This window comes from Rhinichthys klamathensis, unplaced genomic scaffold (genome assembly GCF_029890125.1).
Source record: "Rhinichthys klamathensis goyatoka isolate OS25496 unplaced genomic scaffold, OSU_Roscu_1.1 h1tg000169l_1, whole genome shotgun sequence".
NCBI classification, from domain to species: Eukaryota; Metazoa; Chordata; class Actinopteri; order Cypriniformes; family Leuciscidae; genus Rhinichthys; species Rhinichthys klamathensis.
The window spans coordinates 3,569,016-3,690,911 of NW_026606700.1; the positions used below are offsets into that span (position 1 = coordinate 3,569,016).

At 37.7% G+C, this 121,896-nt stretch overlaps 5 protein-coding genes across 8 annotated transcripts in view; 3 read left to right on the top strand and 2 right to left on the bottom strand.

Moving 5' to 3' along the window:
- LOC130091692 (tight junction protein ZO-2-like) overlaps positions 1 to 2,302 on the bottom strand; it is a 113,214-nt gene extending 110,912 nt beyond the window's left edge. Inside the window, exon 1 of the mRNA XM_056259747.1 lies at positions 2,278 to 2,302. The gene's annotated coding sequence lies outside the window, so the exon portion shown is untranslated. The remainder of the gene's footprint in view (positions 1 to 2,277) is intronic.
- Positions 2,303 to 17,492: 15,190 nt separating this feature from the next.
- On the bottom strand, positions 17,493 to 25,023 carry fxn (frataxin). Its single transcript, XM_056259750.1, has 6 exons — positions 24,851 to 25,023; positions 24,418 to 24,489; positions 24,215 to 24,291; positions 20,870 to 20,990; positions 18,585 to 18,682; positions 17,493 to 18,326 (listed from the first exon to the last, which is right to left on the bottom strand). Exons 1-6 carry the CDS (start codon positions 24,959 to 24,961, stop codon positions 18,188 to 18,190), a joined length of 618 nt encoding a protein of 205 aa, XP_056115725.1. The 5' UTR covers positions 24,962 to 25,023; the 3' UTR covers positions 17,493 to 18,187.
- An 807-nt stretch (positions 25,024 to 25,830) lies between these two features.
- pip5k1bb (phosphatidylinositol-4-phosphate 5-kinase, type I, beta b) lies at positions 25,831 to 77,738 on the top strand. Of its 2 annotated transcripts, XM_056259752.1 has the most exons (15): positions 25,831 to 25,972; positions 42,410 to 42,519; positions 42,737 to 42,805; positions 44,820 to 44,950; positions 48,460 to 48,577; positions 52,726 to 52,878; positions 54,063 to 54,359; positions 69,378 to 69,571; positions 70,323 to 70,406; positions 70,516 to 70,564; positions 70,672 to 70,756; positions 71,651 to 71,806; positions 72,939 to 73,074; positions 75,416 to 75,524; positions 76,876 to 77,738. In XM_056259752.1, exons 3-15 carry the CDS (start codon positions 42,737 to 42,739, stop codon positions 76,876 to 76,878), a joined length of 1,584 nt encoding a protein of 527 aa, XP_056115727.1. In that variant the 5' UTR covers positions 25,831 to 25,972; positions 42,410 to 42,519; the 3' UTR covers positions 76,879 to 77,738. The 2 variants fall into 2 exon arrangements, 1 of the variants encoding a protein (XP_056115727.1); XR_008807841.1 differs by lacking the exon at positions 72,939 to 73,074.
- A 1,810-nt stretch (positions 77,739 to 79,548) lies between these two features.
- On the top strand, positions 79,549 to 93,782 carry unc45b (unc-45 myosin chaperone B). The gene is made up of 20 exons (XM_056259753.1): positions 79,549 to 79,664; positions 80,467 to 80,637; positions 81,852 to 81,888; positions 82,034 to 82,209; positions 82,295 to 82,384; positions 82,502 to 82,669; positions 84,428 to 84,593; positions 84,722 to 84,892; positions 86,022 to 86,193; positions 86,296 to 86,596; positions 86,706 to 86,800; positions 88,207 to 88,348; positions 88,424 to 88,564; positions 90,251 to 90,378; positions 90,541 to 90,607; positions 90,691 to 90,804; positions 91,046 to 91,161; positions 92,851 to 92,968; positions 93,066 to 93,221; positions 93,356 to 93,782. Exons 1-20 carry the CDS (start codon positions 79,659 to 79,661, stop codon positions 93,617 to 93,619), a joined length of 2,799 nt encoding a protein of 932 aa, XP_056115728.1. The 5' UTR covers positions 79,549 to 79,658; the 3' UTR covers positions 93,620 to 93,782.
- Positions 93,783 to 95,114: 1,332 nt separating this feature from the next.
- Positions 95,115 to 121,288, top strand: tasor2 (transcription activation suppressor family member 2). Of its 3 annotated transcripts, XM_056259755.1 has the most exons (23): positions 95,116 to 95,705; positions 97,377 to 97,525; positions 97,617 to 97,712; positions 97,804 to 97,876; positions 100,627 to 100,718; positions 100,825 to 100,962; positions 101,041 to 101,168; positions 101,286 to 101,299; positions 101,522 to 101,621; positions 101,793 to 101,887; positions 102,001 to 102,101; positions 102,195 to 102,267; positions 102,731 to 102,802; positions 102,926 to 103,828; positions 103,931 to 105,154; positions 106,043 to 106,823; positions 108,674 to 109,094; positions 109,344 to 113,225; positions 113,310 to 113,432; positions 114,316 to 114,469; positions 114,573 to 114,678; positions 115,019 to 115,200; positions 120,918 to 121,288. In XM_056259755.1, the coding sequence occupies exons 1-23, from the start codon at positions 95,675 to 95,677 to the stop codon at positions 121,013 to 121,015; spliced, it is 9,036 nt and encodes a 3,011-aa protein (XP_056115730.1). In that variant the 5' UTR covers positions 95,116 to 95,674; the 3' UTR covers positions 121,016 to 121,288. The 3 variants fall into 3 exon arrangements, with proteins under 3 accessions (XP_056115729.1, XP_056115730.1, XP_056115731.1); XM_056259754.1 differs by having other exon boundaries at positions 95,115 to 95,705; positions 102,926 to 105,154; XM_056259756.1 differs by having other exon boundaries at positions 102,926 to 105,154; positions 106,475 to 106,823.
- The last annotated feature ends 608 nt before the right edge of the window (positions 121,289 to 121,896 follow it).

The following is a 121,896-nucleotide window of genomic DNA, read 5'->3' on the forward strand; positions in this document are numbered from 1 at the left end:
TCCGATGCTTAAAACAAAGAACAGTCTATTTTGGTGAACCAATACACCTGTGGGACTCTAAAAGTCCTTGAACCACATTTTCAATAAGCTTTAAGGCATTTTGACACTAGTATACATGGAAAAAATACAACATCTCAAACAGGACAACATCCCAAAATTGCCCAGTTCTTGTCATCTGATTTTACCCAGATTTGACAACAATAAGAAAATGGCAAGAACAGTCTACCACCATTTCATTTGAACACTGTATGGCATTTCATAAAGGTCATTTACAAAAAAAAAAAAAAAAAAAATGCCACTTTCAATCATATATCCTTGAATATGTTGGGCAGAGATGGGTAGGAATGGGCTTGGTGCTCCATAATGCAGAATAGCTCAGCCTACTCAAGAAGACCTATTGGACCTCTGGGAATAAACAGTGTTGGATGAGTTAAGCTGGCCTGCTACATCACGGTCATAGATCTACACATCCAAATTGATCAATCAATATGGAAGCATTAATCTGACGAAGTGATGTCGTAACACGTCCAGGACAGACTGATTAGAAAAAGACATACGTCCTCCCACTCGCCTTGAGCTGGGAGATTCACAGCGTTTGGGATGGGAGGGAAAATGCCTCCACTTAAACCCACACGCAAACATGTATTAGGCGTAATTGAAGCAACATTGTTTAAACAGAATTACTGGTGACACAGTTATGCTGTGCTATTAAATTATTGACTCTAATTACAGCCCTTTAAAAGCAGAGTGAAAAGTGCCAGGAGGCTAGCAGTGTGATGTGAAAACATCAATTTTGCTCTTTATTTAATTTTTAATGACAGTTTTGCAGATCTAGGATCTTGAACGTAGGACTCCAAAGCAAATAAAAGTACATGAATGTCTGTCACTGGGTGGTCAGCGTGGATTTATCACTTGTCAACACTTGCCGTTTTCTCCTCCAAGGTCACAAAGACGCATTGACTTGTGAAAGAGGCACCAAACATATTATTCCCATGATCCTCAGCACTTCTGAGCCGACACCACACACCAGCTACAGCAGTCAATTATCAATGTCAATTATGAACAGACATACAATGTCCCCCAAGCCATAAACACAAAATATAAAAGAACAGAAATGAAAATATTAAAATACACATACATTCAGGTTTGTTGTCAATGATGAAACATGCAGGATCAATTGATGTATCTAATGTCCAACCTATCGCTATACTATTAACGCAAGATATTTGAATGTGAATGTGAACGAGATTTGAACCACGTTTTGCCATTCGTGCTACAAAAAAAATTTGTTTAGAAGAGAAAGATGGTAAATGATAAATGTTAGTTTTATAACTAAACTAAAAAGTTAGTTTTTACAACTTTTTAGAGTACACTAGCATATAGAAAACCTCAAAGCTAATAGAAAGCCATGCAACTCTAACTGATTTTTATGGGGTCTTTAAATGTCTTGAAAATTCACACTGAAAAAAACTTAATGGTCCTAAAAATGGCAAGACATATCAGAAAATATAGTATATTATATATATATATATACAATATAAATAATAACATTTTATATCACAAAATATGTATTTTATAGGTCATATTTCTCAACGAAATATGACATTATCTGGTTATCTAGTGTCAGTTATTTATTTCTAGGGCAAAGCACCAAATTATTTGACAAAACTAGACAAACCTACCATATCCAGAAGACTTGAACTATACAGCATTAGTCACATGGACTACTTTTATCATACTTTTTCAGATCTCGGCAGCCCCAGTCCCAATTCGCTTTCATTATATGGACATGAGCAGCGTCAACATTTAGCTAAACTTCTCATACAGGTTTGAAACAACATGAGGATGAGTATATGATGACAGAATTGTCATATTGTGGGTGAACTAAGCCTTTATGCAACTTGGTGAGGATAACACAACACGTCCTACTGAATAAACTCCATCTAAAGCTGTCAGTCTGGTTCCTGACATGACAGAAGTGTCATCAAGACGTCCGCCTCAGAGTTATTTGTCATAAGTCTAGAGGTTTCTCTCTCTCTGTCTCTTTATCTTCCCACTCTCGGTGGCCACATGTTGTGACAGCGAGCTGCCGCCGCTCAACACATCAAAACACCCCTGCTTGCCAAGAAAACACTCATACAAATATGATTCCAAAACAACCAGGTTCCTTCGAGTCAACAGAAAACTGAAGCAGCGCATTACAAAGAGAAAGACAAAGTGTAAAAGAAGTTAAGTTCCTCTCCTGCTCTCCTGAGGAGAGGAGAGGGATCCTTCTACCTTTCCCTCCGTCCAACAGAAGCAGATGTTGCTGGAGGTGCTGAGGATATCCGTAATGATGCCTGAAATTCCCACACGCATGGTGACGGCTCAAGAGGGACAGATAGATGGACAGAATTAAAGAGTTGAAGCTGAGAGAAGAAGGGAGTAGAGGTTTGGGTCCCTGGATGTTGTCAGTGCGAAGAGTGAGGCAAGAGTGGGAGAGACGAGGAGAGAGAGAAAGAGAAAGAGAGAGAGAGTGTTTCCTCCACTCTGTAGCGCAGGACCTGTGCGCTCCGTACACTCACACACACACACAACAGGTGCAGCCCCGAACCGGCCAGCCAATGGCAATCGTCCTCCTCGTACTAACACACACACACAAGCAGGGTCCTGAGCCTTGATTCTAGCTGACATGCCCCTCTCACACACATAAACATGCATCCACTAACAGTCGGTCCTCTGCGCGCTGTAGGGAGTCTCTGTGTAAATCTTCTCCAGCATGTGGATGTGACAGAGGATTAAGAACACACGTAACATTTCTTTTTACAAACACTCTTACAAACAAAGTTGTAAAAAACTTACAAGGCAACCGAGTGCCAATAATTCAACGGTTATTTATTTCAATGGTAATGTTTTTTTGTATCGATTACATTATTTAAAAAAAAGTAAAAATAAATAAAGTCAAAGTCAAGTTCAAATTATCTTATTTTGTATTCATTCAAAGAAAGTCATTCAGGTTTGGAACAACATAACGGTGGATAAATGATTTTCATTTTACGGTCAACTATTCATTTCTAAAGGGTGTTCTCACATACAAGTCTCTTATGCTCACCAAGACTCATTTATTTCAGATCAATGATAAAAATAAACAGTAAAGGCCCGTTCACACAGAACGCATTTTTCCATTCCACTGCGCTACTTTTCCATTGATTTTCAATGTAAACGCACTAGACGGACGTCATTAACCGCTGTGGTCATGCAAATGAAAACGCATCCTAAAAACGCAGCGCTTAAGTTAAAATAAGTTTAACTTTAAAAAAAAAAAAACTTGATTCTATACCCCAATACTCTGAAATGTTATTATTATTTAAAAATACCGTTTTCTATTTGAATATATTTTAAAATGGAATTTATTCCTGTAATTTTCAGCATCATTACTCTACTCTTCAGTGTCACATGATCCTTCAGAAATCATTCTAATTGACTTATTATTATCAATCAGGAAGAAGATTACAAAAGATTTCTGTCACTTTTGATTAATTTGATAAATCTTTGCTGACTAAAAGTTTCTAAAATCTTACTGACCCCAAACTTTGAATAGTGATCTGCAGTGAAAAAGAAACTAAAAGTCATTAATTTCTCATGAGAGGTAGCAAAATCAGTAAACACAAGCGTTAGCTATGTTAATGAAAAAAAAAGAAAAGAAAAAAAGAGTTTAACTTTAAGCAATTGCTGAGTGATGTGATGCGATGACCAATAGAAATGAAGACAGCGGAGGTTTTCAGGTTCTCAACCTTTTACGTTTTACCTTGATTTTAGGATTTTGTTTTAAATTAGAGAATTATTTTAATATATTAATAATAATGTAATCATTTAAATACGTTCAAATCATCCTGTCGCCCACTTAAAAATGTTTGCTATGGCCCCCAGTGGGCCCCGGCCCCTAGTTGAGAACCACTGGTTTCGACTTCAGGACTGACCGAGTCATATCTAGACTAGATTATTATAGACTTGGTGGACTATTGTGACTATTGAGACAATAAAAAACTGCACAGAAAGATACTAAAAAACACTTGCCTTAACAACATAGTTTGCAACACACTGGCTCCAACTCAAAATATTTGTTTAGCATCACTCAGATTTTCTTCATAAATGCAAATATATAGCGTTTGCCAGCTGCTTGTTTTCTGAGTGACAAAACTGAACCGCTTTCCATTTTCACTCCCGGGACGCAGCGTGGGTAAACTTTACAAACATCAAAGCTTTGAAGAAAGAAATTAATATTAACAAAAATAAAATCAGCCCATACACTCTTAAAACTAAAGGTTCTTTATTGGCGCCGATAGTTCAATGAAGAACCTTTGACGCCCACTGAACCTTTCCATTGCACAAAATATTCTTTATAGTGAAAAAGGGATTTTTAGATCATTAAAATGTTCTTCACACAAAAGACAAAAATGGTTCTTCTAAGGCATGTATATGGTCTAATATTTCATTACTATATTGTTCATTCCAAATGAAATACAGCAGCCCATTAGGTCACAGAATTCCATCTCATATTAAACCAACAGCGCTCTGGTGGGAAAACAGGATTTGTCTTTCTTCTCCATTGAGACTAGTTCATTATCATGAAAAAAAAAACACACAAAAAAACATGATATGCTATAAATAGAAACCAAAAATAACCACATCAGCACTTCTGTGAGGTGTGACTCTCGGCATCGAGCCATCTTTTATTTTCCTTAGCGCTCACCTGCCCACTAAACACACAAACAGACTAACACAAACATACACACTTACTCGCAAGATTTCCAGAGTCTTCGAGGGGGAGGAAGGAATTCTCGTTTGTTGAGCGGCACAATGCCAACAGCCGCCTGCATGACAGTAAAAAACTTCTTGTACTTCATCTCGGCGATGTGGCTCAGTCACCAATGCCAAAACACTCAACCTGGACGGATGTTCCTGTGGTCACGAGAAAAAAAAAAACCCACCATGACACGCTCCTCTACATTTGTGGCTCTGCACCGACCTTGTCCATACATGTCTTTTATCTTTAAAAAAGGAAAAATACATTAATTTGGAGATTTGTGGGGCTGTCATCCTTACATAATTCAGAGAAGACCTTTATAACATTAGACAAATGAAAATGGACTAGAGGGATAATTGTGTTACTAAGCCCATGGAGATAATACAGATTCTCCATTCTCTTTAATCCGTAACTGCGGCTCAAAAAGCCCTTACGTGAGTTTAACTATGACCCCTCAAGACAACACAACACACCGCCTCCCTCCATGTTCCCACTCTTCTCCCATTCAAATGAACAGCTATGGACAGGGCGAATAGGGATGGACATGGTTACAACTAAGCATGGTTATGAGCTCAACCGGGCCTAGTTAAGACCAAATGAGTGTACGCGCATGTACGCACAGCCTCTGCCACGTGTAACACAAAGTAAAAAAACGTAGGATGAGTAATCACTTGTCAGGGTTGTAGGCACTGAGCCAGCGTGAGCTTTGGAAATGAAATTACTCGATGGCAGTCTGTGTGGACGGATTATGTACGCGTTGGTTACAAGCACAAAGTGGGATTTCGCTGTCAAAGAGCTCGAGGTGAGACGGGGGGGGGGGGAATTCCACGAATTAATTCTATGAATAGGTCTGTTTTTGGCCGCACAGATGTATCACAATGAGCCGTTGGCAATGAAAGGATTTGAAAGCATTTTCTCACGCACATAAAAATCCATAAAAGCTTATGATGTTACGGAAGTAATAGGCTATGATTTAATAACCATAATCCTTAATGCATGGATGACTGCATTAGGTGTTAGAGAATATGCCGTGCAGCTCTGACCAGACAACGTATTTGTTCAGAATTATTAGCGATACATGCTAAGGCGGAAGGCCAAGCATTATTCATGCTTAGGATTAGTAGGTTTTCAAAAACCCTAGACCTAAGAATAAATATAATTATAGGTGCACAACTTGTTCTGGACAGTTATGACTTATTAAAGGGACAGGTCATCCAAAATAAATCCCGTCATATTGACTGTATGAGTTACTTTCTTCCGTTCCGTGAAACATAAAAGTAGATATTTTGAGAATTTAAATTCTTTTTTTGTCCATACACTGGAAGCCAACGTTCCAACGTTCTTCGAAATATCTTTTTGTGTTCCACAAAAGAAAGAAACTCAGAGGTTTGGAATGACATGAGGATGATGTCCCTCTGTCCCTTTAAGAACAGATGTGGTATTGCAGTAGCCTACTTTTCTAAGTGAATTAGAAAAGTGATTTCTTAAAAAAAAAAGAAATTAATACTTTTGAGCAAGGATGCACTAAATTGATCAGGCAGCAAAAACATTTCAAATGTGAACTTCCTTTACATCAAAGAATCTTTGTTTCTAGTTTCTATACAAAAATATGAAGCACAACTGTTTTGAATATTGATGATAATAATAAGAAATGCATGAGCAGCAAACCAGCATATTAGAATTATTTCTGAAGGATCATGTGACACTGAAGACTGGATTAATAGAAGCTGAAAATTTCAGCTTTTTTGGATGAACTATGCCTTTAACTTGAAGGTTGATTTATGAGCAACAGTAATAGCAAGCACCACTAATGACACAAAAATGCAATAATGCCAACGATTCTACTAAAAAGATGATCGGATGCATCCAATAGCCTGAAAAGTGTTCCCAGCTTCATTCAGATCAATAACATGCATAGCATTGCATGGATATTTACAAGGTCAATCTCATATACAACACAAACAACATTAAGGAGAGAAAGACAGAGATGGAAAGGGGTTAGGATAGGAAGGGACAGAGAGAGAGAGAGAGAGAGAGAGAGAGAGAGAGAGAGAGAGAGAGAGAGAGAGAGAGAGAGAGAGAGAGAGAGAGAGAGAGAGAGAGAGAGAGAGAGAGAGAGAGAGAGAGAGAGAGAGAGAGTGAGAGAGTGTGTTGGCGAGGGGATCATCCTCATTTGATTACAAGTCATGATCCTCTTGCTAGGAGTCAGCTGGTCTGGAGTCAGCAGTATCATGAAAGCATGGCTGTGCATTTGGCTCAGGTCTGCTCGCACATGTGCAACTCTGATTTTGCTAAATCAATCAATGCTGAGACACTTGGAAATATTAAGCACTTATATTGGCATGCAAATGTGAAGCTTAAGCATTGACCAATGAGCTCCCGCTGTGACATTACAGACGCCCCGCTGAGGAACATTGGAGACCTTCATGCATCAGAGTCATTTCTCCACATGCACAAACTTTGATTTAAGTAAACTGAAATATAAAGCATGAACTCACATTAAGATTGAGAATTTGCAGTGACACAACTGAAGTGTTTCATCTCGGTAATAAAATCTGCCCTTTAAACACCTAACACATTTGACATACTGTATGCATAACATTTCATCACAAGAGACTAGAGCTTTAAAAACAAAATGCTTTTTTATCCCTCACAGCCTTGTTTTTATTCCTCTCAAAAATTTAATATGGCACTACCCTGACTAAGGTCTATATCCTGATTAAAGAGCAAAATGAGCATTAACAAAGTGGTTTGGTGCACTGTTATAATGAGTTAATGCTGTTTAATGGCAACCAAAATTTGCATGCAATGTTTCAATTTTTTATATATATATATATATATATATATATATTAGGGGTGGGAATCTTTTACCATCTCACGATTCAATTCGATTCCGATTCTTGAGGCCACGATTCGATTCAAAATCGATTTTCGATTCAAAAAGATTTTCGATTTAAAACGATTCGATTTTATCCATAATGATTTCTAATCGGGTTTCTGATCATGATCTACTCTCATCTGCTTTGCTATACAGAATGACAAATGGAGACCAGTGTTTCCTCTAGGATTTTTTCCAGCTGTGGTGGCAGGCCCATTTCGCCAGGGGGAGGGGGCGTGGCCCATGAGTGATATTCCCATTGGCCACGCCCCCTTACCCCAGGTGTTTAAACCTCCCCTAAGTATTATTACATTATAACATGAAAGGCTCGAATAAGAGCGGCAAAGCGATTATGCGCATCCCGTGCGCAGAATGATGCACTTGAAGCAACGCGAAGTCACAGCGCGCAGCGCTCCGGATTGAAAAATTCAAAGCACAAAGCGAAGAGATTATATCTGTCTATCTATGCTTAATGTATTATATATATGCAACAGTTTATTGAGCATTTTCTTTTAACAGTTTTAAATTTCAGTTACAGTGCGCATGAAGAACAATTCATAGCGCTCTCCAGTGCTGTAATCTAACAGACACCCGGGAGAAAGGATTATGATTTAGAAAACGCTATAACGCGACGCGCTGTGTGAATGCTGAATGGAGAATGACTGAGGAGAGATGAGTTTCCATTAACTTTAACTAACGACTTAAATATTCATTTTACCTCACATTATGCTCTTGAATGACTTTAGAAGTCTTGGAATATAGTGCGAACACTTTATGGTGCTTTACAATGTTTTTTATGCCTTTAGCTTAACAATAACAGAATCACATTAATATCGGACCTCACTGAGAAGCTGCAGCCGTGGCGGGATTATTTTAGGTGTGGCGGCCGGCCACGGCAGAATGAATGTAGAAGCATCATATTTAGAAGCATCAGAAGCTTCATAGAAGCATCCATATTTGCTTCCTCTGATTTGCCGCTCACGTTCAAAAACCGGCTGCGTGCATGACGTCCGGACGTCCCGTATAGGCTATAGTTACAAAAATGGAGGCGAACAGCCAGCTGATTTTATTTATTTATTAAATCGATTCTTGGACATTTCAGATCGATTCTGAATCGTTGCAAATGAGAATCTAGATTCTTCTGTGAATCGATTTTTTGTCACACCCCTAATATATATATATATATATATATATATATATATATATTCCAAACCACATCAATCTTAATAACTACTATTTTTTGTATATAAACTTTTATAAGTTATTGTTAACGAGGGCTGGAAGTGAAAAATGCCTTATATTCAGATGTGCTTGATTATTAAGCAGGTTTTCTTGGTAAAATGGGCCAAAAAGAAATTTAAATCACATTGAAAAGTCCAAAATTATTAAATGCCCATGCGAAGGATGCAATGTTATAGAAATGTATATAATAATTTAAACGAAACATTTTTGGGTGAACTAAGAATACAACTCAATCAACAAGCAATTAGAGCAATACAGAAACACCTTACAGTAGATGATGACAGAGCTACTGTGTGTGTATCATGAAAGCAGTCACAGGACTGAACTCTATCTGTGTTGGTTCAATGCCACTGACAGAGGTGACCCTGTCACAACACTCTGCCTCTTTAATTAGTGTGAGCACCCTGAGGATGTGCTGATTACTCCTTTCATTACAACCGCTAAAAGCTGAAAAGCAAATGGGTGACAATTATCTGCTTGTGTTGATGTCAGGCTGTGAACTAATCACTGCTAAAATCAATTGATACAGCACCGATAGGACAGAAATATGCTAAATATGCAAATATCTGACTGCAAATTGCATAAAGTGATTCATTCAAGTAGGATGTGTTCTGAATCAACATCCCAGCTGGTCCTTTATATTATTATCAGCTAATCAGATTTTAAGGTTAGGTTTAATGTAAGTGTTAAGTCCAGGAGGTCAGTTTTGGCCGGTTAGCATGGACTAGTTAGTCTACTGGTAAACGTTGGAAAGTTAAACATACCAATATGCGGCTAAACCAAGCATCTTTCTCCATTTACTGACCCCAAACTTTTGAACAGAGGTGCCAATTGCAAATATTTCATGATATTACATTATAGCAGATGTTTTGCTAGTGACTGATGTTTGAAAGCTCTTGTATCATTGGAGCTCTTGCATTATGAAAACTTGCATCAAACAATAAGTTATATACTTAACAGCAACAGCCTATACTGCAAAAGATGATATTCCATGTACATTAGCTACATAGCTAAATCATGCAGTGCGCTTACCGATAATGGAGTTATTGTGCAAACTCTATACAGGAATGAGGCACAAGTGTTCAGGATGTGTGTGTAGCACTAAACAAAAGGCACAACCTTCAGACATGTTCTCCTTTAAAGAGCGAATGAGACTAACACATCAGCTGGCTACTCAGCGAGGGGGAGGAGTGTCAAGGACAAAATAAAAATCCATCTCTGCAACCTTGAGCTGCTGTTTTTGGCCAATTAAAGCAGCCCTTTGGCTCTATTCCGACATGGCTTACTGTACACGGCTGCTGTGAGACTGAGGGTGTAAAAAGTGTTATGGAATCATTCTGATGATGAAATATGGAATTATGGGATTGAACGGAACTCTTATAAGTGTTCTACTGGCCGAATGAACACCACCTCACTAGGAAGGGTACAGATGAGATCAGCGTAATACAAGCTGTTTCACATGCACTTTCAGCAGAACACACATGTAAGCACTGTCATGACTTTATACAAGGGGGATTTGCTTACTACCTAGCTATAGAGAAGACCGGGGCTAGTTGTCACAAGGGCAAAAGTCCTTTTGAGAATTAATTTCTTTTAGCAGTGGTTTTGTATTTTATATTCAGACACATCATGAGTTAAACTCTTTTAAACCAAATTTTTTAAATGTATTGGAGCAAGTTGTGAGCAAGTTCTATAAAATTTACTGGAAAGGTATTAACAGCCTATTTTTACTTGAGACGATATTTTATATTATTCTTCTCAAATCAGTGTTAATTTCTATTGTGACAACATCCCCCACAATTATTGGACTTTATTCCCTGTGTACATTGTTTGCAAAACTGTTCTTATATAAATTGTCACTTTCAATTACGTGCAACAATTTATGCAAGAATGGATTAATGAATTATTTACACAAATTTGTTCTGCATGTGTTTTATGAATGAGGTCCAATGTGTATTCTCTCATCAAGAATGGTGAAATATTCCATACCAAGACTGTTGTGTGTGTGTTTATACTAAAACTGACTATCAAAAATATATAGCCTGAGAAATATACACTTGAAGTGACAACTTGTCCCATTTCCCTTACAGTATAATATAAAGTCAATACACATTGCACATACATTTGTTTTTATATATGAAATGCACAGTAAATCTGTATTTAAAGTATCTTTTAGTAAAACAAATACTTTTAAACCTTTATCTTTAACAATTTGCTCTACAATTTGTGAAAACTCCATGATTAAATCAAGGAAGGCAGAGGTCGAGCTTCATGATATATGACTTCAACTAGTCAATACTCACCACAGAGGATCTTTATCAACTGTGCTACCAAATCACTTCTCATGTCTAAACATAATTTGATATCCCTATGTCAGAGTCACAAACACGTGATATCCAAATATGTGCATAGCGTGTCTCCGCACACCTTCATATTATCACACTGTTACATTCATCTTGAGCGGAGAGCCAATTCCGCTGGGTAACTTCTAAATGATGTATTAAACCACAGAGCTGCAATAGACTCATGCGTCTCCATTAAATATCAAAGTGCGCACGGCACCTGTCATACCACCAAAAGCACTCCAAATGACGTAAATGATGCCGACGCGCAGGACTTTGAATGAAGAACAATCATGGCGGCCACAAGCGCTCGAAAATAACTAAGCTACTTCAAAAAGGCCTAGGGTAATGAACGTTTTCATAGGGTTCATTTGATGGACACCTCAGATTGGACTAATCACCATAAATCTGCTCAAGGTTTGCCAGATTTCAAATCATATATTTCCAGGGGGCCCAGAACCAGCTGAGCAGCTGACATTAAGATGAATGGGAATGCTATTGCTAAAGGATCGCTTTCTCCAGGTATTATACACCTCCCCGATCAAAACCTTCACTAGCGACTATCCTGATTCCAAAGGAAGCAGACAGAGGAAAAATATAAAATCCATTTCATGTTTTTAAGAGCTCTAAAAAAATATGTACTGTATCTAACAAAAAAATATATAAATAGGAACAAACTAATATTAAAATTGTGGCCAACAAGATAACGCAATTAATAATTTCAATGTCATTAACATTTTCATCAAATTACTGGTTTTATAATTCTACACAATTTTGTCTAAATAAATTAAAAATAACAAATAATTAAATCGATCATTTTAAATGCTACAAATGAATTTCGGCATCGCAACATTATAGCTAATGGTGAAAAAAATGGATATAAATTGAGACTTGGTAAAGCTTTAATGAATAGCCTATATATTAGGGATGCGCTAATATTAAGTTAATTATTATTAAATTAATTATTAAGTTGTTAATTATTTGTGGCTGATTTTAATGTTAACAACATTTTCAACAAGTTGCCGAATTTTCTAAACTATAACGTCTAAATAAATAAAAAAAACACACAGAAACATTTTAAATGTTACAAGTGAATATAATATGCATCGAAGTTTTGTAATGTAGGCATGTAAACTGGATATTCATTTTAATATTTAGCCTACTAAAAACTTAATTTAAAATAGTTAAATAGTTGCATTTTAAAAGATTACCTTTAAGATGATGGCTAAGGTAATCTAAATGTAAAAAAATAGGTAAATGAGCATGGCCATATCCAATATTGATTCTTATCAATAAACAAATCTTTAACTTCCCGATACTAACTGATAGGGTATCAATATTGTGTATCAGATATAATGAAACTCACATGTTCTTCAAAAGCACGATAACTTCAGAAAGCAAAGCACCCTAGATAGTGCGTCTTGTCCACTATGTAACCTATTAAAAAAACTCATCTCTTGTTGAGAGTTTTGGTCTTGTAAAATGTGACATCTCATTCTCACCTGACTTCAGTTGGGTTTTTGTTCCTTTACTCAACATTGTCTCGCCTCTGACCTCCTGGTGCTGATAATGTCCCTCTTTGACTCGCTCCACATATCTCAGAGAAACACTAAATGGAAGGTCATCTAAGCACAAGATAATATACTCAAAAGTTTGGAGGACTTGAAAATTCAAGGTACAAAATGATAAGTAGGGATAATCCACGGCTAGATGTGTTGCTTGTGCATTAAACGATTTTAATGTTGCCTCCGCGGAGTGTATTCAAACTGTTTAAAGCACAGCTAGCCGTGGATTGTCCCGCTTATATAGCACGGTCATCATTTGCCAGCACTGACAAAAGCTGTTATTGATTGCAGGCTAGGCTACGCAATATTTGACCGGAAGGGTAAAAATGACGGTTATTTTCGTCAGTTAGGGCTTGTTGTTAGAGCTGTAGATACTGCCCGCTTTGAATCAGACACAGAGATAAAGTAGCCTAGTGTGTAAGTAAGATGACATTTATGTCAATTAATGACTTAAAGCATTTATTTGAATTCATTATCGATCGAGAGAGAGATCGAGATTGGAAGTTGATCTAGTATTGCAGGCCTACCTGTCTGTTGGTCTCTAGATTAACAACGAAGCTGTGAGTTTAATTACTTTAAAACCAGCGATGTTACCTCCTCGTTGCTGAGAAGTATAATGTAGCAATTCAGTAGAGAAATATTTTAATAATAAAAGTCGAAGGCAGCGTTTATAAGTTTCTATATGCGCACTGCACGTGAGTGTCAATGAAAACAGCGCGAATGTCGTTGCGTTTGTGTGCGTCATTGAAAACAGCGCATTGATATAGAATAGTGATTAAACTGACTGTTGATATCAGAGTCTAGGAAATCGTGCCAGACCACCACATCCTCTTGGTCATGCGTCATATTAACAGCTTCAGGACAGGGAAGCTCATCCTTATTCCACGGTTCCATATTGACGCACGGCCTTGAGAATCTTCTGAAGCTAATAGAGTGTTTATTGAGAGCTGCTCCTTTAGCTTTTATAAACCAAGGCAACTGCAATGTCACCTTTGCTACTTTATGTCTAGGGAAAGAGAGGCAGAAGAGCCAATTAACATGACTTGAGCAATCTCTTGGGATCCTTGAAAATTATGCTAATCAGGACCCCAGGGAATAAAACATTTTCAGACATGCAAGTTAAAAATTGGAAATGTTTTACCTCCGATATTTGTGTATATGATAACGACTTCCATGCTCACACTTCCATGCTGTCTGATCAGGTCCAAAATTAACAATTGCCAAAGGCCAAATGTGAGTAATGTGAGTGTTTTGGTGAGTAAACAAAAATAGCTATAGTGACAACAAGTGTAAAGCTCATGCCACAGAACCATTGAAATGACCTAGTGAAATTCAGAAGTTAATTCAAATGGTGAAGAACAGGAAATCGCGATCAGTTACAGAACAACATCATAACCCTTCTTTCCCCAGTGATATTCCTCTGACCTCTCTTTTGTAATGTCTCTCAGCCATCTCTCTTTCTACAGTCGTTCTTGCTCTCTCTATCTTCTCCCCCATCATGAGTGGACACGCCCCCTACTGCTGATTGGCTACAAGTGTGTTGTGGTGCTCGGTCTGATCCACTTTCAACAGTATTTCTCAGAAATTGCTTACTGCACCTTTGAAGTCTGTATCTGTAAGACTATATATTTTATCCTCCAGTTTTATGAAAAAAGTAAAAACACAACTCTCCTCGACAAGTCAGACGGTGTTGAGCAATAGTAATAGTGTTGCAGTAATTATGACATAATACTAGATTGTTAAGCTGAATGCAAAAGAAAGCAATGTTTTGGTCTGGTAAAAAAACATTAAGTAAGACACTGTGTCAGTGTCTCAAATCAGGGTCTCATTGCACCTTGTTTGCTTATAATATATTGAATGTGCTCTAGAGTAGACAGACAGCTAAAGTTGTGAGAGCCGCTTTAAATAGAAAGATAAGGTCCTTCTCAGATTATCCTTCAGATGCTATCTCAAGGAGGATTCACAATAGAAGCAAAAACTGTCCGCCCTGCTTTGTAGATACGAGTGCTCCAGAGTCTGTCAAAGATGAGAAATTAATCTCTCCAATTTCCGGTGAATGCAGCAATTTATCTCAATTTTCTTCAGGTCTGTGACAACACTAGACTCTGCTGTCACACTCAAAAGATTAAATTCCTCCAGTCCTCATGAAACAGTTACCATTTGGGAGACTTTATAAACTAAAAACAATTTAAACATAAATATATGGTGTAATGTGACCAAATGAGTTAAAATTATCAATAATCCAATTGTAAAAGTTAAAACTAAAAAAGCTTTTTAAATTTTTTTTTTTTAAATCAATGGTGGCTGACTAATTGAAATGGATATTTTGACAGATTTTAGAATAATGTACAAATGCCTGTATGCTAATTCTTTGTTCTTCTTTGTCATTTGTTCAAAATTCATTTTAACAATAACTAAAAACTTTCAAAAAGACAACATACTGTGAACCACGATGTTGTTAATCGATGCCGCCCAAATTATTTCAACTGAAATTAATTCTGTTTAACAGCAGAACTGGTGGAATATTGAACAGAAAATTCCACCAATCAGAGTCGAAAAAGCAAAACGCACCAAACGAGCTCTTTAGTCAGATTTTCAAATACTTTTTTGGTTCAAATCAAAGTTTGTGTGTTGTAACTCACCTCGTAGACTCGTAGCTGATTGGCTTGGTTCGTGGCTTATACCAGTAACTCTTTAACAAGAAAATGAATGAAAAAAAATACTTCCGGAACCATTGCCACTGAGAAAGGGGACAGGAGCTAATGCATAATTTCTTATCATTTTTACTGTCATAATTGATTATATCTTAAAATGTGATATATCATGATATGAAGTCACAGTTGTGAGAAATAACATTTGCAAATGTGGTATATTACAGTGCAATAACAAGTCATTTACTTTGAGAACAGGCTTTTACAAAGCAGACTAAAATTTCCATGAATATTATAGAAATCCCTTTGATAACTATTCAAAACCATGGGTTGCAACAACAAAGGAATGACATGTACAGATTCTGTGCTTATTAACATCCAACAAATTCTAATTAACCAGTTTCTTTTGATGTGGAATTAATGCCAAGCATCCCACATGATCTCTACGCAGTGCAGTTGAGTCATCTGAAGTGCATCAGGCCTTTTGTCTGATTCATGGCATTGATGTTGACTGAGTAAAATAGCAAGAAAAGAAAAGACTCACCTGAATTGAAGAATAGTTCCTTTTTCTTCTTCTTTAGAAAAACGAATCCTCAATAAGCAAATGCAAAAAACAAATCATGATTGCATCATCATCAGATAAGTGTTTAGGGGCATGCATCTTAATGTTGCTTGACATAGGTTAATTTTTCCAGGTCACATTGTATTTTTAGCCCCATGTTTTCATGTTAGTCCAGAATGTTTACATTAGATGACGTCCTTCTGAGAAACGCTCTGCCGAGGGCGATGTTTGACGTCCAGCTGAAACGAGGCTGAAATGACAGTAAAACGTGCGTGAGCTCGGGGAATCTTTCAGACTTCCTTCGCTTGTTTGGAGCAAAACCACTCAATTGACATCAGAGTTCAGTGATAAATCCATGTTCCCATGGAAACTTCATGCTATTTTTGGGCCTGTGAGTCAAGCTCTATAATAGACATTTGCATATTCATGTCTGGACAAAGAGAGAAAAGATGCTCAAAGTGTTTATCATCAGCCGTGAGCTCTGATTCAATAGCTCCTCGTATCATAATTAGGTGCCATTAATACTGGGAATAATCTGGCATCTTAAAGGACACTTTAGCTCAAAGACAGAGTGTTACAGCTTTCACAAAGATTAAAAAGCAGCTGGTGCAATTTATATGAGAGGCTTATCTCAAAGTAATTGGTCTCAAATCTTCATATCAAAGTGTAGCTAACACTGAAATCAGTTGCAGATATCAAGGCAGACTCAGTTTCTCAAACACCTACCGAAATTAAAGTTATGACTGAAAACCGATCTAAAACATTGTCTTGCACAAATATATTTTAAAAAACACCCCAAAATTATTATTTTAACGTATTAATAAATCATAATCACTTAAAATAATAATAATAATAATGTTAAAGCTATACAGAAATTAAACTTATGACTGAAAACCGGGCTAAAGATATTGATCTAAAACATTGTCTTGCACAAATAAATAATAAAATAAAAAACACCCAAGTATTATTTTAACATGTATTAATAAATAATTTCTAATAATAATAAAATTTTTATGATAATATAATGATGAAATAATATTTTAATAAATAATAATACAATGTTAAAAATGAAATTACTGAAAACCGAAGATATTGGTCTTAAGATAGTGGCCTAGAACATTGTCTTTGAACATTTCATTAATTAATTAATAAAAAGCAACCAAGTATTATTATTTTAACATTTATTTATAATAATCATTCAAAATCATGAATAATAATAATTAATGCTATAATACAAATAAAACTAATGTATACAATGAAAATAAAACAATTTATTTAACATTATATTTACATATGCATCAATAGACAGAGAAATCAACACTGCGCGAGATGTGCTATCGTTTCATCACATACAACCTGATTAAATACATCAAACATTTCACCACAGTACAATACATCTCACATTTCAACATTTGCATGGACAGCGTATCAAGTTAATGTTGCGATATATGGGCTATTATGTAATGATCGTCTTTGTTGTATCACCAGAGTTAATGACACTGCTTTAACTGACGGGTGGGTTGATGCTAATTTGGGCTGGTATTTTTAAACCATCTGAGGGTGGTGGTAAAGCTCTGAGGAATATGATCGGAGAGCGATGCCGTTATTCACAGATAATTCTTGAATAAAGGCTCTGGCCGAGGGCTTTTAGAGCAAGAACTTCTCCATCTGTCAGTCGTAATCCTCATCTTTTCCTGCATCTACCCAGCAGCCTCTAGTTCAACCAGGGCCAGGCGTGCAGAAAGCTGCAGATAACTACAGCCTCCGAAAAACAATCTGTGTCCATTTGTCTTATTCAGGTGGTTTAAGAGCCATTAAACGTGATCTCTTTAATCCGACCAGGTTCATTTACAGGGATTTGATTATGAGAGCACTTTCTGCTGTTCTGAGTGCATTTAAAACTTACAATTGTATACAGGTTTGATAATGCAGACACACAAATACTCCCTGCAGTTTATCTGAGGTCTATACTTTTTGTGCTTTTATGGCCAATTTGTAGGTCTGTGAACAATGGGAATATTTAAACCATAAAAAATATCAAGCCAGCCTAATAGGTTTTTTGAGCATTGGCTACAGTAGTAACTTGCTAAGATCACGAGAGTCACAAGAGAACTGGCAAGGAAAAGATCAATAACGGTGTCTGTTCTTCAAATTGTTCTCATCATGAATGGATGAGATGCGACAGGTCTATATTTGATTTGAAGATGACAGACAACTCTTTGGAGAGCAGACTGTGCAATGTCACACCATCGTGAGCGTACACCCATCGCTCCCCCGTCCAATCGTAGCGCTTTGGCCCACTGAGAAAGGAAACATTCAGAAATGTCTGATGAAGCTGAAAACTGAACATATTTGCGCGCATTATATCACACTGTTAATATGCAATTCAAGAACTAGCATTTCTAATGCCACTCAGTTAAAGAATAAAAAATACTGACACTAAGTAATACAAAGTGAAACATGTTATCAAGGAAATTAGCTGATTCTCATTCTTTTACATAGAACAGATTAAACACAGTTAAGCATTACATACGAACATCAACAAATGACTATCTAACCTTGTCGGCGACGAAAGCCAAATCTGTCGGTTGGGTGTCTGTTTGTTGATAACGTATGTGCCGTGGTCAGAGCCAACTTTCACCGTCAGCACACCACTCTGTTAAGACATTTAACACACATGTAAATGTATGAGAGCTTCAGTCTGTGGCTTTAACATTGAAACAAGAAGCATTGACAGGGAACCTGAAAGAGATTCTTTTTACAAATATTTAACAATTAAACTTATCATAATTGCAAAATATATAAAAATAAAACGTAGGGGTGCACTTATTTGTTTCTCATTTCTGTGGACATTTTTTAAAATAGAATGTTTATAATTAATTATAATCACTTTCACCTATCAATGCAGTCCAAATTAAGTTTGAGCATCAATATGCCAACATTTAAAATAGATAAATAAAATCAATAAATGCAAAGGGTGTACTATTTTTTCCCCCCACAAATTATCCTAAATAAAAAAGAAAAATATGCAAACCTAAAAAACTGATCAATTAAACCACAAACTATTTGTACCATTAAACTGATGCCTAAAACTAGCCTGGGAAAACCCAGACAACTTCCGGCAAATTTAGATTTGCTCTGAAAGTTAGTCTGGCAAATTTCCAATCCGTCGAAATCGCGGCACCAATCAGAAACGTTGGGGCGGGCTTTACACGATGCCGACAGCGCTGGGATTTTGAAGCAGATTTTGTAGCCTACATTACAAAGATGGATGCCGCCGTCGAACATCACTCGTTCGAATCAGCTATCGCGTCTGTTTTAAGCGATTTGAACGTTTCCTTTTTGTTAAAAACCGAGGAAAGAACAACACTCGGAGATGTTTCTGCCGCTCTGCATACGTCATCTCCTTCATCGCTCAGATTGGGTTTAGGTCTATCCGCGACGTCCGTTGGTGACGCCCCTCTGGAAATGATTTGTCTATGACGCTTTGCCAGACCATAACTCAAGTTACAACTGAGAATGGTCTGGTTTTAACCAGGCTAGCCCAAAACACCACTGGTTCAGAATTCTTAAAGAACATGCATATGAAACAACCTCCAAAAAGATGATCTATATGTGTGAATGTATAGTCAGATCCGAGGCCAAGCATTGGGAACATGGCTCAATTTGTCAACAAAACCTTGGCTTGCAGCTGTCCGAATGTTTGATATAAAGGGTTGTGGTATCATTATATCATATCAACTGTAGCAACAGAGTCAGTGTGCAAAAAGAGAATTTTCTGAATCAAATTTCAGGGGACGGCTGCACTGTGAGGCTAGTGTTTGCCGGCTGCATGTGAGGCTATAGAGGTGTAAAAACAAGCTGCTTAGAACAAGTAGCTGACAGGAAGCTCACCGCCTGACATTTATCCAGCCAGAGGAGAGCGTAGAGCGTGAATGACCAATCAATCTGTCAGCAGGGCCTGCTGGCCACCCGCCAGGTGCTTAAATGGAACGAGTGCAAGGACTTAATCACTCACTGGGTTCGAGACAGATCTTTGTAAAAAAAAATCTAATAAATTATATATATATATATATGTGTGTGTGTGTGTGTGTGTGTATGTATTTATGTATGTGTGCTTGTGTGTGGAATGATTGGAAGTTACATTAGTCTCTTACAATAACATACTAAAAGCTCAGTGTTTGTAGCCTTCATAAATCCTGCAGGAAATAGGCATTTTCTCTGCAAGGTGCTCCAACAAAGGCTGCTGCACAAAAAGCAGTTTTTGGCTGTGAACTCTTAACAGGAGTTGTGCGGGAGCACTCAACAGCAATAACAGTCAAGCAAACCTCTTTTCTATAAAAGAAGAAAAGATACAATCATAAAAGTTTTAGGACCCCTTTTCACCTTACAGAGCAACGACCTAATTGCAATGTTCCACAAAAAGGCTGGGGTGGGGATGTAAAGGTTAGACAAATGGGTTACATGACAAGTAAAGACTGGAAACACCAACTCAATTCATTTTAATTAAATTAAGAGTTCTTGAATTATTTTTTATCTTGCTAATTTTTCTTTTCTTTTGTAAAGGCGATGGTCTATATTGTGTCTGTATATGTTTTTTGTTGCTAATGGTTAATTTAAAATCGATTCATTTTTCTACTGTTATTTTCTCACTGAAAATACAATTCAATCAAGAATCAGATGCAATCCATTGAAAACAGCATTTCTTGTTTCCAATCATTTTAGACCAACATTGACCCCTACTGGACATCTAGGCAAAACAGACTTTTCATATAATTGAGATGTAAAAGCACTGCAGGCATTTAACATGTAAGGATGTGAGAATAAGGGCATGTGTACTTACAGAAAAGACAACGTCATAGTCCATTCCAGTGAAGTTCTCATCTGTGAGGTCTTCAAAATAATCTGATAAAGCATCCATTGTCTCATCTGCTAGTCTCCCATAGTCGGTCTCTGTTAGTTCTCTATACAAAACAATTACTTTGTAGAATAAAAATAGTAGTACCCCATCATTGCAAAATATTGGTGCATGTGATGCAAATGTATAAATAATATATGAGAACGAAGGTAACACTTTACAATAAGGTCCCATTAGTTAACGTTAATTAAAGGTGCAATGTGTAAAATTTTTGAGTATCTATTAACAGAAATGCAATATGACATCCATAACTATGTTTTCAGTGGTGTATAAAGAACTTACCGGTACTTAATAAACCGTAATGTTTTTATTACCTTAGAATGAGACATTTATATCTACATAACCGTGGGCACCCCCTTCTATGAAGGTCGACATATTGTGACGTCATGTTTCTACCGTAGCCGACAGCGAACACACAGCGCTACAGAGCGCGTTTCGTTCATACCTTGAAAGAGAAGCAGCAGAAAGCTAGAAGCTAGCCATAGACACCGTGAGTAGTGACTTTTCCCTTGTCAGTGGTGTAAAATATGTAGTTGGATTGTTTTATGTAACTTAGTTCTTCTCCCTCGCTGTGTCATGGCTTTGCTATGTGGGGCTAAATGTGCTGGTTACGTTCGTGAGACAGCTGATTAGTACTCTTGTCATTGACCGTAAAACAGTAACGTTACAGGAATCACCAACCCGTCGATCGCGGTCGACAAGTCGATCTTGGAAGCATTTTAAGTCGATCGCGAAGAGTTTTCAAAATCAGAGAAAAAAGCCTATTGTGTGTAGTAAATGGTGTCTAGGGGATGCGGAGGCGCGCGCTGTTACAATCACGTCATTTTTGCCGCGCTCACCTTTGGGCTCATGCGGACGCGTCGAGTTTAAACAAGGCTTTACGCTTCAACCAGCTCAGCTACAGTAACAGCTCATATTTAGCCAGCTAAACTTTTACTACCCTGTTAGAAAACATATATAGTTGCATAGTTTCATGTGGTTCTTCTCCCTCGCTGTATTATGGGTTTGCTATGTGGGGAGAAATGTGCTGGTTACGTTTGTGAGACAATCAGCTGATTACTATTATTATATTATATATTAAGACCCTTGATCCTCACCTGACTATGGCTTTGTAAACTTTATCCATGATGTGGTTTATAATGGACTGTGGTACAGAAACAGTGACAATGTTACACACTCTTGGCTTACTCTGGCTATTCTCTGCTGTCTCAGACGACGATATGTTTGTTCCGTTTTAGCCACCGTAGCTTCTTCGAAAGGGAGGGGTGAACAGTGGGCTGAGCCCTTAGTGCAACTCGCAACCGAACAGATAGATGTCGCTAAAAAATACACACTGCTGCACCTTTAAAGGGATAGTTCATCTAAAAATGAAAAAGTTGTCATAATTTACTCACCCTTATGATGATCCAAACCTGTATGAGTTTCTGACTTCTGTTGAACACAAAAGAAGATATTTTGAAGAATGTTGGTAATCAAACAGTTGACAGTAGCCATTGACTTCCATAGTAGGGGGAAAAAAATACTATGGAAGTAAATGGGGACCAGCAACTGTTTGATTACCAACATTCTTCAGAATATCTTCTTTTGTGTTCAACAGATGAAAGAAACTCATTTGGAACAACATGAGGGTGAGTAAATGATGACACAATTTTCATTTTTGGGTGAACTATCCCTTTAATGCATACCTAATATTAACAATGAGCAATACATTAGATATAACTTTTGATTTGAATAATGTATAAGTAAATGTTAAAATTAACATTAACCAAGATTAATAAAGAGAAAGTATTTTTTTCACTATTAGTTCATATTAACTAATGTAGTTAACTAATGTTAACAAATGAAACCTTATTGTAGAGAGTTACCAATGAAAAAAAAAGGTTTTATTAATAGTTAAATAAAAATAGATTGTACAGTATAATGTTTTCTGTGTCAAAAATACTTTTAGCTATATATTACAGACTGTAAATGATAAGAACTTTGCTGCTTATTTAAACTAGTGTATTATTTGAATTTGAATATAAACCAATTTTATGAGGACAGAGAATTGGAGGCTGATATTCCTAGGATTTTTCTTGTTATACAAACAAATAGCCTAAAAAAAAATGTGTATTAATGCGTTTAATGCAATTTAAAAATTTTACACACTAAAATACAACCCAGAAATGTAATATAAAATAATTTTTGAATAAAAATTAAATTAATATAAACATTTTTGATGGACAACAATCGTACAAAAAACACATTTTCAACACAGTGATAAATCATAACCAGCAGTATCTTACAGTTTTTCTCAGTCGCTTTGGTACATTTCTCGAATCATCCTCGACATTTGTAAAACAGAAAGTGCATTTCTCAAAACAATTCGTACAAATAGCAGCAGAACACCATGGATTACCTGCAAAAGCCAGTCTCTCTTGCTCAAAATCCTTAGTTCATCTCTCAAAAGTAAATATCTGTGTCAATGAACAAGTCAGTGCCATCAGAATGACAAGTCCTTGTGTCATTGTGTACGGATAAGAAAGTCTTATTGCTTAGTCATGTTGTCAATATAACAGTGTACTCTGGAGGGATAATCTGATGTAAACTATGGCTAAAGTTTTGATGAAAATTATTGTAAATTGTAGGTTACACCTTAGTGTATGTGGGAGTTTGATTGCAAGAGACTGGACAAGATTCACATTTACGCTTTTACTGTTTGTACTGTAATTTGTTGACAAACCATGTCATTGCAATACAGAAAGGAAAAGACAGCACTGCATAGCACAAAGAAAAAAAAAGAAATGTGAACAGGACAGATTTAGAAAAAAAGTCTAATGGAAATGTATAGAAATATGCTTGACATATTATGACAACTTGTTGTAAAGACATGTAAAGACTTATGCTATGAACTAATGCCTAAATGTTGTGGGGGGTGAGACTATTCAACAGAGACCCATTATAATACATTTTGATCAACATGACATAAGCAATTGATAATGTAGGAAACAGCAGAGAATTGTACATAATCATTTGCATGGATGTACCAAAGCATTTGCAACTTGTTCAAAGAAATGAGAAACTGCTTTTTTGAAGTGCACAAGTGACACAATGATGTGAAGATTGAACAGGTAGTTATGAGAATTTCAATTATGATCTGAGAAATGTATCGAAGAAGCGACTGAGAAAAACTGTAATGCATAATCAAAGTACAAGGATTATTGCAAATATTGTGCTCTATGAGTCAGTGATTATTACAAGATTACACTTTTCACTCAGAACAATATTTACCTCAACTGAGGTGCGTTTTCTTCTCCAAGAGGTGCACTTAAATGAAGTTCTCTTCTCTTCAGACTGCCATCAAACCACTTTATCAGACAATATGGATGGATATGATAGCAGGTTATTTAAACCTTTATACATTTTTATACTTGATTTAGAATTGTTTATTTTAATTCTGCCATAAAAGGCACAAGAGGGTTTGAGTCCTTTACCTGTGTATGTCCTTCCCTTGTGACTGTCTTTGCTGAAGAAATACTCCTAGATTTGCCACCACCACATATTGACTAAAATCAAATGGGTCATAAACAAAACAGAGATAAAATATTTTTCGGACAACTAAAACACAAACAGTTACACTTATTTAGGTAATCCAAATTGGACAGATTTTCAGCATGAATGACCAGAATCAAGTAGCTGCTAGCCTAATTAGACTGAAAGTACTGAACTACAGGCAAAGTTTCATGTTTGATATTTCAAAGAGCCAAAAAACAAAACAAAAAACACGTCCTAGTCAGTTACGTCACGTCCTTACACAATATAATAAACAAATAAGAGACATTCACGACAAATAAGGCAATATAATATGAGACATTCATTGGCAATTCAGTCATGCTAACATGCCGGAAATGTTTGTTTTAAACTCACTTCAAGTCCACAGCTCATTGTTGATAGTCTGGAGGTTTGTTGGTGGCATTTCCATCTGGAGCTCAAATTTAGAAGATACAGAGCACGACACGTAATACTTAACCTTGACATAGCTTCAAAAAGGATGCAAGTATCTGGCCAGTCAGTCTGATTGCATATGCACGCTTTCTTTGACTGTCCTAGTTACATTTCAAAATAAAAGTCCCAACAAAATAAAAGTCTGTTTTATTCAGGAAGAATTTCGTTCTGATTTAATCTCTTTTTTAAGTTTTCTTTTAAAAGTGAAAATAATTAGAAAGTATTAATAATAATAATAATAATGATGATTATGTTTAATGCTGCCTTTACGTGCTTTCGGAATAATCGCAAATAGCCTACTAGTTTCCTAGTTAAAAAAACATTGGACATGAACGCTCAAGTCAAAATTTGAATGCGATGAGCTCGTAATCACGACTTGGGAAGTAGGACATTTCCGATAGCAAGTGAAGGCAGAATAATTTATATAGCGCAATTTCCATAGCTCAAGAACGCTTTATAATTGACATCTATAGGCTACAAGAAGAAAAGATAACAACAATTAAATAATACAAACTACAGAATAGAAGTACAAGAATAATACATAGACAAAAGAAAGGCATTGCATAAACAGGGTAGCAAATAAACAAAATACAGAACAACACGTATGATATATTACTCAGTTAATACTTTAACGATGATAGATAGATAGATAGATAGATAGATAGATAGATAGATAGATAGATAGATAGATAGATAGATAGATAGATAGATAGATAGATAGATAGATAGATAGATAGATAGATAGATAGATAGATAGTACCCACTTCAGACCAGTAGGTGGCATTAACTGCTCACATTGAGAGCGTGGCGGTATTATGGGAATGAAAGATGTTTCTCTGAAGTGCAGGAGGAGGCGGAGACTCACTGCCGTATGACTTTAGTCGCCTTCAATAACGATTCCCATAAAGTACAGGGACACTCACTGACTGCACTTACATCTAGTGAGAAAAACATTACAGGCTCTCGGAATATCAGTGTGCACTCAACCTCTCTCTCTCTTTCTCTGAAAGCAAGATATACCCTCACCTTAGAAGACATATAAAGGTAAGATATTTTTAAAATAATGTTTATTGCGACGTAACCTGTCTGAACCTGTCAGATGGACATACACCTGTACCTGCTACCAGTTCACCGGTGTGTTCTTCCGCTCTCGTGTAGGCAAGACGTCATATTTGACATATTAATTAATGTCTTGAATTATATGAAATATTTTAGCTATGCATGATAGGAAAAAACTTTAAGCAACGTATTAGCCCAATTCAAATAATTTAGGACACATTATAAACTCAAATTTTATCTTGTTATATTTGTTCATTGCAAAATCATGACATGACAGACTATTTTAACATTTCAAGATTTTACCTTTTACTCTCTGAACGTGTCAAAAATTACGTAATATTATCCCAGGGAAGAGGTTTCTTAGAAATATTTCGAAATTTTGATGTCGAGTGCATCTCAAAACCTAGCTGTCTGTCTACTGGTGAACGTGATTTCACAAAAAAAAAAAAAAAAAAATTGTTCCTGGAACAACATTATAATCACCCAATCAGATTTGAGGGTCAAGTTTAGGCTTACAGCCAGGGTTAGGTGCTTCTACATCAATGTTATTCATCTAAATTTTCAGGATAAGTTATGAGTAGGGTTAGGTTTAGCTAGGGATATGACTAAATTTTCTGACTGGAATGTTGATCCAGGAACATTAGTTGGCAAAATCACGGACCTGCGGTCCACAATTTTGGAAATCATTTAGGCTAATGCTGTTTTTAAAACATGTTTGCATGTTTTTATAATCTTTAAAGTGTTCCTTATTTAAAAATCACACATAAACACATTTAAGTAGGGGAGACCCGGGCTAGTTGTCACATATGTATTGCCACAAAAGGTTAATCTGTGTTCAGTGAACTGTATAATTTATCTCTGAGCAATAACAGTGAATATTGTAAATAGCTTTTTTTTGTCAAGTCACCTTTATTTATATAGCGCTTTGTACAATACAGACTGTTTCAAAGCAGCTTTCCAGTGATTACAGGAAAATGATGCATTTCAGCTGTTGTTCAGCTGAAGTCAGTTCAGACATTTTGTAGTCAAGTCTTTAAGGTATATGCGTATACAGAAAATGTATAGGTCTCATCATATTGATTGATTTTTATAATGTCAGTGGTATAGAACACAATAACTACATATTTACGTTATTTGTGAATATCCAGATTGAATATAGTCTGGTCCTATTACTGAAACGTACTGTGTGTTATGAGAAAAGTCATAAAGAACATATTGAATTGCTATTGCCTACAATTTACCGGATCAAATGAGGTTATGAGAAAAGAATTATAACTTTTAGCCATGTTGAAAATAACCCTGACTGGGCAGTTGTTTAGACAAGCTTTGTACCTGGAGGCACAAAATCACATGACAGCCAAAAACAATGAGAGGAAGAAGCAATATTCCTCTAGTGTGTGTGGTTGCGAAGCTCAGTGTCTCTTGTGCAGATCCTTTTCCAGGTGGTTGTTTGCAAAAGCGTTCTGCAGCAGTACTGAACTGCATAAATCTGTATCAGATGTTTGCACTTTTGTGCAAAATAACCTGGTAGCAACTTTTTCTTCATTAACACAAATATGAGATATGTTCAGAATAGAATATTAACATAACAGTCTCACTATTTCTGCAGTCTATATGTCTACTGTCCATAGAATGCATAAAACGGTCAAGGTTTGTCTAGTATTAGTAATAATTCATTGCAGTTTAGCAGAGCATCTATAACATCTCTTTTTATGACTTACCATTTGTCTGACTAAAGTTTTATTTTTTACACAAAATTGAATAAGAAAAATAGCCTATTTGATTACTGCATGCCACTCATGTGCAACGCAACATGATGAGGTTGTACTTCATGTTCTTTTTTAATGCACAAGTTTTATCTGTATCCCAGTCCTCTGTAAGATCAATAAGCCACGTCATTTCATTTCATTTGAATCTTTCTGGGGCCTTTCAAAGCAGCAGCTGAATGATGAACAGCAGTCGTGACCGGCGGTCTCACTCCCATGCACATTTTTTTATTGCTCCCACAGTGGCATGCTACATTCCTCCCTAGTATTCAGACTGCAGACAGCCAATAGACAGACTGACCCTGACCAGTTTGACCACCTCTTATATAAGAAATAAGATCTGTTTTATTTAACTAAGCTGCTCTTAGATCAGTACAGAAGAGCTGAGATGGCATGTGACATGCCCTTTTGACCTTGATGTGTAAAATACCTTCTCCCTGGCTGGATTATGTCACCATCATCATTAGTATACCTGTAGTGGGGGATTAGATGGTGAACTTTTGACTAAAAGAAGTTTTGGTCACATGATATCAAGATTAGTATGCGTTACTTGGATGGGTTAAATGTAGAGGACAAATTCTGAGTATGGGTTACTAGTTGGCCTTCATGTCACGTCACTCTTTCTCCTTTTCCATCTCAAAACCTATTCTGCTCACAGGTGATCGGAGGATAGTGCATGATCTTCCGATCTGTTGGATGATGTTTGAAGATGTTGTTTGTTGATGAATTTTTGCTTTTTAAAGTGGTTTCAGTTTAATATGTTGCAGGGCAGTCTCATTTATTGATAACAAATAATATTGATGATAATATAATAATATTGGGCTTGTTTTTGAACCTGCGGTTGCTTGTTTGTCTTGCGAGAGTTGGCAACACTGCTTGTGAATAATGTTCTATATTTGGTGTTATATTGCTAGTACACGTACAGTATTTGAATGTGCTTTACTGAGCGGTAAAAAGAGCATAAATTGCTCTGTTAAGGTGCAGTAAGCGATTTCTGAGAAACACTGCTAATATTTGAAATCAACACAAACAACCACAGCACACCCTCCCTTCATTGCTCCGCCCCCAAAATGCTCTTTATCACATGTCTCTTCATCATAGCTGAAGCAAAATAATTCAATAATAAAGAAGATGATGAACGAATTACAAAGAAGAACAAAAATGTAACATACAACACGAAAGAGTATAATGCAAGCAAGAGTAATTGTTAGTCGCCAGCAGTACACCAGCTCCAGACAAACAATGACGCATAAAAACTTGTTACTAGTCTTGTTACTATAGCAAACATTACAACAATGTTACTCACACATATGGAGCAGAAACAACACAACCTCAGCATCCGTTTTCAGGCCTTCTCGCTTAGGTCTCCAGCACGGGAAAACTTTTCCTAATATTAACACAGGTTCTAAAGCTCTTACCTGATCATTACCCTTCTTTTACCAGTGATATTTCTCTGAACTTTTCTCTTTCTTCAAGCTCTCTTTCTTCAGTCGTTCTTCAAATCTCCCTCTTGCTCACTCTCTCTCCTCCCTCATGAGTGGACACGCCCCCTACTGCTGATTGGCTACAAGTGTGTTGTGGTGCTCGGTCTGATCCACTTTCAACAGCATTTCTCAGAAATTGCTTACTGCACCTTTAAGGCACCTTTACACAGCCTATAAGGCTACTGTGATCAGGCTATGTGTCGATTCATTTTATATTTTAAAATTATTTTAAAAGCTAAAATGATTTTTTTTTTAAATGTATTTATTTTTAATTTATAATAGAGATTCGTTTAAAATAATTTCTGCCATTATCATTTTTAATGAATGCGTCTCTGCAGCATAAAACAGTGTAAATGCGACTTTTTTGTATGCCACTTTAGATGCAGCATTAGTTGATCAGTTTGCAGCAAAGCAAGCAGTGTTACTTGATTCATTAGTGTAGTGTAATGTTTATTCATTAGTGCAGTGTAAACCTGAGAAAACGAAAAGACTGCGAGTTGCATAGGATTTCTTATTCTTTCACGTATCTCTCACTGCTGAAGTTTATTGAGCCAGTGCTTTTGAATGGGAAATCAGCAGATGCAAATGAGTGTCAGCAAAAAACACATTCACAGCATCGTGGTCATATTTCTCTCTAAACCTGTGTGTAAGTCTCCCCTGAAGAATTGCATAACAAAACCTGTGATGACGCATAGCTGAGCCAAAGGTTGACGAGACGAAAACCTTCATAGTCTGAACAACCACAATGTCACACTGTTCTTGAATATAAACTTACAGATGATTCAGTTAATTGTGACTCCAGTACTAGCTGCAAAGGACATTTCTCTCGTTGACCCAATGAAAAAAACGTGAGGTTTTCATTTGACAAGTTATATAACCACTTTCCCTGAGCTTGTTTCAGCCTGTAGGCTATTTAGCAGGCGGTCATGATCACTTGTGTCTTGTGACATTTGTAAAAGCATAATGAAATGCATTCTTGAACGTTACTGACCTTGAATATGTCTTCTTTTATTTTGTATGTGACGATAATAGCTTGTTTGAAAATTACTTTATGTTTTAGTCCATCTGTTAAAACTAAGTGTAGATACTTCACTCACTGGAAATAATAAAATAGGAGTGTGAAATAGTTCCGGATCCACTATAAGTCTCTCCATAATAAGCCATGTAAAAGATGGTTGCAACGGTGTTCTGAGTAGTTTGGTCACATGACATGCTAATGCTGTTTGGCATCAAATCTTGCATGACTTATTAATGGCAATATTTTTTTTAATTGAACACAGCCATGGATGAAAAATCGAGAAGAAAAATTGAATTACATTTAAATTTAAAGGAGCTGTATGTAAGAAATGTATTTCAATGAATCATAAAATGGCCCTGATGTGTCTCTAGACATTAAGGAATCATGTTCATTTCAAATACTTATATCACTGACAACAGTAGTACGGCCACGATATTGTCATTTAAAAAGTGAAGTTGCAGCCCTCAACTGATGTTGATGTTGTCATCTTGTGTTTTGGCCTGAAGCCCCACCCTCCACCTATCTACCAATCACAAAGTCAGTAGTGTTTCGGCATCCGGGTTGCCAGCTCTGCTAGTTGAAAGCTCCTTGTAGCAGCCTACGTTCCTGCTGGATCCTGCAGCCTATCTGGCAACCTCGAGTCAGGGGGGAGGGGGAGGGGATACACCGCTCTACAGTAATTTGAAAGTGATTGCAGTACCAGTTTTGGCCACAATCTTACATACAGCTCCTTTAACAGTGAATTATGTAATAGTTGTCTCTGTTTAAATGTTTTACCTATATTTTTGCAGTAAATTATACACTCCATCCCTAATCTATCAATGTTTTTTTATTTTTTTTCAGCAAAATAATTTACCAAAAATGAAAATGAGAATGAACAAATATTGACAAATTTTCGTTGTTTTTCACCATGAAACAGAAGTTCTGATAGTCTTTCTTCCCTACTGTGATCCATGGACTTGATTTTGTCCATGAGGAATTGATTGGATGGTTGTGGTTTGCTATTGGTCGATCTCATGTGACTCACAGGTTGTCCCTCGTTCACACCAGTAAACACATCATCAGAGAAGAGAAGAGATGTTGCTGCAAGAGGGAGTGAAAGTTATTTTAATGAAAGATTTTGAGGGCACATGGCGCACGGATAAATCAATTATAATAAATACATAATGCAACATTCTATAAAACAAATAAGAATTTTGATTTCATGGTGACTTTTATACTCTGGGTTTAAAAAAATAAAAAAATTATAGATGTGAGAATCACAGAAAAGTGCACAGTGATTACTCAGACTACAGTGGGAGGGCAATCCCAATCCCACCCTGTCATGGAAAGCCTGTAAATGAGCTTGTTGTAGTGATTGGCTACTTTATGTGTAGGACTGAACCAACATTCTCACATTTAGTGTTAAATGTCAGACAGCAGTGCATGTTAACTGTTTGGACGCGTTGTGGGGGAGAGACAAACGGAACTGCAGGCGATGTTGTTGATCTCACAGGTTTCATAACAACAATGGAATCTAGACATGTATATCCTGTTCTTTTGATTTTCAAAAAAAGCATCAATCGCCTCTAATGGCAACTTGTCCCCCACCAGGCAACAACAGGCTCCTGGAAAGGCTCTTATTGTCAAATAGTACAGTCTGAGGGAGTTATTAGTCTCCTGCATGGTAGGGGTTGGTCACGGGACCTTTTGTTTTAGTTACCATGTTATGAGTCTTATGATCAAACATCTCATCTACCATATGCCTCTCTATAAGCAAATGCCCCCTACCTGAGAGAACTTAATGTAATATGCAGAGGAAATGATATTTTCCACACCTAAAGTGTTTGGTCTTTACCTACTTCGGCATCTGGACTCATATGACCAACATTATTTATTTGAAATACCTCCTGCGATATTACATCATGTTAGACATTCTTGATTTTTTTTATCACAAATAAAAAACAACAATAAATGTAATCATTTTTATTTATTATTATTTTATTAAGATAAAAGTGTTCTATTAAATTGCTAAATGTATTAAATTATATATACACTCACCGGCCACTTTATTAGGTACACCTGTCCAACTGCTCGTTAACACTTAATTTCTAAGCAGCCAATCACATGGCGGCAACTCAGTGCATTTAGGCATGTAGACATGGTCAAGACAATCTCCTGCAGTTCAAACCGAGCATCAGTATGGGGAAGAAAGTTGATTTGAGTGACTTTGAACGTGGCATGATTGTTGGTGCCAGAAGGGCTGGTCTGAGTATTTCAGAAACTGCTAATCTACTGGGATTTTCACGCACAACCATCTCTAGGGTTTACAGAGAATGGTCCGAAAAAGAAAAAACATCCAGTGAGCGGCAGTTCTGTGGGCGGAAATGCCTTGTTGATGCCAGAGGTCAGAGGAGAATGGCCAGACTGGTTCGAGCTGATAGAAGGGCAACAGTGACTGAAATAACCACTCGTTACAACCGAGGTATGCAGCAAAGCATTTGTGAAGCCACAACACACACAACCTTGAGGCGGATGGGCTACAACAGCAGAAGACTCCACCGGGTACCACTCATCTCCACTACAAATAGGAAAATGAGGCTACAATTTGCAAGAGCTCACCAAAATTGAACAGTTGAAGACTGGAAAAATGTTGCCTGGTCTGATGAGTCTCGATTTCTGTTGAGACATTCAGATGTTAGAGTCAGAATTTGGCGTAAACAGAATGAGAACATGGAACCATCATGCCTTGTTACCACTGTGCAGGCTGGTGGTGGTGGTGTAATGGTGTGGGGAATGTTTTCCTGGCACACTTTAGGCCCCTTAGTGCCAATTGGGCATCGTTTAAATGCCACGGCCTACCTGAGCATTGTTTCTGACCATGTCCATCCCTTTATGGCAACCATGTACCCATCCTCTGATGGCTACTTCCACCATGTCACAAAGCTCTAATCATTTCAAATTGGTTTCTTGAACATGACAATGAGTTCACTGTACTAAAATGGCCTCCACAGTCACCAGATCTCAACCCAATAGAGCATCTTTGGGATGTGGTGGAACGGGAGATTCGCATCATGGATGTGCAGCCGACAAATCTGCGGCAACTGTGTGATGCCATCATGTCAATATGGACCAAACTCCCTGAGGAATGCTTCCAGCACCTTGTTGAATCTATGCCACGAAGAATTGAGGCAGTTCTGAAGGCAAAAGGGGGTCCAACCCGTTACTAGCATGGGGTACCTAATAAAGTGGCCGGTGAGTGTATATATATATATATATATATATAAACGTGTCAGTGTGATGTGATCACCATTTCTGATTTTTATATTTTTGAAAGAAGTCTCTTTTGCGCACCAAGGCTGTATTCATTTTGATTGAAATTACAGTAAAAGCAGTAATATTGTGCAATATTATTACAATTTAAAATAACTGCTTTCTATTCAAATATATTTGAAAATGTAATTTATTTCCATTATGGCAAAGCTGAATTTCCACATCATTACACCAGCCTTAAGTGTCACATGATACTTCAGAAACCATCGCTGATTTGATGCTCAAGAAACATTTATTATTATTATCAATGTTGAAAACAGTTGTGCTGCTTAATATCTTTGTGGAAAGTATGATACATTTTAGGACTCTTTGATGAATAGAAAGTTCAAAAGAACAGCATTTATTTGAAATAGAAATAGTTTGTAACATTATAAATGTCTATACGGTCACTTCTGATCAATGTGTCTTTGCTGAATAAAAGTATTAATTTCTTTCAAAAATATAATCTTTCTGACCCTAAGCTTTTGAATGGTAATGTATTGACTGTCACTGCAGATGTCTTCTTTGAGGATCTCATGGAATGGTTATGGCCATATATGTGCTGATTCAACTTAAATGATCACAGAGGTCATTTAATTCCATGTCTTCTTCACAACTTCCTGTCTGCAACATGCAATGACTTAACAGGCACAGTAAAGGGAAGGGCATAATGGTTTTCTTATCACAGGTCTGGACCTCAGCCAGAGTGAGAGTGGAACAGCGGGTCCAACTCCATCCTGGGCACACCATTATCAGATAGCAGTGATAAAAGTGCATAAAGAGGCTTATTATGTTCCTGTGGTAGACATCTACCTTCCATATCTTTCAGCTATGCCTCATTGACTTTCAAAACATTTTTGTTTTATCCCTGGAGAGTTAAGTGAATAATTATTCTTTCTTTTTTCTTTTTTAAAATTTAGGATCACTGTTATGTTTATGCAGGTCAATTTGGACCTATTTTTATATTTTAGTCAGAAACCAACTTTATGTTGCCCTTTGTGTTTTTGACTCAATAAAAAGAACTGGCTCATACGAGTCATTAGTTCATTATTCGGACTACTAGTTGCGCTGCATGGTTTGGATTCACTTAAAAGGACGGATTCAGAAGAGTAATTCATTCTGGAATCGGAATACACAGGACGCACTGTGTGCGTTTGATTCACTAAAAAGAACTAGTTCATAATTGGTTCATTTTAAAATCAGACTATACTGGTTGTGTTTAACTCCAGTTTTAGACATACACTTGCAAACTTCCTTAAGCACTTCCCCTTGGGGAGGACCTCCATTGCAACATAGTTGAGTAGATATTGCAGAAAACTCTGTCAGAGTATTTTACTACGGTGTTCTGTGCTCATTGCATGCGGAAAGTGTTATTAAAAATGTACACAAATGTGATTCTTTGTTCCCAAATTTAATTGGGACACAGGGATAATACCAAACACATTTTTGCACACAAAACGTAGCGGACGCCATTTGTAGGGGCGTTCCAAACGAAAGTGAACAACTGAATTCTTTCATGAAGGGCCCTTCACAAGTCCGTTAGCGAAGGGAGTATGCAATGGTCACTTCAAGGAAAATCTTTTATGGTCATGTGACCCAGGGTGACAAGTCCTCGCGATTCATTTTAATCTAGATATGGCGCGAGAGTTGGAGTTAACATATAAACAGAATAATTCAAGTTGTTTAGCTCTGCTGAGATATATAACACACATTTTCGTCAGGCATTTCATACTCAAAAAAGTTTAATAGATAAGAAATGTGTTTAATGCTTTACACGTTTAATGCTTAACTTATAAAGTTAAGAGCAGACGGGGAAAACACACACACACACACACACACACACAAAGCATGTTTTAAAAACTGAATTATAAATGGATTATACATTTATTTGTATCATATTTGCAGCAATAATAAGATATTCCCATTGTCACTGCCTTGTCGTGGTAAAATTCCATGTGAAGCTTATGAGGAAATTGAATGGTCCTTCATTGCTCCCTTCGCCACATGCTTTCCAAACAACTTCATTAAAACACACAAGTACCCTTCTCCCTCCAAAGTCCCTAATTCCAAGGCTCTGCCCTTCGGAGTGAGTAGGGCTTAGGGATGCTCACTTCCGATTTGAGTTTGCCCACTGTGTACCACTTCAGGTTAGATGGCACAGACATTAACTTTAGCTTATTTGCCCTCTTGAGTACTGCAACCCTTGCATTAATGCTTGAGTAAAGTATGTTGATGACCTCTCTCAAGCTGTTTATTTTCTCTTCTTTGACTTTCACAGCAAATCACTGTGTCCTTGCTGTGAGTCGAGTCTTTCAGCAGTTAGTTGAACTCGCTCAGAATAGTAAATAGAAATGTAGCCTGAATGTCATCCCTTTCGTTTACTCTTTGCTCCTTTTCTTTATCTTGCACTTCCTCCTCCTGACACTCCCCTGCTGCTCCTCAGAGGTCTTAAGATAAGCTCCACTACACAGCTGATTAAAAAAGCATTTTCTTTTTGCTGAGAGGAGAGAGAGAGGACTGGAAATGATCGGGAGGTTATCGCCTAATGTCACGAGTTGGATTCAAACCATGTGTTATTTTAGTTACATTGAGATACATTATAGTTTTTTTATTAATATTTTAAATTAGTTTTTATTTTTAATTTTTCCTTTTTTCCTTTTCCTTTTAATTTTTTTTTTTTTTTGGCATTTGTATTAGTTCTGTCATGACAACTCTCGGAGAGATTGGTACGGTAATAGAGACTGGCATGGTAATGAAATGGCAATGGCAATGGCAATGTTAATGTATTTGGTCTTGGCGTAATAGATCTGCTACGCTGCTCCTGCTGCAGAGTAAGTACAGAGACTTGCTACTGCCAATACATTCACAGACATGCTGCTGCTGCACAGGTAACATAAATGAAATAACCCCCGTATAGCAGATCTATACAGGTGGAGCTGGGGAAGTTGGAGGGTTTCTGAAAGCACGCTGCAGACTGCTAACAACAACACTACCGGTATTTGTTTGAATGTTGAGCTGCAGTTCATTGGCTGCTGATGCAACAACAACCAATCAGCTGTGTGATCTATGTAGATAATGATGTGATCGTTACCAAATGAGTTAAAGACCTATCAGCCTGCATCATAGAGTTTCGTGCCAGAACTAGGTATTTATTGTTTTTTAAAGGTCTACATTGTTTATATTAATTTTTATTTCAGTTTTAGTCATTTTCGTACATAAAGCTCAAAGAAAATTAGATATGTTTTGTATGTGTTTTAGTTAACTATAATAATTAGGGGTGTAACAATATATCGTGCCACAATATATCGCAATACAAAAATGCAACAATACGTATCGTGGATAGTTCCCCCAAAATAAAAATTACTGTGTGAGAATTTTTTTAATTTTTTTCAGAGTTTTAGTGTCAGTACTACATTAAACTACTATACATAATGTTGATTAAAATCTATAATAATGCAATGGGGGGATATTTGTGGGTCAGGATAATGCCAAATGTCTTGTTACCAGTAAAAAGTGTCCTACATTATTTTAAATATATCTAGTCAGTGACAGAGTGCAAGCATATTCGTCTGAAATAATTCTGTATTTTCAGCTTCAGAATCATGAATATTTTTATTCTGGTGTCCAAGTCCAAACCTATTCATTTAAACCCACAATGTAATATCAAAGTTAGCATTTTAATCAACAGTACATTTTTTGTTAACCTTTTATCATATGTCTTGGAGTATCGCAATAATATCGTATCGTGAGTTCAGTATCGTGATATGTATCGAATCGTGACATGAGGGTATCGTTACACCCCTAATAATAACCCTGATTAAAACATCATGTGAAGACCACCAATTTTTTTACACATTCAGATGTTTATGCATCTGTTATCATCTTGTACGTCATTGCTTGTCAAGTCACATTTATTTCTATAGTGTTTTATACAATAAAGATTGTTTTAAAGCAGCTTTACTGTAATAAACAAGAAAACAACTGTTATTATTCTGCAAAATTCATCAATTTTGAAATAACTTCAATTTCAGCTTGAATTCACAGCAGCCTTTTTTAGTCTTCTTTCATTCATTTGCCTGGTCAGCTTTGGATTTTATCTGGATTTTTTGTATATTTTTTGTAGCTTTTTTAAAGGAAAAGGAAACAAAAATCCTTTTTGAAAAATTAGACAAATCTCTTTTGGATATTTCTCTTCGGTTAACTGTATGCCTCCCTGCTGACTTTATCTGTACAGCAATAATACGTTTTTATAGCTTCACTGTACAAAGCTGTGCACAATGCAAAGCTGTGCATATTGTCCTACAAATTCTTCTAAAATGCCTTTAATAGCATCATATCCATTTACAGCTTTTAGCGGGAAACTTCACACAGTACACTAAGCCAGTTATGTAATCACTGTCACTGTATCCAATTAGCAAACTGAAGAAATAACCTCCAGTTAGAACAAAGAGTGCATACTGTGTCGTGTTGGACACGGCCCTAATCCTGTTCTCTAGTTTTAAGCCCTCAATTAAAATGAACGGAAATGGAATTTTGACCCCCATTAATTCTTTGGAACTACTAAATGTTCCATGCAACTTTCCATCTTTCCATGAAGTTCCATCCAAGTTCCACTTCAAAATGCTTCATCCTCTCTGTCAATTCGCTGATTGAGTATGGTCTGAAAAGTATTTTACCCAAATTTGGGGTCGATCAGGTGAGAGCTGTACGAAAAATGATACAGCATAGTATTATCAGTTATCAGCATATAATCGTTAGTTATCATCATAGTTCAATGAGTCAGTGTTTCCCCAGTTCCTCATAGTTCCAACAAACATTCGCAAACAGCATCGCAAAGTTGTGTGGTTGGAGCGGAAGCTTTCGACCTGTGGTTAAAAGCATAGTTTCTTGTTTGCGTGACATGTGGAGCTAATAAATCCTTATCTTCTTGAGCAAAACAAACAAGTTGACATTCAGTAAAATCTATTTCATTTACGTCTTTTAGTATCGCAAGAGATTTAAACCGCCGTTTTTGAAGAGTGTGCATGTGCGTGCTCTAGTATGAAGGAGCCTATGATTAAATGAGAATAGGCTTTATGCCGAGCGTCACGTGACCAAGCCGGAAAACAGATCACATCGCTTCCGATTCAGGTCTTTTGTATGTGCTTCATGAAATTTTTTGCGGTTTTACTCATGATAACTTAAAAGGAGCAAGCAAAAATGAGCATAACCAATGTCCCTCGCATGTGCAGATTGATATTTAAAAGTTTTTTAATTTTTCTTCTTCACACTAACGTTTAGATATTTAAATAGCATAAAACACCAATAACAAAGTGAACTTAGTAGGTTAGCTGATTACCTTAAAAATCCATATCGTAGTTAGTTCTTACGGCCGTTAACACTTTCTCTGACAAGCGGATGCAATGAGACCTGTTTTCCGGTTTGGTCACGTGACGCTCGGCATAAAGCCTATTAGTCCTCAGATGCCATGTCCATAATTTATAGCAAAAATTCTGGAAAAGTAATATCTCAAACCGGATTATAGTAATAAGAAGTTATTACTGCATTCCCTCACCTGCGTGACATCATTAACGTGGAAGTGGTTGAATGTCAAAAAATGTTGCGACAATACGTGTTTGTGAAATAGTAGTGAAGTGACTAGCGAGTTGAATTCGTACTATGGTAGTTAAGCAGCGAGTTATGTCATTGTATGGGAAACGCACCCAAGAGCGTTACTGATAGACTGGGAAAAGAGGTGCTGCAACAATGTGAAAATATGTGAAAAATAATGTGTTTTTTGAACATTCAAGCATGAAAACCTATTTTAGTAGACCCGAAAACAAAAACAAGACTCTGTAAAAGGGCATATTTGGCTCTTTAATGATTCTGAGGTAAAAAGAATTTGTATTATGTTTCTTTAAAACTCACGTTTGCCATTTAGTTACAATGTACTTTAATGGTTGATGGCTCTAGAGGTTTTGAGAGAATGACCCCATAATGTTGAGACTCTCTTCAATCAGTTTCCTAAATTGATTGTGTTTATTACCAGACACATCAGTCTGAATATTCAGGGGGTCGTGTGCCACTCAGTGCCTGCGGGTGGATACAGTACAGCCACTGTTTACAAGCACAGAACCTGGACTCATAGCAACCACAAAGAGAAGAACGACGAGAAGAAGAGATAGATAAAGGGAGAGAGCGAAAGTGAGGATAGGTTTTTAAAGTGTTATGGTGATAGAAACTTAAGTGTTTTCTGTTCTCTGTCCTCTTAATATCTGGCACATGGTCACATATCTTTAATACCTTTAAAGGGCACTTGCCTCTTCTGAGAGCCCTTCATAATCCGTGTCTTTTCCACTGTCAGTGGCACATAATCTGTTTGTGCTTCTTACAATGAGACTATTGTTCTTAACTAAATAATAGAATAATGTCATATGCTGTATGTTAAACATTAAGTTTTATGTTTCAAGGGAGTTTGACGATCGTGGGGCTTTGAGACTCTGCCCTGGGCTTGTTAACTGGTTAAAGGTGGAATGTAATAACGTATAACTTTCTAGATATTTACGTAAACCAGATGTTGAGATTGACCATAACTTGCATTAGATGCTTTGCTTAATACAAATTATATTTGTTTAGCCATTTCTCAGACAGTTAAATATTGACTCGTGTATCAATAAATCATTTTATATTGACATTGCTTGTATAATAATTTGGCTTTATTATAAAAGCAGTTATTCAAGTATATTCATAGACACAAGACTGTTCAAAAGTTTGAGGTCAGTACGATTTTTTTTTAAATAGTAATTTTATTTAGCAAGGATTCATGAAATTGATCAATTAAAAAAAAAAAACAGGTAAGACATTTATAATGTTACAAAACATTTCTGTTTCAAGTAAATGAGCACCAAATCAGCGTATTAGAATGATTTCTGAAGGATCATGTGACACTGAAGACTGGCGTAATGCTGAATATTCAGCTTTGCATCACAGGAATAAATTATATCGTTAAAATAGAAAACAAATATTTTAATTTGTAGTATTATTTCATATTTTTAATCGAATAAATGCAGCCTCGGAGAAAATAAAATGCACTGACCCAACTTTTTAACGGTAGATAACATGAGTTGACATAAAATGTTTTAAAAATGTATTCTTTTATTTATTTATTTATTTATTAATCCACAAGCGGCAACAACACACCCCTTAACTATGGTTATATATCGCTCTACTAGTGCTTTAATTGATCTTAATGTTCCATGATGCATCTGGCTAGCGATCATCAGTCGTATATTTAAACAATCCTCCATGAGTAAGCTTTGTGATGTATGATGTGCCCTTATAAGTGTAACATTTTTTTATAGCCTCTATTTTGATTGTTGGTCAGTGCTTACGCATCATTGACAATAAGGTTAATGACACAAGGAGGAGGTTGTGTTTTTGCATGAACTCAACTGGGATGGATTGTTTCACTCGAAGTGGATTGTGTAATAGATCTGGATTGCAGTCTTAGGTCGAACTGACATGCAGGTGTTAGACGCTTCTCAGACAGCAGCTGGTTATCAGGAGCAAACATCCACACTTTCGCTGGGTTTTCCCTCTGTTTTCCCTCTCTGCAGACCCACTGATATAAACGTGCTGGCACAGAGCGAATGGCACTTTAGAGTCACAGGCTGCTCTTGACTCTGAATAAGGGCTCGGTCTCACAGTTTGTTTATGCAGACAGTCTGAAAGACCATTATTCCTCATTTACACAGACTGTGAGGCCCTGCACTCTGTCTGCTGACTTTACGACGCACCGTTTATTCAGCGCTGTGGCTGCAAACACACACTGAGGTGGTCACAAGATCAACTTAAAAACATTCTGCATTGTGTCGATGAGAATGCCTGAAATCAATCTTTCACTGAAGGTGAAGTGCGTAGTTTCTGCACCTCTAGCTTTACAAACAGAATTGCAAAGATTAACCAAATTTAAAGTCAGTTCAACCTAGCTGATCAATAATGCACAATTTATGTTTTAAAATATTTGTAATATTTTCAGAAAAAATATTGTGTAAAAACAATGTTTCATGCTTTCAAACGTTTGGGGTCGGTAAGATTTTTAAATGTTTTTGAAAGAAGTCTTTCCGTAAGATTTCCAAATCCGTAAGACTTTCGTTCATCTACAGAACACAAATGAACATATTTTTGATGAAATCTGAGAGCTTTCTGTCCCTCCATTGACAGCTACATAACTGACGCTTCAAAAAGTTCATATAAAGAAATCGTAAAACTAATCCATGTGAATTGAGCAGTTTATATGATGAACAGATTGAATTTAGACTCTAATTCACATATAAACATTCATCAACTCACACATCAGTTGTGGTAAACAGAAGCTCAAGCATGTTCGCTTGTGTGAGAACCAATGAGGTTCATTCTCGTGTTACGCAGCACGTTTGAACTTCAGCAAGAACCAATGAGGTTTGTTCTCGCATGTCTAGCAGGTTCGGTTGAGCTTCTGTATATGTTCTCTGATCAATGTTTATATGTGAATAAAAACCTACATTAAATCTGTTCATCATATAAAGCAATCAAGTCTCTTCGGAAAATTTGGACTAAACCGCTCAATTTATATGGATTAGTTTTACAATCTCTTTATGATATTTTTGAAGCGTCAAAGTGGTAGTTGCGTAGCTGTCAATGGAGGGACAGAAATCTCAGATTTTATCAAAAAGATTTTCATTTGTGTTCTGAAAATGAATGAAAATCGTATGGGTTTGGAGCGACATGAGGGTGAGTAATTAATGACAGAATTTTCATTTTTGGGTGAACTATCCCTTTAAAACTTTTTGGTTTTCCCTCCACTGTCATACTAACTAGAACATTCCCATCCTCTGGTTGACAGGACGAACATCAATTCTGAGCCAGACCCCTGCTTTCCATACAGTCCACATGACTGAGCCATGCAGCAGCGCTGAACAGCAGACCAACACCTGTGTTCTTGGTTAAAACAAGGTAAACCCTAATTGCGTCATATTTTATTAGCAGAGCCACACATGTACTTCATTTACAAGCCACTAAATTACTCTGGCAGGATATCCTGTGGTCTGTGTCAGGCTCCTTTGCAAATCTGATGGTTTACGGCTGGCCTGAGGACATTATTTACATACACTCAGCTAATGGCTGTAAACTAGTCTTGTTTAACTTTTTAACTCTTTATTGCTTCATGTAGATGTCATCAGCCAATGAGAATGGAGTCAGCGGGTCTACCAATAACAGTAGAGAGAAAACATACAAAAAGGTAGATTGTTTTTATTATTGTTTTCTTTTTATCTATAATATTTTGTTTTCATGGAGAACCCATTATTATAAAATATGACTTTTTTGTATTTAAAAAGCACCGTTTTTAATTGTCTATTATTTTTCATTTGTATAGGATGTATGCATTTTTTACATTTGATTGATTTATAAATATTAACCACAATAGCTCCTAGTCAATGATGTTGTTGACACCTAATATATAGATCAATAGATCTACAGTAGACTAAAGCCTTTTCAAAAGTAAACAAGTACCGGTAAAATGAAAATGAGCAAGAAATTAGAAAATAAAAAAATGCAAGAATTATTAATTTGATATATTTCAAGAATTATAATATCATTTGGAGATGGTGTTTTCTTACAACCTTCTCCTGTCATCTAATGCCGGGTACAAACTGCATGATTTTAGCCCCAATTTTCAATCACCGACAGTTTCGTGAAAATCGCCAACAAATGGCCGAAATCAAAGGGAAGCTGGTGCTCGTTCGCGTGAGTGACAATCATGTAGTGTGTATTATCTCTCTCTCTGAGAGAAGCGGTGATGTGTCGCTGATGCCCGTGAAATATTTAGAATACTAAACATCTGGACCTGTCTGTGACAAGAGACAAGAGGCTGTTTTTTTATGGATGTCAATGGAGGAGGCTTCACTGCGCTGAATAAACAGCTTTTGTTAGGAAATAGCTTATCATTTAATGAATCGACAGCCCATCTGCTAATCTTCTACATGTTTGCTCTTAAACATTCATTTAGGATTGATCTATTTTTAGAGTTTACACCGAACAAAATAAGAGAAATTGCACAACAGGCATGATTCAGGTTATGGCACGTATCATTCATTTATATGGTATCTGCAAACAGTGACTGACTGTCGCACAACTCAAATTCAATGACATCAAGGCTGTATGTGATTGGTTATCAAGGCATACGTGATCCAAGTTAGCCGTTACTTTTTTTCCAATCGTAGAGCCACGGTCCCTCATATCTCCCAAAAAATAAGGCCATCTCTGCTCAGAGTCATGCAGTCAATGCGAAATGTGGTTTGACTGGAAATGACATCGCCGACGGCCTACAGCCAATGAGAGATACAGGGCTAGGTAAAGTTCAGGGGGATGAGTCATAGACCTGCAACAGAATATCAGCAAGCAAGCATTTTCTCCTTCATATTCTTCTTTTTTTCTTTTTCACTGCATATCAGCGCACAGACACCTTGAATCACGAGCTTTTGCGGGCATCATTTTAACAAGAAGAAATTCAGTCGCGAGAACTCCTGTCTCACACGTGATCTTGCATTATTTTCTCGCGCGTTCGGTTGTGAAAAGTAGTTCTCTGTGATTCTTCCTATTGAAATGTTGTGTAATGTGTGACCCCCTGTCGCCGATCCGCCGTGTAATGTGCACACAGCAGCAACTAAATGGTACCCTTGGCAGTCGTGTAGTGTGAGAAGAACAGCGATCCGACGACTTTGAAAAACATTCAGCTTGTACCCGGCATAACCCATTTGTATATAAAACAAAAACAAAAACTCACTTGTGATTGAATTTTCCAAGGCAGGGCCTCTGAATTCACGACTATGTACATCTGTGTTTCGCTGCATGTTGATAAAACACAGAAAAAGATCGACAAATTGTCCGCCAACACCTCTGTTCAGTGAAGAATGAGCTACTTTTTTCCATTCACGTTATTGTCAGTTTGTCCAATGTTGATAATGTCCACCCTTCTAAATGTTGGTATCAACAGAGGCCTATCAATGAACTTTCCAAAATTCCAAGATTTGATGGTTTTGTTAGGCCTTTTCATGTTATGGCTGATCTAATACTTCCAGTGAACCTTGCTCAAGAGTTTTGACTTGCACAAATGTCATTTGTTTAACCGAAGGAGATTTAGTAGGCAAGTTTAGTCTGCATCTAAAAAGGACCTCAACAAAGTCACATAAGAGCAGGTTTCACAATTACTCTATACTAATTTGTTTTGCTTTTTATTTCCGATATTGTCTCAGACTACTTCATCTGCCCTGAAAGGAGCTATCCAGCTTGGCATTGGTTACACCGTGGGGAATCTGACCTCAAAACCTGACCGAGATGTGCTCATGCAGGACTTCTATGTGGTGGAGAGTGTGTTTTTACCCAGGTATGGACAGAGGATGCATACATGTGCAGGACGCTGCCTGTGCATATTGCTGTTTTGTCAATGTTCATGACAAAGTGGTCTGGAATGAGGACATTTCTCAAATTCTCAAATATGGTATTTAGTTTGGGTCATCTGCTCTCCTTTTTTTTTTCCTAAATAGGGAAATCTTAACATCAGTACATCTTGCAGTGATTAATCACACTCTAAACAGAGTGTATCATGGGAACTAGGAACTTGAGCTCATGCTAAATCCTGCACAGTTGATTCTTGCACAAATGATTCCCAAAAGACTAATTTTAGTGAGCAGAGTATATAGAAGATTCAAAGGGATGCCACTGATCCACTAGCCTGACTTCCTTATTTATAGAGTCTGATTCTCTCACTGGGGATTGCACTAGTTGCATGCACTCGCCCTCAGTCTGAACCAATTCGACAGTCTGTGGTTGTGTACTACTTACAATATTTTGCATATACTTTGTAATGAAGCAAAATACTTTATGCAACGTTTGAATTAAAGTTTGCATACTGTGAATAATACACTGTATGCATAGTAGGGGTGTGCAACAAATATTATTATCTGTATCTACAGGATATTGGGTATGATGACAAATTTATTTGTATTCGGTTAAAAGCAGAAGAGGACAAGTTGGTTAGAACTAAAATAATTTAAACTTTAAAGCACGTTTATTATTCATACACTACCATTACCAAAACTTTTACAGTCAGTAAGGTTTTTGTCAGAAGTCTCTTATACTCACAAAGGTTGCATTTAAAATGTAATTTATTCCTGTGATGGTAAAGCTGAATTACTCCAGTCTTCAGTGTCACATGATCCTTCAGAAATAATTCTAACATGCTGATTTGGTGCTCATTTATTTCAGGTTTCCTTGATGAATAGAAAATGAAAAAGAATTTAATGCATGCTGAATAAACATATTAATTTCTTCTTTTTTTTTAAATCTTACTGGCCCCAAACCTTTAAACGGTAATGTATATTTAGTATAGTAAAAAGTAGGGATGTAACGATATCAAAATCTCACGGTACGATACAATTTCGATATTGACCTCACGGTACGATATTTATTGCGATATTGTGGAAAAGCTCACGGTATTGTTAAATAGCTCACGATAGTGTTTGTGATGATAATCTAAATAATAGGGCTAAGGGGAAGGGGTAGACACCCCTTAAAACCAAGAATTTTCGCGAGCTTACTTGAAACCAAGGGGTACCCAGAATGCACTGCGCAACCGGCAACAATGGCAGGCATATCATCCAGAGAGTCCCATAAATGTAAGTATTTTTGGCTTAAATGATTGATTAAAAAATTATGACAGTCTTGTTTTGTGCTCTACACAGTTATGTACATATATATTTGCAACTATGTTGTTTATTGAAATGTTTTTAACGTTTTTAAAAATCGCTAGTTTGCTACGCTAGGCTATCCTAACGTTACATTACTGATTTGCACAATCAGTCCCACATTTCGAGATCACCCAAAATGTCCGGGATTCAGCTTTTACTTTCTACAGTCGCCATTCATTATGTGTACATTATTTGACACTGACACGTAACGTTACGTGCCAGCTTCAGGTGATGCATTCAGCTTCAAACGGATCCCGAACGAGACGAAAACACAGGAATATTAGCAATGCTAAAATGCACATCAACATATCACTTGTTTAGCGTTCATGTACGTCAGGAAAAAAAAACATCTTGTCGATTTATTTTGATTAATATGTGCGAGCCTGCGAGGGAGAGAGAGCAATACAGCGCTTAGTTTTGAGACCTTTTGAGCCTTTCGCTTGCTTGGCTCCGAAGAGAGAGAGAGAGAGAGTGCGCGCGCGCGACCGGGGCTCGCTCTCTCGCTCTCTCTCTGCTCGTTCAGGTAAACATGCGCCCTGTCACAAGCGCAGCAGTTCATCTACATTTCTCTTCTCCCTTAATTTCTGCGATTTGTTGCAGACAATAAACACACTTGCAGACGGCATCTTGGAAGTTTGTGATCCGCGGGACTGTGTTTATTCCTCTTGCTTTGTGACGGACACCAGTCCTTTTAATATTGTAACCCAACCACGACGATATCGAGACACGTTTACCACCGCGATAGCGCGATATCGTCAATATCGTTACATCCCTAGTAAAAAGTAGTAAAGATTATGCATAACACATGTAGGCTAGTATGTGTATACTCACATGCTTTAGATGCATTTGGAATGACAATTGAATAAAATGTAATGACAAGCTCGTGATTCACCTTACAGCAGTAATATTCTAAAAACACATAACTTTTTCATTTGATTATGGCTCTATTAGGCTTATCTATATCAGAAAGAAAAAAAATAGAACATCACAGGCATTTTTCATACAAGCTAGATTATTAAACAGGGAATGCTCAGACTTTGATATTATTGTTGACTTTATAGGCATATCATTAAATTGTAATTTTATGTGTTGATTGAAATATTTGATGATATTATCAAAAATATTTTACTCAGAAGTATTTATTTCATTCTATTCATTCTAAAGTCATTATTCATGCTTTTCAGGATAAGGTAATCAGGCACATCCTATGCTACAAAAATAACAGTAATACATTAGTATGCTATTCTGAACATTGTATTGCAGACAGGCAGAGATAAATGACTTGTATGTCTATGAGACAGATTTGCACATGCTGAAGCCCCATTTTTCAGAGTTAGGTCAGTCGTCTGCCCCTCATCTGCCCGCTATTGTTTTAGTTCTTAGAGACAAGCTCTAATTCAGAGGTCAGATGTACATTTTGGATTGGGTTACACAATGGGCACGGATTTGGGTTTATCGTTTAATAGTGGGACATCGTCTGCACCAGCTAATGCTCAGAACTTATTCAATTGCCCTGAAAAAACAACAACTCTCTAATCCACTTGTTATGAGGGATCACAGGCACTTTTTGTTTAGCGGTATATTGAGTGATTATGACATCATATGTCCCTTTTAAGTCACACGTTTAGGAATTATTCAAATGGGGTTAATACAAATTCTAATGACCTGCCTCATAATAAAAAAAGGTGAAAAATGGGTTACAGGATTTTTTTCCCCCCAGGGCTTGCTTTCATTATATAATGTGTAACTGATGTGGCTGACCCTGGTCTTTAGTTTGTGTAACCGTTAGTAGAGTAAGACTAGGACCTCCTTGTCCTCAGGCATTGGTTGCTGTTGTGTGTCTCTGGAAAAGAGTACCTCTGGTGTTTACTGCTGGTGGGTCACATTGCAACAAGGACATGCTCAATGGGGCTCAGAAAGATCAAATGTGTCTCTGTTCCTTGGGCATAAAGAAGCATTTAGGTTGGGTAACAGTTTCTCACAATTTCTGGTCCTCTTACGGGATTATGTTTACAGACAGAAACCAGATTCTGCCCAGAAGCCTCTTGTGTCAGGGAATGTGATGATCATTAATGAAACAAACAGTTGATTCACATATATGCTTTGTTTATTGTGATACCTTAAGCAAATGCTTTCACTTTTGCAGTGAGGGAAGCAACCTGACTCCAGCGCATCATTACCCAGACTTCCGTTTCAAGACTTACGCACCACTGGCTTTCCGCTACTTCCGCGAGCTGTTCGGGATCAAGCCAGATGATTACTTGGTAAAACACAATTTTCAATTTCTTTATTGATTTTGGAAAAAATAGTTTAATCTTGTATAACTTATAAAAAAAAAACGTATTTTGATGAGTTAAAGCAATGTAAAAATATTTGTTGTCATAACTTATTGATCATATATTTTTTTACAGTGTATTTCAATATATTTATAATAATATTTCAGTTTTTACTGTGTTTTTGATTAAATAAATGCAGCCCTGGTGAACATAAGAGACTTCAATCTTACCGTTCCCAAACTTTTGAACAATGGTCTACATGTTCCTGGTCTTATTTTGAACTATTCATCATTGCAAAGCATGCATGAACTGCTATGACTGCAACTAAATGCAATTTTCACCTCCATTTTAATGCCAAGATTATTACGTGTCCCATTCCCTAAAAGTTCCCTCTGTCTGAGCCATAACAAAGCATCTTTGTAATTAAAGTTCAGTGCCTGCTTACATCAGGCGCCAGTAAGAGTGACCAAGAGACTGCTGACCACTGATGAACTTTACCGCTGCATCTTGCCAACTGTGACTGGCAGGAACTCAGAATCTACGTCCTCATTTCTAAATTTCCAGCAGGGATTAGCGGTTTGGTTTGATGTGTTCTCGCTATGCAAGATGCGTCCTGGCACATTGCGATGAGGTGTTGGAGGTGTACGTTTCCCTGCACTGCAACACATCTCGCAGCCACTGCAGTGCCTCTGCAGCATCTCTGCAGCTCTCATGCAGTTTAATCTGAGTGTTTGCGTATGTGAGTCAGGTGGATGATGCTGATTAGGCATATGATCTCAGTCAAGCTGTAAATTGCCTCCTCTGCACTTTGACATCTAATGGCCATGTAATTAGCCCAGCAGAGCGGTATCAATCCCAGGTGCCTGATAGTCTGGTCTTCCCATGTAATTTATGAACCTGCATTATATCATCCTCTGTTATGAATCTATTGTGTGATTGCATTGCATTGCACAAAAAAAGTTAATTATATAGTGTGTGCTATGCAGAAGCTGGATTTTATGGTGTCTATAATAATAAGGGAATACCTTTTTACATAATACTATTCAAAACTACCTTTTTTGCATTTTTTATTTTGCATAGGCGAATGGGAGTTCCTTATTATTTGCATTTACTCTGGATACACTTAAGCATTCTATAAAATCTGCATGAATTGATCTTAGATGGAGTGAAATCTATTTAAGTTTAGAAGTTCGTGTAGCTCAACAGGTAAAGCATTGTGCTTGCAATGACAAAGTTTTGGTTTCTTTTCCCAGGGAACACATAGACTAATGTTAAAAAGTTTGGGGTCAGTAAGAATTTTTGTTATTTTAAAAGAAGTCTCTTATGCTCACCAATACTACTTTTAGGCTCAGTTTACACCTGGTATTAAGATACGTTTTGGTCGATCGGATCTTAAGTGGACGACGCTAAATACAGGTGTAAACGGGGTCTAAAACTTTTTGAGCTTGTCTACTTTCGACCATTTCCAGAGGTAGTCGAAAACACATTCGACCGGATTGCTTTCGTAGTGTAAATCCTCATGTGGTCGAATGGGTTTGAACAGCCACAAAAGACCGCTTACTGTCCGCCTACTGACTTGCGTTAACATTATCGGAAGCGCGCTAGCCAGACGGGATTTTGTTGGCTGAAGACCCTAGTTTGGTTTGAAGACGAAAAACGTACCAAGCACAATGTTCTCATTGTGGGATACAGTATTCCATGCAGTGTGCTCTGTTGTATTTTGGCAAATGAAGTGGGTCAACCAGTTATATCATGGGCTATGTTTGAAATAACATATTAACATACTACTTTTACTGTTTCTGCAGTATGTAAGTACAGTATATGCCAAGTTTAGTCATGAAACTCTTTCATGGCCCTGATTTTCTGTCTCGTCGCTGGTTCTTCAGCCAATCAATCGCTTCTTCCTATCTATGCTCGCCTTTATTTTTTCCTATCCGACTAGATTGAGCTCAGTCTGCGCACTGTCACTATTTCCCCTCCTCCTCCCCAGCTCCACCTGTCTAGATCTGCTACAGGGGTTATCCTTTGTCTTGAAGCAGCACGTTTTACTATCATACACTCTTAGTCTGCCAAAACCAAACTTATTTAACAAACTACACAGAGAGTTGTCAAGACTGAAATATAGTACAGTGTGCACTGTGCAAGGTTTGCACATTTTCTAAACTCATAAAGAACCCTGATGACCTTCTAGATTTGCCAAAGTATGCAGTACACAACAGAGCACACTGCACAGAATACTGTATCCCACAATGCAATGCTTTTAGACTGATTATTTGGTTTAACTGACAAGACTTAAGACATTTTTAAATAAAATTGAATTAATAATACTAAAAAGTAATGTAGCATACTACATTTTGAAACATTTATCCAGTAGTTGATTTAGTAGTTGGCAGTATACAGCACAGTATTCAGTGAGATAGTAATCTATTCCAAACACAGACATGCACACAGAAAATCTGCATACTTGTGCATACATAATGCAAAAATTATGTGTTGTTTTCTGTTATGCTATTCTAAATGTAGTCTTTATACACTAGCAGTGACCACAATATATTGTGTTTTCTAAGTCCTTTAGTACAAGGGTAAACTACAAAATGTAGATGGTTTGCACTATAACTGGGCACTAGGAATAAGGAACGAGGAAAGAAAATGCAAGACTAAAATACTGTAGGAAATGGTTAGGCTAAAGATGAAAGAATGTGATGTAAGCTTACTCTTCTGAGTATGTTGTGTGTATATTTTTGTAATTATGCAGATAGGCCAGAGGAAGTGCGAGCTAATTAAGAAGCCACACACACGCGGGATGACACGCAGTCCAAATGCTAATGTCCATGTGTTTGGGCTGGAAGTACAACGTGACTGTTGACTTTCATTAGGCAGGCCTTGAATATGAGTGTCTGGCCTCAGTTCAACACTGTCCTCATGCTGCTGCTGCGTCCCGGCCTCCTCAGGGAACACCGCCAGAAAGGGCAGTAGAAATGTTTGCTTTAAGACCTCATAATGTTTGGGGTTTTTACGCAACCCTAATTAAACCACAGGACTTCCTGGCAGTAATAATCTGGTCTTTCAGTGTGTAAGGCAAACTGTTTTTTTTGGGATATTGCAATAAAACACAGTACTGCAGCCAGTCAATTTGGTGATGTTTTATAATTCATGTTTTATGAGTAACTCGTTTCTTTAGAGTTTCTTAAGAGTATTGTTGCCAGTTTAGCACAAATATGAATTGGTTATTAGGTTTTTCATATATTTAAAACACAGCTAAAAATAGATGCTCTTTCATAAAAGTCCCAGAGTACCTTATTATAAGTTGCACACACTGTAGTCTTGTACATTTCAGACACCTTCTGCTCTTGATGATTATATAGTGCGCAACAAGACCGCCCACTTTTTCAGCGGCCTTAGTTTCTATTCAAAATGTGAAAAACAGGCACTTGTGTATTCTATTGATGAAATGATCTGCTCATCCCATCCCAAGCATTGCCATTGACAATTACATGAAATATCGATGGTACAATATATATAATATATTATATTATATTTTATTTAGTAATATAGTATGTATATATACGCCTCTTTCAGACCATGAAAGGAATTAGTAAGTTTATCTGTTGCAAGAACAGCACCATTATTACCTCTCTTGTGAGAAACGGCATGTAGCTTTTAAGTTGCTAAACTATTTTAATGATAAAATCGTCAGGGCAGCACTAACAACACGTTTCTGTGCGAGTGTGTGTCTGTACTGTATGTGTGTGCGTTTGAGCAGGAGAAAGAGAGTATGTGCTTTCCGTACATAATAAAACATAATTGTGTGGCAAAAAACATGGAAATAATTTGTCGATTTATCCTATTGTTTACTATATTTATTTGCTTGGTCAGTGTCATTGTAGGTTTTGGTTCTTTTGTAGGTCTGTAAGGACCTGTAAGGACTTTTGAAATAACTGAAATTATTTGGCGAAGTGATATGGAACTGTAATGCGGTCAAGACCTGCCTGGAATTACTTTAGCCGAAAATTATTGCACACCTTAGATTAGAATGTCCGTCAACCAATCAGATTCAAGCATTCATGGTATAAATACCATTTATAACCCTGGTATAAATATTTATAATGGATTGTTTTTTTCTTGTAATCCTGCAGTATGCTATTTGTAAAGAGCCCCTGATTGAGTTGTCTAATCCGGGCGCCAGCGGCTCACTCTTCTACCTGACCAGCGATGATGAGTTCATCATCAAAACCGTCCAGCACAAGGAGGCCGAGTTCCTGCAAAAACTGCTTCCAGGATACTACATGGTAGGTCTCAGTGGAGTAAAGAGTCATTCATCTCTTTAGTAAAGAAACCTGAATAAAACGCTGTGATTCAGTAGTACAGACTCATCTACATTAGAGAATTAAAAGACCATTTTTATATATAATTATGTTTATTGAATTTTAATTACAACACAAATACAGGAATCAAAAACACTAAAAAAAAGGGACACACATAGCTCAAATTTGTATAAAAGACAGGAATACTTATTAATTCTGATACCGTAATTAAAAATATTACAAATTATACTAAATAATAATAGGATGAAGAGGATGTTCCAAATAGTCCAGATATGGGGTTCAGACCTTGTAAAACTGGCCTTGTTTTCTGATGTAATACATAAGACGCTTGTCCAGTGGAATCAACTCAGAAATAACCTTATGCCAACCTTTAAGTGCTTTGTGACCTTTGATTTCATGTTACCCTTTCTCATTTTCACCTTTCACTTTACCCTTTCACATTTGTGCAGAATTATTTAAAGCAGCCAATATAGGTTTACTTTTTGTGTCTGAAATAAGCCATAAATATTTCTAACCAGACACAAAAGTGTATTTTACATCATTTTTTAAAATAATATTTCAAGTAAAATTATACAATTAATTAAAAAATAAATAATATTTAAATATAATTTTTTTTTTAATTAAATTAAAAAATGTTTATCTGTTTTTTTTCTGTGTATATTTGTAGCAAACAGGCCATTGGGTCACCCAGTGCATTATATATTAGCTAGTTTTGATGTGAAACGCTGCCTCAAAAATATTTATACACTCGGTTTGGTTGCTTAATACGAATAATATGTACATTTTTAGGTATCTTACTGTTATAGATGACTATTCGTCTATTCTTCATGGTCATATATACGTATGTCCTCTTTGTCTCTTTTTCCAGCCTTTCCAGTTCAGTATTTTGTGTAAACATTACACCAGAAAAGTTTGTTTACGTACTGTACATACCGTACTCAACAGTTGTCTTGCTGTTATAGTTAAAAATTTCATGTGAAGTGTGTACGTTTTGCGCTTCTAGTGGTTTTTGATAGTGTCACAGAGTCCTAGAATGACTTAAATTTGACTATAATCAGTAATCAAATGGTAATCAATTAGGATAGAGCAAAGTATTTTAACATTAAAAAATGACATCTCCTTAATTTAAAACCGTTTCACTTCCTCAGAACCTCAACCAGAACCCAAGGACTCTCCTACCCAAATTCTACGGCCTGTACTGTGTTCAGTCTGGAGGAATCAACATCCGTCTCGTGGTTATGAACAACGTTCTGCCACGGTCTTTAAAGATGCACTACAAATATGACCTGAAGGGCTCCACGTACAAGAGACGGGCTTCTCGAAAAGAGCGGGAAAAGGCCTGCCCCACATATAAGGACCTAGACTTTGTGGACATGCACGATGGCTTGTACTTTGACACAGAGACATATAACGCCCTGATGAAGACGCTACAGCGAGACTGCCGGGTGAGTACTACCCCATTTTGACATTTTTCAAAGAAAATGTGAATTGTGTCTGCTTGTGGGTGGTTTTCAGGGAACTGCTGTGGTTGCTGACGTGATTGGAGTTTGCTAAACGTGTTGCCAATAGAATATAAAACTAATTGAAAGCTAAGCAACAATGGGGAATCATGAGATGGATAAAACAAATGTATTTGAGTAGCACTGTTTTTGTGATGGCCTACCTTGAATTAATCAAACCTGATAATCTGAGTGTCACTGTAGTGTTTAAAAGTTTGTTACAAATCATTACAGGTTAATGTTTCATAAGGGTATCATATGGCTTATGTTTCACTGTAATAAATGAAGTGTTACGTGGACGAAAGGAGATGAACCCAAAACAGACAGAGTGCAACGAACAGGGGGTTTATTGGAACAAAACAGGAAAACAAAGCCCACGAGGGGGCAAAACACGACTAGGACAAGGAATGGATGGCAGACTAGACTAGACAATGACTGTACAATAAACTGACAATACTTCAAATAAACGTTCACAAAGACAAGACTCTACACTAAGTACTCACGGGTAAGAAATGGCAAGGTATAGCAACATAAACAGATTCGACAACATTCAGCATACGTTAGGCAATGAACCGACACAAGACAGCAAACACAAGGGGATTAAATACCAAGAAACTAACGAGGGGAACAGGTGACGCTGACAAGGCAATCATGACTAAACACGGATAACAAGGGGGCGGGGTTACAAGACGAGACAACACAAGCACATGGCCAAACAATTGGCCATGCGCTTGTACACAAAACATTGGTTCTGTCATGATCCTGCCACAAGACTAAGAATAATCAATAACATGATGGCAGAATCATGACAGAACCCCCACTTTAAGGAGCGGCTACCAGACGCTCCTCAAAGAGACACTAAGCACAGGACAAGACGGAACGAGACAGACAAAAACCAACAAAACATGGAAAACACTAATAACGGCATACATGAATAAACAATAACAGGGTTGGGATGGAACAATAAAAACATCAAGCAAGGCAGGGGAGGTGGAGGAATAACAGAGTTCATGGGGGGTGGTCCAGGTAGGATGGGTGTGCTGGGGTTCTTAGGTCCATGGGGTAATGGCAAAGAACGAGGAATCCGGGCAGGCTTGGAGGAAGACAAACGAGGATGGGACTTGGGCGAAACAGTCCGGGGTTTAGTGGTGACAAGGGGAACAGTCCGGGGACCAGTGGCGACAGGGGGAACAGTACGGGAACAAATGGCGACAGGGACGAACGGGGAAACAGTCCGGGGATGAGACGTGACAGAGGAGACAGGGGAAACGAACGGATGACCGGAGACAGCGGGGACTGCAGCAGCAGGTAGTGGAACAGAGACAAGGGGATTAACAGGTGGTAGGGGGGTGGGAACAGGAACAGAGCTCCCAGAGGTGGACCCAGAATCAACGCTCCAGAACTCTGATTCAGTGACCGCCATGGGCTCTGAAACTGTACCCTCAGCGGCAGGCTCGGGTGCAGCGCTCTCGGCGGCAGGCTCGGGTGCAGCGCTCTCGGCGGCAGGCTCGGGTGCAGCGCTCTCGGCGGCAGGCTCGGGTGCAGCGCTCTCGGCGGCAGGCTCGGGTGCAGCGCTCTCGGCGGCAGGCTCGGGTGCAGCGCTCTCTGTGGCAGGTGCGGGGACTGAGGGCGAGACAGGACGGACAGGGACTTCGAGGATCTTGGCTAGACACGACAAATACTCAGACAGGGTCCTGGCAGCTATGATGACAGGCATTTCATGTTGAGATGAAACAGACTGTAAAACTGCATCAGCCGCTCGATCGGCCGCGGCTCTCACGGCAGGCTTCACTGGAGGCTTGGGCGGTTCGGACGCAGTCTTCACTGTAGGCTTGGCCTGTTCGCCGGCAGACTTCACTGGAGGCTTGAGCTGTTCAGACGCTGGCTTCACTGGATCAGACCTCGCCCTCTCAACCGCGGGCTCAGGAATCAGGCTTCCAGCAGCAGATACAGGACAAGCGCTCACAGATGCCACCTCAGAAACAGTGGTCACAGCTGCAGACTTCGGAACAGCGCCTAGAGCTGCAGCTTCCGGAACAGCGGTGGCGGCTGCAGATACAGGAACAGCACATACTGTTGCAGCTTCATTAACAGCACTCGCGGCAGCAGACTCAGGAGAAGACGGCGATAGGGAACAGGAAGCTCCCTTCTTTCTCCTCTTCTTCTTTGGCCGCGGGACAATGGTCACAGCAGGGCTCGCGACCGGCTGGCCGGGCTCAACGGAAGACGAAACGGGAACAGGGAAGACCACTTCTGGTTGGGTGAGCTCAGATGACGATGACTCCGAGGGGGAATCCCAAGAAACCCGTCTCCCTCGTTTACCACGGAGGTCAGCGGGTGTGGAAGACGCCTCTGGAGTCATGGGGGAACCAGCCTGGTCCCCAAGCGTCGCGACGCCTATCATTCGACCCTCGGGAATGATAGGTAGGCGGGCAGAAGGTGAAGACCTCGAGGAAGCCGCCTCGGACTCCTCCTGGGAGAAGTGGTCATACAGACGAGAGAAGTTCGACAAGATCCACTCACCCTCGGGTGAGTATGGAAGGGTGACACTCTTCTTGTTGAGGGGAGAAGACAACCAGACTTCTCTAAGGGGGTCCGGATAACGCTTGGCAGGGACGGGCAAACAGTCTGCAGGGTTCGGTTTTGGTCGGTTCATTCTGTTACGTGGACAAAAGGAGATGAACCCAAAACAGACAGAGTGCAACGAACAGGGGGTTTATTGGAACAAAACAGGAAAACAAAGCCCACGAGGGGGCAAAACACGACTAGGACAAGGAATGGATGGCAGACTAGACTAGACAATGACTGTACAATAAACTGACAATACTTCAAATAAACGTTCACAAAGACAAGACTCTACACTAAGTACTCACGGGTAAGAAATGGCAAGGTATAGCAACATAAACAGATTCGACAACATTCAGCATACGTTAGGCAATGAACCAACACAAGACAGCAAACACAAGGGGATTAAATACCAAGAAACTAACGAGGGGAACAGGTGACGCTGACAAGGCAATCATGACTAAACACGGATAACAAGGGGGCGGGGTTACAAGACGAGACAACACAAGCACATGGCCAAACAATTGGCCATGCGCTTGTACACAAAACATTGGTTCTGTCATGATCCTGCCACAAGACTAAGAATAATCAATAACATGATGGCAGAATCATGACATGAAGTTCACAAAAACAGAGGAGGGCCATCAAAATATCTTTATCTCACACTTATATTTTGCTTTTTACATTGCTACTCTGTTTCAAATAAATGCTGTTCTTTTGAACGTTCTGTTCATCAAACATTCTGGGAAAAATGTGTCACAGTTTGAAGAAATGTTTCTTAAGAAGCAACTCAGCATATTAGAGTGATTTCTGAAGGAAATCTGATCATATGACACTGAAGACTTGAGTAATGATGCTGAACGTTCAGCTTTGCACAGGAATAACTTAAGTTTTTTAAAACAGATTCAAATTCAAAACAGTTATTTAAGTTAATTGTTACTCCAACCTTTTGAATAGTTGTGTACATGGAGAGCTAATTGCTTGTTGTCTTACACTGTTGACAAGATCACTAAAACCCTCATTACATGAACACTCATGAGACAAAAACATGCATTAAAAACCTTTAAACACACACTTCAACACTTGATACTTGAATCACGAAGAGGGTAACAATCAGGTAACTAATCTTTTTACATCTCAAGACAATTACTTAACGCGACTAGAAAATCAACAGCATCAATGTAAATAGAAGGTCAAATGATACAATTATATTAAGTATGCTTGCCCCAGTGCAGAATGGGACAGAACCACAAAACCACCAGCTATGCTTGTTGTTTAAACTTAAAATAAAAAATATTATAACATAATAGAAAGGCTGCATTAAAATGCAGTTTTAGATACATTTTATGACACAAATGTTGTTTTTCTTGTCATATTTTGAGTGTTTTAAAAAGTAATTGCAGTTTTCTAAAAATGGCATTTGCCAAGATTTTATATAAATCTGCACTTTCATTGTTTTCTTTCTTGACTGCTAAGTCTTCTGCCCCTCTAATCAACTGTAAAGATGTTTAGTCTCATCCTGCACAAGCGCTCATGCAAGACGCCACAGTTTCATGGGAAACAAGTTCATGATAGTCTTCAGCTCAACAGTAGCTTATTAACAGATTCAAAATGTGCTGAGTGGCAAACCTCTCCGTTCAGCTGGGAAACAAACCGCATGAATCCAGTCTGGCATTCCTTTATTTTAGAGATTGGGCTGTTCACATGGTCTGGTAAATATTGTTGTTTTTCTGCATGATTTTTTTTTCCAATAAATGATTTGTTAAAGGGGTGGTATAATGCCCTTTTCACAAGATGTAAAATAAATCTCTGATGTCCCCAGAATGTGTAAGTGAAGTTTTAGCTCAAAATACCCCACAGATATTTTTATATAGCATGTTAAAGTTGTCACTTTTTGAGGGAACTAGCAAAAACGCACCGTTTTGTGTCTGGCCCTTTAAATGCAAATGAGCTGCAGCTCCCGACACAGTGGACGGAGCTTCAAGAGCTCGTGTGTGTGTGTGTGTGTGTGTGTGTGTGTGTGTGTGTGTGTGTGTGTGTGTGTGTGTGTGTGTGTGTGTGTGTGTGTGTGTGTGTGTGTGTGTGTGTGTGTGTTAGCAGCTCCGATTACCTCTCGCAGACACATGCTAAAATGTCAGAAACTGTTCTGCCTTTTATGTTTAAACCGAAGTCAGACAAAGACAGAGAGACTAAGAAGAAGTGACAACATGTTGAATGCAACAGGACATCTCTGAATGGTTAGTTGATGAATTTATGTTGCTGATGTGGAGTTAACTATCTTCAATTAGCATATTCTGTCAGGATAATCTATAAATCGCTTATAGGAACTGTTGTGAGATGCACACAGAGTGACTTTCTATTGCATGTGAAAAGACAGATGCTACAGTTTGAGCTGGGGGGGGGGGGGGTAAATTTTAGGGTTAGTGATGTCACTAACCCGGGAGGAAGCTTGTGTAGTTCCTACCAGCCGTTTGTAGTCCTTAAAAAACGATTTCTTTAAAAGCAAATATCTCCCTTTGCTTTGAAATTTGAGAGTTGTAACTTTGCAGATGTTGTTTACGCTCAAACAGCAACATTACACACTAATTAAAGTTAGAAAAGTGAAATCATAATCAACCACCCCTTTAAAAAAATCCTCCTAGACATTTTCCATTACTGCTTACCTTACTTGCCCTAAATGGTCTGTTCTGGCAGTATTTGACAACTATACTGTAGATAGATAAAACATTCTTTGTTCCCCAAGGAAACCACTGTCACAATGTGTTGTGGGTTTTTGCCATGGCAATGCTATGTGTGGTTGTTAAGGTGTTCTGAGTGGTTTTCAGAGCATTGCTAGGTGGCCACCTAAGGAAACAATACTACTGCTAAAATGAATGTAAAATAGCTGACTCAAATTGATACGTTTATTCAGCAAAGATGATTTAGAATTTTACAAAAGATTCTATTTTAAATAAACGGTGTTTTTTAAACTTTCTATTCATTAAAGAAATCTGAATCCTGAAAAAGAAAATGTATCACATTGTCCACAAAAATATGAAGCAGCAACTGTTGTTGATTGATGACAATGATAATAATAATTAAAAAAATTATTGAGCGCCAAATCATCATATTAGAATGATAATACTTTTTCACAATATTACAGTAGCATAGCATATGAAACTTCTTTCGAAAACATGCTGCAAACTTTTGAACGGTAGGCCTAGTGTATTTTGATCTTGGAATATTTTTTTTACAAGTGTTTGAGTTCAAAGATCATTGACTTCTGATCGGCAATTCTAAGCAATCAGTGTGGTAGAAATACTATACTAAAATTGCTAGTAGTCATTTTACTTTTCTTTCTGTGGAAAAAAATATATATTTTGAAAAATGTCTCAGTGTTTTGTTTGGGATTGGAACCCCACTGACTTTAATTTGCATGGACAAAATTGGTTGAAACATTCTTCATAATAACTCCTTTTGTGTTCCACCGAAGAAAGAAACTCATTCAGGTTTAGGACGATTTTTGGGTGAACGATCAATCCGTGTATCATTCGTTCAGTCGTTTTTTGGTTTAATATTGAAAGTAGAAAAATTAGAAAACAGTTCCTTTTTCGTTTTTCCATTTTTCCCCCAAAAAACAAGAATTCAGCTAGATTTGTCGTTTTTTTCGTTCTGAGGTAGAAAAATGAACAAACAGCTTGAATATTCGTTTTTCTACCTCAGAATGAAAAAAGGAAAAATCTAGCTGAATTCTTGTTTTTCGTTTTTTTGGAAAAAATGGAAAAACAGGGCTCCAGACTAACTTTTTGCCTTGGTTGCACTGGTGCGCCTAACTTTTTTATTTAGGTGCACCAGCACAAAATTTAGGTGCACTCAAATTTTTCCTCGTCTCGCGTCGCCTTTAACGCCACAATTTCAAGGTCACCTTTTTATCACGTTCCATATATTCATGTATATTATGTAAATGCTTTTAAACAAGAATAAGGTGTAGTTTTTTTTTTATTTGAAGCACAATTATACTGTATATAAAAATATAAATCTTTTTTTTTTTTTTTTATTAAAGTGCTGTTTTTACATTGTTTAAGTTAGGGCAGGATATTGACACAAATTTCACAATTCGATTCAATATTGATTATATTGGATATCAGGTACAGTACATGGCAAATTTTCTCAAGAAAAACAAATCTCAACTAATGCTGTAAACTGGGAGTCAGTTGTAGCCCACTATGCTTCATTAGCCTACTATAATATTGAAGGTAAAAATTACCTGATTTGTACACAAACAACTAAATTACACTTTTTTTTATAATAATAAAGTTATATGAAATATAAACATTTAAATGGTGGCTGCATAAAAACTTGCCAGATTTTTTTCAAACAACATGCATTAAATATTGAAAAATTATAATGAATATGTAATATGGTGCATATATTAGGCACAATGCTCCTCTAGAGTTAATTTTTCTAGCTAGCTAACGAGCTTATGGGCACTGGATATGTTTTTTCTGAGGTAAATGTGGCGTTACATTACATTGTTTACAAGCGTTTTACTGACGTCTTTCCACGGTTGAAACACCGATTGAGCGATTCCATGTGACATGATACGGATTTCGATAAGTTATACTCTATCTTTTAACACACTTTCAGATGCTCGTTCATGTTTATTTCGCGCTGTAACTGGTATTATTGAGGCGGAAGAGAAGATCATGTGCGCTCCGCACTGCTGCTTCTCCTGAGCTGAGCTGAGCCAGAGCGATCTCACGCCACAGCGTCAATACACTATTTATGTTTTTGAATTTCGTAAGAAAATGGACCTAATTTGAAATCTGAGACTTTGTTTCATATCAATAGTAGGCCTAACAAAGCACAAAGATTATTGCGATTTATTGGATGGGATGCTCGCTACAATGTTCCATTCATTCATCAACTGATAGCCCAACGGTTCGTAAAAATCAATGAGAATCGAGAAATCAATATTTTTTTACCTAGTTCAAGTAGCCTACATTTTTAAAAGTTTCTTCGTCGTCTGTTTTCCTGCGTTTATTTAGCTGATGCTGCTGATTGCCATAACTGATTCTCTGGTGCTCAGGTGACAGGTCGCAATTTATTTCAATCACACTGCACGGAGCATTTTAGTCCCAGAGCCATAGAGAGAAAGAGTTGCGACACTCCCATAGACCGCCATAGGAACTTTGCAATGCGGAAGTAACGCGTGTCGTGGAGCGGCCAAGGGGGTAATCCATCGACCGGAAGTTGAAGTCGGCCGGGTGCCGCCATCTTGTAGCAGAACTTCACTTGCGTTAGCATTTCCATTGACTCCCATTCATTTTGGCGTCACTTTGACAGCGAATAACTTTACATCTGAGGCGTTTAAAGACTCCATTTGTCCATTATTTATTTCTAAAGAAACACGACAATGTAGCCTATAAAAGGCTCCATTACCTTCTATGTTACGTTATGGCCCCGTAGAAACAGATTTAGTAAAAATAGGCTAACGATTGCGTCATAACCACTCGACTCTCTGTTGCGCTGTACTGAAATTACCGTACAGACAGGAGGAGAAGCTCGCAGGCAATCGGGGGGACGTCGAGGCATAAAGTCAAGGGAGAAGCCCATAGAGAGTTGTAAAGCTGCTCCTGCTGCGAGCTCATGGACAGCTAATACTCACGATCTCCGGCTCTGCAAGTTTCGGAAGGGAATGATTCAGATTCCCTTGGCACAGCTACTAGAAGAGTAACGTCTGTCAGACAGGTTGCTCACGTCATCAAGCTTAGTTTGAGTCGGTTTGAGTCTGCGCGTCAGGAACGGAAGTGCTCAAAAATCGCTAAAAATGGGCTTCAACTGTCTCAACTGAGTTCCAATGAGATCGCTCTGTCCATTTCTTTTACTGTCTATGGGAGCGGCCAATAGTTCCAAACACGGATAGTTTCTCCATTGAACCCCATTCATTTTCAGTGCTTCAGAAGTACGTTCGCTGGTAAATTAATGAAATTACTGTTTTTTTTATTACTTTTACACACATTAGCCGACCTCTCGTGAATCTTCTGTAGTTATATTTTATGTAGCCAGTTTTAGTAAATGTTTATTGGAAGATAATAGGTTAATTGCAGCGATAGCTTACGTGACCAACACTTCACTAACGTTAGCTAACTGGTAACTTGATGTATATAATATTTTTAATAATATTTTATATGTATATATATATATATATATATATAGCCTATATATAATATTATATACATACACACACACAATTCATTTATTTAAATGGGTTAGGGCTATGCATGTGCTTATATGTATTTAGGAACATAGTTAATTCACTCATTAACTATCTCTCCGGTTTAATTTTATGAAGAATATTTTTCGGTTGAATATTTACCGAACATTGCTGTATATAGTCGTTGCTTTCTACGTTATGGGAGCAGTCTATTTCCCTCCTAAATCATTTATTTGTACATGCACAGCGTAATTATTTATATTTTATGTTGGTTGGAATTCTGAACGGACTGCAGACCTCTTTGCGTGATCACGAAGGTAGGCTAATGGCTGAATCGGAATTTATAAGCAAGATCACGGGAATCAATAGCCTAATACAGCCCAGCCAGTTGTGCTAAAATAAATATCATGAGACGTCCATCATCAGATGAATGACATGGAAAAGTTAAGTTAGAGCCGCTAAAGCCAGTGCTACTACTAACGTTACCCATGCGAACATGAACACTAAGCTGTTCCCTCCAAAAATATAGCCTAAAACTTATCTAAGTTGTCACCCTGCCTCTCCAAATGCAAAACTGACATTAACAAAACGCAATAACAGCTTAAAAAGTACTTGGGTGTGTGTTTTATTTTATATTTACCGTTTAATAATGCAATCGCTGCTGTCTGTCCATAGAAGAACATGACAGCCCGCGTATGTTGTGGAACTATTGGGGCTTACATGAACCACGTGACAGCCGTCGCGGCGACATCAAAGCGTGTCGCAACTCTTTCTCTCTATGGCTCTGTTTAGTCCTACAGGAATATCTGAACCACAACCAATCAGAGGCAAAGACCCACCCAATCTCTATCTCTGATTGGTTTAGACCACGATATGATCCAACCATGCGTGCAAGGAGAACAAAAGACTCGTTTGTGGAGAGGCAGCGGATGCGATTCCGATCATGCGAGAACGTTATGCCGAGTTCAGACTGCACGATTTTCAAAATAATCGGGTCACTGTTGTTTTCACACTGCATGACTATCTGGGGTAACATTCAGTTGCTGCTGTGTTCACAGTGCACGATGGATCGGCGACAGGAGGTTTCACACTGCATGACTTTACAAAAGAAAGAATCGCCGACAACTTGCCTGGTCCGCAAACTACGTTTCACAACCAAACAAACGCGAGAAGTGATAGGAAATAACGGAAGATCACGCGTGCGTGAGACCGGAGTTCTCGCGCGACACTGAATTTGTTATTAAAAATGATAGTCTACAAATTGTATGTGCACTGATTTGTAGCGAAAACGAAAAATAAAAATAAACAGTTTATGCTGGAAATGGTTGGGAAGAAGAGGGGAGCAAGAACTGTGTTTTGCAAAGAGAGTTGGGGGTAAATAAATAATTTTGCAAATGTCCTGCTGTTGCTGCTGGTCATGCAAATGTTTGTGCTTTGTTTTTGTTTGATATAATTGTAAATATAGGCCTATCTATTAAAATACTGATATTCTGGTCTATAACTCCTCCACCTCATCCCTGTATCTTGCTCTCTCATTGGCTGTCGGTCATCGCCGATGTAGTTTTCAGTCAGAACACATTCACACAGCAGGATTGTGAATCGCCGACAGGTCCAGATATTTAGCATGCCAAATATCTCACGGGCGTCGGCGACTCGTCGGCGATTCTCTCAGATCGCGTCTTTGCTCATTCACACTGCGTGATTGTCATTCGCGTGAACGAGCACCGATTTGCCTGTGATTTCGGGCATTTGTCGGCGATTTCTCAAAACCTGTCGGCGAGCCAAAATCGGGGCTAAAATCGTGCAGTCTGAACTCGGCATTAGGTGCACTGGTGCGACCTAGGAAAAATTCTTGTCGCACCCTTACAAATTTTGGTCGCATGTGCGACCAAATTGGTCGCACTCTAGAGCCCTGAAAAACGAAAAAAGGAACTGTTTTCTCATTTTTCAAAAATCCTTTAAAGTCTTAATTTGCTTTTCTTTTCTTTTTTTATTCTCCTTTCACATTGCTGTCCAGAAAAAAAACAATTAAAATAAGCTAATTTGTCATTTTTGTGTCCTATTTGTGCACTTCAGTATCTTTCAAGGACAAATGCAAACTCTGACATGTTTTCTTTTACTTTTTAGCCTAAGTTCCCCCAAAGCCAAGTTGCAATAACTAAATTACTCAAATGATTGTGGCATGATGTTGAAGTGTCCCAAATGCATTAGGTAACCGCCTTGTGCTTCTCAAATTCTTCAGCAGACCTGGTGTTCGACCAAGCTTAGTTTCTTACTGGTCATTTGTTTACCAACAAACAAGCCTCACAACAGTGCCATGGCGATGGCATTCCAGACATGACCTGTTGTTGAAAATTCTCAGAGACTGAATGTTCCCTATATAACAGTTTTTGGCATATTATGTACTGACCGGCGGCCGGCCCCAGTGAGCGTTGAACTAAAAGGATCAGCCGTAATGCGAGTCACAAGAGGGCCGAGGGAAAAATGAGAACTCGAGTTCCACACAGTAATGACCATAGTTGGGGACATTCGGACCAGCCCACCTGTGATCTAACTTCAGCCTTTGAGAAACATTTAGTCTTTTATGGATTGAAATTCTTCAAACTGATTTATTTTTCTATGTCATCCTTTTAACACTATACTATATAAGAAGAAATTTTCTTTATGCAAGGAAACAAAGTGCAGTTCAAACACATTCCCATGAGTACTGTAAGATTTTATTGTTAGCTTTTCCTTACGTCCTGTGCAGAAACTAAAATGAACACTAAGCAGAAAGTTTCTCCTGAGTAAGCAACACACCCTGGGCCTCGACTGCAGAGCACAATACAGCCAAATCTATAAGAATCAAGAACAAGCCTTTAAATGGTTTCTGCAACTCGTCATCAAACAGACAGCGCAGCCCATAAAGAACTACACTGATATTTAGGTTTGATTTTAATCTTGCATGAACAAATGCTCTGTTAATATTAGTCACCCCGGGCCCTCAAGCAAACGTTCAGTTTATGTACTATGAAAAGTAAAAAAAAAAAAAAAAAAAAAACTTGTTTTACTGTGTGGCTTTATAAAACACATGGCACAAGAGATTCGAGCGAACAATCTTTAACAACTCTGAAGAACATACAGGAGAAAAAACAAAGCTACTACACTTAAACATTGAACAATGAACTGAGGGCTTAACACAGGGAGAGTAATCAACATGAAACAGAACAGGTGTAGGAACTAATTAACAACCAGGGAAACTAACGATAACTGGGAACGTGTGTGTGTGTGTGTGTGTTTACTTTATTACATAGAACCTTTGTGAAAAGTTTGGTTCATGAATGTTTAGTGGAAGATTTCTGTGCCTAATTCTTGAAAAATGTTCATGAAACGGCTATTAAACAGGCACTGCTAATGTAGCATCATTAAACAGCACCATTTAAAAAAAAATCCCATTTAACTATATTGGCGTTGCATGGGAAATTTTATAGACAAAGATTAGCACGGAATTTGAAAATGGATAACTTTATTCATACAATAAAATATAAATACATTTTTATTTTTTAAATGTCACGTTTCTTATGCTCAAACACTCATTATGTAAGTTAAAACTTAATGAGAGAAAAAAAATAGTTGGGTCATGTGGTCACAGTACCTCATGTTTACATACAATATGAACTCAAGTGACAAATTTTTCGTTGAACTGATGTTAATGAATGACCAATGACTGTAAAGAGAATCTACATTCTCATTTCAGCTGACTCGACCGATGGCAGCACACCAAGAAGCAAAACAGGCGGTCTTGATAGTGGTATAACAGCACGTCATTGTGGACTGCCGGCACGAAGCCCAGGTTTTTAGGGGGTTTTTTTTGTTGAAAATTAAACATAACAAGTATCTCAAAACAGGAGAGCTTTCACATAATCCCAACCGTTCACATCTGTTCCCTTAGTTTTGTATTTGGTATTGAACGCATGTTTGTACTTTTTATTATTTTGTTAAGGAGTCAGATCATGGAATCAAAAGAGCTTGATGTTCTATGAAAGCGTACTGTTATTTTCAGAGCTTCCTCCCCAGTTCAAAAAGGCAAAACCTGTTCATTTCGAACTTCTGCAACCTTTTGACTTCAGACAAATGAATACATTTGAGTTCGTGATCATTTACAGTTACACATCAACAACATGTATTCAGTCTTAAGCCTCGTGAGAATGTGTTTTTGACTAAAAGTGGATCCTTAGGTGAAAAATACTATGATATGAGCCCTAAAAATGTGTAATTTATTTTCATGTTCAATTAAAAATCTTTAAGGCCTGAAAAATGTTTAAGAAAGTAAGCTTCATCTTAAAGAGTGTCTTTCACTATGGAAATATGTAGTAAAACCAGTTGCCTTTTGCCACCCATGTTGTTTGTGCTGCTCACGCTCACGATTTCGTAAAAAGGGGTATTTATTTAGACTCCTCCTCTCAGCAAATTGTTAAACTGTTACCCCACCCAAAAAATAATGTAAATGTAAATTCCTTTCTTTGACCCAATGACTCCATGTGCCAAACAAGAGGTGCTTCCACTGCGGCCTTTTTTGGGTATTGCCGTGACCTAGATGAGGGCCCATTTGGAGGCTTTTAGACGTTCTTGACGGGATGCAAAACAAGGATGTTGTGTGTCCCTATTCAAATAATCCATTTGAATATGGGGGATACGAGAGTGTCATGCAAAAGTGAAATCATGTAAACCATTTATTGGTTCACTGCTGCGGATTTTACCTGCTTGTTTGATATTGTTTCATTTAAAGCCAGAAGTAAAAAACCTGAAGTATTTAATGTATACGACATAGTATTATACACTAACAGCCTTACTGTAAGTGCACATGGGTCTCTGCGGTTTGTTTCCATTCATATAAGCTGAGATCTTTTGTTTGGCGGCCTATCGATGACTAATGCTGAAATTTTCAGTCTGTTTATAGTAGTTACAGTAGTATCTTACCACTGATAAACTAATCACTTTTCCTCTGACTCATTTCTGAAGATACTGTACAGACTTTCCCCAGAGTTTAATCTTAAAGTTAGTTCATTCAGGTTTTCATTTCGAAGAGCTTTTTGATCATTTTTATTTTTCACTAAATTGCACTCTAATGCTTGCTATCAGATTTGATGCATGACTCCCTGGATAAAACCTACTAAATTAGATATCTGTGAAAACTGACAGGTGCCGGCATTTTCCCTCTATCATTGCTGTTTTATCTGTTGTTACTAAAATTGTGTATTTGGATAATGTGCAATGCCGCAAAGTAGACGAGCTTAGAGCTGTGTTAGTGAGTATTCACAGTTATTATAGTTAACAGAAAAATATATATTTACCCGCTTTGAATGTACAGTATTGCCCGCCGTGCACAGTTTCTCGAAAACCACCGAAGTGGTGGTAGTGCCAGGGCTTGAGCCTGTCATTGCTGTTTGCAGCTATATTTTAGCTTGATTTACCAAAAATTAATTTCTAAATTAATTTCAATTTAATACATGAAATAAATATAAACTTATAACTGAATATAAATATAACTGAAATAAAACATTAATATATATATATATATTTATTATTTCAGCTAGTTGCCCAATAACTAAAACTTAAATAAAAAATAAAATAAAAAATATTTAAAAAAGTAATGACAAAAACTCACAACAAAGTTACTAAAACTTCAACTAAAATAAAAATGAAAACAGAAAATATAAAAATAAAAACTAATTCAAAATTACTAATTCTATATTTGTATCTCAGTTACACTGAATTAACTCTGGTTCACACAGGAAATGTTTTTGTGTTCACAAACAACTAGACGGAGCGCAGTGAAATTGAACAGAATATAGAGGTCTTGATAAGTGCCATTTTTAACTTGACATGCCACCCCAAAAAGCTTATCGTACAAGACTTTGACAATGCAGGGCTGATTCTAGCAGCCCTTGTTCTGCAAAAAGCCTGACATGCAACATCCAAACACATCTTTATTATGTTTATTTGGTGTCCTGTAGCAACCCTACAACCCCCCAAACATTAACTTGGCAAACACAGATCTCACAAGACTTTTGCAGAATGAGGGTTACCATTTTGACAAAAGGAAAAACAGCAACAGCACAGTGGCCAACAAGGCAAGGTACCAGGAGGATATTAGCAATGGCGCTCGTCATATTGTGCGTGAGATTCACAGTGTGCTAAACGCTGTGTTGTATTTCGTGCAGGTGCTAGAGAGTTTTAAGATCATGGACTACAGTCTGTTGCTGGGGGTGCACGTTCTGGACCAGAGTCACAGAGAAGGAGACGTCAACAATGTGGACGGGAAGAGGATCGTGGGACAGAAAGTTCTTTACTCCACCGCCATGGAGTCCATTCAGGGAGACGGCAAGGCAGCTGAGGCTTTGACCACCGATGACACGTGAGTCCCTGACACACAGTGTTTAGGCTGTTCATATATATTACAAATGTATGTGTTGTCATGTGAATAGACAGAGAATAATGCACATTGGTTGCAAATACTTTTGTTTTAGTAAAAATATTTTGTATGTAGCCAGTGATTGTCACAAAAGAACTGTTGTATTTCCCCCCAAAATCAAAAGAAAATAATTAAAATTATATTTTGTTGAAGAAAATGTAATTATTAATAATTAATCTATAATCATTCATTTTTATATATTGTGAAGTATTTATAATGAATTGTAACTTGACTATGTAAAATAATTATTGTAAATATATACATATAAATTGTAGTATTTTTTAACTGCCTTTAATTTATTATTTAATTTATTAATAGTTAAATAAAAAATTACCTTAAATTGAATTTATATTGTATTAAAATACTTTTTAAGAGTAATGACAAGTACAAATAAAAAAATAAAAAACATGTTAGTTAACAAAATAAAATGTTGCATTAAGGCAACGATGATAGAATTTGTTACAATGATTAAAACAAATATTAGGTTAATGTTCTTTATGATTATTTTATGTATATTTTGGATGGAAATGGTTTGTCTTGATCTTGCAGTGTTTTTATGAGATTCCCCAGGCACTAATAAACATAATTTACATAACAGTATGATATAATATAACTTAAGTTATAAAATAAAATATTATATTATATAATTTATATATAATATATTTGATATAATAACACAATGTTTTTTATACAGAATGGGAGGTATTCCTGCAAAAACACACAGGGATGAAAAACTACTTATTTTTCTAGGCATTATCGACATCTTGCAGTCTTACAGGTAAGTCTAGTGTCAGTTTATAACAAACCCAAAAGTCCAAATGTCATGTTACACACCAGCTTACAGCATATTAGCTCACTGCAGCTTCTCGCTCTCATTTCCCTCCAAGATTCATGAAGAAGCTGGAGCACTCCTGGAAGGCACTCGTCTATGATGGTGTAAGTCTATGTCTCTCTGCTCCCTTCGTTTATGAATAGACTATTCATACCTCTGGGGATTTAAGGATGCTTCCTGGTTTGATTGTCATGTATTCTCTTTCTCCTAGGATACAGTGTCTGTGCACAGACCGGGTTTCTATGCAAACAGATTTCTCAAGTTCATGAGCACCAGTGTATTCAGAAAGATTCACCGTAAGTCAACAATACGAGCAAATTAATTTCAAATAATACATGTTAAACATTTTTTCAAAATTCATATATTTTTAAAAGAAAGTTTGGTAACACTTTACAAAAAGGTCTCATTCGTTAACATTAGTTAATGCATTAGTTAACCTGAATTAAGTATGAGTATATATTTTTACAGCATTTGTTAACCTTTGTTAATTTTAGTTTTTTCAAAATATAATTTTGCAAAAACAAAAATGATGTAGAGATATTTTTCATTGTTAGTTCATGTTAACTACTGTAGTTAACTAATGGTAATAAATTAAACTTTATTGTAAAGTGTTACCAAAATTTGTATATATAGCATATACATAAAACTAAAACGATCTCAAAAACAAATTTTAAGTCTGACTCTGAAGATTTATATCAAACTAGAAGAAAATATGAGTGTTGTTTGCGTGTGAAAGTCGCTGTACAAGGATGTACATGGATGCCACAGCTCAAAGAAGTGCATTGAAAAAGATCATAATCAATCATTTATAACTTCCTGCCAATGGCAAAACTCAAGAACGGAAGCTGCACCAATGCTCTTGCCCGACCTTTTTTTTTCATTAGTAAGAATATTTTGAAACATTACATCAGTGCACACAATAGAAGAACTTCTCCTTCCTCTTTCTGAGATGTCCTTCAGCTACTCAAGAACTGTAATTCACCCCCCCTTAATATGGTTCTTATAACCAATAATAATATAGCACAATAGATTTATTTTTCCCCTTTCTAATAAAGTTAGACAGTGAGCTGAGATTTCGTTTCACGGTCTAATGGTCGGCTGCCAGGTAACAGTTAGGGGAGAGTTATATCATCATATTTTCAGTTCATTTAGGACAGTGTCCATAATTAGTCTCTTTGTCACACATCCAGCAAACCGTTTCTCCCCTGGCAAGAGGGCGCGTAACTCCATATCAGCGCTGAAGTGTTCTTCTCAAGAGGTGCTGTCCCCACAGAAGGAGGAGAAGCCCGAGGAGAGAGTGGACAGGCTTGGAGGCGCTCGTAGTCTTGCCAGTCTGGATGGACAAGGTGGGCGGCACTGACTATATGAAAAAGGTTGGGTTAAGGGCTAAAGGGCTTTTCACAATCCGAGGGATCATTTAAACTCTGGATTAACATAATCCTGGGTTATGATGTTTTATATTTCACACTTTTCATATTTTACACTGGATTAGCTGATTATAGTACATCTTTAAAACCTTGGGTTAGCATTCTTATTGGCATTTTTAGGGACAGAAACATTAGCCAGGGTTAAAAAATGCCATTACACTGGGGTTAAATGAAACCCTGGGTTAAAAGCAATGTAAAAAGCCCTTAATTTGCACACCATCCCATTACAAAACACAAATGGTGACATACTTGCAAACATCAGTTCTATTAATGTTCACAGATATAAACAGGAACTGTCTGATTTTGGAAAAACCCTGAAAAACAAGCTGCCATCCGAGACAGTCGTTTCCAGACAGTCATTTCTTCCTCATTCATTTCACATTTACTAGCTGAACACAAACCTTATTGCATTGACTTTTTGTGCTGATGTATGTCACTGGTTTAGAGCTGCTGCAGCGCTGGGTATGAATTATAATAAAAATGTAATACCTTGCCGTTCAAAAGTTTGGGGTCAGTAAGTTTTTGTTCTCTTTTTTATTTTTTTTTTTTATTCAGCAAGGATCCATTAAATTGATTAAAAGTGACAGTAAAGACACGTATAATGTTACAAACGATTTTTATTTCAAATAAATGCTGTTCATTGAACTTTCTGTTCATCAAAGAATCCAGATTTTTTTTCTTATTATCAATGTTTTCAACATTGATAATAAGAAATGTTTCTTGAGCAGCAAATCAGCATATTAGAATGATTTCCAATAGATCATGTGACACTGAAAACTGAAGTAATGATGCGAAAATATAGCTTTGCATCACAGGAATAAATTACATTTAAAAATATATTAAACTAAAAAGTTATTTTAAATTGTAATAATATTTCACACTGTTTTTTTATTACATTTTAAAGCATTGGTAAGCATAAGAAACTTCTTTCAAAAACATTAACAAACCTTACCGACCCCAAACTTATGCACAGCAATGTAGTAACTTTCATATACTGTACATTTATTCAGGAAATCACCTCATGTGATGTTTCTATCATCTCATACCACAGTGTTCTGGTCCTATAACCGTCCTGACCTGGTCCCTCAGACTCCTTACCCACATGAAGCCTCTTCCTTGAGAAACACCCTCTCCCCGCCCTCTATATTCGTCACAGATCGGTACCTGAAGGCCAGATCTAATGAAAGGTGACACCTTTCACACACATCTCACAAACCTTCAGACCCATAAACCTGACACACACCTGTTAGCTCTTCACATCTCCTTCTACTTCTGTTCCCTCCACAGAGATACATAAAGGAATAGTTCACCTAAAATATGAGAATTTGCTAACACATTTTCATGGAATACAACTGGAGACATTTTAGTCACTCTTTTTCATGCAGTTATAATAAATAGGGACTAAGGCTTTCAGGCTTCAGAAAGGAGACAAACGAGCACTAAAAAAGTATCATAAAGGTAATCGTGTGACTTGGGCGTCATATGATTGTGAACTTTATGTGATAAACTGACCAAATTTAAGTAGTTCTGCTTTCACCCATCCTCTTTAACAGTAGTCTCTGAACCGCAGTGAGAACCAGGTCAATTCAATTCATATTCTAATCATTAAGAGTGGTTTTGTGAATTGAATCAATTGATTCATTGACAAGATCTGACTCAATAGAATGATTCCTACTCAAATACAACTTTGCTAGTTCTCTCATGAACACACTATTCAGTATGAAAGCTTGTTTAAGTCACGGAATAAAAAAGGTAATCGTGAGTTTTTATCTTACAATTCAGACTTTATAAGTACATATATCACAATTTTGACTTTATATCTAAACTCGGAATTGCGAGAAATAAAGTTAAAATTGTGAGTTAGAAAGTCAGAATTGTGAGGGAAAAGGTCCAAAGTGTGAGATACTGTATTCTTGACTCTTTTCACATTTCTGGGGTTTTAAGAAGCGGAAGTCGTCATAGTTGGGTAAACTTCTATAGCGGTGAACGGGAGACGACAGCAAATATCATTTTTATATTTACATTTTGCTCCAATAGCAAAAGAAAAAAATCTGGGATAGAGTTTCAATGACTTTTCAAAAGAGGGAGAAAATATAGAGAGATTGGTACGTTGGTCGGAAGAGAGAAAGATGTCAAATTCGCTTTCACTCACTCAGCCATTATTAGAAACATCCTCGCAGCAGCGTTAATTCGTTTTATGTCATTTACTGACAAGGTAATATAGCACGATATATAGCGTTATAAATGTGTAATAAATATTTAAAAAATGAAAATATGAAAAAATTGATTTGCGATGATAGCTTTGGCAACACATCATCACAGTCTATGAATAGGGGCCATTGCTAGAAAATAAAAATCAGTAGATGAGATGTGAGATATGAACCCATTTATTTTGTGGCAGAAACAATGCCTGTAACAATCTTCCGTAAATGAGCTTGATATTATGATTTTTTGTCTTTTGATTTATTTCAAGTTGTATAGACTACTTTTATGGTACTTTTGAGTCTTTTTTGAAGACTAAAAACCTTATTATTGTTGTAATTGCATGGGAAAGAGCAACAAATACTTCAAAATCACTTCCAAGAGGAAAGTGATATGGGTTAGGAATGAGTAAATGATGACAAAAGTTGCATTTTTGTATGAACTATCCCTTTAACTAAGTCTCACTGAATATAGTCAAACAATGCCACAGTGTAACACTTCTAGCTGGATTTCTTTGATCCCGCTACAGCTGGCGTGAGCGACTGACCAGGTGCTGTCACACTACACTTGTTCTTCTGCTCGATTCTTTGTGTTTGGTTTTCACTGATCTCCTCACCTTTGACACACACCTGTTTTAAGTGGAATTCCTGTGAAAAGGCCTCATAAATATTTCACCTGCTTGCTAAGGACGAATATAATAGAGGTATTGTTTTATGACATAGAATACCACAAAAGGGGGCATTCGGTGCTTGAACAATGATTACTGAGTTAAAAGAGCTTTGTCAGATGTTATCTCGTTGACTTCATCAATATAATAGATTAATTAGTGGTCCTTGCATGCTGAATAAAAGTATTCGATTCTTTCCCAAAAAGTCTTACTGACCTTAGACTTGGAAAACGTTTGATGAAGTCCAGGGTGAGTCTGTGTTAATGAACACCCTGAAATGTGTCACATGCGCAGAGTGCTTTACGTTCATGAGGTGAACAAGGGTCTGGTTGCCATGGCATCAATAACTCAAGAGATTATTGCAGGCCATAAAAACATAAGCACATTCCGAAGTGGATGTAGATGGCCAGCGCTCATATGAAATGTGTCATGGTAATGATGAGAAATATTGCTGCTGAAATGCTTTCTATTTTCGTCTCCCTGTCTCTGTCTTAACGCACGGCCACACGCATTCCCTCAGATCAGGGCAAACAGAGTTTTGGCATTTATGAGACCACCGGCTTTGCTCAATATTCATCCGTCATGTTTTAAGGACTCTTAATTTGTCCTTGAGCTTCTTCGTACTGTTCTTCTGATTCATTGCTGTTGTTTCCTTTCAGATGTGCCTGCTCGACTTTTACATTGGAGGACAGCGCCATCTGTCTGACGTCTGAGCAAAGCACCATGGACATAGACAGAGATGACGACTCAGTGCTGGATGTCTACTTTGTGAGTTTCTGCATTACTGTTAGTTGATTGGATCTCGAGGGATCTATGGACCTTTATCAGGGTCATATTGAAAATAAAGTACAGTACGTTCAATAGGTTGTACTGTCCAATGTTTTTTTAAAATACATATTTTCAGTGTTTCATTAACTTAATTATCAGTACCAAGGTACAATACACTCAGTAGAATCCACTGTATCCCTCACAGCCTTGTTTTCACTCACATCAAATAAAATATGGCATCTACTCTGCATAAGTTCCTTTAGATCTGCAATGATATTGTCAAAAATTATATTAAAATATCTATTATTGCATAATACTGTATAAAAAGTAGTCTAGGTAGTTGATTCTGATTTGTAATACTGACCCACCAACATTTTCCTTAGTTATATTTACTTAATTTTATAAATATCAGATTCAATTCTGCAAGTCATTATAAGGCAAGGGATAAGCATAGACAGTATAAGAAAGGGGATAAGGTTAGTCGGTCAATATTATAAATTGTAATAAAAAAATGTAAACAAAGAATAACTTTACAATATAAATGATAACCTTTAGAACTTAATCTGATATTTATAAATGTTTTAAATTATTATAATATATTAATTGAAACGTTTGTGTGTGTGCAATTATTATATTCTATTCTAAAAATGTATAAATATCAGATTGATTATTATAATTATTTATATTATAGCCTATTTAAAAAGTTTTTGTCACTATTTAAAAAATATATTTTAAATATATTATGAATTTTAGATTATTTCCAGTGAGTTTGTTGATAGTAATAATAAATAAACAAATATGTATGTATTTTAATTGTTATATAATAAATAGTATACATTTTATATGTAATAATATTTCTATATAATAATTTAAATATTGTATTGAATTCTTATATTATACATTTATAAATATCAAATTAATTATTATGATTATGTTATGTTAAATATGTTATACAACAACTTTTTAAAAATATATTAGGAAATTGATACTGCCACTAATAACTGCTATAAACTTTTATCATGTTGTTGATCATCTTTCCAGTATTTTATAATAATAATAATAATAAATTAACAAATAAAAACTTTTGTAATATGAATAAAAAAATTCAGAAATTGATGATATTTATAAATATCTATAAATTATTTCAATAGTTGAAATAAATGTATAAATATCAGATTAATTATAATTATTTATATTATATTACAACATTATCTTTTATTATTACTTAAAAAAAAGTATATATATTTTGAAAGTTATACTGCCACTAATAACTTTGATCATAAACTTTATTGATCATAAACTTTCTAATAACTGTTATAAACTTTGATCATATTGTTGATCATCTTTCCAGTGAGGAGCAAAATGAGAGGTTTCTTCATCTCTCCCCTCCCCATCACCTCTGGATCCTCTTGTGCCAAGAGCGCCCCCTGCTGCCAAACAAATAAAAGAAGTCATTGTGCTGATTTTCGCCAATACAACAACTACAAAAAAGACATTTGTACATTTCCTTGGACTGTTTGAAGGGACTGTGGCTATAAGATGGACATGCAACCAAAGGCAGACTGTGCTTTTGTAGCCCTGAGCTTCCCAGCAGCGAAAGAACTCCACAGATTCTTACATTAAAGGCAGCTCTGGGGTCAGAGACTGAAGACAGACGTGACGTGACGTCATTCGTTGTTTCATAGACATGCAATAAATACACTCCTCTGATATGCAAAGATGGTTTCTAACAGCTATCCTCTTTACCTCTTAAAGGATCTAGTCTTTAGTGTCTAGATGCAATGCTTGGCGATTCAAACTCTAGCTAACAGACCTGTTCAGATATTTTTAAATGTGCAATTTTTCATACATTATACAAGTGTGTGTTATGGTAGTTCTCCTCACTGGAGTAATAATCCTGATGTTTTATTTCCAAGGAAACACACAGTTTCTAGGAAACAATGGAAGTGTGACTTTAGTTCTCAGACATCTCTTATGAGCACATATGTGTGACGTACTGTAAATGTAGGAGTGAAACTTCAGTCATTCTCAGATTTATGCTGGTACATAAGCTCCTGATAATCAAGAGTGGGACTCGCATCAGCAGTGTGTATCATTTACATCTATCCAGATGCCAGAATGTTTTTATGTGCTTAAATGCAGATTAGGAGTCAATCTTTCATGTGGGGATTGGGTGAGTTTCATACACGCATATACATTCTCTCAGGAGATCCTTTTCCTAGAGTCGTCCAAATGATTGCTTGATGTTCTGCTAGTGCGCTTCTGATTTTAAATGCCATGTCAGAACTGTCTTTTGAATATTATTATTGCACCTTTGTTTGTTTTGAGGCCATAATTTATTAAATCATTATTATAAATTAACATTGTGTTGGTCTGAATTTCATGGTGACCAATATTTGGCCGTTTTGAGATTATCAGGACGTGCCGATAACCATTTTCACTTGGTCGATTTACAGTGTTGGATGTTGGATACCGAACTTAATTGAATTTTCATTGGGCAATAATTGAAAGATTATGTGTTTAGCCTGATGCATTTTGTATATATCATAAAACACATTCATTGGTTAGGTTATTCCCAGGGTGTTTGTGGGAAAGTTCTTTCTGTGATGCTGTGTTTCCCTCAGGATGTCCCTGTGATCTCCTTTCTATGCAAATTAGCTGTAGGTCTAAAGTTTTGTTCCACAGTCAGAACTCTGGGTTAAGATTTTTTGAAGGCCGACACGCTGACATCGCTGCTGAAGACCTGCTACACCACTACCTTCAATAAATTCTTCTACGCACAAGAGCTCTGATCAAGCTTATGCATTAGAGAAATCTATTGGCAAGCCACCCAAATACAGGAAAATCTAACAATGAGTAAAATAAACACCCTTTCCATTTCGCCAAATATGTATACATTTCACTTCCATTAAATTATGTTGTAAAATGTGCAACATACACTATCGTTCAGAAGTTTGAAGTCGTATAAGACTTTTTAATGTTTATGAAAGAAGTCTCATTCTTTACTAAGGCTGAATGTACAGTATACATGGTGACAACAGGACATGTATAGTGATTTAATGTCTTTTTAATGTTATTTAAAACAAACAAATTCTATATATATATATATATTCTCCCTTTTTTTCAAATGTTATAAATAGTTTTTTAAAGATTTTGTAATCAAATTAAATATGCCAAATTGTGTGGACATCATTTTTTGCCTGGCTGGCATACAAAGAAATGATGAAGAACACAAGCAAAATCAGGAGAGAACCAACGAAATATTATATTATGTTGAGATTTTTGTTTTCTTTTTTCTTTTTTTTGGCATAGTAAAATAAAACCTGTAGTTTGCCAAATAATTTTCTCAGATAAATACCACCAAGTTAAGTGTTTTGTTCTTCCTTCCGATTTAAATATTTTAAAAAAAATCAAAAAAACATTTCTTATAATTTGTTGGTTTAATCAAACTTATATTAATTAAAACCTAAAATATTTGTTAAGAAGTTGTCAGTCAGCACGTTTACAAAGGGCATGTCCTGACCCTATAAATACATCCCACAATAGTGTTCCTCGCCAGGTTGCAGGATGTTTTGTTATGAGCGTAACACCTTCCCCCAGTTCTTTCTGTTGGAGAGTCCTTCCATTCTAGAAAGTACCAGTCAGACCTCCAGCACACCAGCTGTTCTGAGACACCACCTCCCTCCCCCCTCCCATCGGGTGGCTCTGGACATTTGCTACTGATTTCTCAGCTGTCATACCCTCTCCCTAAATAGACCATATCAGAGACAGGCCACTTCACTGATATAAGGGGTGACCACATATCTGCAAATTAAAATGAATCCACCATAACATGAGTAAATGACAGCATGATGTGGAATAGGGAAGAACCATGAAAGATGTAATCTCAGGTTGTGACTGATAAGATGCACAATGCATTTGTATCACCAGGTCGGGTGGATGAAGACCGGTCCACCCCTCAAAATGAAATGGATCCATCCGTTATCCTGGTATGTGCCCCCCATGTGCAACATATCTAGATATATATATAAGAGACCGTTAGGGGGGCGTTACAACTGATAAACCCAAAAGACAAGAAACTACACTTTGACACAGAACAGATTTTCCTCTCACGACGAAGCAGAATTCACTTCAATGACGGTACGTAACTATAATCACATTCATAATCTGCAGTCATAGGAGACAGAATGGGGAATATGTCTAATTTATAGAAAACAGAAGTTGCATTCACTGCGTTCAGTATTGTTGAGGTAGGATCTCTTATGAGGCCACACTGTTGCCCAAATAAGGCTTGAGGGTCAGACAGTTGAAGTCAGAGATAACATGTGCTTGACCACTTGTTTGAGAAAATTGGCACCTAAATGGTAAGTTTGAACATGTTTTCATGTGTGAAATTTAAATGTTACAAGGAATGTGTTTGAATTAAAGGTTTGTAATTAAGACAAGGCACTAAAGGCAAAAAACATGGCAATTTTGAGATTTTGGGCTATTTGCCTTTTCATGTGTGTTTTCAGACTAGTGGAAAGAAAACTTTCAAAATACACTTTTAAGTGTTTGTTTTTATTTATTTTCTTTTGCACTTTATCTATTTAAATGTGTGTCTGTAGATTTGAATTACAATACATATCTTGTACATATCTTTTTTTTCTCAAAATGTGTTTTTTCAGAAATCTCCTCTACACAAAGAAATCTCATACACAACATAATTAATGTATATGTTACATATTTTTTATATATTTGAAAATATATACAGTATATATATGATAATAATATTAATAATTGAATTTTTTTAAGACGAATGCTGCTATTTTTAACGTTGTGTGCAAGTATTTTGTCTGAAAGTTCTATCAAATGTAACACTTACGTGAATTTGACTGTATACAGAAAAAGGGTTGGATATGCTACAATATGCAACCTTCTAAATTGTAACGTTCTCTGATAGATGGGAGAAATTGAAGATCAAGTCCAGTTAAAGGACGAGGGTAACAAGCACTTCCAGGCTGGAGAAATCGACAAAGCCATTGAGAGCTACACTAAAGCCATAAAGGTCTGCAAAGACAAGAAAATGCTAGCGGTCATCTACAGGAACAGATCAGCCTGTTTCCTGAAAAAGGTAAGAGTTTACATCCTGTACACATTATGAGCCTAGTAGTGCATTTAATTCCTCATGGGAAGTTCGTATTTCTGATTTGGGAAGTTTTGTTTAACACGTCAGGTGCGTTCAAGTCACTTTCGTCGGAGCAAAATATTGGTGTACCTTCTCTTATAGGGTTTGTTTACCAAACAAAAGAGAATTCTGTCATTAATTACTCACCCTCATGTCGTTCCAATTGAATTTAGGCTTTTATTCACATATAAACATTCATTAACTCACACATTAGATCTGGTAAACGGAAGCTCACGCATGTTCGCTTGACGTGTGTGAACCAATGATGTTCATTCTCATGTTACGCAGCACGTTTGAGCTTCAGCAAGAACCAATGATGTTCATTCTCATGTTACGCAGCACGTTTGAGCTTCAGCAAGAACCAATGATGTTCATTCTCATGTTACGCAGCACGTTTGAGCTTCCGCAAGAGATTTGTTCTTGTGCATCTAGCAGGTTCGGTTGAGCTTCTGTTTATGTTCGCCGATCAATGTTTATATGTGAATAAAAGACTAATTTAAATCTGTTCATCATATAAAGCGATCGAGTCTCTTCAGAAAATTTGGACCAAACCACTAAATTCATATGGATTAGTTTTACGATCTCTTTATGAACGTTTCGATGTGTCAAAGTGTCAGTTGTGTAGCTGTCAATGGAGGGACAGAAAGCTCTCTGATTTAATCAAAAAGATCTTCATTTGGGTTCCGAAGATGAATGAAAGTCTCCGCTCATGAGGGTGAGTAAATGATGACAGAATTTAAACCTTTGGGAGAACTCTCCTTTTAATTAACTACACAAAAATATAGCACTTTTTTAAAACTCTACCTCTAGAAAATTAAGAACAAAGAATGTGCTACAGGTGTGTTTTAAAAAAAAATTTAATATTTATTTAGGAAGCCACTGTATCAACTCTATCGTTGCATATTATATTGTTATATTAGCTTATTTTGTTGTAAATAAAAATCCTGACAATGTCACTGTTAAATAGGCTACCTATAAGTATTGTGCGTGGTATTCCGCCATGTTTCTCACTGACACGCACCCAACTCATAAAGACCGGGGTTAAAATAAAATCCAGACTTTTTGGTGGCATTCAACTCATAAATACGATCTTTCCGACATGACTTGAATGCGCCATCAAATATTTCTGCATGATTTTCATTTGATGTCTTGGTTTCCAGGAAAATTATAACAATGCAGCATCAGACGCCACTAAAGGTATGATTTGCAAATTAATTATTCCTCCTTCTTTTTTTTCTTTTTTTTTCAGCTCAGATTTTTCAAGTATACCATCAAACATCTTAAACATGTTTCTCTTGGTCCATTAAAAAATGACTGATGAATGCTGATCTGTCAATTGCAGCAATTGACGTGGATGCTGCGGACATCAAGGCTCTGTACAGAAGATGCCAAGCACTCGAGAAGCTTGGCAAACTGGACATGGCCTTTAAGGACGTTCAGAGATGTGCAACCATTGAGCCTAAAAACAAGACCTTCCTCGAGACCCTCAGAAGACTCGGAGCTGAGATCCAACAGAAGGTGAGGATCGCTTCTGTCAAAATGCTTTTGAGTTCACGTAACGAACATCTGAGTTTCTAAGGAGCATATCTGATTTTCCCCACAGCTGAAAACGACCTTCTCTACTGACTCCAGAGTGCAGAACATGTTTGACATCCTATTTTCAGATGAATCAGATAAGGAAAAGAGAGAAAAGGTTCCTAGAACTCTGTTCCCTTTTAGCTTAAAAACAGTAAAGCAAATCTATATTAATGTAATTTGCAGTAACATATCTCTCAGTTAAACTGAACAACATGTTTGTTGGGTCCACTAGGCTGCCAACAACCTGATTGTCCTGGCCAGAGAGGATGCAGGAGCAGAGAGAATATTCCAGGAAAACGGTGTGCCTTTACTTGTGCAGCTGATTGACACAGGAAAACCTGAGATGATTCTGGCTGCCATCCGGACCCTGTCAGGAATGTGCACAGGCCACAGAGCAAGGGTGAGGAACAGACAAATAACCAATCAAAATTATTTATTTTTTTACCTGAGAAGAAAAATTGCACAAATTAAAATGATACATAAAATGCATATATATTGAGATATTGAGACTTGTTTTAAGATAATTTATACTAAATTAATTTGTATTATTTTTTATGTTGTATTTTATTTAAAAATAAAATTTTACTTCTTCTTATATTTAGGCATAAATATAACATTTATGTAAGGGGAAAAACAATTTGTCAAAATGAATTTGCTTATTTTTACGGGTAAGAAAAATATCCTTCAATTAACATACTTTCTGAATCTATTAATTATTAAACCAGAACATTAATTATATAATAACTTCACATAGTAAGTATTATATAATCATTGTTTTTTCTGAAAAACAAGAATAAAATACTGTTTTTGCAAATTAATGCAATAAAGAATACAAAGAATACAATAGATTTTAAATATAAAATCTATTTAAATATTAAAGCGCAAGAAGACGCGAAAGAGAACTCAATTCTGTACTCATGCACTGTGTGAGAAGTTTTAAATAAGCACACATCCCAAGAGCGTGCAAGTGCGTCTTGCGCTTGAATGGAAGAAAAAAAATCACACATTATGTTAAAAAAAAGCCCGTCTTGGCGAATATACTCTTGAAAACAGTCGGTTTTGTCTTAAGTGAACCTAAACAGTTGAGAAATAAAAGACATGTAACACTATATTGGATCCATGCATTAGGTCTTAAAGTGACAACAGCGTAATTGTTGTGAAGAGGCGGAGTCAGGAAGGATCCATTCGCAGCATTTATTAGAGTAGTTAAACAGTCCAGGGTCAGGGCAGGCAGAGAAGGGTCAGCAACGATAAAATATCCACAGGTCAAACACAGGAATCAAACTCGGGAGGATAATGCTCAGAAATGCAGTGAAACACTTAAACAAGACTTCGCGGTGAGTGAATGAATGAACATGGTATAAATAGACTGAGACTAGCAGGATGACAAGACACAGGTGAATACAATCAGTGACAATGAGGTACAGGTGAATGTGATCAGTGATGATGAGTCCAGGCAGTGAGTATGGGAAATGTAGTTTGTGAGGAAGTGATCATAGTCTATTGTGGAGCGCCCTCTGGTGGCTCTTGAGGGCACTCCAGCTGGTGATCGTTACAGTAATATTCCTGCAGTGTTTTTAATGTTAATCAAACAAAGGACAAGGGGAAAAAATCACTCACTGCTCTTGATTGAATAACTTTTGCAACCTTAATAAGTGTTAGTATATATTTAATTTATACAGTGAAGACTGTGCAGTTATTTTACATTTGATTACTTTATTCAATTTCTGTACCTGGTAAAACACAGTGAAAACAGTAACTATTTTAATTTATTTATGTATAACTTTTTTGTTATGGGGCCAGTGAAAATGTTGGCAGGGAAAGTAAAGATTTGAACCATTGCTCTGATTGGGCCAGTAGAAAGAATCCTTAGCGTTGAGCCCTGACATATTAAGATACTGTATTATATATATATACAGTATATATATACTGTATTTATTAATTTTGTCTTGATTTTATTTTTACTGGAAAAAAAGTTTGTGCAATAAATTATACAACAAAAGAATATATAACTAATAAGGAATACAATAAAGATAACTAAACACCCATTTTTATTTCATGGGGTCTTAAAGGCAATGTCTGTCCTCTTGGTACAATTTTATGTGTTTGTGGCTATTTATTTATAAATGTTTATTAATAATGTGTTTGGGTTTTAAAGGCAACTGCCATCATTCACATGATGGGAATTAGCAAACTGTGCAGCATCATGGCTGTGGACAATGAAGAGATTGCCCTGGCAACTGCAAACCTGTTCCAGTGTGTCAATGACTCCCTTGCTGGAGGTGACAAGAGAAATTACGGCAAAGAAGAGGCCCTCGTACTCGGTAAGAGAGGACAGCTGAGAAAATGAGCATTCAGAGGAGCACTGCTGAAGATTGTGATCATTTGAACCAATTTGCAATAGACTATTGAGTGTTAAAAGTGCAAACTGCTTTTGTCCGATGACTGGCAGACTCCAGTAGGGACTTGAAGGATATCCTGCTTGCCTTGTTGGAGATGATCATAAGCAAGAAGGTGTCTGGACATGGCCGAGACCAGGCTCTGAACCTCCTGACCAGGAATGTGCCAAGAAAAGACAAAAAAGACACTGATAACTCCAAGTGTCTTTTCACCATTGACCATGGTACGTTTCACCAGTATAGTACAGTGGTTCTCAACCTACAATCTTCACAAACAAGGCTTAAGCCTAGTCCCAGACTAAAATGCATGTTTGAGTGGTTTTAACTGAAAGCAACTTGCACTGGCATATCTTAAAATATATCACTGCCATTGTCTCAAGATGCACATCAGTAATGGCATGTTTATAAAAACCTAATTAAATGTCCTAATTGAACTAAGGCCTGTCTGTGAAACCTGTTTTTTATTTTACCTAACCCCCTCAACACCTGTTTTTTTTTTCTTCACACTTTAGTTTAGGGTGCAATTCTCACTATTAACTAACTATTATGTACAACTTTTGCCTCAATAAACTCCTAATTACTGCTTATGAATAATAAGGTAGTTGTTAAATGTAGGTATTGGGTAGGATTAAGGGATGCAGAATAAGGTCATGCAGAATAAGGCATTAATGTGTACTTTAATAAGTACTAATAAACAGCCAATATCCTAGTAATATGTTAGTAATAAGCTAACCTAGTATTAACCTAGTAATAAGCACTGAGAGGACGACAGACACTCGATTTTTATACTTTCTTTTTCAGAGTACTTACATTTTAATTATGTACTGGTATATATAGACAGTTTAAACAAATTTGGGAAAAAGATTTTTAGAAAAATTCTACCTACCCCACCTTTAATAGTGAGAATTGGACCCTAAACTAAAGCGTTAGCTTTTTTATAAAAAAAAAAAAGATTCCAACTGTCTTGAAAAACCTGGATGTAAGAGGAAGCCTAGTGATTTCTTGACCTGGAAAAGTAATGTAAATGTATAAAATCTTAAAACCCCATTTCCATTTAATGAATATACATTTTTCTAGTTATACCAGGCTCAAAAGGTCTTGGGTAGAAGCTGTAAGTAAACATATATTTCTTCTAAGTCTTTATTCTTAATGTTAATCCAGTAAATCACCAAAAAAAAAAAAAGTAATCTGCCCTTCAAATATTGTTACAGTTGAGAACCATTGGTGTAGAATGAAGAAAGAGATTACACATTGTATTCGCTGTCCAGAGCAATAATTATTCTTTCAACTCCTTGGAAGGACTGAAATCACATGTTTTAATGTTGTTTTTTAATGGAATTGTCTTGAAAACAGGCCTGAAGAAGATTCTGAAGGTCTGCGGTCAGGTTCCAGAACTTCCTGATCAGTTGCAGCTGACAGAAAACACACAGCTGATTGCCAGCGTTCTCCTCAACAAGCTCTATGATGACTTGCGCTGTGACCCTGAGCGAGATAACTTCAGAGATGTCTGTAATGAGTACATTAAGTAAGTTCAACTTTTGCCACAAAACTTATAGAATTCATAGATCGTGGCACATTTAATTAATGTTTTTATACTATACTTGATGTCACTGGTTTTCATCAACAGGAGCAAGTTTGACCCCAATGACATGGATAAAAACATCCATGCCATCAATGCTTTGTCAGGCATTCTACAGGGCCCGTTTGACGTGGGCAACGCCCTTGCGGGTCATCAGGGCATTATGGAGATGATGGTGGCGCTTTGTGGATCCGAGCGTGAAGTGGACCAGTTGGTAGCAGTGGAGGCCCTCATTCACGCGTCTACCAAAACCAGCAAAGCCTCCTTCTTTATCAGTAATGGAGTAACTCTGCTGAAGGACATGTACAAGAAAACTAAGAATGAGAAGATCAAGATCAGAGCCCTTGTGGTATGCAAATCGCATGCTGTAATGCTATTTAAACTGTGTTTGTTGCAGTGTTCATTAATGATTGAATGAGAGCAGTTGATATATTTTGTAACATAAATTTCTTTCTCAGGGTCTGTGTAAACTGGGATCAGCTGGAGGAGATGATTACAGCATGAGACAATTTGCAGAGGGTTCCACTGAGAAACTGGCCAAGCAGTGCAGAAAGTAAGAACGCTGGCTATCTTTATTTTGAAGGACTTATACTATAAGACATTACATTTTCCTTTATCTTTTAATATAGTAGTTTAATATACTATGAAAACATACACTACCGTTCAAAATTTTAGGGTCAGAGATGTTTTTGAAAGAAATTAATACATTTATAATACAATACAAGGATGCATTCAATTAATCAAAAGTGACAGGAAAGAAATGTATAATGTTACAAAAGATTTCTATTTCAAATGAATGATGTTCATCACATCGAGAGGGGCCAGCTGAGGGGCCATCTGTTCCGGATGCCTCCTGGGCGCCTTCCTGGGAAGGTGTTCTGGGCGCGTCTCACCGGGAGGAGACCCCGGGGAAGACCGAGGACACACTGGAGGGACTATGGCTACGTTCACACTGCAGGCTGAAACGACCCAATTCCGATTTTTTTTTGCCCCAATGCGACCTGTATCTGATCTTTTCATGACAGTCTGAACGACACAGATCCGATCTTTTCAAATGCGGCCCAGGCCACTTGGGTATGTGGTCCAAATCCGATATGTATCCGATCTTTTGAAATGCGACTTCAATCTGAACGGCCAGGTCACATGTATCCGACCCGCACGTCATTGATATGCGACAAACGTCATAATTCTGCGTTGAAGTAGACGGGAATTGACCGTTGAGTACTCTTCTGCGCATGCGGGTCACTTCTGGGTCATTTCACGTTCACACAGGAGATCACAAAAGGTCGCATTTAATTGGAAATGTGAACGGCCTTGCAAAAAAAATCACATTTTTTCAAAAAATCGGAATTGAGCATTAAGCCCCTGCAGTGTGAACGCAGCCTATGTCTCCCGGCTGGCCTGGGAATGCCTCGTGGTCCCCCCGGAAGAGCTGGAGGAAGTGTTTAGGGAGAGGGAAGTCTGGGCATCTCTGCTTAGACTGCTGCCCCCGCGACCCGGCCCCGGATAAGCGGAAGAAGGTGGCTGGATAGATGGAGGGAAATATATTCAAAAGAAAACATAGTTAAAACATTAAGAAAAAAATAATTTATTTTAAATTATTTCACAATACTACTGTTTTTACTGTTCTTTGATCATATAAATGCAGCTTTGAGCAGTAGAGACTTCTATCAAAAACATAAAAAACAACCTGAATTATGACCCCAAACTTTTGAACAGTAGTGAACTTTCAGAACTCAAAACTTCCTCCCCAGTCCAAAAAGACAAAAAACACTTCAATGGAAATCAATGGAAAACACTTTATTTCTGATGTCAGAAACTCATTAAATACATTAACATACAACCACCCTCAATTACATTGTCAACAATGCCTATTCAGCGTTTGTTTTGTTTGTAATTGCTCCATGCAGATGTTATGGGGTCAAACTGTATTTAAACCATAGATTTGGTTTATTCCAGGTGGCTCTGCAACCCTACACTTGATGTGCGCACCAGGAAATGGGCCATTGAAGGTTTGGCTTATCTTACCAATGATGCTGATGTAAAAGATGATTTTGTTGAGGATGAAGCAGCCATGAGGGCCATGTTTGAACTCGCCCAGGTATGTGAAAGACCTAATAAACCTAAAAGAGAAGATTCTGTACATGTATGTACAATATATATTTTTCTCTCATAGTCAAAAGATAAGACCATCCTATATGCTGTCGCCTGCACCCTGGTCAACTGCACCAACAGCTATGAAAAGAAAGATATCCTCCCGGAGATGGTGCAGCTGGCCAAGTTCTCCAAACAACACGTCCCTGAGCAGCACCCGAAGGTAACATAGACAGAATCCTGTGATGTGGCAAATGAATTTATAAAAGTACAACTATTACGTTTAGTTTCTTAATAAATACTCATAAATATGCATGTTTAAAAATGTTAGTACATGGTGTCCAGTGTTGGGGAAGTTACTTTTAAAAAGTAGTGTAACTCGTTACTCGTTACTTCTTTTAAAAAGTAATCCGTTACTTTACTTAGTTACCCCATATAGAAAGTAACTTTTTAGGTTACTCGTTACTTTTACGTAACTTTTATGTTGCTTGACTTTGGGCAGAAACCAATATCTGTTCCTAAATGTGTAGGCCTACATAAAGTTCTACTATGCATAATGCCATATATAATGCCATAAATGCATAATGCATTTATCAAAAATTTTAATATTCATGAAGAAATGCCGGTTAATGGATAGGCATATGCATGGGCGGCGCTAGGGAGGGGCTAGAAAGAAAGCCCCCAAGAAAGACCAAAGCACCCCGTTAGCACCCCCAAAAATCATTTCTGGAAGTAATTATATTCAGGCTGTATTCTATGGAAGTCCTGAACCGCATGGTGAAGAAAAAAAAAGAAAACTTATCTTGTTCTTTAGACATAATAAGGGGACATTCTAATCTGCATTAAGCCAAATTAAGCGTTCTTATAATGGTTTTCTATGGGAGGAAAATGCTTAATGTGTAAGTAAACACGTTGCGTTCATATTCTGGGCTCATCTGATTTTTTGTACATAGTATAGACTTTATTATGATTTTAGTATCATAATGATTAATAAATGCACGCACAATTATCCGTGAACTTGATAAATGTTGCAGATATGTTATACTATGCACGTAAACAAATGCCTTTCAACTTATGTGTGCAAAATTCTGAATTAAATGAATGTGCAGCAATATACAAATAGAGAGTCTGTAGGCCTACTATAGCCTACGTGTTGTAGCCATTAAATAAGCGCATTTCGTTTCATATTTGTTAAAATATTATAATGTTATTTTTTTCCATCTATGCTGATTATGAAAAGTGAACAGCGCGAGTAAGATGGATGCGCAATATATCGGGAGACATTGAGTCAATCAGACATGATTTTGACCACTTCATTAGTTTTGTTTTGAAGAAAGCCTTTCTTTAAAGCGAATTTCGTTTTGTATAAATTGTATCTTAATTCTAATAATTTTTTTTTTTATCAACCAAATGCCTGCAAGAAGCAAATATAGGAGACAATATAATCATGGAAGCGCCGGCGTGGTCACTTGCATTGCACGTGAACTGGAGCATCTCATCATAAATTAACCGAAACTCAACGTATAGAATTTAAGCTTGAAATGTCTTTAAACGAAACAATTCAAAACGAAAAGAAATAGGCTACTCTCTGATTATGAAATCCATTATGTGCATTTCTCTCTGGGGCGTTCACTACGGAGATGGCGATCGCGGTCAAATCTATCAAATGACGGAGATCGCTGTCAAAACTGGGGAAAGTAACGTTGCGCCGAATTGAAAAAGGAACTACGTTTCGTTACCAAATTTTCAGTAGTAGCGCGTTACACTACTTTTTACCCGAAAAAGTAGTTACGTTACTGTAACGCGTTACTTTGTAACGCGTTACACACAACACTGATGGTGTCACACTGCTGTCACTGCTTCCAAGTTGAGTTAATATATATTTTAAAGCATTTTGCTTGTGCTTTAGGATAAGAAGGACTTTATTGAAAGGCGAGTGAAAAGGCTATTGAAAGCGGGAGTCACATCAGCTATCGCTGTCATGGTCAAAGCAGATAATTCCATCCTGACCGATCAAACCAAAGAGATGCTTTCAAGGTGAAGATCTTATTAATTCTTTTAATTTTGTTATGTTTTGGTTTGGTACTATATCGCTTGTTTTTGATTTTGGACCCTGATGCAAAAAATATAATATGGCCTGATTATGTATAGTTTATTATGCTGCTGAAGTTAATACACTTACTATTTTTGTCCACCCAGGGTGTTTCTTGCCTTGGCAAATGATATGAAAGATCGTGGCACAATTGTAGCTCACGGTGGAGGAAAGGTAAAAGACCACAGAGCAAATACAAACCCATAGTGAATCTCATATTTTGCTAAATAAAAACTATTCACTACTATGTATGACAGGCTTTGATCCCATTAGCCCTGGAGGGAACTAAAAACGGAAAAATAAAGGCCAGCCATGCTCTGGCTAAGATCGCTGCCGTCTCCAATCCTGAAATCGCCTTTCCTGGCGAGAGGGTAAGATAACCTTTTACATCTGTAGCAATGTTAAAGCCAGACGAAAGGGTAAAATACATTGTCAGGAAAGCTTAAAGGGGAATGATACCTTAAAATACATTTTTGCATTTCACGACACATTATTGAAAACCATGATATTACACATTACTTTAAATATTACGTGTATTTTTTTCTGAGCATGAAAAAATCTTAAATAAAATGTAATATCTAATTTTCCATGTTTCTACTCTTTCCATTACAGATATATGAAGTTGTGCGACCACTGGTTTCCTTGCTAAATACAGAACGAGATGGTATGGAAAACTTTGAAGCTCTGCTGGGTCTTACAAATCTTGCTGCCTTAAACGACAAACTTCGGTGAGTGTCAAACATTTTAGTTAGTGTCAAACACACTTCACTATTCCATAAGGCCATTGGAGGGGATTTGTGAATGACAGTGAAGTTACACAATTGACACTGGTAGATAATATAAATGATAATGACAACATGACAAATCCTGACGATGCATATGCATCGATCTTGAAACATGTATTTCGAATCGTGAATCGTTTATTTCGGTCAATATTCGATTTAAAATGCTAAGAATCGAATAATTTGCGATTCTATATCGATTCAGTGTTTTAAAACATATAAACATTAAATGACTACATGCGCGAATTAATGAGGCGTTGTGCGGCGTCATTTCGCGTCCTCACAGGCAGCTCTCACATACTCGCTGCACTCTTACCATCTTTCACTGGATTTCGATCGCGCTCGGTCCCATAAGCTCTCATCTACAGATTTTTGAGCAGTCCATGTTTGAGCTCTCCTCAGGACAGCCATTGGTGTTCACATGAGCAGATGACAGCTCTCTATCGAGAAAGCAAGCCATTGATAAAGCTGCCATATCATTGGGCGGTCACTGCTATGAAACAACGCGTTCATTGCATGGAAACGTCACCGTTATTTTCTTTAAGATAAGATACTGAAGTTTTACGGAAATGGGTCATACCCGTCCTGAGCAGTTAAAGTAAAACCCCACTTATTCAAGGGTGCGCATTTATTACATGGAAAGAGAAAACGTATAATAGGTCCCATAAAATGCACACCCTTCCGATTAGCCTAATCATGAATGAAATGTAACTTAATGTCGTTAAACTGAACTGATGAAATAACTACAACATTAATTACACTGAAATAAGAGCGCGTGGTTTATCCATCAATCAGATGCGCATTAAAGTTGCATTCGTAATCGTTAATATAGCACAAGTAGACAGCCGGCACGTTTTCTTTCAGAATCACAAGGAAAATGTTCAGTCGGATAAAGAGAACAAAGAGTAGCTATTCCATGAGGAAACGTTAGTTAAGGTTTAGTTGGGAAAGTTCATGGTATTTTTAGTCTCACAATGGAAGGATGTTTAATGTACCAGGAACACTTTAAGGTTGTGTATCCATTCCTACAAAATAGTTAGCATGATGAACTAACTATACTTTTAAAGCCTTTTTAAATCTTGGTTTACATTTTTACAAATGCTAATTTATAGGCTTTGGAAATATTTTTTATAATAATAGATTCATTAAAAACTAACATGAACTAACGTTAACAATAGACGAAATGTGTATAATTCACACCCTGACTAAGACCCATTGGGGGAAGCATTTAAATAATCCTATGAATGCATATAAAAAATTAAGAATTGAATCGAATTAATCGAATCGCATCGAATTTTAATGTGAATCGCATTGAATCGAATCTTTCTGAATTTGCAAAAATCGTTCTTGAATCGAAAACCTATGAATCGTTAATTGAATCGTTTCGCTGCCTACCCAAAGATTCACAGCCCTAATATATATGTGTGTGTGTATATAGAACATGCATTTTAATGGTGGTGAAGTAATTACTTACTCAAAAGAAGTACCTACTCAGATGGATGGATGGAAGTGAACAAGAAAAAACAGAAATCAAGAGCCATGCTCAATTAAATTTACACCCAACTAAATCCATAAACCTAAAATTTGGAACTATTCTGGAAATGCAAATCTAATTATTTATCTCTCTTTCCACAGAGTGAAAATCCTAAAAGAAAAAGCACTTCCAGAGATCGAAAACTATATGTTTGAGGAACATGATCAAATCAGACAAGCAGCCACAGAGTGCATGTGCAATCTGGTTTGCTGCAAGGATGTATGAAATTACTACTGAGAATACATTATGTTTATCAAATGTAGTCTTTTTTTGTACGTTTGAATGTAAATATTGACCAGATTCATTATTTTGACAGGTTCAAGACAGATATCTACAAGATGGCAATGATAAACTCAAGCTTCTAATCCTGCTCTGTAGTGAAGATGATGAGCAGCTTCAGAGGGCGGCTGCTGGCGCACTGGCTATGCTAACTGCCGCACAGAAGAAACTCGCTGTTAAGATGACTAAAGTGGTATGTATCATTAAACAGCCTTCACGTCCCACTGCAATCTACCATTATTGTGGCGGTACAATGGTTCAGTGTTGGTATCAGATGCTCATACCAAAGATGATAGACTGTAATATGATTTATTTTATTATCTACAGACTGGGCAGTGGCTTGAGATCTTGCAGAGATTGTGTATCCATGAAAACCCTGAAATTCAGCACAGAGGTCTTGTGACAGTGTTTAACATGCTGGATGCTGATGATGAACTAGCCAAGAAGCTCATTGAAAGTGAATTGCTGGAAATCCTGACATATGTGGCAAAACTGGAGGACAACCCCAAGAAGCAGGATGCTATTAACGCAGCTCGGGCCTGCCTGTCTAGAGCCATGGATCATGGACTTGTAAAGCCGTTTTCAAAATAAACAAAAAATTAATTGTGACGTGTCATTAGACGAATAGAGAATGGTCTGCTTTCTGGGAAAGTGGAAAGACTGCAAACCATTGCCAATGTTTTCTTTTTATTAAATTTCTAATGATAAGCATATTTATTTTTAGGACGATATGTTTGTGTGGCTGTTTGTTTGATCAGTGGTCTTGCATTTGGTATTTATTTCATATTTCATGTATTTTCACATGTGAAGTTTTGATTCACAGATTAAAAAAAAACTTTTTTTGAGAAAAGATGACTGGAATCTATTTCTTCATATTGACATCAGAATTATTCGTTCACGTATACAAGTATATATTTTACAACCACACACATTAACCTTGCTCTCTCAATCAAAAGGTTTGGCAGGTTAACCTGGTCTGGTTAGCGGGGGGGGGGGGGGGGGGGGGGGGGTAATGCACGGCCACATGTTGCAAGGATCTGTACACAATTCCTGGAAGCTGAAAACATCCCAGGTCTTGCATGGCCAGCATACTCACCGGACATGTCACCCATTGAGCATGTTTGGGATGCTCTGGATCGGCGTATACGACAGCGTGTTCCAGGTCCTGCCAATATCCAGCAACTTCACACAGCCCTTGAAGAGGAGTGGACCAACATTCCACAAGCCACAATTTTTTTTTACCCCTCTAATACAGTAAAACAGCACATTTTAGAGTGGACTTTTATTGTGGCCAGCCTAAGGCACACCTGTGCAACAATCATACTGTCTAATCAGCATCTTGATATGCCACACCTGTGAGGTGGACGGATTATCTCGGCAAAGGAGAAGTGCTCACTAACAGATTTAGACAGATTTGTGAACAATATTTGAGAGAAATAGGCCTTTTGTGTACATAGAAAAAGTCTTAGATCTTGTGAGTTCAGCTCATGAAAAATGGGGGCAAAAACATAATGCGTAATGCATTATGCATAAATGCGTTTATAATTTTGTTCAGTGTAATAAACCCTGTCAAACTAAGTTTATTGTTCATGAATGATACCTAATGCATTAAGGTCAACAAATGAAACCCTTTTATAAAGTGTTATTTTTTTCCACAATTCTTATTTAATTTTATGTATTATACAGTTTTCATGACCTCATATTAATATAATTCTGCTTTAAAATAAGACGATTCATAGTTCAACATTTTAAACGTTAAAACTAGGATTAAATATTTTCCATATGCATTACACCTAAAATGGCTTTGCCCGACCAAAGGTTGGCAGACAAATACAGTTCTGTTTTGCTCTAATTCACTCAGTGAACACTTTGTCCTGAACTCAATGTTCTTTCAGGCGCGAGGCGCGAGGCTGGAGTTCAGGAATGCAGAAAACTGAATAGCTCCAACTAGAGGCCGGAAGAGTAGCCTACATTTGGATTTTTCAGATCAAGGACTGTTGTTTGTTTACTTCAAGCTACCGATGTCTACTCATTATCGATATATAACCATATACACATTCCTTTCAATTATTAAATCGATATTCAGTGATAAATCTGAGTATAATTAGCGTTGAACGAAGTCGTTCCAATTTGCCTGTGCTGCGACCACTAGCGACGCCAAACCGAACTGCACGCGAGACGCAAGATGGACGCAAACTTTTGACTTTCTGTTTCTATTTCGTTTCGCTTACTCGCGCGAGCTACGCTTTTCTATGTATCGCCGCGTCCCTCGAGGTGAGAGCGCGCGCTTTCGAATAATTTAGCATTCCAGTCAGAAAAAAATCGGTTAAAAACAGGCCTTCAGACCAGTTCGCTGGCAGCCGTTTTCACAGCCCAACCTTAGCTGTCTTTATGTGGATTCGCTTCCTGGTTGCAACACAGTCACACAGTACAATTCAAAACGCATTTCAGCCTGAGAGACTAACGTTAGTCGTCGAAACTAATAATTATCCTTGGAGCTTTCAATAAACATTTCATGACTTTTTCCCGGAAAAGGCAGTATCTTTTTATTCGTTTAAGTGGAATGTCGTGAGCCACCGAGTATTAGAAATATCTAATATATCGAGTGAGTGCAAAGCGAAAACCTGGGATCTATGCTTCGTCTTCATGGAGAATGTGACTACACAATCAACACAAGGTAACTGGGGTTAGTGGACTCTTTGACACGTTTAGTTTCTGTTTTGACGTCAATCGTGTTTGTATAATTTATGCAATAAACATCTATTTATATATTTACATATCCATTAAAAACCCACTCTATTTTTTGTGCTGTTTTTGTTGTCCGCCAACGAAACTGTTTTTTTTATTTCTGAGTTTCAGTTCTAAGTATTTAAATATAGTTAACTACACCATTTCTACACTCGTGTAAAATTTGAAACGACTGGCCTATTCTGGTTGAAAGAAGACACGGGTTTGGTTGGTTTCCATTAACTCAACCAGTTCTGCAGTCGAGTCAGCGTGGTCCTGGTAAATCTACACGTGATAGTCTTACCTTTGCTCCAATAGCCTAAGCTTTTTGATTAATTTGAATAAGGGGTTTACATTGATGTTTTAGTTCACTACTGAGCAATGTCCTCTCTTAAACATGGCCTATATTTATTTATTATATGTGCCCATTATTAAGTGTTTTCTAGATATTTGTGCATGATCTATATGACAGGTCTGTAACACTTTACAATAAGGTCTCATTTGTTAACATTAGTTAATGCATTAACTAACAATGAGCAATACATTTGTTACAGTATTCATTCATCTTTGTTAATAAAAATACAGTAGTTCATAATTTGTTCATGTTAGTTCACAGTGCGTTAACTAATACAACTTTTGATTTTACTAAATGCCGAAATTAACATAAACTAAGATCAATAAATGCTATAGAAGTATTGTTCCTTTTCAGTTCATGTTAACTAAAGTAATTCACTAGTGAAACCTTATTGTAAAGTGTTACCAAAAGATCTTCTCATTCTGGTCCTTATTCTCAGTGTTTTGAGGTTGTAAACTTTGGCAAAAATTAAAGGCCAAAAAATGCTTAAATGGGTTTAGTACAAATTGTCAGCACTGTTGATTTATTTACAGCATTGGTTATGAATCTCATTTCTCCATGTAGAGTTTGAAATATCCATTAGCCTAAATATTAGGTGGTGTAAGATGATCATTAGCTGGTTCTAGCTTGGTTGAGAGTCATGTTTCAAAAACCAGCTTGACCACTTTAAACTGGTGTGACTCGTGGATAACTAGCTTGTTGCTGGTCCAAGATGATCTACTGTTTCCAGATACCAGCTACAATCTTAAACAGTATTTTCCAATTAGAAAAGCTGTAAATCCATCTTGTGAAGATGACAATTAAACTGCATTTCATATTACTGTATAATTCGATGAGTTCATTATGAGTTAATATATGTCAATAATTGACATTATGGTTATATGGTACATTTGGAAGATTGGTGTGGAACACTTCAACAGAAGTATTGCACAATAGTCCTTCATGTAATGAACAACGTGTTCAGCAGAATAATTGCGTAAGGGGCTTTCTTTCATGTGAAATATGTCTTTTGGTTTTTTTAGAGGAGTTGTTTAGCCAGTTTCTCAAACTGTTTTTTTTTTTTTTTTACCTAGCCATTTGTTCACAAAATGGGTTCTCTATTTTCTTATGACCTTCAAATGACTTTGACAACATGCTCTCTAGTTGCCATTCTAAAGTGACATACAAAACCTTTCATTTTAGGCTATTTGTTTTTGAAAAGATGGAATGTTTTGGAAAAATTGTGAAGCAGTTAGTATAACTCAGACATGTGTCCTGTCTTACCAGGTCTTCTGGAGCCTGTGCATCCAGGCTCAGTAACCTTTAATGAGAGTATTCTAACGCCACTTCGTAACAACTATTTGTATGAGGAATCAAAAGAATGTTTCACGTACAACTCTGCCCATTTGATCAACAATGACGCTTTACAAAAACAGGTAATTTTTATTCTTAATGCTGTACAATATAAAATGATTTCGTGAGATTTGTGTCATGTTATAGTCTTATGAATGTTTTTTCCCCCAACAGTATGCTGCCTTTCGTTCCGAGAAACGGGAAAAAGGATATTCTGAACAGGAACTTGAAGAGTCTTTTGGCTTCCTGTTGCTTGATGATGCAAGCAAGGTAAGAAATACAATATTCAATGAGCTTATTGAATCAGCCTGATTTCAAAACTGTACTTTCTGAATCGTCAAACCCATTTGTTTTCCCACAGGCAAGGAAAGTTGGTGAAACAGGCTTATTGGTTAGACAAGCAAAATGCACTACTCTTGGAGACTCTTTGAAAGGTAAAGAAAGTAGCCATTGCATTGTTTGCGTAACAACCTGATGTGTTTACTTTAATGCACAAGGAAATATTTCACATGTGACTGCAACAAGATCAGCCATGAGGAGGTTCTGAAGCCTTCATGCTTTTCTGACAAGTCTTGATATGAATGTGCTATTGTCAATGAAAGTGCATGATTTTCATTGGACTGATTCAGTGAATGTTTTATAATGCAGATGCAGTAGTGGTCAAAAGTGGTGTCCAAAAAGCTCACAGGAAAAAGCATGCATTGACTACAACAATAATCGGTTTTTAATATTTTGTTGGTTCCCTCTTGTTTTTGCATGTATTCATAATTTCTCTGTGTGACAGCCTGGCCCAAAATTATCTCCGCACAATTTGGCATGTTTCATTGCGTTATCACAAATAAAACAAACAACTGACTCCAAGCACAACTACGCAATATGCTTATTGCATAGGAGAACTGTATATTTTCAAGTCCATAGTCTATTCTCCTTCATATGAAAAGTGAAAGTATCAATTGTACTGCTACTTAAGATATGTAATGAATCTATAGAAAGAGAAAGTGAAGGTTAGCCTAGGTTAGACTAGTAGTCTTCCCACTAGTGTATGATATCAAATAGCCTAGATACTGAAGTATTTACGGCAGTCTAAATTAAACATTTGACTCCTTTCTTATATTTGCTAGAGACTACAGGGCTATTATTAACTACTGGTGGAAGACTTAATAATATCATGAAGAAATGAAACTCATTTCTAGCTAAGGAACCTCATGCCATCAGTCACATGGTTGGTGTATCATGGCTTGAGGATGAGAAAAAAATTAAGGAGTTTGGAATGAATTTGAAGATCTGGGTGTTTGGTGGACAACAAAATCATGCAAAACTACTTTAGCTACTAATAATAGACATAATCTTGAATTATTATTGACTTAAAGCAGGTTTGTGAAGACAAGTGAAATTCAGCACATATTCTTAGACAAGTGAAATTAGGCCTTCAGATGATTAAGGGTTTTCATATTTAATTTTATTACTAATTTTATTTATGATGTAGCTGGGAAGTGAGTTTATGTGGTCATGTGTAACACTTCTATTTCCTGAGAGGGGAAAGTCTTGAATGATATACATTCGTGAGTGTCTCTCTCTACAGTTAAAGGAACACTCTGACTTTTTGGGACTTTAGCCTATTCACCCTATCCCCCAGAGTTAGATAAGTCCATACATACCTTTTTCATCTCCGTGCGTGCTGTAACTCTGTCTGACGCACCCACCGCTAGCCTAGCTTAGCACAAAGACTGGATGTAAATGGTTGCAGCTAGCATACTAATCCAAATAAGTGACAAAATAACGCAAACATTTTCCTATTTACATGTTGTGATTTGTATAGTCACAGAGTGTACAAAAAACTAAGTCACATGAGACACAGACATATTTTAACCGTATAAATACTGGGAACTATATTCTCTGAAGGCGAAGCACTGCTACTTGGGCGGAGTGATAACCGCAGCACCTGAGACGCGCTCTCTGCTCCTCACCACAGCGCGTCTCAGGTGCTGCGGTTATCACTCCGCCCAAGTAGCAGTGCTTCGCCTTCAGAGAATATAGTTCCCAGTATTTATACGGTTAAAATATGTCTGTGTCTCATGTGACTTAGTTTTTTGTACACTCTGTGACTATACAAATCACAACATGTAAATAGGAAAATGTTTGCGTTATTTTGTCACTTATTTGGATTAGTATGCTAGCTGCAACCATTTACATCCAGTCTTTGTGCTAAGCTAGGCTAGCGGTGGGTGCGTCAAACAGACTTATAGCATGCACGGAGATGAAAAAGGTATGTATGGACTTATCTAACTCTGGGGGATAAGGTGAATAGGCTAAAGTCCCAAAAAGTCGGAGTGTTCCTTTAAGCAACCAAATAAGAGTAAAGTTCATGTGATATTGACTTTAAGACAAGTTAATGTATTGTATCATATCCCATTAATGCAAAAATATTTTAGGGCCCAGCAAATGTTGGTGTGTTGTCAGGGATTGTTTAGTCTCAGCTTTAAATTTCACTGACACAGTCTGTTCGCTGACTATTTAAAGCACACCAAAATATCTTATCCAACTTATCTGATTTGATGGCTTTTACACAACTTTTTGTACACACGTTTTTGTCAACCAGCCTGAAAAAGAAGTCATGCTTACGTTGTTAATACAATTTGTTAAAGATATCTTTACTGCATTTGCCATAGGTTTTCAATTAATCTTTGAAAAATACTTTTTTAGGCATTTTATGCAGTGTCAAAAGCCTGGCTTTTGTGAGACTAGGACTTGTTGGCTTAATAATTAGCAGTACTAAAGACTAAACTTGTTTACTGTAGTTTAACATGTTGAGGCAATCGGATCTTTCTGAGAAGTGATTGTACACCTTTTTCTCATCCACAAAAATTCAGAAGACCTAGTTTTTCCAGTTTTTGATGGGCCTGTTAATTACATGTGTTGAGTATTACCTCAGCATTTGAGTAACTAAGGCATTTTGTTTTTGCCTCTTTAATGGCTTAATTTTCACAGTTTTTATCCCATAGTTTGTTGAACAGCATTTAAATAAAGATTCATTGGACTTTATCAGCCATTTACAAGCTTTTCCTTAAAAAAGCATATGTCTTAAGAAATGTGTGTTGAATATAGCTGTGAATTGATTGTTGTGGAGTTATTGGTTGAGGCGATTATCGTCACATTATATTTCTGTTATTTACACTTAAATTAGGTGTCTATATCTCAAAATACTCAGACTGCCTTGACCTGAAGCGCTGGTACGATGGCAAGACTGGCTACATTGTCCTTTTGAAGCTGACCAAGGTACACATTTAACAAATTAGTGGGAAATTATTCTTCCACCCAAATTCTGTTGCTTTGTGCTGATTTATCCTAATGCACCACTTGTAAACATATTTTCTTAAATCAGGGGAGAGTGAAAGAAGTTACAGACAACTACACCCAGAATTTCACTCCTCCGACAGCTGGCTTCGACTGCCACGTATCAGAGCAGCTTGGTGCTGTGTCTTCAACTACTAGTTCTTTCTTGGCATATGAGAGAACACAGGTGATACAGCTCTCAAAAGAAATGGTTTCCTTCCTTAGCATCAAACTGTATATCTAACAAGGTTGCTTTGTCTTGCAGTACTATATGTATGAACTCTGTGATGGAAGCAGTGAAACAAAATCATGTCCGAGACATGCTTGTCCGTTTGCCATCGTGGCATTTTCATATGGGAAGATAAACACCTCATCAGAGTTGGAGCAAAAGAGGTTTATAACTTTGCTCTTTGAGATTTTGATGGCTAAACACCCTTTGCTGAATCTTATGAAATGAAACATTTACATATGACAACTAACAATCTGTTTTCTTTACTTTTTCTTTTCAAGCCAAGACAAAACAGGTAATAATTATAGATTGGTTTGCATGTTCTTTTCTCTTTTTGTGGTGAAATTGCAAATAGGGCAAATAGCGAGGATTGTTTAATTCAAAATCTTGTACATTGTCTTTCTTTGATTTATTGTATAGTGTTTTCAACTTGACTCTTCCATGTTTTGAATTAAAAGAACATTTAAATGCACTGAATATTAGAGTAATTACCAATAAGTGGTATCTTGTATTGTAGTGTTTCATTACCAACCATGGATTGGCCAATTCAAGATTGAATCCACCGTCTATGATGTTGGTCTTCAGTCTTCGAGCGGAGCCTGGTTCCCAGCAAAACTGTATGTTTTATGCAAAGACATCTTTTGACCCTCTTACTCTGATACGATAAACCAGATTTCATTTGATAATGCACTAACAAAGCTGCCCAAACATTAAGGGTAGATTATTCAGAAATACTATACATCTACTTATATTAAGCTATAAGACTGAAATGCGAACTGTATTTTCAGCCCAAAGACAGTTCAAATTGACCGTGCAATTGGTGTGTCTGAACTGAAGAGGACCTTGCCGCGGGAAATCTTTGAAACTTGTATTGTGGGTGAAGGTGTGTTTAAAATTGTATTTTGGTTATTGACAGTATCGCCCATTTTGGTGCTAAAACTGTAAATGAGCACTTGGGCAACATCTTTTAATTTGTTTTCCTACATCTTCCCACAGTTTGCATAGATGGCAGATGTTTCAACCTGTATGACGTTGTCTCCTCTAAGGCGAAAAATGATCTTGCTCAGATAACCCAAGAGCTAAAGGAAAATGACATGGTAAATATGGGGAAGAGAGAAATATCTGTCATCAAAGAAACACTGAAAAAATCTCTAAACAAATCTTGTCTTATGATCTTTTCCATTTACCAGGCTCTTGTTATACCACTGGAAGATTCTGGTTTCCTTATACTGTTACACTCTTCACATCTCTTCTCTTATGAAGGTAAGACGTTGCCCAGTGGAGTGCAACTCCAATCCCCATAATTTTCTCTATAGATTACTTAATTTTTAACACCAACATATAAACCATTAAAGACAAACCTCTTGAGCTCAGAGGTTGTTAATCAGTGATATATGCTTCCTTTAATGCTAGTGGTCTGTGTCATGTAAATGTATTTCACAGCGCATTTACGTCCTAACTACATTACCCAAAATCTTCAATGTGCATTTGGTTATATCTGACTATTTAGCAACTAACTAAAACAAAATTAAATGAATACTGTTATATTTTTCATTTTAATTTGATTGTCATTCACAAGGCTTCATGGGATTGAGTTCATTTCCTCATTAAAGACATTAACTACACAGTGAAAATACATCTGGAGCCAAGAACACTTAAAAAGTGGACAGAAAATCTATCTTGATGTTGTTTATCTTATGAAAACATACATTTCCTTAATTTCTAGATGCAAAGTCTGGTAAGGCAGCAGCACTTCAAGGCATGTTTATTTTTCCAGACTCAAGAACTTTGCCAAGAGGTAACAAGGAGAAGAATTGGATTTATTATTATTATTATTATTTTTTTTTTACATCAGTCTACTTTATTTATCTTTTAATTTGCAAGTCTTACATGTCTTATAAGCATGTGTTTTTATGTTTAGGTGCCAAGTCTGACCTGACAAATACTAAAGTGTCATCAGAAATAATGCAAGTCATTCCAGCACTCAACTATGCAGAAATGGAGATGGAAAAATGTCCTCCAAACCAACAGGGGTGCTCTCAAATTTCTTTAGAGAAGCATTTGCAAGACTATGGCACTCTTTTTCACCCAGGGCTGTTGGACGTTCCCACCAGGGAAGCAAGTATGTTTCCAGACCAATATGATGTGCCTGGTGGTTTCACTCTGATATCGCCTAAGTGGTCACAGGAGACTGGCACTCGATTAAAGTCCTATTTTGATGAGCCTTGTGGCTTTACAATTTCAGTAGTGAGGGCACTGGAGTTACTCACCACTGGTCGACAGCAGCGTGGTGAAGATCATGACGATGATGTCTATTACTGTATATCATCACCTGATGAGGTCCCGCAGACTGATGCCCCCGTTGAAATGGAGGTGACTAAGCACACAGAGGCCATCAGTGATGCCTCTCACAGGACTGTTGAAAAAGATGAGCACAAGCATTTGACAACAGAGCAGCCTCAGCCCGCTTTGCCAGAGGGCATTGGAAAACTGGGAACAGCTGTAGTTACTGTAGCTGACAGTGTGTTGGTGTATCCAACTTCCACAATTTCACCTAAATTGGGTGACTTCCCTTCAGAAAATTGTGTAAGTATTGACAGTGATGTTGAGAAAACTTCTCAAGGCAATACTAAAGGAGATGCTGATGGAGTCTGTGTAGATTTATCCACAAAAGAGACTCCCATCCAAACAAGGACTACACCATTAATCACATCAACAGAAGAAGGTGGTACTGGTGAGGGGATGGAGGATAATATACATCCTGAGAAAACAATGGCTGATCCTGATAAGAAAGTAAATCTGAGGTCCTTTTCGAAGCGCAAAGGTAGGAAGCGCAAAATTCATTGGAGAACCATGAAGATAAAAAGAAAAGCTGTTAAAAAAAAGCTTGCTTTTCCAACTTCAAGTTTGCCTCTTGTTTTGCCAGTGAACTCCACAAATGGCCCTACAAAAGACCAGACTCGGACTGAGACCATGCATGCTGATGACATTAATCAGAGGCCGCATTTAACTAGTAGGGGCAAGGGACGCAGGCAAAGGGGCGTGAAACGAAATCTGAGTGAAGCCAGACAAGCACAAGAATCTTTAAGTGTGTCAACAGAAACTATACTTGATCAAAGTCCTTCAAGAAGAGACTGGCGATCTCTTCCAAGGCGTAAAAGATTGTGGAATACCGATGCCAATCTGAAGCGTTCTTTGAGATCAGGTGCTGTAAAGATTGACGAGGAGACTATAGTGAACGCACTGGCTGATACAACAAAGCAAAGTTTGTCAAGCACACCCAAGAGGAAGATGGAGGGATTTAGCTTGAGGGAACGATATGGTCTTAAGACCATAATCACAACCTGTGGCAGAGTTTTTGTCCCGCATGGTTCAGATGCTAATGTACATACTGCAAACAAGAGGCAAAGTGAGAAAATGCATGTTGAGATGAGCATTGACACAAATACAGAAACTATTTCTCCTGTGGAAAACAAATCCACAGAAATAGTGGAAAGTAAGGGAGAATCTCCCTCGATGGTGATAGAAGAATTCCCCCGTAAAGTTCCAGTGGTAAGTGACTGTGAAGACTCGTCACACAGCCCTTCAGATGAAATGCCAAGTGCTCTCTTGTCCGCATTAAAGATATTGAGAAACCTTCACAAAAACAACCCATTAGAAATTGAAAAAAGTCGGGATTTATGTTCAGAAAAGTCCATTAATGCTACATTAAATGAGAACGTAAGCTTCCAACAAACTAACAAAGTAACAGATGCAACTTCTAGTCATTCCAGAGTATCTGACCAATCCATGCACTCGGAACCTAAAGTATCCTCCCCTGACAAAAACAAAAAGAAAGCAAAATGTGATGTGTACAGTGCAATATCTATAAGCAAATTAAAGACAGTACTCAGAAGGGGAAAGAGGGCGAAATCTCCTTCCCCTGGTGACAGTGCAAAATCTGAGCCAGATAACGCGGAGCCAGAATCAAAAAAAAGAAAATTGGGCACCATTATGCACCTGGAATGTGATATGATCAAGAATCAGTTGAAAGACAAAGCATCGCAACCCATGAATGATAAGGCACAATATACACCAATGAACCCTGTGGAGATAACCAAACAACCTGTGTCTTGGAGAGGTCTTATTCACAAGGCCTCAAAAGAAAATGGTAAGACAAATCTTTCTTTACATATTCTGTTATTAAACAAATGTTCACATGCCAAGAGTGGGAAATAGGGGTGTAACGGTTCATATTACTTGCAGTTCTGTTTTTATCACAGTTTTACTGTCACAATTTCAGTATGGTTCGGTATGTGCTATCTGTGCTATCTAGGACTACTGTCAAATAAAAATGAAGAAATTAAGAACAAACTACAAGCAACATAATTTGCTTGTCGACAAATAATTACATTGGAGCAAAGATACAAATAAAATGAACCGTGCTTTTCAGGTTATTTAGGTATCTAACAGTAGTTTTCAGGTACAGAAATTGAATAAAGTAATCAAATGTAAAACAATATTGCATATAATCTTCACTGTATAAATTAAATATAGATAAATCATTTATTAAAGTTACAAAAGCTTACAGTCAAGAGCAGTAAGTGATTTCCTTGTGTTTTCCTTGTTCGATTATTTTATATATATATATATATATATATATATATATATATATATATATATATATATATATATATATATACTTTACAGAGAACCGTTACACCCCTAGTGGAAAAGTTTCCAGAAAGTGCTTTGTATATTTGTGTGTATACCAGTTGTACACTCTATACCAGTTGTACACTGTGTGTATACCAGTTTTAAACCTCAATCCTTTGTGAATGTTTCATTTTCGGCAGTAGTCGTTCAATTAGAATGGCTTGAGACATGATTTTGCTGGTGTTTTAAAATTGGCCCCATGTGTTCCCTCTCCATCTTTTTGTCTTCTGTGTGCATGTTATTGTGCTTCTGCTTCCTCCTATTCTTTTGCATGTCTGCATGACTATGCGCCTTTGCTGCTGCTATTTTATGCTTTGTCTTTGTTTTTGTCTATTTCTTACAGGGTCCCTCAATTTTGACACATCAGCACCTTTTGAAATAGCTAAACGCAATGACCAGCAGCTCATATCGTCGCTTGGGGATAGGGTGGGAAGGACAAGAATTAGCATTGATGGCAAAGCCAGCGCAGAGAGTGAGAGCATGAGTGCATCTCTGCCCTCAGATGCTTTGAGTTTACTGGCTGACTTGGCCCTCGGTGCAAGTAATGATAAAATGTTATCGAACTTAGAAGCCAAACCTGGCCAGGAGTCCCTTGATGGAATGAAGGGTACCGGCTCCCCGGAGTCAGTCCTTCATGCTCTTCTTCGTTGTCCATCTGCCAGAGTTAAATTACCCCACAGGTCTCCTGTTCCAGAAGGTCTTTTAGTGACTGGGGAACTGATTTTGGAAATATCTAAAGAGCATTCTTACTCACAGCCAACCTCTCTGCTGTCAGGTTTGTCAGGTCCATCCTCCCAGGTTTCTTATCCATCTGGATGTGTAGATTCGGCTCTGTCATTGAAGACTGGGCTTCATCTGAACCTGCCTAAAGATGCTGCACCCTCGAGTCATCAAGAGGAAGGAGGAAAAACAGAATGGAAGCACTTGATTTCTTCAAATAAGACAATGTCATTGATTCCCAAGACGAAAGCACGGAAATCAAGATTTTCACGGAATAGAAGCATAATTGAAAAGGAGAGAAAGATCCAAGTGACAAGGATTTGGGAGGAAGATTATGATTTTAAATTTGACAGCAAGTTCACCAATGACAATATAGACAAAACTGTCACACGAGCACTTCATGGGTAAGTACCACTTGTTGCCCCTACATTTCGGTTAAGGCTTGATGATTGTTGTAGTGAAAATTAATATTGTCTTTTTTTGTTGATTTGTGGCAATTCACACAAGACAAAAGTCTGAACACTATTGCATTTTGTTTAATATTGTCACTAATCAACAAAAAAAATTATTGCAACAAGCTAGAAATTATACAGCTTTAATGTAAAATGATATATTCATATAAACACTTTTGCTAAAAAGACAAAAAAAAAATATGCTCTTACTGATTCTATCAAGACCATTAGGGATGTCCTGATTAAGTTTTTTGTGCCCCCGATCTGATCCGAGTCATTGAAGATTGAGTATCTGCCGATACCAAGTCCCTATTCAATACTTGTATTTTGCTAGTGCTTGTTTACACACGCGCGCACACACGCATATATATATATATATATATATATATATATACACACACTCACCTAAAGGATTATTAGGAACACCATACTAATACTGTGTTTGACCCCCTTTCGCCTTCAGAACTGCCTTAATTCTACGTGGCATTGATTCAACAAGGTGCGGAAAGTATTCTTTAGAAATGTTGGCCCATATTGATAGGATAGCATCTTGCAGTTGATGGAGATTTGTGGGATGCACATCCAAGGGCACGAAGCTCCCGTTCCACCACATCCCAAAGAAGCTCTATTGGGTTGAGATCTGGTGACTGTGGGGGCCATTTTAGTACAGTGAACTCATTGTCATGTTCAAGAAACCAATTTGAAATGATTCGAGCTTTGTGACATGGTGCATTATCCTGCTGGAAGTAGCCATCAGAGGATGGGTACATGGTGGCCATAAAGGGATGGACATGGTCAGAAACAATGCTCAGGTAGGCCGTGGAATTTAACGATGCCCAATTGGCACTAAGGGGCCTAAAGTGTGCCAAGAAAACATCCCCCACACATTACACCACCACCACCAGCCTGCACAGTGTTAACAAGGCATGATGGATCCATGTTCTCATTCTGTTTACGCCAAATTCTGACTCTACCATCTGAATGTCTCAACAGAAATCGAGACTCATCAGACCAGGCAACATTTTTCCAGTCTTCAACTGTCCAATTTTGGTGAGCTCTTGCAAATTGTAGCCTCTTTTTCCTATTTGTAGTGGAGATGAGTGGTACCCGGTGGGGTCTTCTGCTGTTGTAGCCCATCAGCCTCAAGGTTGTGCGTGTTGTGGCTTCACAAATGCTTTGCTGCATACCTCGGTTGTAACGAGTGGTTATTTCAGTCAAAGTTGCTCTTCTATCAGCTTGAATCAGTCGGCCCACTCCCCTCTGACCTCTAGCATCAACAAGGCATTTTCGCCCACAGGACTGCCGCATACTGGATGTTTTTCCCTTTTCACACCATTCTTTGTAAACCCTAGAAATGGTTGTGCGTGAAAATCCCAGTAACTGAGCAGATTGTGAAATACTCAGACCGGCCCGTCTGGCACCAACAACCATGCCACGCTCAAAATTGCTTAAATCACCTTTTTTTCCCATTCTGACATTCAGTTTGGAGTTCAGGAGATTGTCTTGACCAGGACCACACCCCTAAATGCATTGAAGCAACTGCCATGTGATTGGTTGATTAGATAATTGCATTAATGAGAAATTGAACAGGTGTTCCTAATAATCATTTAGGTGAGTGTGTAATATACTAATCCTAGCCCCAATACTAATCCTTGAGAAAATCAAATGTCTGACTTTGACACCAAAATGCCACACTTTAAATATGCTGAAGACGTTTATGTGGTAATCATTTGAGCATCATAACCCATATATAGACATTCCAAAAAGGCTCTGTTAACCATTTTTCCCCCTAATATTGACAGGAAATGGAACTTCAACATTGAAGACACCTATGAGGATGTCCATCTCATTTTTCACATGTGGATTGGACTTTTTTATAGTAAACACACCTCCAGGTTATTTCAACTTGAAAATAGTACTGCACTTCCAAAGGGGAAGGATGTTGAAAAGGTTCATCTGGACATTAACGCTATTCAAAATGCTGTGTCATTGCTCAATGTTGAGTTGACCTCGAAAGATGACTCATCCAGGCCTGCGCATCTTTCATCAGAGGTTTTGGATCTTTCTGTGAAAAATGGCGAGCCTGTGAATTTCTGTTCAGTCTCAAATCAGAGCAGAAAAAAAGACACTGCATCACATCCTGGTGGAATGTCACCAACGACACCAAGCCGTTCACCTTCTGGGACAAGTCTCTCCCCCAATCCAAAAGTTACAGCATTGATGGTAATATTAACATGATTAAAATTGCACTATATTTAGCTCTTAGCTTTTAGTTGCATAGGTGTTAATCTTTTTAAGAAAATATATTATTGTTAGCTTTTAGCCTTTACTTACTTGTCATGTTTATAAGAGTTCTGTCAATAATTCTTTTGGACATTCTCTGTGATATTCTCAGTAATATTTTAGACCTCTTGTACAGTGTGAGTGTGCGATTTAATATTGATTTATTTGATTTAAATTTTTCTGTTACAGAATTATAGATCTCCTGTGGACATACCAGTGGACAATTCAGTGCCTGACAGTCAAATTGACACTGATGATGAAAATTACATCACCACTGACTGCTCATATTCTCAGCTCTTGGAAGGAAATAGTTCATATAACCAGTTGTGTGAGCAAGCATCAAATATGAGAATAGGTATTCGGATACTACTACCAAAGGTCAGAAATGTTACAAAGAATGAAGCATCTACGAGAGTGACCACTTTTGATCTGAAAAAAATTGGTGTGTTCCATCAAGTACTTAGTCCCATAAAACCATCAGCATTCTCAAAACAACATCGTCTGATTTTGGGTAGGAAAAGTTTTGATCTGAGTTTAAAGAAGGAAACTGGGCATAAAGCACATACAGTACTGCAGAAGGAGAATGTTTCTGAAAGTGCAGAGAGTAAAAAGATTTCTGAAACAAATGAAAACAAAAATGGGTGCCCAGCAGCTGTGGTTGATGGAAATGTTGACGATACTGCAGAATTTAAAACTGGAAATGGAGCATCCATTTCGGTACAGGAAAAGAGTGTTTCTGTAAGTCAAGAGAGTAAAGAAGTCTCAGATGAAGATAGCCATGATGGATGTCTTACAATTATGGAAGATGGAAATGTTGACGAAAACATCACTTCTGACTTGCCAAGCCAAGATCAGATTAGTGTTGTTGAGCATAATTGCTCTGCTCATGCAAAGGAAGATCTTAAACCTTTTCAAGATCTCAAAGGTCACGAAAACATGGTAGATGTTCTGAGAGATGTTTCACCACATGATACTAGTGTTGAAGAGCATAATGTGACTTCTAATGTGAAAAAAGATCTTAAACCTTTACTAGATGACACAAATCTACTTGACCATGTTGAGGAGCTAAGCGAAATTTCATCAGATGAGACAAGAGTTGAAGAGTATAATGAGACTTCTAATGCAAAGGAAAATCTTAAGCCTGTGCATGACCTGAAAGATCACGAAAAAATGGTTGATGAGCTGAGAGATGCTACATCAGATGAGACTAGTGTTGAAGAGCACAAAGAGACTTCTGATGCAAAAATAGAACCGAAACCTTTATTAGATGATACAAATCTAGTTGACCATTTTGATAAGCTGAGTGATATTTCATCAGATGAGACGAGAGTTGAAGAGTATAATGAGACTTCAAATGCAAAAGAAGATCTTAACCCTGTGTATGACCTGAAAGATCACACACACATGGTTGATGAGCTGAGAGATGCTACATCAGATGAGACTAAAATTGAAAAGTGTAATGAGATTCCTAGTGCAAAAGAACAGCTTGATCTGAAAGATCGGTTAAACTTGATTGATCCATCATCCCATGGAATTGAAGGGAATGACACTAAAAAGCCTGTGGAAGAAAAAGATGAAGGTTATACAGGTGAGGAAATTATGCAAGAAGGTGAGAGTAAGTCAAAGGAATGGGATAACTTGGATGGCAGTGATACTGAACATGAGGCGTCCACAGCAATGGTGGAACATCTAGATGAGTTTGTTTGGGGTCTAAAGGATAATATAAACCGTGTTAAAATGGAATTCAGTGATGAGGATGCTTTCATCGATGATGATGATGATGATGACATGAAGATACAAAAGAGTGAAACACAACCTTACACACCAGAGGAGACAGACCTGGAAGACTATACCCTTGAATTAAGCAATGATTCATCCTCAGATGAGGATCAGCCCTTGTCTGTTCAAGAGAAACCCACCTCAGCTTCTTATATTGATACTTCTAATATAATGCAAGATGAGATTGAAACCGAGACCCTTGAGCAGAGTTTAGTGGTCCAACAAGAAGCTCTTGAAGTATGTCAGACTGAGTTAAAAACAGCAAGTACTGTTGAACCCACCAAATTGGATATTAGTCATTTGGAAAAAGATGATGAAAGAGATTTAGGCCAGCAGGATAAATCTAAAGTCAGTGGTGAGGATGATACACTTGTTGACGAGAAGGAGACACAAAGTCAAGGCTCTTGTAAAGATGGCGTCATCAAAACATACCAAGAATGCCTGTCTGCAAAAATGTATGCTTTGCCCCATAGCCGGACTGAAACTCGTAATGAAACGGTTGCTCCTCAAGCTTTAACAATTTACAAACCCTCAGAAGTGGAGGTAAACAGCATGTGCTCTACTCCTACGCAAGATGAAATGGCATGTTTACCAGAAGTGAACGAAGAATTCAGGGAAGAGGATTTGAATAGGGACCTTTACTTTCCTTACAACACTGATCATGTTGACATGCTGCCACCTAAAATTCCTGTATGTCCTCAAACGCATGTTTCTACCACAAAGCCACTTTCTGACTTTATAGGGCACTATGAAGAAACCTATGATGACGAACTAAGGTGTAAGAGAATCAAATACACTGGGACAATGGATTTCAAAGATAAATCTGAATTAACTACTAAGCGTTCGCCCAGTGAGGACTCTTTCCAGTTAAGGCACAAACTCTGTCCCACCTCCCAACAAAAAGATGACAAGAACTGTAACTTCATAGAGGGTGGACCTCAAAATGATTCTGGATTATTTTACAGAGAAGACAATGTAGACGATTTGCATGAATATTACCAGGGATCTGATGAAGGTTTACCATGGCCTGATTACCAAACAGAGGAACCAGTTGATCACCAATTGTATCCATGTGAAAAGGAATTTAGTTGTGACAATGATCAACCCATTTGTTCTAAGTACATTACATCTGAACGTGAGTATTCCTACAGGCACACAAAGCATGCAAAGAAAGAGATGGATAACTTTTGTTGGGCAGAAAAGAATTATAAATCAGACCCTCTGTCAGTTACTTGTACTGCTGAATATACCAGGGAACAAAGTCCAAAAAAGAAGTCTAGAAAAAGCAAATTCACAGCCTTCCGACAATATTCTCAGTGGGATGATGAAGACTGTTCCAATGTTATTGTAGACTACAGTATCCAAAAAACATCATGCTTTGAAACTTGTCAAGCAAAGCCAACTAAGGCAGTCACGGTTAGTTCCCTTCCACATGTTAAGACAAGCAAGCAGCAATTTGACTGGCGCAGGTATTTCAGAAGGGAGGCGGCTTCCAGTCAGCTATTAGATGTAAGTGAGAGGGATAATAAATTCGACATTCCACTCTCCGACATTGTCACCGTTTTGGACAGGAAAGGAAACCGGGTAACATTCAGTAACTCTTCCACCATGAAACCATCTTTCATTGGACTTGAAAACTCTTTTCATCGCTGGCAAGAACAACAAAGTAAGACTGATGTGACCCGGTCTGCAGTTGACCTTGAGTACCTTATTTTCTCTAAAAACATGAGTCAGGTTCTCAAAGAAAATAAGAGCACATCCAGTACCACATCACACTGTTGGGAAAATCCTGACCAGTCTACATGTCCCATGACTGTTCGGTTTTCAAATCTCAGTGAAGTGGAGAACTCCGCTGACCTTAGTAAAGCACAGCAATCACTTACTGATTTTAAGATAAAAGTGGACATGTCTGACAGGAGAGGGATGAGGGAGCCTGTAAGAAACCGCAAACCACATCTTCAAAGACTTTTCTGTGAAAAGGGCAATGATGTTGAGTTCGCGGGGATCTCAGAAATAACAAAGCAATGTGCTGTTGCATACAAGTCCATGATGAACGATGTCTGCAGCAGGAAGACTCTCTCGCGTCCAATTGAGGCAAGTGGAAAGGGCGTCAAGAGGAAATACAGTCGAGAGAGCGTTGGCCAACATCCTGGATTCTGTGGTCGTATCAAGAAGGACACTTTCGACAATCCTCATGACTATCTGAAGTCCTCAGTGTGGCAAGCATCCAAGACTAAGTACAGGTTCTTTATCCTCGTCACATCAACAGATACCTTTTTTAAAGAAACCAAGGTACGAAAGTTATGCATTAAAATAATCTTATAAAGTGTTCTAAAATGGTAAAGAAAGATTTTCATGGGAATTTCTGATTTGTAGCACATGTTGGAGATTGAGGGCCACATACAGGTTGAACCAGAAGAATTTGACCTCAGTAACGATGGTCAGTCCCCTCTTCTCATTATACTGAGGAATGAGGACATTGCAGAGCACATATGTGAGGTAAGTGAATGAGTGAAGCTCAAACAATAAAAATTTGTGGAAATCATCCTTTAAGTGGACAATTTGACCCCAAAATGTATTTGTTTGTCAGTTGGTCAGTATTGCATATATGATATTGGATATTTAATTTTGCATGCTCATTTGCCCTTTTTTACTTTTAGATTACCTTTGTTGTCATCTGACAGTGAGCATCATTCTAAATATAAAAATGGGTGAAACGCCAAAAAAAACATATTTTAAAAAGAATAAATATCCATTTTTTCACATTGTACATTGTTGTGATCCCTTAATTCACGTGTAGCATTTATTGATTTATTTATTTTACAGTATAATTACTATATGGGCCATTTATCAGAATTCAGGCCAGCCATAAAGTAAAAATTATTTTTGGCTTATCGTTGTCGGCCAGAATTTTAATATCAATATACATTGCTAGAATGAAGAGAATCTAAGAGAGTCTGTTCCTAAATGGAGTTTCAGATCTGTTGAGCAGTTCAATCTCTTTTGGGTTAAGAGGGATAAAATGCCTTTTCATCTATCCATGTGTGGCAAGAGCCGTGGGAACGGAGCGATGCTGGTGGCGAGAGTGTAACCTGTGCACCACAGCGGTCTCTAGTCTTACGGAGGAGCTCAGGAAGGATAAAAGGAGTAGTGACAACAGTGGAAGGCGAGAGACTTGCGCCACCGGCCTCGCTCCATTTCCTCGGCTCTCTACCCCGAACTGTTTACCACTCCATGTTTTTTGGTTTTAATTCAGCCAAACTGATATAATTAACAGAAGTTGGGGGGGGGGGGAGTTGAGGGATTGTTTCAGAAACTATTTTTCTGTGAACTTGTTTGATTGAGGTTGCCTTCAAAAGTGCTGTTTTTCCAATTCAACCAGGTGCCTTATTTGCTGGAATTGAAGAAGTCCCCCAACGTCCTGTTTGCTGGCATCGACCGACCCGATGACGTGGTGAACCTTGCTCACCAAGAGCTTTTTGCAAAAGGAGGCTTTATAGTGTGTGATGACTTGGCTCTTGACACACTTACTCTAGGTACTGATAAAAGTTGCTACTGAAATTATCCATGTTGTTTTACTGGAGATGGACTGATACATTATGGCATTTTCATTGGACTTATATTTGTTAAATTTATAAGATGACATGAAGAAAGTCGTGGGGATTCTGGAGGAGTTAGACAAGCAAGGGAAATGGAAATGGTTTCTGCACTATAGAGACAGTCGCAGGCTTCGGGAAAGTGCCAGGTAAGATCACAGCTGTGTTTAAGTTTTGTTTAAAAACTAACTTTAGCTAGACAATAACTTTATTCTAGAGCTGCTGTAAAGCCAAAACAATCTCTGTTTCTTTAATTTCCTATTATCACTGTAAAGCTTCTTTGAAACAATCTATATTGTTAAAAGTGCTATATAAATGAAGGTGACTTGTTTGAAACAATACCAGCTTCTAGTTTCGCCTTGATGCCTCTCTACCTCTGAACACTGCCTGATTACTGCTTGTACCCAGTTATGGGCACAGACTAATTCTCACTCTCCTCTAACATATGAAAGGTAAGACTTATAATCTTACATATAATCTCCTCGACAGGTCCAGTCCTGAGGGAAGTAAGAAGCAGCAGTTTATCGATTGCTGTCAGAAAGCTGGCATAGTCGAGGTCTTGCCCTATCATGAATGTGATGTCATATCACGGGAACGGCCGGATTACCTCTTCTGTTTGACTCGCCTCCAGATCCAAAACGCCTCTGTACGGTTTCCTGTGTTTATTACAGGTGAGTTTTAATTTTTGTGAAAGTCCACATGCCTAATAAGGTTAGGGCCAGTTCACTTCAGCTGAGGTACACCAGCCTATTGAACTGAATAACTAAATAATGAAATCACCATAACCTCATAAATGTTTTGTAAAACATTAAATTATTTTAATTTATAAAATATATTCTTATTGCCTCTGCACATTTAAAACTTTGTATGTTGACTAGGGCTGTAACGATATGCGATATGAAACCGAAATTCGCGACACTCAGATCCACGAACCTGTGTCGCGATGTGAGAAGACAGAATCGCGACACACCCCTTCCAACTCCCAGAGTTATCCTTCCCGTCCAGATCCATCTTTAAATAACTATTAGTATTATTTGAAGTTAACATTATAAAATACGTAGACCTACACCACAAAACTAGTTGAGGATAAATTCTTTAATATTACCTGTAACAGCCGTTTCACACCGCAAGCGTCAGCGGTGCGTGAGCAGCGCGTATTTTTTTCCGGCGTGCATGTTAATCAATGAGTGCATTCACACCGGGAGCAGGAGCAGCGCGTGAGCGTCAAGCAGGAGCATCGCGTGAGCACCAGTGAAGCGGGGGTTTTGGCGCCGCTACTCACGCTCAATTAAAGTGAAGGCATGCTTTTGATGGACGAAATAAATGATTTCACACAAAAAGTGCCAAAAATGCACAGAATAAACATATCTAGTGAGTAGGCAAACAAAAGAAAATGAAGACTCACAAATATTTATACAAGATTTAGGCTACCTGTAGGTTTTTCAAATGTTATTTAATAAAAATATATATTTTTTTCTCTCTCTCTCCTCCAACCGAAAGAATCGAGGTTTGCATTGAATCGTGGGTCAAAAATCGTGATAAGAAAAATCGTGGGTTTGGTGTACCCCACCACCCCCATAATCATCTTCACAGCCGTCTATACCAGATTAGCTAGCTTTGATTTGAATTGCACTGGAATTTTATCAACTCATACAGTTAATCTGTATTCTCCTTTCCTCTACATCCTGTGGTGTTCACACCTTATGGCTGGAAAGAACTAGTGAAAACTTCCTGTTATTTTAAGTTTTATTTCTCTTTCTTGGTTCCTGGTTAGCCTAATCAAACAGACTGATCTTTAGCTATTTTTTTGGTCTGGAAGTTTCAAAAGTGACATTTTAGAAGGGGAGAGTAGACATCCCTGAAATTATCCTTTATTATAATCATTGCTTTAATCACTGGTTTAGTGATTAAAGTAATGGGTCTCTTTTTAATAAAAAAGTTGATATATTCAGTTTGGTAATATTGGGAAAATGGCATTATCGTATCACAAGTTTAATTTCCTATACATTCTCTGTTCTACCATATTAAATACTTACTGTCTATGATTAAATACGACTGTTGACTTCTCCTGCACCTGATGTTATTTCACTCTAATTTCACCATTTATTTTCTACTCACTACTAGTCTTAGAGGGAAAAAAGGCAATAATATGTGAAGTTCTTTACGTTAAGTATTGTCCTTCACTTTAGGCTACGTCTACATAAATCCAGATACATTTGAAAACGGTCTCCGTCCACACTAGCGTTTTCAGGCGTTTTCCGACGTTTCAGTGTGGATGAAAAACTTTTTAATTCACCTTACTGCGCATGCGTGAAACCTCACAAAAGCTCACTGAGATGATACAGATGGAAAAATAAATAATAAAGTTATCGGTCAATTCTTCTAACAGGATAATTTTATTTAGCAAAATATCTCACCATTTACTGATGCGTCCAGGTCGCACTCAGTCACCATATGTTTGGTCTAAAACGCAACTGCTCTCCTGTATTGCTGCAGGACAGCAAATGTGAGTACAATTTCTGTAGTAATTCTGTAGCAGTACTGTGATATGAAGAGTGAGCAAAGTAACATATTTTAGCAACAGTGTAAAAGTGAATAGCACATAACAGGCACAATACCGGTAAACATGAACATCTATTGGTACAACATGGATCACATGACTAAACTTACGTCATCGTTTTCAAATACCTCCGGCTTCACAGTCCACACTACAACGCGAAAACGCCGTTTTCACATTTATCCGCTTTGGAGAGCGTATTCCAAAAGCTATGTTTTCGTTGACTTAAAGTGCCATCTCAGTGTGGTGGACGGAAGGCCAAAAAGGAGAGAAAAATATACGTTTTCGTTGTGGACATGGCCAAAAGTCAGCGGCAGACCCGGTCATCCCCCACTGAAGTCTACCCTTGTTCTCAAGTTACAAAAAGACTTTTTCCTTCATTAAATTAAGCTTTTTAAAAATTTATTTTTAAAAAATTATTATATAATGAAAAACGTACTCGGTTATTAACGTAACCTCGGTTCTCTCTAGATGAGGGAACGAGTGTTGCGTAAGCTAGCTTGCGCTACGGGAAAATCCCTTTTCTCGAGAATACTGAAGCCAAAAAATTATCCTTAATTTTGCATTAATTTAAAACGCATTGCTGCACAGAGCAGACCTAGGCGAGGCAGCTCGCACGCCTATTGGATGCTCTGCTGCAACCTATCGTGGGACTGTACGTGACGTAAGCACCAATGCGGGCGCCCGCGCGCTTCACGTCCCGCCAGAAGGGGTGTGGCTTATGTCTATATAACCAGAATCCAGATAGGGTGTTCTTTGGTTTTTCATACTGAACCGAAACAAGGCACGGCAGGGTTACGCAACACTCATTCCCTCATCTAGAGAGAACTGAGGTTACGTTATTAACAGAGTACGTTCTCTTACGAGAGTACTCTCGTGTTGCGTAAGCTAGCTTACGCTATGGGAACCCAATGTAAAGCACCGTGCGTGCTAAGGTCGTCCACACATGGCCCCAAGGGCATGTGCCCAGGGTACACATGATAGTGGGTAATGTCTAGGCCAACAAGGCGTGGGCCTAAGAATATAACCTAGCCATCTGGTGCTTAGCATAGTATAACAGTCAGGATGGACGAAGTCAACATGCGCGAAGTCAGTATGCGCATCCCCCGAAGTCTCAAGGGGGCGAGCGCCGTGTCCATACATCTCGTGAAAGTAGACCGAACAGCAGGACGGTGTACTCATAGCTTTGACCCTCGAAGGTGAATCGTAAGAAAGGCCTGTGATGAAAATAAACCAGTCCCTCGGGCGAATTTGCGCGAGGATTTGTCTGGTCGTGAGCATTTTGAACGATCTTTTCAAAAGGGCTTTGTTCAAGTGCCTGAGATCTAGGATGGGTCTAAGACCGCCATCCTTTTTGGGGACCAGGAAATACCTGCTGTAGAAACCTGATTGGCTCTGTATCAGAGGGACGGTTTCTATAGCCCCTTTGCTTAGCAGTTTCGCTATTTCGGCACGAAGCAGATGTGCTACTTCCGTGTTTCACCGTAGTTTCGACCCTGGCTCGAAAGCGTGGGGGTCGGCGAATGAACTGCAGCGAATAGCCTTTCATTATAGTGTTCAGTACCCATTGTGACACGCCCGGGATCATTTCCCATGCTTTCAAACACAAAGTTTGAGAGAGAATGGCATTCCTGCTCTGGCTGCTGTGTGTGTGTGATACACAGCGCGCAGCGTCTGCCAGAGGGCGCGCGCTTAGAGAAGCGTGCACGCTCTCTGCACACAGAATACACTTTGTGTTTATTAGCAAAGACTCTGAGTGAGCGTGTGTGGCAGGGCAAACGGTGTTTAATAGTAGGGGCGAGCACTGTGCAGTGGGTGCATTTCCTACATTCAAAACACCCGCAGCGTGAACTGGTTTTATTGATATGGGCCGTAAATGAGTGTGTGTCACTGAGCGGGCCGTGCTTATGTGTAGGGGTGGGCACTGGGAAGTGGGCACAGTTCCTACATTCATAACACCTTCGGCGTGAGCCGGACAAACAGACATAATGCTCTTTTTGAGATCTATCTGGGTAGCCGTGAAAATGGCTTTTGGGTACAGGGGAGCGGGTCGCATGACGGGCTCGTTGGCTGTGAAAGGGAGCTGTTGAGGGAGCTGAGAGAGCGATGCACATTGTCTTTGATGGCGGTCCGGCCGCGGCGGGACTCAACCATCTTCGTCTTCTCTGGACGGTCAGGAAGACTTAGAGGGCTCAGGCTTCAGCGTGACCTTGGGCCTAGGACCCCGGGGGGGAGGCGGCCTGTGGCGACTGGAAGAGCGTGAGCGTCTCGGGATAAAATGCCGCGTAGCTTGCGACGTTTTTCGAACTTCAGAGAAACTCTCGGTGAAGCCTTTCACCGCCGGGCCAAAGAGACCGGATGGAGACAAGGGCGCGTCGAGGAAGGTAGCTCTGTCGGACTCCTTCATGTCAGACAGAGTCAACCATAAGTGTCTCTCGGTGACGGTGAGAGACGCCATGTTCCTCCCGATAGCCTGAGCACCGGACTTGGTGGTTCACAGAGCTAAGTCCGTGGCACTTCTGAGATCTGTAAAGTTCTCAGGATTCGGGCCCGCCTCGTCCATAACGCGGAGAAGGTTGGCCTGGTAAATTTGAAGCACCGCCATCAAGTGAAGCGGGGCGGCCTGACCGGCGGCGGTATAGGCGCGACCGATGAGAGCCGAAGTAGTCCTGCAGGCTTTCGATGGTAGAGATGGCTTGGAGTAGACCGAACAGCGTAAATCCGCAGGGTCTAAATCCAGCGGAGGGCGGGCATAAGTGAGTGGCCACCGCTTCCTCGACCGGAGGAATGGAGAGGTAGCCTTTGTCCTCCGCGCCGTCCACAACGGAGAGCGTCGAAGAGACCGTCGACCGCAGCCTGGCAGGAAATGGCGCCTTCCAGCTCTTAGACAACTCCTCGTGGAGTTTTGGCAGGAAGGGGGAGTGGGCCTCGTGTGAGGCGTCGAGCCTGCTGGGCACGGATTCCTCGGGCGGAGACTAATCGAGGCTGAGGTCCTCCACGGCCTTCATAATGAGGCGGAGCAGTTCAGCGTCGAAGCTGGCCCGCACGCCGCTCGACTCTTGCAGGGAAGGGGCGGGGTCCGGATCGGGGGCCCGACCATCCTTCGCTCTCTGAAGGGACGAGGGAACAGGCGTCCTCAGCTGCGTTGATCCCTTCAGACTCGAGATGCACAGCGTAAGCGGTGGGGTGCTGGCCGGCCATGATCGAGGCGGGGGAACCGGAGAGCGATGCACACGGGGAACTCGCCGGCATGCGGTCGCTCGCTGGGACGAGAGAAGCGGAGGAGAGGGGTCCGCGGTGAAAGAGGCTAATCGAGCCCACAGGGTCGAGACAGCCATCATGTCGCATTCCGGGCAGCCGCCCCTGGAAAGCACGAGGTCCACGTGGTTAAGTCCCAGGCAGGAAACGGTCCCCGTCGCTGAGAGGGGCTCGACGAGCCGCATTTGGAAAAACGAGGCATTATAACGCCTCGGCTCTTTTAGGAGAAACATTCGAAAAATATGGGCGCCGGATAGCGCAGCAAGAACGGCGGTGAAGCGGCGAGAAGATGGTCTGCTCTGTGCAGCAATGCGTTTTAAATTAATGCAAAATTAAGAATAATTTTTTGGCTTCAGTATTCTCGAGAAAAGGGATTTTCCCGTAGCATAAGTTAGCTTACGCAACACGAGAGTACTCTCGTAAGAGAACAAAATGAATTCTTTAAATTGAAATAAAAAATGAATTCTTTAATTTCTGCATATTGTACTACTTTAGATTTTTCTGTGAACAATGCATAATTTTACCAGATTTAAGGAATATGAGAATTTTTACCTTTTGTTCTTTGTGTTGCAGACACACCTACTGAATCTTTTGGAACAAATGGGATTTTAACCATGAACATTTACACATTCTCACGGATTCTTTCAAATGATACTTGTTCTGTGTCATAAATGTGTGTATGTGTTTTTCTCTTAATTTTTTATCAAAATATAATTTCTTACCATTGGTAAGTACACCTTTGTTCATAATTAATTTATTGTTTATCAAAAATGTTAAAGCATATATCTTTGCTACTCATATGTAATTGCTTACAATTTATAAGCTTTCCAGTAAAAGCTTTTTCCATTTATAATACAGTTTCAATGTACAAATGTTTTAGTATGTTTTAACCTGACTTTATTTTTTATCTCGACTGAAACTCTAATAAATGAACTGTTTTAGTATTGTTGTTCATTATTCAGTTTTGTGTATTTAATACAGGTTATATTATAATTTATATATTCAGTATAATCTATTGTGGTTATGAAGATGTATTTAATACAGGTTATATTATAATTTATATATTCAGTATAATCTATTGTGGTTATGAAGATGTAGGCCTATCTGTGTGAGCTTAGAAAAATTCAAGTTATGTTTATTTGTATAGCGTTTTACATAGATACAATACATTAAAATGAGGAACCAACTTAAAATATAATATTTGTTTAGCTACTAACATATTCTTCTGTATGCTTACTAGACTTATATCTCTGGTCCCCATTTGTTATATTTATCAATGATTATAGGTTGTGGTCATCAATTTTGTTCATTTGTTGGTCTGGTACAGTTGCTCTCCTTTTTAAAATTCTAAATTGATTCCAAACTTGTTTGAAAATTTGTATCTTGATCTAGTTTTTCTTATTTAAAACTAAGGAATCACTTGAGGGAAAAGGAGTGAACGTAAGCTATACTTCCAAATAGATTCTGGTTTGTATTTGTACTTCAACTAGACCTGTCTCCATCAAAGGTTTTATTTTTCAGATTCAATGCATTAATATGAATTTGTAGAGGG

Excerpts from the sequence above, each read along its gene's own strand:
- fxn (XM_056259750.1), bottom strand. The coding sequence starts at position 24,961 with ATGTCAAGGTTAAGTATTACGTGTCGTGCTCTGTATCTTCTAAATTTG. Across the intron at positions 24,292-24,417 it reads CAAGGGAAGGACATACACAG|TGGTTTGATGGCAGTCTGAA; the intron begins GTAAAGGACTCA and ends TGTCTGATAAAG. Across the intron at positions 20,991-24,214 it reads GAAAACGCACCTCAGTTGAG|AGAACTAACAGAGACCGACT; the intron begins GTAAATATTGTT and ends TGTTTTGTATAG.
- pip5k1bb (XM_056259752.1), top strand. The coding sequence starts at position 42,737 with ATGTCATCAGCCAATGAGAATGGAGTCAGCGGGTCTACCAATAACAGT. Across the intron at positions 69,572-70,322 it reads GCTTTGACCACCGATGACAC|AATGGGAGGTATTCCTGCAA; the intron begins GTGAGTCCCTGA and ends TTTTTTATACAG. Across the intron at positions 71,807-72,938 it reads TGCCAGTCTGGATGGACAAG|TGTTCTGGTCCTATAACCGT; the intron begins GTGGGCGGCACT and ends CTCATACCACAG.
- unc45b (XM_056259753.1), top strand. Across the intron at positions 80,638-81,851 it reads CAGCCTGTTTCCTGAAAAAG|GAAAATTATAACAATGCAGC; the intron begins GTAAGAGTTTAC and ends CTTGGTTTCCAG. Across the intron at positions 82,210-82,294 it reads GAGCTGAGATCCAACAGAAG|CTGAAAACGACCTTCTCTAC; the intron begins GTGAGGATCGCT and ends TTTTCCCCACAG.
- tasor2 (XM_056259754.1), top strand. The coding sequence starts at position 95,675 with ATGGAGAATGTGACTACACAATCAACACAAG. Across the intron at positions 95,706-97,376 it reads GACTACACAATCAACACAAG|GTCTTCTGGAGCCTGTGCAT; the intron begins GTAACTGGGGTT and ends CTGTCTTACCAG. Across the intron at positions 113,433-114,315 it reads TTGCAGAGCACATATGTGAG|GTGCCTTATTTGCTGGAATT; the intron begins GTAAGTGAATGA and ends CAATTCAACCAG.